At 54.1% G+C, this 127,629-nt stretch overlaps 5 protein-coding genes across 5 annotated transcripts; all 5 read left to right on the top strand.

Annotated features, from left to right (window-relative positions):
• Positions 1-20,745: 20,745 nt before the first annotated feature.
• RAC2 (Rac family small GTPase 2) lies at positions 20,746-37,356 on the top strand. The gene is made up of 7 exons (XM_061206334.1): positions 20,746-20,883; positions 22,959-23,030; positions 29,811-29,928; positions 30,643-30,705; positions 31,041-31,200; positions 34,482-34,614; positions 35,224-37,356. The coding sequence occupies exons 1-6, from the start codon at positions 20,849-20,851 to the stop codon at positions 34,610-34,612; spliced, it is 579 nt and encodes a 192-aa protein (XP_061062317.1). The 5' UTR covers positions 20,746-20,848; the 3' UTR covers positions 34,613-34,614; positions 35,224-37,356.
• A 15,968-nt stretch (positions 37,357-53,324) lies between these two features.
• Positions 53,325-54,602, top strand: SSTR3 (somatostatin receptor 3). The gene has a single exon (XM_061205581.1). The coding sequence runs from the start codon at positions 53,325-53,327 to the stop codon at positions 54,600-54,602; it is 1,278 nt and encodes a 425-aa protein (XP_061061564.1).
• Positions 54,603-60,244: 5,642 nt separating this feature from the next.
• Positions 60,245-60,574, top strand: LOC133101623 (ras-related protein Rab-6B-like). Its single transcript, XM_061206629.1, has one exon. It carries the CDS (start codon positions 60,245-60,247, stop codon positions 60,572-60,574), a length of 330 nt encoding a protein of 109 aa, XP_061062612.1.
• Positions 60,575-65,406: 4,832 nt separating this feature from the next.
• C1QTNF6 (C1q and TNF related 6) lies at positions 65,407-72,867 on the top strand. Its single transcript, XM_061204784.1, has 3 exons — positions 65,407-65,511; positions 67,812-68,070; positions 70,533-72,867. Exons 2-3 carry the CDS (start codon positions 67,818-67,820, stop codon positions 71,078-71,080), a joined length of 801 nt encoding a protein of 266 aa, XP_061060767.1. The 5' UTR covers positions 65,407-65,511; positions 67,812-67,817; the 3' UTR covers positions 71,081-72,867.
• Positions 72,868-95,334: 22,467 nt separating this feature from the next.
• IL2RB (interleukin 2 receptor subunit beta) lies at positions 95,335-111,954 on the top strand. The gene is made up of 10 exons (XM_061206080.1): positions 95,335-95,381; positions 98,512-98,632; positions 99,072-99,186; positions 100,035-100,113; positions 102,796-102,901; positions 104,367-104,515; positions 105,857-106,022; positions 106,580-106,700; positions 108,127-108,211; positions 111,196-111,954. The coding sequence occupies exons 2-10, from the start codon at positions 98,545-98,547 to the stop codon at positions 111,952-111,954; spliced, it is 1,668 nt and encodes a 555-aa protein (XP_061062063.1). The 5' UTR covers positions 95,335-95,381; positions 98,512-98,544.
• The last annotated feature ends 15,675 nt before the right edge of the window (positions 111,955-127,629 follow it).

Consider the following 127,629-nt stretch of genomic DNA (forward strand, 5'->3'; position numbering starts at 1 on the left):
TGCCCCAGCCCCACCCCGAATCTTTGCCCTCATAGTACCCAGACTGATTTTTCTAAGACATGTCTGGTCACGTCACTCTTCTGCCTAAAAACCTTCAGTGGCTCCCTATTGCCTTCAGGATGGCATTGAGACTCCATAGCATGACCCACAAGACCCTCTGGAGTCTGGCTGCTGCCTGCTGCTCTGCCCTCTTTTCCCATCCACTCTGTGCTACAGCTCTGTAGGCCATCTTTCTTTACCTTGATCAGACCGTGTACTCTCACGCCCCAGGGCCTTTGCACATGCCACTCCTGCCACCAGATGTGCTCTTTCTCCTTGCCTTCTCTGGCCAGTTCCTACTCAAGCTTCAGGTTTTGGCTTAATCTGTTTTCTCTGGGCAGTTTTCCCTGACCCACATGCTCACGGCTCTCAGCGCACCCTACCAGAATCCTAGGACCCATCACTATAATTACTTGCTCAATATTTGTTTTCATCGCTGGATTATAAACTCTAGGAGGGATGGGGCTGGTTCTATCTGGTTAGCCTGTGGCACATGGTGATGCTAAGTAAGTATTTGCTGTATGAATAAATGGCTGGGGTGAGTGTCAGGGTTTGACCAAATCAGCTCTGAGGGCCTTTTGATCCCTGACCTTCTATGTCCTACAACCGTAAAGTTCCATCTAACCAGAAGGCAGGTGGCCAGCCGGCACCTCTTCTCCACCTGCAAACCATGGTTTTGGAGGTGGTAACACTCCCAACAGGGCCCTGGGATGAAATGAGAGCCACTTCTAGTGTCACTCTGAGGTTGGTCATCGCCATACGAGCTGGCAACTCTGTTAACCAGAACCTTCAGTTATCAGGAAGCCAGGCCCCTGGGCCAGGCTGGGCTGTGCTAGTCATGTCCAGGAATGGTGACATAGACCAGCTTGTGATGGCAATGAGCTTGCAGTCTTGGAATCCCAGAATGTTCTGCTGGAAGGCCCCTTAGTGTGTCTGAGATCTCTCTCCTTGTGGTTATGGAAGAGAGAACCGCGGAGGTAGGGAGGTGCTCCCAAGCGCCCTGAGTCCTGGTTTTTATTCTTTTCCTCCTGTCCGTCCTATCCCCTCGGCCGCCCCTCATCCTCTGCCCTTCTGCCCACACCAGGCTGTCGATGTGCTGGGAGGAGGCCCCATCTGGTTTCTGTGACCCCAGGCCCACAGGGTCCTGAGATGACCCTGGGACCGACGGAGAACATGACCTGGCCAAAGTCAGCACGGAGCAGGGAGGGACAAAGGCTCCTGACTCCCACCTGCTAGAACTTTCTCTCTGGGCCCGGCTGAGTCTGCAGGCCAGGACACAGGGCCTCACAAGTGGGGGTCACGCTGGTGGGGTCAGGGCATGGGATGGTGCTGGGCAGTCCCAGGCTTCCCCTGCTTCCTCCATCCCTCCCGGCTGTGTGACGGGAGCTAAGGGACTCAGTCACGCGAGCCTTGGTCTCCAACTCTACAAAATGGGCCTGTTTGCCCATTTATTCCCAAGACCGCCCAGAGTGCCCTCTGTGAGGCATGGGGCCTCTGGGCTCCCGGTGAGTGGTTGGCGCAGGTCAAGGAGCCCTGCAGACACGGCCAGGTCCCCACCAGCTGCCGCCCACTTTCCCTTTCTGGGCCTCTTTTTCCTTCTCTGTAAAAATGGGGATAATGACAGCACCTCCCACGAGGGAACGTGTGAGGGATTTCATGAAAGAATCCACGTCAAGCAGCCAGCACCCAGCGCGGCCTTGGGAGATCCAGGAGGCTCTGACCCCCTTCCCTTGGTTCCTCGGAGATCAAAATCAGCCCACGGGCTCCACCCTGTGGTGGCCGGGGGAACGCCACTCAGAGGAGCCACGGCCTGTGTGTGGGGTCTATGGGCGGTGACTGTAGGGGCGGCGGCGGGCAGGGCTGGGCACTGGGAAGAGCGTGGCAGCCCCCTCTCTCGGCCTTCTCTTTCATCCTCCATCACTTCCTTCCCCAACTCTCCATTGCCAGCCTCAGGGTGGCGATGGGGGTGGTGGTGAAATGATGGGCTGGGGTTCATGGGTCGGGGGTGAGGAGGTGCTGCGATGGTAGGTAAGGCCTGGACCAGGGGGAGGTCGTATAAGCGCTGGGGCAGATTTGATCTTTATTTAAATTAAAAAATATTAACATTATTTTTGATATTTTGTTCATTATGTTTTTTTTTTGCATTGATTTTGATTTCTAAAGATATCACCTAAAGGATTATTTATCTTGATTAGTGACTTTGGCTTCCCTTTAGATTCTGCACCCAAAGTGAGTGCCTCACGTGCCTCACCCTATCCCAGCTCTCTTTGAGGACTAGGTGGGGAGTGGCTGGGCTTCAGCTGGGAATGCCTCACATGGAAGCCTCCTGATTCTATCCAGTGACTGGTCCACCCCGGCCCCCCCAGCCTCTTTCCATCATCCACTATCTGTTCTTCCCTCTATCCCGCTACCACCTGTCCATCTATCCATCTTCCATAGTGGTTAAGAACTTGCATTTTGCATTTAGATGACCTGAGTTTGCATCCTGGCTGCCCATCCTGGGTGAGCTATAATGTCCATTCAACACCCACACTTCCCATTTGATACAGTTTTACATTTAAAATTATTCATATAATACTTGAATACATTGTTTAAAAATCCATTGGCCTCTGATCTTCACAAACATTCAGTGAAATAGATATGATTATCCCCATTTTACAGATGAAAAACTGAGGCCCAGAGGGTGAAGTGTCTTGTCCAGCGTCCCAGGGTCTGTGAGTGGTAGGGATGTGAGATCCCACGAGTCTGAGTCACAAGGCCATGTCCATCTTTTCACGTCACTGCCTCTCCTCAGGACAGAGTGAGATCCAACCAAGCCCTGGGGAGCCAGTCCAGTGGGGCAGATCATCCTCTGATGATTCTACAGGCACGTGATGAGTTCTCGGAACAGGTATGTAGGTAATGATGGATTCCCGGTGGGGACCACAGAGGAGGAGGTTATGTGAACTGGCTTGGAGGAGAAAAGGCAGAAGAAGGAAGGGCATCAAGTGGTGGGAACAGCGTGTGCGGACTGAGGAGGTGAGGCTGAGCGGGTGACCTCTAGGTGCATCCGTGGGCCAGAGCTCACGCTGTTAAGTGAGTGAATCTGTGCGTGTGGCTTTAGTGGGGAGCGGGGAGATGAACCTCAAAAGAAAAATGGGGGCCAGACTGTGAGAGGCTTTGCATGCCAGAATACAGCGTACATTTCTTATCTTACCTGACTGGTAATAAGGAAGTTAAGAACGGAACCACCCTTGGTAGGAAATCTCTCTTGTGCCAGACACCGCAGAGGGTGTTCAAGTCTTTTGTCTCAAGCACTCCTCACCACATCCCTTTGAGATGGCCATTGTGATCCTGTTTTGTAGATGAGTGAGGCTGAGCCTCAGAGAGTTTCTGTAACCCCGCCCCCCGGGTCACACAGCCAGATGTGGGGAGCTGGGAGCCAAACCTACCACTGATTTGCAGTTTAGAAAGGTTGCTCTGATGATTATGTGAAAAAAGGACTCGATAAGACAGATTAAAAGCAGACAAAGGGGCTAAGACCATTCAATGGGGAAAAGAATATTTTCAACAAAAGGGGCTGGGAAAACGGGAGAGCCACATGCAAAAGAATGAAGTTGGTCCCTTACTTAACACCACATACAAAAATTAACTCAGAATGGATCAAGGACCTAAATGTAAGGCCTAAAACAAGAAAATTCTTTGAAGACAACATAGGACAAAATCTTCATGGCACTGGATTTAACAATGATTTCTTGGATAAGCCACCAAAGGCACAGGTAACAAAAGAAAAAAATACACAAATTGGAGTTCATGAAAATTAACAAGTTTTGGACATTAAAAAAAAAAAAAAACACTATCAACAGAGTAAAAAGGCAACCCACAGAATGGGAGAAAATATTTGCAAATCATATATCTGATAAGGGATTAATATCCAGAATATACAGATAACTCCTAAAACTTGACAACAGAAAAACATACAACCCGACTCAAAAATGGGCAAATGACTTGAATAAACATTTTTCCAAAGAAGATATACAAATGGCCAATAAGCACATGAAAAGATGCTCAACATCACTGATCATTAGAGAAATGCAAAACTACAATGAGATACCATTTCACATCCATTAGGATGACTATTATTTTAAAAAGCATACAAACAGAAAATTACAAGTGTTGGCAAGGATGTGAAGAAATTGGAACCCTTGTGCGCCGTTGGTGGGAAAGTAAAATGGTACAACTGCTGTGGAAAACCATATGGCGGTTCCTCAAAAAATTAAAAACAGAATTACTGTATGACACAGAGATTCCACTTCTGGGTATAGACCCCAAAGAATTGAAAATAGAGTCTCAAAGAGACATTTGTATACCCACGTTTACAGCAGCATTATTCACAATAGCTAAAATATGGAAGCAACCCAAGTATCCATTAATGGCTGAATGGATAAACAAAATGTGGTCTATACATGCAGTGGAATATGATTCAGCCTTACAAAAAAAGAAGGAAATTCTGCAATATGCTACAACATGGATGAATCTTGAGGACATGATGCTAAGTGAAAAAAGTGCCCCCCCCAAAAAAATACTATATGATTCCACTTATATGAGGTACTTTGAGTAGTCAAAATCAGAGACAAAAAGTAGAACTGTGGTTGCTAGGGGTTGGGGGGAGGGGGATGGGGAGTCATTGTTTAATGGGGACAGAGTTTCAGTTTTACAAGATGAAAAGAGCTATGAGTGGTGGTGCTGGCTGCATATTATGAGTGTATTTAATACCACGGAACTGTACACTTCAAAATGGCTGAATGAATTTTGTGTGTATTTGTGGTATGTATTTCCATATTACAAGTGTATGTGTATGTTATATGTGTTTATACATGACATAGTGTAGTCGACTGATACATTTGGAGCTCCATAGCAAGATCTGCTTTGGAGACATGCAGCTGGGTGTCATCACCATGTAGATGTCCACAAGGTTACGGGACTGCGTGAGTTCATGGTGGCTTTGGACTGAGAAAAGGATTGAGCTCAGATCCCTGTGGAGCACAGAGTTACGAAGTCCAAGCTGGAAGAAGGGCCCAGAGATGAGGATGAGGTTAGACAGGTAGAAGAACTGGAAGAGAGAGGTCAGGGAAGGTGAGGTCAGGATCTAGAGACATCTGCTGTTTGTGCTTACCAGGCATCTGCTCTACCTTATCCAGAGAGGGTCTTTGCTTTCTTTTGGGACTAGCACACCTCCACTTTCAGTCCAGGTGATTTATAAGGCTGACCTCATCCCTAGCTCTAGGAAGGGGGTGGAGAAGGCATGACCTAGGTCCAGCTAATAATATTCCATCCCCTGACTGTGGTGATTGGTTCAACAGTGGTCCCGTGACCAAAGCAGGGCCAATGAGATTCAATCCCGGGAATTTTGCTGGAACAATGAGGAAAACAAAACTTTCAGGTGTGATTTCTAGCTGTGAAGATGATGCAAATCTGGAGCTGCCTGTGCCACCAGAAGGAGCCTGAGAATTAAGCCAAAGCAGAGGACAGTGAGTGGAGAGATGGAGAACAAGAGAGAGTGAGTCTGGATGACATCATACGAGCTTCTGGATCCATCAATGCTTGAAGCTCGGAAAACTAATTCCCTTTATGGCTATGGCAAACACTAAAAACTGGCAATCATTAAAAATTCATTAAAATCATTAAAAACATTAAAAATTCCCAATCCATCTCCTCTTTTCCTTCCTCTACTACAGAGTCTGAAGAGCTAAATCATTATTTTCTAGCTTCCCTTACTGCCAAGGGTGGCCATGTGACCCTTTCTGACCAATGAGGAAGTCCCTGGGGAGGGTGCCCCTTCCTTAATAAAAGGAAATTCTCATTAGGAGAATGAGTTTGGGCCCCCTCACCCTTTCCTTTTCTTGCCACTCAGAATGTGATTGTGAGGCTGGGAGGTGCGGCCATCATCTTGCAGCTACACAGCAACAAGCACAAGATGTAGGACAAGTGCTAAGGATGATGGGACCAGAACACAGGATGAGCCCAGGCTCCTGACAGCATCACGGGGCTGCTGCTCCAGGCCTGGGCTGCCTCCTCCTGACGTTTTGCTGAATGAGGCAATAAGGCCCTGCCCGTTCAAACCCCTGCTGCTGGGTTTCTGTTACCTGCGCTGGAGTGGAGTCTGTTGACACACGGAGCCGGGGCAAAGGAGGGCAAGCCGATGCAAGGCAAGTGTTTAAAAAGTACTTAAGGGAATTCCCTGGTGGTCCATTGGTTAGGACTCTGTGCTTTCACTGCCAAGGGCCCGGGTTTGATCCCTGGTCGGGGAACTAAAATCCCACAAGCTGCACCGCGGCCAAAAAAAAAAAAAGAGTACTTAAAACGGGAGGGAGTGGCCCACAGCCCCATGATGCAGAGAGGCTGGGAGAATGGGGCCTGTGATGGAGCCATTGGAGGGCTTGCTTGCCTTCTGTTTTACCCTCCCCTCACTGTGCTTCCCTGTGCCACGCAGCCTGGAAAGTTTCCTGCTCGTGGCCTTGGCAGCAGTTCCCCTTGGTCAGTTCTGCAGTGTTCTGGGAGTCGTTCCTGGAGACCCACCCACTCAGAGAGTACCTCCTGGGATTTTTAAGCACCCAATTCCCCACCTTAAATCCCTTTCTGCTGAAGATACCTAGAGTGGTTTTTAGTTCCTGCGCCAAAACATGACTGATCCAGGATCAAGAAGTGGCCTTTGGGTTTAGGAATCTGGAAGTCCCAGGTGACCTTTGAGAGAGTGGTTTCAATGGAGAGGTGGCAAGAGGCGATCAGTTTTGGAGCCCTGTTGGTGCCTTAGGAGAGCATGGCCTAATCCATAGAAGTGGGCCAATCTCCAGAAAGACAGTACTGTGGAAGAACCCGAGTATGTTGATTTAGCTCCCAAATGTGTCCTTGGCTCACTGGGGTCTCTGGTCCCCCAGCCCTTCTTGGCCCAGTCCCTGGACCCCTTATCTTTGTGTATTAACGTCTGGGTCTGGTCTCGCTCCAGCTATGCCACAGAGGAAACCAGATTGCAGTGGGTGAGGGGTTTCCTAAGAGGTAAGGCGAGGAGATGGCTTGGATGGATGGGTGGGTGGCAGCTGGGGGGGACATGGAAACAAAGCCTCAGGGCTATTTCCTTGTAAGACGTAAGATGTGGGAATGAGTGAATGTGCGAAAGCAGTTGGAGAAGCTGGAGAAAGAGCAGAGCAGCGTCCTAGAGAAGACGAGAGGGATAGACTATGAAAAGGGAAAGCAGGGCCCGTGGCCACAGCCTCCCCGATACTGACGAGCGTTTGTGGCTTGCGCAGCACTGGCCTCGTGCTCACAGCTCTCCAGCAAGTGGAGGAGGTGGGTGTGATCACACAGCTGGTTCCAGGCCCGTGAGGGGGTGAGGGGGGAAGCTGGAGGAGGACCCATCTCTGGCCGGGTTTGAGTGGGATGGAAGCTAAGGTCACTTCCTGAAGGAGAGGGTTTGTGGTTCCTGAATAAGTGGTGGTCAGAGGGCCAGGGACGTGTGTGAAAGAGCGCCTTCTAGGGCTCGGCAAGGGGATGGCTGAGAGCTCAGGGCCTTGCTGAGGCTGAAGGTGGAGTTTGCCCCAATGGACTGTCTCCATCCACTGTGTGCAGCCCGTGGGTGGGCTGGGTGGGTCTGGAGGTCTAGATCTAGGTCCCTGGATGGGGCCCAGTGTGTGGTTGGAAAGACAAAGAAGGAAGAAATTAAGGGTGCTTTGGGTAACTTGGGCAGGAAGAGTGATCTGAGAATGGGCTGCTGGCTGGGGTGCAGAGGGAGGGAGGGGAAGGGGGGCCTGGGCAGGAGGCCAAAGTGAGTGCCATGAAGCTGGGTGAGGGCAGGGCCGGGAAAGCCCAGAAGGGGGACAGATATGCCCCCTAGATATTTCATACTCAGTGACAAGTGTGTGGTAGGAAAGGGTTTCCTTGCCTCCTGCCCCCCTCCCAGTTCCTCGGGTCATGCAGCTCAAGGCAGAGAAGAAGGCAGCCCGTGGAGACTGCAGGGCTCCGGCTCGGTCCTGCCTATTTGAGCGGTGCCCCTTCCCTGGTGGACCTCCTGCTTTTAAATACCATCTGCATCTGGACAACTCCACGCTTATGTCTCCAGTCTGGATTCTTTCCTTGCTCCAGACACATCATCCAGCCCCACACTTGACATCCCAATGTCCAACAGGCTTCTCAACCGAAATTTGCAGAATGGAAGCCTCAATTCCTGATCCTGCAAACCCTCTCCTCCCACAGTCACCCCCTCCTGGTTAAGTGGCACTTCCACCTGCCGAGTTGCTAAGAATGAAACTGGCACCCTCCTTGACTCCATCAGCAAATCCTGTGGACTCCACAGAATATATCCTGGGTCCAGCCAGTTTGCACATTCTCCACCACCACCTCGATGGTCCAGGCCTCCATCCCTTCTTGCTTGGACACCTCAGGGACGACCGGGTCTCCAGCTTCTGCCCTTGTCCCACTACGGTCTATTCCTCACATGGCCACCAGAGAGCGCCACCTAGATGCGGATCCCGCGGTTTCCCTGCTCGCAGATTGAATGCACAGCCGTTCCTGGCGCCTCCAGGCCTGCGGGCCACTCTGCCTGGTGCGCTTCATTCACACCCCATAGGCCTTCTTGCTGCCCCTGGGAACACTCTGAGCTCCTCCTCACCTTTGCCCTTGGCAGGTCCCTCCTGCAGTGCTCTTTTGAGGGCTCAGCCAGGTTTCTAATGAAGTCTGCCTCTTCCCTTCTGTGTCATTCTCTTCTCCCCGGCCTCTTTTATTATTTTTTCACGGCACTTTCATCACTGGTATTATCTTTATATTGATTATCTTGTTTATAGTCTGTGTCCCTGGCGGCTGTGAGCTCTCCCGGGCAGGGACTTGTCTTTGTCCCCTGCATGTCCCAAGGGCCCAGCACCCAGGATTAAATATGTGTTGAGTAGCGCATGTCAGCCTGGCGTGGCACTGGAGACCTGTGGGCAGGGGGCATACTCCCCACCCCCCAGGCAAGGCCCTGTTGAAGGTGTCTTCCCCTCCCCTTTCCTGTTTAGTGTCAGAGCCTCTGGCCCACCCAGGACACCCATGGGAACAGGCAGAGCTGGAGGACAAGGAGATAGGCAAGAGCAGAGGGGTTAAATGGCCTGGGGGTCCATGTGGGAGGGAAGGGATTTTGAGAGTCAAAAGGAGACGGGGGCACGCATTGGATGGGGTGGAGAAGCTGCCCCAAGACTCCTGGCCTCTGTCCTCTGGAGCAAAGGCCTGTCTGTACCTTGGCTTGTGCTGTGCAGCTCGTGTGGGTGCCTGAAGGCTGACAGGCAGGCTAGCTGGGTGTCTCTGCTCCTGTCTGTCCATGGTAAGTGTAGGGGCTGTGCTGAGGAGGGGGGAGGTGAGTGGTGGGAGCTTGGGGTCCAGGGGGGACACTCACTGTGGAGTCTTGGGGAGAAATAAGATCTGGCCAGGCAGGAAGAGGAGCCCAGCTTTTTGGCAGAAAGAATGGCGGGTGTAAGACCACACTGAATGGGTAGTGGAAGACCTCAGGTGATCTGGCCTGGCAGTGATAGAGGAGGCAGGTGCGTGGGGACCAGCAAGGAGACTCTCCTGCCCTGAACAGATGGGAGTGGGCCTTTTCCGGGGAAAACAGGGTCCCACTGAGATGTTGGAAGACTCCCCCCAGCACTGACACTGACATATCTGAACACTCTTGGGGAGAAATGCTGAGTTCTGAGCCAAGCTGCAAGGGGGACAGTGAGGGAGGGAGGTGGATTCAGGAACTGTTCAGGAGGGAGGACCCCAGGCCCTGGATGCTGGGACTGAGAGGAGGGAAAGCCCAGGGTTGCTGCCCGGCCCAAGGCTAACATAGCACGAGATGAAGGCCGCTTTCAGTCAGTGGGGAGAAAATACACTCTTGGGGTAGATGACATTGGTCAAGGGGTAACCATCTGGAAAAACATAAGGTAGGATCCGTACCTCACATGGTGCAGCAGGATAATCAAGCATAAAAAGCTAGACAAGGACTTCCCTGGTGGCACAGTTGTTAAGAATCCACCTTGCCAATGCAGGGGACACGGGTTTGAGCCCTGGTCCGGGAAGATCCCACATGCCGCAGAGCAACTAAGCCCGTGCGCCACAACTACTGAGCCTGCGTGCCGCACGCCTAGAGCCCGTGCTCCGCAACAAAGAGAAGCCACTGCAATGAGAAGCCTGTGCACCGCAATGAAGAGTAACCCCTGCTCACCACAACTAGAGAAAACCCGCATATAGCAACAAAGACCCAATGCAGCCAAAAAAAAAAAAAAAAAAAAAGCTAGACGATGGCAGCAAGAAGAAATCATAGAAGAAGGTTCTAGGAAGGCAATTTTAGGGTAGCAAAGGCCTTTCTAAGAATTACAAAGAAGCTAGAAGCCAGACAAGAAAAGACTGGATGGACTGAATGACAAGAATATGAAGAAGTCTATGTGGTTCAAGCCACTATTAGTAACATAGTGACAATCTGGGGAAACATGGTTGTAACTCATGTGACAAAGAGCTAATTTCCCTAAAATGGAAATCAATGAAAAAGACCAAGCCAGAATAAGAAAATGGGCAAAGGATATGAAAACACAGTTCACAGAAAAGGGAACTGCAAATGGCTTTCAACGCTATGAAAAAATGCTCACTCGGATTAAAAGAAATGCAAATTAAGACGCCATTGCTATATCCTTTTTGGCTTCTTGGAATATCAAACATAAGAAAGTCACCTAAAAGACTGTTGATGAGAACGTGGAGAAGCAAGCTTTCATTCATTGCTGGTGGGAGGATGGATGGGCAGAGCCCCCGAGGAGGGGATTTGACACAAATGACACACTCTATCACCCAGCAGCCTCCAGACACTCGCACCTGGCAAAACGGTGTACGGACATTGCTATACACGGCAGCACGGTTGGAGGAGCAACAGGTGGGCGGGGGGAAACCCCAGCCATCCTTCAGTAGGAACTAATCAGATTACATCCACCATGCCGAAACAATGGAATTCTGTTCAGCTGCAAAAATGAATGAGGAAGCTCTTTATAAGGAAACACGGAACAAACTTGAAGGTAAATAGTAAATGGAAACCTGCAATGTACGGGACACCAGGCATTGTGTGCTTCCTTTTGGGGTGAGATAAAGGAAATAAAGAATGCTTTTTTTCTGCTGGGATATCTCTGGAAGGACACATAAGAAAATGGCAACAGAGGTGGCCTCCTAGGAGGGGACTGGGTAGCTGGGCTGGAAGATAGACTTATTCATGATTTGTCATGGTCAGTTCTTGTGTGCCTTTTGGAACATGTGAATGTATTACTCATTCAAAGGTAATATGAATATGACATAGTATGAGTGTGTTTGATGTTTGGTAATTGCAATCATTGTTGCTTTTTTTGTGGTCATCCATGTACAATGCTTGGTGTCAGTCTATTTATCTCTTGTAAAAATAAAATACAGTGTGTGTGTGAAAAAAAAAAAGTGTTAAAAAAAAAAGGTAATATGAAAATATTAAAATAATAAAAAACTTAAAAACAATGCTGTCTAGGCCCCCGTTTAGGGGACTGGGATGGTTGTGTTGTACTGCGATGGAAGATGGGGAAGACTGTTGAGTTGGAGGGACCAGTGGGGCATCTGGGGTGGGGGTGGGGTATCTCCAGCAGGCAGTGGAGCGAGACCTAGGAGCCATACTTTGGGGACGGCAATGGAACCCATGGCGTGGGGCCCCAGGGGGTGTAAGAGAAAGGCCAAGACAGCGCCCTGAGGGGCAGGTGTGTGAGGACGAGGAGGGTGCACCAGCATGGGCACCAGGAGAAGCGGCTCTCCCTAATCCATCAGTCGGCGGCTGGCCTGGGGGGAATGCAGGGAGGGCTCCCGGGGTCTGGGGGCTGGGGATCAATAGCAGCCTGGCTGTGCTTGGTCTCTGGGTGTGTCTGGGACACAGAACCTGATCCAGGGGCAGAAGGAGAGCCCCTGATGAAGAAAGGGGTCCGCACTCCTGATCCAGGGCTTCATGGAGAATCTCCTGGGAGAAAATCCCCTCCCTGTGCCCTGGACTTGCCCTCATGGAGGCTTCTGGGCCTGAACTTGACTCTTCCAGCAGGAAGGAGGGAGGTGACTAAACTGAAGAGTAGCTTGAGGCGGTTGGCAGAGGGAGCTGGGTTGGGGCCCAGGGGTGGGGAAACATCTGTTTGAACCAGGCCCTGAGGAATTTGACCCCTGAAATTCTGGGAGGACCGTGCCAGGCTGGGGACCAGATTCCAGTCACTGGGGACTGCCCGGAGCTGGCCACTCCTCTTCTTCTTCTTTTTATTTTTTAAATTTAGTTTTGGGCCATGCCCCGCAGCATGCGGGATCTTAGTTCCCCGACCAAGGATTGGACTTGTGCCCCCTGCAGTGGAAGCGCGGAGTCCTAGCCACTGGACCGCCAGGGAAGTCCCTGGCCACCCCTCTTCTGACACCTCCCTGGTGTGATGCTGAGCCTGGGGCTGACCAAGGCTGAGCGAGCCTCCACCCAAACCAGTTCCCAGTACTGCCTCCAGGGGGCCTGCCAGAGACACCCAGACCACCCCCACCCCATGGGTTTTCTTTTTTTTTTTTATTTAAAATTTAATTACAAAATTCTTATTTCTATAACAATTTACTGAGTGCCAGATCTGTGCCAGAATACAGTAAAGACTTAGAAAATGTTGGCTGCTATTTTAATAAAAGGTTAAAATGTTTATGAAGATTTAATAATTTTAAAGTTGTAAGCATTTGATGATATAGCCTAAAGATTTATAAAGCAAAAATGAAATAAAATAAAAGTGATAGAATTACAAGGAGAATTGACAGATTCACCATCATAGTGGGAGAGTTAACATATCTTTCTCAAGAGCTGATAGATCAAGCGAGACAAATGAAAGCAATGATTTGTAATGATATAAAAGATTTAAGCAGCAAAGTTAACATCTCTGATTCATTAGACACATAACAGAACACTGACTGTGTACACATTTATGAAAAAAGAACCTCATACTAGGTCATACATAAAGCAAGTCTCAACAAATTTAAGCAAATCAGTGTGATACAGTCCATGTTCTTTGACCACAATACCATTAGGAAGACAAAACAAAACAGAACAAAATCCCTTTCCCCAACATTTGAAGATTAATAATACACTTTCAAATAACTCATTGAGCAAAAAAAATCATAAGGAAAATCTTAAGATACTTAGAACTAAAACACAATAAAATATTACCTATCAAAATTGTAAGTTGTGGTAAATGTTATGTATATTTTACCACAATTAAAAAAAAAACAACTATAGGTTGCAGCTAAAGTAGTATTTGAGGAAAATTTATAGGCTCAAGAGCTTATATGAGGAACAAAACAAGGCTGAAAATTGATGAACTAAGCATTCAAAACTGAGAAGTAAAATAAGAACAGTAGAATAAACCCAAAGGAAAAAAAGAAAGGAAATAATAAAGATAAGACCAGAAATGAAGTGGAAAAAATTGTATAGTAGAAAGGATATACAAGGCCAAAAGTTGGTTCTTTGAAAAGACTAATAAAATTAACAAATTTGGGGAGGAATTAAGAGCAAAGGTTGGAGGCAAAAACAATCAATATTAGCATGAAAAGAAGGGATATAGGGACTTCCCTGGTGGCGCAGTGGTTAAGAATCCGCCTGCCAATACAGGGGACACGGGTTCGAGCCCTGGTCTGGGAAGATCCCACATGCCGCAGAGCAACTAAGCCCGTGCGCCACAACTACTGAAGCCCGCGTGCCTAGAGCCCGTGAGCCACAACTACTGAGCCCACATGCCACAACTACTGAGCCTGCGCTCTAGAGCCCACGTGCCACAATTACTGAAGCCCGCGTGCCTAGAAGCCCGTGCTCCGCAATAAGAGAAGCCACTGCAATGAGAAGCCCACGCACCTCAACAAAGAGTAGTCCCCGCTCACCACAACTAGAGGAAGCCCGCACGCAGCAACAAAGACCCAATGCAGCCAAAAATAAATAAATTTATTTAAAAAAAAAAAAAGGGATATAACAAATTGAAAAGTGGAGATTAAAAAGATATAAAGTAATACTATGAATAGCTTTATATCAGTGAATTTGAAAACCCAAGCAAAATAGAAAAATATATTAAATATTTCTAGAAAAATAGATAAAAGATGACTCAAGAAATAATATAAATTCCAAATAATCCTATATCCATTAAAGAAATTGAATTAGTAGTTTAAAATCTACCACTCCTTCCTCCCACATAATCCCAAATCAGGCCCAGATGGCTTTACAAATACTACAAAATATTCAAGGAAGAGATAATTCAACATTATCCAAACTTCTCTAAAAATAGAAAAAAAGATAATATCACCAATTCGCTTCATGAAACTAGTCTAACTTTGACACTGCCCACACTCCCCGCAAAAAAAAGACAAAGACAATGTGAAAAAGGAAAATTACTGGCCAATCTCACCGATGAACTTGGGGACCCCCCCACCAATATTGGCAGTATAAAGCCAGAAACGTATAAAAGACAATCATCATGACTGCATTTGTTAGGGTATAGTTTAAGCTGCTATAACAAAAAGACCCCAAAACACAGTGGCTTAAAGAAGACAACCACTCACATCCAGAGGTGAGTGGTTCCGATCGATCATCCCCCACACATCCAGGATTGCACCAGTGTTTCTACTTCCTGGCCAGTGAGGAGGGAAGAAAGATGTACAGGACATGTGGCATAGCCTTCAAGGAGATGGTAACGGAAGTTGCACTCACCACTTCCACACATAACCTTTCCCCCCCAAACATAATCATAGGGCCACACCTTGCTTCCGGGGACACTGAGAGTTGTGGTCTTCAGCTGGGTGAGCCTGGGGCTGGCTACAAGTCTTGGAGCTCTGTTCTTAAAAAGAAGAAGTGGAGAATGGCTGTTGGGAGCCAGCAGTATTCCCCAGAGCGACTAAGTTAGGTTTATGCAAGAATTCACTGGTAAGTGTGTATTAATGTTATCCACATCATCTCCATAGATACAGAAAAAAAAGCACTCAATAAAATTAAACACATATGATCAAAACAAAACTGTTGTTACTAAGAATAGCAGGGAAACTTCTTTAACTGATAATAATGTATGATAGTAATATCTGCCAAGAGCCTCAGTGGTGAAACACTAGAAGCATTCTTTTAAAAATCAGAAATAAGCAAAGATGCCTGCCATCAATGATTCTATTCAACGTAAGGAATTATGTTACAAAAATTGGGAAGGAAGAAATAAAACTGTCATTTCCCACAGATAAGGCTGTCTACAAAGATGGTCTTAGACTTGTTAGTAGCTCTCTATAGGTAAACTCTAGATAAATTATAAGAATTTCCATCCAAGTTGCCATATACGTAAATTCAATCTGAAACGTTTGACATTCTCCTACATATAAGCAACAAACAGAAAATGCAATTTTAAAAAGTTTTAGTCACAGTGACACTGAAAGTAATAACGTATCAATGAATAAATCTAATGAAAAAAAAGTGCATGACCTTTCTGGGGGAAATTATAAAACTTTATTGAAAGCTATAAAGAAGAAATATGACATGTTAATGGGTAGGAAGATTGAATGTTACAAAGATGTCAATTCTCCCCCAAATTCCTCTATAAACTGAATAAAATTCTAATCAAAATCCTGACAGTTTTTCTTGGAACTTGACAAGCTGATTCTAAAATTTCTATGAAAGAGCAAATGGTCAGTGACAATTATAACAATTCTGAAAAAGTTCAAGAGAGGAGAATTTGCCCTGCCGGATATAAAGACCTGACATAGAATTTCAGTAATTTAAGCAGTGTGATGCTGACTCCAGGGTGGACAAATAGACCAAGAACAGACTCACATACATACAGACATACTGGCCATGAGACAGCTTGGCTGCAGCTCACTGGGTACAAGGCAGGCAGCTCTCCTCGATAAATGGTGTTGGAACAGCTGGTCATGGAGACGACGAAATTAAATCCTTAATCTCACGAAAATTGAAGAAATCCTATCTTACCACACCCTAAAATCCATCCCAAGTGTGTAAGGACCTGAATATGGGAAACAAAACTTTAGAAGTTTTAGAAGAAAATGCGGTAGAACGTCTTTATGAAATTGGGAGTAGGGAGGGACTTCGTAGGCAAGACTCACTCCACAAGCACAAGTCTCTAGGGAAGAAATTTAAATTAGACTACATCCAAGTGAAAATTTGTGTATTAAAAGTCACAGCTGATTAAAAGACATCCCAAAGACTGGAAAAAAAAGATTTGCAATGCATATAGCAAATTTAAGTTTGAAAATCAGAATATACAGGGACTTCCCTGGTGGTGCAGTGGTTAAGAATCTGCCTGCCAATGCAGGGGACATGGGTTTGATCCCTGGTCTGGGAAGATGCCACAGGCTGCAGAACTACAAAGCCCGTGCACCACAACTACTGAGCCTGCACTCTAGAGCTTGCGAGCCACAATTGCTGAGCCCGCATGCCACAACTACTGGAGCCCGCATGCCTAGAGCCCGTGCTCTGCCACAAGAGAAGCCACTGCAATGAGAAGCCCACGCACCGCAACGAAGAGTAGCCCCTGCTCGCTGCAACTAGAGAAAGCCTGCGTGCAGCAACGAAGACCCAACGCAGCCAAAAATAAATAAATAAATAAATAGAAACAATGGGATAATATATTAAAGAAAAAAAAAGGAAATCAGAATATACAAAGAACTTCTCCAAATAAGTATTGGAAAGTAGAGAAATGGACAAGAGATACGAAAAGATAATTTATGGAACAGAAAACACCAGCGTCCAATAAATACCTGCAAAGATGAACAACATCACCAGAAACAAGTTAATATAAATTAAAACTGCAATGAGATGCCAATTCACACCCATAGGTTGACAAAAAGTATAAAGTCTTACAAGGCCAAATGTGGCTGAAGGTGTGGACCATGAGGACCCCTGAAAAATGACTTCTCACTCTGTATTAGGGTGAAAGATGTAGGTGCCCTACAGCTCTGCTGTCCCACTTCTGGAGAAACCACACCCACCAGCTCCAGGAGTCCACAAATATCCGCAGCAGAACTGGTTGTAAAGCAAACATCGCAAGCCTCATGCAAATGCATTAACAGGAGATTGGATAAATGCATTTTGATATAGTCATATCATGCAGTGTTACACACAAGCAAAGATAACTGAACTAGGGCTGTAGGTTAAACATTTACCAGCACACCTCTGGGTGGAGGTTGTACTTCGGGAACCCTAAGGCCTGTGGTGGGGAGGAGGGAGGTGACTGATCTGAGCAGCCCCTGGATAAGTCCTAGGATCTCTGTGGGCACAATCTAGGGGGTGGATTGGGCTGAAAATGAGGAAGGGTTTTCTAACAGGCCCGGCTGCCCAAGGGTGAAAAAGACTCTCTCCTAAGGGAATGAGTTCCCCGTCACTGGAGGTATGTGAACGGGGCTGCTTAGTGGGCAGTGAACCAAACAATGGATACCAGAAGTGCAGAGGCAGGGTTGGATGAAGATGGCCTTTATGATCCCTCTACGCACGCCCAGAGGCCCCGTGCTTCTGTGATTCAGTGAGTTTGCAAAGTGTGGTTAAAAGAGGACTGACTGAATGAATAACCAAAGTGTGACACATCCCTGGATGGAATGCTGCTCACTAATGAAAGGGGATGGACCACGGCTCATGCAACAGCACACGGATGGATCTCAAAAACACGCCGTGTGAAAGAAGCCTTGTGCAAGAGGCCGAATACCGTGATTCCATTTATGTGAAATGCTAGAAAATGCAAAGTAATCTGTAATGACAGAAAGCAGCTCAGAGCTTCCATGTGAGGGTGCAGGGGGTTGGGGGATGGACTGCACAGGGGTGCGAGGAAACCTTCCACGGAAATGGGAATGTTCTCTGATGTTTGGCATCTTGACTGTGGTGGAGGTTTCATGGGTGTATGTATCTGTGAAAATGAATGGAATTGTACACTTTAAATGGATTCATTTATTATATGCAAACTATGTCTCAATATAGATATTTAAAAACAAAAAAGAAAAAGAAAAAGAAAAGGTGAAGAGGCCTGGACAGGAGGCTGGGGCTGCTGCATCTTGGCCTTGGTCTCATGCACAAGAGCCTCAGTTTCCCCATCTGTAAAATGAGAGTATTGGACAAGGAGACCTATGTTCACTTCCAGTGTAGTGGTTACAAGTGTGCCGCGTCATCTGGGGCAGATTCATGAACTTTTCTGGGACTCGGTTTTCTCATCTGTAAAGTGGGGGAACAACAGAGCCACCACCAGCCTGGGCTTAAGAGCAGTGGTCGCTGTGCTGGAAGCACGCAGAGACTGCCACTGCCCTTCTAGCCTCGCAGACACCTGGTGGCTGTCGTCCAGGCTGCCTCACTCCCTATCTTGTTTCCCTGCCAACCCTGGCCTATCCTCACAGCCCCAGAGCCACCGGCAGATCGGGTCCATCTCAAGGTCCCTGAGTCACTCTCATTACAGGTCACAAGTTCTTCAGGGGCAATTTCTTGTCTTCCTTGTTTTGTATCCACAGCAGTACCAAGCCCAGAGCCAGGTATTCAAGTGGTGTATAATGGGTGCACGTGGAATGAAGGAGGGAGTCGAGTGGACCTAATTCCAGGAGAATTTTGCTTGGGTTGTCCTGGAGAAGCGGCTTTCTCAGGATGGAGGGCAGGTGCAATTTTAGTGCTGTCATGGCCATGTATGGTTGAGTAGGTTGTTTACTGCACAAGGAAGCTCCACCCCAGGGGACAAATGGGGGATAAAACACAGTACATATATCTCTTTCCAAGTCACGTGACCATACTCATTGGCTGTGTCTTCCCAAAGAGGTGCATTATTCTTTTTTCTTTTCTTTTCTTCTTTTTTAAATAAACATTTTATTTTGGAATAATTTTAGATTTACAGAAAAATTGCAAGGACAGTAAGAGAATTCACCATATCCTTCACCCAGTTTCCCCTTAGGTTCACAGCATTTACATAACCACAGTGCATTTGTCGAAACTAAGAAATTAACCTTGGTACAATAGTGTTATCTAATTTCAGATTTGTCTTGTATTTTATTACTTTTTCCATTAATTTGTTTTTTCTTGTTCCAGGATCCAATCCATGATCCCACATTGCATTTAGTACACTGTTTTTGTTAGATTAACACAGAGGTTTTCCTATGGGATCGGGATTGCAGTCGTTGGGAAAAGAATGTGGATTTAGGGGAGAGTAGACAGAACAAAGTCCTTAGGTGGCCTGTGAGGTGCCCAGGGTGGGTCATGGGGGGATGCTTGGCCTTCCTGACCCCGGCTGGGCGCCGTGAAGTGCTTTCCACTGTCTCAGCTCAGCCCATGTAAAGCACAGAGTGAAGACGTCAAAGTTTGTTGGCAGGTTTTACTCATTGGCTGGCCAAGTTTTTGGAGCAGGTCCTTGGGGAGGTAGCATTTCCCTTTCGGCAGAAGCTGTCTTTGGGAACCCTGTAGCTTGTGTGGAAGGTCTAGGAAGGTTCAGATCCAGGTGCTGGAGTGATGGGGGTGGGGTGGGGTGGAGGTGGGGGGGATAGAGTGGGAGTGGCGCTGGCTGCCCAGCACCCGGCGCTCCAAATTCTCTGGCTGGTTTCCTGGTTTGACCTGAGTGACCCACCCGGGGTGGGTGACGAGTGGCTTTGCCCATCCCCTCCTGCCCCTTGTCCCTCCAGCCGGAAGGGTGCTGGGCATCGGGAGCGGTGGCAAAGAAGAGTGAACTTGGAGCCCCCTGTGGAGATCCAGTGCTGCTCAGATCCCGAGGCCCCTCGAGGCTGAGGGGGTGCACTCGCCCTCCCCACCCACTGCAGAACTCAGGCTTTGTCCCCCAGACAGCAGCCGGGGTGACAGAAGAGTTTGGAGTCACCTGGTCCTGGGTTTGATCTCAGGCTGGGTGATCCTAGTGAATCAACTGGCTTCTAAGACCTTCTGTTTCAGCATCGTTCAAATGGGCCACGGCTCCTGAGCCAGGGTGCCCGGTCCCCCAGGGCTGCCTCCAGCACAGGGCCTGGCTGGCGTGGGGCACTGCCCATCACTTCCCTTGACGTTTCCCCTTCTCTGTCAGCTGATCCCCACCTCCCTTCCTGCCCCATCATATCCCCCCCCATATCTCTCCCATCATTCCACACTCAGGGGGTCCCACACTGGCCCCTGCTTGGGGAGCATCCATGTCTTCCCCTCTGGAGAGCCCTATCTCTGACACTAGCTTTCAAGTGCCAGCTTGAAGGCCACCTCGAAGGCCCTAGCTCGCCCTCTGTGTAACTCTGAGGTCCCCTCCCTGTCAATCTTCCGTGGCCCCATCACTTCCTGCCTTGTTTTATGGACACCTGTGATGAAGCCGTATCTTCCCGCTCACATCCTAGACTCATCAGTACCCGATCCTGTGCCTGGCACTCAGTAGGTGCTCATTAAATGCTTATTGACCAGAACCGAGGTGAACTACATTCTTAGGAGCCTCAGGTTCTTGGAGAACAGCTCTGGCCCTGCCCATGGAAGCGAGTCTCCAGCCCAGAGGGTCCCCAGGTCTCCTGCTGGTGTCCCGGAGCAGGGATGCCCGCGGGAGTGGCCAGGGACCAGCCCAGCCCCTGAGGGCCACCCCCCCCTTGAGCTGTTCTGCCAGACCGCAGGCTCCGCCTTCTGCAAACGGCCGTGGGGGCAGCCGCTTGGGTAAGTTCCCCTTCCGCTTCCTCCCGCCTCCTGTCCCGCTGCGGCTGCTCCTTGCTCAGGGTGCCTCTCCAGCTCTCCATACCCCCGTGTCTGCAGAAGCGCTCCGGGCCCTGAGCTGTCAGCACCACCGCCCCCCAGGCCTCGGACACGATGCAGGCCATAAAGTGTGTGGTGGTGGGAGATGGGTAGGTACCCGGCTGGACTTGCTGACAGCTCCGTCCCGGGGTAGCCCTGGACCCTCCCGCCCTGGCGCCCCTGGGGAAGCCCCCTGCCCTGCCGATGGAGGGGTCCCTGGGAGGCCGCCGGAGGAACGGCTCCCTTTTTCTCCCAGGGCCCAGAGGGAACCCCAGGGGTGGGCTGAGGACAGCTCCACTCTCTCTGCCCACCTCACCCCGGAAGCTGCCTGGGTGGAGAGTACAGGACTAGGGTTGGGGGTGCCTGGGGCCCCTCGCCTGCACCCTGAGAGCTGGGGCTGGTCTCCCATGGGCCCTCAGGCTTCGATTCTGTGGATGCCGACTGGGGGCAGGGGTGGGTCCCCAGGCTGACCTGGGCTCTAGTCACTGGCTTGCGCTGCTGTGTGGCCTTGGGCAAGTCACAGCGCCTCTCTGAACCTCAGCTTGGCCATCTGGAAAGAGGCCCATGCCCTCAGGGTTGATGTGGGGTCCCTTGAGATATTTTGACTGGTTGTCCTGCACGTAAGTGTGTTCAGTGAAGCCGGCCTCCTGAGCCTCAGTCTGCGTGGCTGGGGAGGTTGTGTGGAGGCTGTGGTGAGGAGCAGAAGGGGGAGGGGCGTGAGAGACAGAGCTGGGGAAGGAGGAGGAAGGGGTGGGAGGGTGACTGGGGGGGTCAGTGTGGGCCAGGCTGAGCCGAGGCGCCTTCTCAGCTGTTAGATCTCAGCGACCTTAGGTTGTCATGTCCCCCTACGGGCCTCAGTTTCCTCATCTGTAAAATGACAGCTCTGATACGCCCATCTCTCGTGCCTGCCAGCAGCACTGTCTTAGGGTCCAGCCCGCAGGTACCGTCTGGGGTTTTCTGTAGGTCCAACCCCGACACATTCCCACGTGGTCTGGCTGGGCGGGCCTCTTATCCAACCCTCCCATCCTACTGAGGGGCAGCCTGAGGCCTTAAGAGACTTGATTTTCCTGGCCTGGGGTGGGCTGATTCTGATGCACGTTATCTGCCCGCCTGTCCAGCCCTGCTCACTTCTGCTTTATATCTGATCTGAGGAGGAGAGGGCGGAAGCCAAGGGCAATGTTCCAGTCACTTAGAGTTACCTTGTTGGCAGGCCCGGGGGAGTGGGTGGGGAGAAGAGGGCAGCCGGTCCCCTCGGAGCAGGAAGTGATGAAACCAAGTGGGGCAGGGGAAGGCCCAGGGCTACCTGTGCCCCCTGCCCCCTCCCAGCCCAGCAGACTGAGGGCGAAGACTGCGCGAGTAATGGCGATCACTACTAACTTAGTACTTACTATGTGCAGGCCCTGGGCTTAGTCACACTCCTCTATTTTATCCTCCCACCAACCCTAATATTAGGCCCATTTTACAGGTGGGAAAACTGAAGCTCAAAGAAGTTGTCATTTGCCCAAGACCTCATGGGATTTGAATCCTGGTCTCTCTGATTCCTAAACTCCACGCTCTTAACTGCCATGGTGAGGTGGGAGGGAAAGAGGAGGGTTAGGCTTTCCCCAGCATTTGCTGGCTGCTACACTATGCCAGGACAGTGCTCAGTTCTTTTACCGGCTTCGTCTAATTTACCTCTCGGTCCATCCTATGAGATGAACTCACCTTATCCCTATTTTCTGGATGGGGAAACTGAGGCATAGGGAGGTTAGGTGACTTGCCTAAGATCGTGCTACCACTGGGTAGGTGATGAAGCTGGGATCTGGATCCCAGGGGAGTGATGACAGAGCCCTGGACAGGTACCAGGGGCCTCCTGGGGACCCCCTGCTCTTAACCCTCTGTCTCACATCATTGTCACCTGGGGAAGCCTGTTACAATACAAATTCCCAGATCCACCCCACACCTCAGAATCTCTGGGGTAGGACCCTGAAGTCTGTCCTTTAACAAACACCCCAGATGACTCTTAGGACTCTCAGGTGTGAGAACGCTGATACAGGGATTCTCAGACGGGGACACTGAGGCCCAGAGGGGTGGGCCTGGGTCTTCTCTGAGGGCTGGGCTAGGGGACTGGGCAGGTGCTGAGAAACCTCCCTGAGTCTCGGGCAGGGCCCATGACCACTGTCCTCTCGAACTTCCTGTCTTTCAGAGCCGTGGGCAAGACCTGCCTGCTCATCAGCTACACCACCAACGCCTTCCCGGGAGAGTACATCCCCACCGTGTGAGTTCTGTGTGTGGGCGGGGCGCTCGGAGGCTGGGGAGACACGCATCACCAAGCCCACCCCCTTTTCAGGCACATCCTGTGAGCCAGGCCATGCTCTAGCCGGTCTCTGCCTGGCAGAGCTGCCCACTGATTCAGCCGGGGAGGCAGCAACCAGCGCCGGGATGAGTGCCGAGGGCTCCCAGAGGGGAGAGAGGCTGCCGCGGGGTGGGGAGGCGCAGAAGGCGTGCCAGGGAGCAGGTGGCCTTCAAGCAGGGAGATGCGAAGGGCTGGCGTGAGCAAAAGCAGGGTGGAAGAGGGGCTGGGGTGAGTAGTGGAGGGCCTTGACACCGGGAGATCAGAGACATCAGGGCCCACGTGTGTGTCGGGGGAGAGGGCAGTGCCACCTGGAGGCCTGCCCTCATGTTGGATGTGGTGGCAGGGCTGTCACCTGACACACGGGTATGTAGGAGTATGTGGGGTGAATGGGAAGCACCAGTCCCCTCTCACCGATGCTCGGTGGCCCCATGCCTCTCAGGACAGCCCCCCAACTCCATAGCACAGCATCTAGGGCTCTGTGTGGCCTTCTCCCACCTTCCTTTCTGGCTTCATAGCCCTGTACTTTGCTTCTTGTCCCGTCTGCTTCCCGCCCCTGGTCACCAAACACTCCCTGGGCATTTCCACCTCAGGGCCTTTGCTCCAGCTCTTCCCTCTGCCTGGACTGCTTTTCCTTCCCATGTCCACATGTCTAAGACCTCCAGGCCGGCTCCAGTGCCTGCTCCCCCAGGAAGCCTTTCTGATCTAGCCTGAAAGTGTCTTTCACTCCCCAGAGAGACTTTATCTGACCTTTCCCATGATCATGAGCCTACGGAGGGCAGCGGGCCACGTCCAGTTCTTATCGGGTCTCCCCGTTGTCTTAGGAGAGTGTCTTATGCACAGTGCAGTCTACACATTGCCTTAGACACGATATATCTGTTTTGAGTCGACCTGAATTGAACTTCATGGAGAGGCCCTAGGAGGATGGATCACCGCTACCATCTATCAAGGGCCTACCGTGTGCTGGTCCCTGGACGAAATGTCACACATGTGTGACCTCATTTGATGCTCACGGGAGGAGGTGGCTATTATTCTAGCCCCAGGGTGCCCGCGGGGGAAGCTGAGGCTCACGGCAGCTAAGGGCCTGTCCCCCAGGGTCACCAGGTGGGCTGGGCTCCCTCTACTGACACTTCTCCCTGGGACACTGGCCCAGGCTCCAGTTGCCTCAGGGACCCCAGCCCGGGCAGGAGGACGGCAGCCAGGAGAGGGCAGAGAAACCTGGGTAGGAAGCCTGGAAAACTGATTTCTGCCCCGGTTCATTTCCCAACTCCCCCTATGGCGCCAGTGCCCCTCTCCGCATCGGCCCTTACCTGCACGCTCACCATCAATCACCAAATGCCTCCTGGTGCTGAGGGAGGGCTGGCTCTAGACCTGAGTGGGAAGGCAGGTGTAGAATCGGGGAAGGCAGCTCCTGCAGAAGGCCACTATCACCAGGACTGTGCTGGCGCTACCTGTGTCCTGTCTCTGCCTGTTGCAGCTGGGCCGGAGGGCCCACTTGCTCAAAGATATTAGACCAATGGCTTCCCCTCTGTGAGCCTCAGTTTCCCTTTCTTTAAGAGGAGGGGCAGGGCTGGGAGATGCCAAGCTCATCGCCCGGGCGCCTTCCCCGTACAGGGAGATGGGAGGCGAGTTCGCTGGTGCAAGATGGCGGGACCAGCAGAGGCCAAGGTAGGGCCAGTTGCGCTCAGCAGCCCGGAGAGACTGGCCCCTGGTGGCCCCGAGTGGATTCGGTTGTCCTGGACAACCTTGTGGAAGCACAGACAGAATGGACCAGACAAGGTTTACCTTCCCAGGACTCTGAGGGGTTGGGTCAGAGAGCAGGGCCGGCTCCTGGGTGAGCCATCTAGGCAGGCACACACTCAGGTGGGTCCTGCGCTTGGTTTAATGCTCGGATGCCCCCATCCTGAAATTCTTAATGTTTGAACAAGGGTCCCTGCATTTTCATTTTGTGTTGGACCCTGCCAGGTATGTAGCCAGGCCTGCATCCCACCCTCTTTGTCTTCCATACAGAGTTACTCGGCTCTGGACAAGCCCCCAGAGGGGCTCCTGCTACAGTGCTTGCACCCCTGTGACAGGGAGGGGAAAATAAGCCATCCTGAGCCCTTGACAGTGGAGGATGGGGACAGCCGGGGAGAGCGGAGTTGGAGAGAACAGGCAGCCTGAGATCTCTGGCACAGAGATAAAGGTCAAGAGAGCTCTGGGGCTGGGGGTGGTAGGGTTTGCTGGGGCCGGAGGCATGTGCCAGTGGAACCAGATCAGATAAGCGAGAGAGCTGAGCTGAGCTTGCTGCCTCCGGGTTGGGGGATAAGAGCTCAGGGTCAAAGCCCCGTCTCACAGACGGGGAGACCGAAGCCTGCTCTGTGGATGGCCCTGTGTTGGGTGTTGGGGATACAAAGGCAAGGCAGAAAGACCCTGCTCTCAGGTACCTGTGACCTAGGGGTTCTCCCCTTTCCCCTCTCCTTATGACCATTCTCAAACGGAAGCCCAGGTGAGCTTTCAAAAGCGAAAATAAGGTGGAGCCACACCTTGGCCTAAATTCCTCCCTTAAAACCCACCTCTTACTTACTCCATTCTGGTCCTCGGGGACCAGACACGCCAGCCTCCCCCAGGCTTCTGCACTCGCCACTTCCATCACTCGGTTCCCGGCTGAGGTATCCCCTCCCTGACCCACTGTCTAAAGCAGCCCCTCCCTCCGCCCAGGCCCCCTCCATCTCTCCACCCTGCTTGACATTCTTTGTAGCCCTTCCCGATCTGACTTCTCCTGCTGGGATGGAAACTCCATGAAGACAAGGCCCTGGTCTGTCTAGTTCACTAGACCAGGGGTCCCCAACCCCCGGGCCACGGTCTGTTAGGAACCCGGCAGCACAGTAGGAGGTGAGCAGCGGGTGAGTGAGCGAAGCTTCATCTGCGGCTCCCATCGCTCCCCATCGCTCGCATTACCGCCTGGACCAGCGCCCCCACCCTGCATTCCGTGGAAACATTGTCTTCCATGAAAGAAGACATGGTGCCAAAAAGGTTGGGGACCGCTGCACTAGACCAGCTTCTAGAACAGAGATGAGCACATCGCTGGTGCTCTGTAGTGACAGGGCCAGCCTGGCAGGCAGGGAGGGCATGCTCCAGCCTGTCCTGAGAAGGTGCTGGAACTCAGCCACCAGCAGGGGGCTCAGCTCTGTGGGGGCTTGTCTCTGGGAAGGAAGAACACAGGTGGTTAATTTAGGTCCGATGGGCCAGTACTTGGTTTTCACCTTCCTTTGTAAACTGGCAAATCCAGCCCAGATTCTCATAGACAGGATGATATGCAGCCTCCCTAGTGGACGTACCGGAGGCCCTGCTGAGCTTTCCTGCCTGGGCTTGCACCTCCCCCTCACCCCATACTCCTGCCACCAGGCGAGTTATTCCCTCACTGTGTCTTGCTGGCTCAAGCCTCCCCACTGCTCATACACGCCCTCTGTCCCCTTGCATCCCACCTGGGACACCTCTCCGCTCCCCCATCTCCTCCAACCACCCGCCTCTCTCACCGGTGGCTCTGTCTCCCAGCTTCCCCTCTGACCCTTCTCCAAGACTTTTCCACCCAGTGGCCAAGAGGGCCTTTTCCAAATGCAAAGCTGATCATGTAACCCCTGCCTGGTGAAGCCCCTCGGTGGCTCCCCATTGCCTGGAGGACCACGCCCCGAATCCAGCAGTGGTCCATGCCCCACCTGACCTATCAATCCTCCCTGGTCCCCAAGTCACAGCCATGCATGCCCTGTGGTCTCTGTGTTCTGTGAGTCCACCTTCTTTTCCCTGGAGGCTTGGGTGGTGGTCAAGTGATGCCCGGCACTGAGCCCCCTTTCACCTGCCCCCCATACCCCTCCTCCACTCCATGCTGGGGTCAGGGCCGGGCCTGCAGCCCTGGGGGTGCAGAAAGAAGCCACACAGACTCTGGGTGAAAGCACTCCAGCCGTGTGACCGTGGGCAGGTCACTCTCGGGCTTTGACTCTCAGTTTCCTAGTGTGTAAAATGGGCACCACAGTAGAAGCCACTTCCTGGGCTCACTGAAACGATCTAAGTATGAAGGGCCTGGAACAGCACTTGGCACCCCTGGGTGCTCAGCCAGCGTGAGCTCCCTGCCCTCTCCACAGCTCCCGGTCAGCCCCCACACCCCAGCTCAAACTCCACTGAGTCTCCAGCCATGAAGTCGCAGTGATGCTTACACCATGAGCTTTTCTGAATTGGGTAACAGGATCTAGTCCTGGCTCTGCCACCAACTGACTGTGAGATCTTGGGCAAGTCCCTTCCTGTCTGTGAGCCTCAGTTTCCTCATCTGGAAAATGGGAGTGAAGGCTGGCTGCAGTGGTGGTATAAGGTTCCTCTGGTCCTGGCTGCCTGTGGATCTGTGAAGTAGGGGACCCCGGGAGTTGTGGATCATTGTCCCTGCAGTAATCCCTCAGGCTCTGGCAGCTGGTCCTCTGTGGGGGGCTGGTGATGTTTAAGGATGAGATTGTTCAGCTTCTCAGCATCTCCCCATGAGGTGGCTTGAAAGTCCTCTGTCCCTGGATCCTCCTAATGGCCCCAAGAGATAGGGCTTTTTTCACAATGAAGAAAGTGAGGCTCAGAGAAGCTGGGTTACTCACCCAGGGTCACACAACCAGGACAAGGCTTCACAAGGAACTTACTGTTCTCTCCCACCTCTGGGTGGCTATCCCCAGGCGAATCAACCCTCCAGCAGTGCATTTGTCCACTCTCTCGCTCACAAATGAGTGTACAGAGGAAGCCAGGTTCAAATCCTAGCTCCTATGCTTGTGAGCTGGCTGGCCTTGGAAAAGTTATTTGACCTCTTGGGGCCTCGGTTTCCTCAACTGTCTAATGGCAATAACTTGAGTTTCTTTTATCTTGGATCACTTGGGACTTCAAGACCTAATGTATGAAGGTCCCTAGCCCTCTGACCAGCCGCAGAGCAGGTGCTTAGTGCTGCTACAAGTCCCAGGAACCAGCTCTTTCTCCATTGCCACGGCCCCTGAGACCCTGGAGTTGGTTCAGAGAAGACAGATGCCTTTGGCTCAAGGAATCTTGGGGGGCTTTTTGGTGTCAGAATTTCAGACTGGACATTAAAGGAAAGAGTGTCCCTGCATCCTAAGCTCATCCCAAAGAAGTGTTTCTGGCAGAAGCCAAAGAAAGCATGGGCACTTCTTTCCCCATCATGCCCAGCGATGTCTCCCTGAACAGTGCCTTCCGCCTGAAATCCCACTATGGTATGGGTGGTACCAAGAGTAGGTCCACAGAGCACCTACTACGTGCCAAGTGCGATGCTGGCCTTGGTGCAGTGAGGAACAAGCCAGGCTTGATGTCTGCTGTTTGGGTGTTGAGTTCACCACAGATTATTGAGTTGGGAGGGGGTGGGGGCCCCGACCTGGCTGGGGCTCAGGAAAGGCTTCCTGGAGGTGACCTTGAAATGGGACTGGAGGGAGGATGAGTAAGAGTCAGCCCAGCACCAGGAAAGAAGAAGAGTGGGGAGCCAGGGGAGGGGCGTTTGCAGGAACTTTCCAGGCAGGAGGGAGCAGGGCCATCTGCGGAACTTAAGGCTGGACAAGCATGGGGGGTTAAACATGTCAGGTTACCCACTTTTTTTGGGGGGGTTGCCTGTCACAGGACAGATATCTTTGGAGTTGCTCTGAAACATTACGGCTTCTGCAGCCTGTCACTGAGCAGTGTTCTGGGAGGGCTTCATGGAGGAGGTGGCACCCCAAGGGCTTCAGTTCAGTTTGGTTTAACTCTGTTCCGCCTACACTCACTAGGTGCCAGTCCTGAGTCTTCAGAGATGAAACTGACATGGGCCCCACCCTTACGCGGCCCACAGCCCATGGCGGGACAGAGACACACTAAAACCAGTTCATAGTCAAGGCAAAGCAGTTGCCTGAGAGAGGGGACGACAAGCTCTTTCCAGGTCGGGGACAGGGAGGGAGGTGTCTGGGACGTTTCCCCACAGTGGGAGCTTGTGTGATTGCCCTGGAGGCCTCTCTGGTGTTGGCAGGGAGATTTTAGCCTCTGCCCCACCCTATTCCTTCAACATGTGCCTTTCCAGTGTGTGCCAGTGGCATTTCCTGAAATCTCCAGTAACTGACAGTTTTTGGTGTGCACTAGGGGTGGGCTGGAAGGCCAGGGAATTAACACTCAAGGACTTCCCTCTGCCAATGGGAGATGGAGAAGGTGGATAAATACCCCAGCTCCCTGCCTCCTCTGGGGGATGCCCTGAGCTCAGTGGCCCCAGCAAGACGGAGCCCCAGTTCCCGCGCAGTAGCAGCTCAATAGCTGCTGTCCCTTCCCCTCGGCTGCCTGGAGTCACTTCCCAAATAAACCACTGGTGCCACTCGCTCATCTCAGGGTTTGCTTCTGGGGGGATCCAACCTAAGATGGGAATGAACACTCATTCAACAAATATTGGGTGACCAGCCGCAGCGTCCAGCCTATGAGGTGGGTAAAGTTTATCCTGATCATGCCAGTAGAGACAATGTTTTCCTCTTTATGCTTACCTGCGTTTAAAATTTCTTATGTCATAGATCAGTATTTAAAAAAAATAAAAAATAAAACCCAACTGCATAGTGCTTTGTGACTTTGGTCCTGTTGTAGCCCCTGTCTGGGTCTTGGCCTCTGCCATGGAACCATGGACTGCAAGTCCCCAGACTCTGAGGCTGGAGACTGACCCTTCTATCTTACCTGTTCCCACAGGTTTGACAACTATTCAGCCAATGTGATGGTGGACAGCAAGCCCGTGAACCTGGGGCTGTGGGACACGGCAGGGCAGGAGGACTACGACCGCCTCCGGCCGCTCTCCTACCCGCAGACGGTATGCTGCCCCACCCCCTCCTCGTGGTCCTGGGCTTTGCGTCCCTGTTGCCTCTGCCTGGTGAACCGTGACCCTCCCCTTAAGGCCCAGCTCAAGGAGTCCCCGCCCTCCATCAGTCCCCTGTCATTACTGTGCCCTCTGTCTTCCCAGCCCCTCTGCCTCTTGGGCTCTGGCACCACCTGGTTCTCAGTGGGTGGGGCAGGCAGACTCTGGACCAATGGGAGTTCAGGATGGCCAGCTCTGGGGGTGCTAGGGGAGGGGAGGAGTGATGGGGGCACATCTGCAGGTGGCCCTGTGGCTGCTGGGCTCTCTCTCCCGGGTGGCAAGGAAAGCGCTGGGGCTGGTGACCAGACAGGGGGTGGGGAGTGGGTAGTGAGTGCCTGGTGAGGAGCGTGGATTCTGGAGTTCCAGATGGCAAATGCTTTAATCCTTGTAAGCCTCACTTTCCCCATCTGTGGAATGGGGTAGCAGCAGCACCGCTACAGTGTTGTGTGAAGATTAACCACTTAGAACAGGCTCTGGCCTTTAGGAAGTGTTGGATAAACAAGCAGCAGCCTGGTGTAGAGGTGGGAAGGGAATCCCTACTCTGCCAGATCCTAAGCGCCCAGCATCCCCTGGGCTGCTCCAGCCCTCAGTGGCTGCCCAGGTGTGGGAGGGCCCAGGCGGGATGCCTCCAGGCCTCCCCTCACGAGTAACCCTTGTCTGACCCCCCAGGATGTCTTCCTCATCTGCTTCTCTCTTGTCAGCCCAGCCTCCTATGAGAATGTCCGGGCCAAGGTGAGCAGGATGGAGCGGGGGTCTTGGGGGGATGGGGCAGGTGACCCTGAGGGAGGGGAGCACGGGAGGGTGGGACCGCTGACTTTGGCCTGCCTCTGGGGCAGCAGAGGATGTGGGCAGAGAGGGTCCCTAGTGCCACCCAGGGCTGGCGGGGGGGACTGGGGGTGAGACTCAGAGGGGGTCTCAGAGGGGGCTGTGATAGTTAGCTTTACTCTCTAACCTGTCCTCTGTCCTCCCCACACACCCTCATGCCCCCCTATTATCTCCTCCCAACTTGGTGCCCCTCTTCTCCCCCTACCCCCTGCACAACCTCCTGCCCCCACCCACCGGCCCAGTGGTTCCCGGAGGTGCGGCATCACTGCCCCAGCACGCCCATCATCCTGGTGGGCACCAAGCTGGACTTGCGGGACGACAAGGACACCATCGAGAAGCTGAAGGAGAAGAAGCTGGCGCCTATTACTTACCCGCAGGGCCTGGCGCTGGCCAAGGAGATCGGTACAGGGCTCGGGCTCAGACAGGGGAGCTGGGTGCAGGGTGATTGCAAACATAGCTTCCAGGGCCAGGCTGTGCGATTCCACCCTGGGTGTGCCGTGTACTAGCTGTGTGACCCTGGACGAGTCACTTAGCCTCTCTGGGCCTATGTTTCCTCATCAGTGAACCATGGCAACAGCAGTAGCTCTGGGTGATTGGGAGAATTAAATGAATTCACACCCATGAGCTCCTAAAGCAACACTGCACATGGGAAGCACTCTGTTAATTATTATTATAGTATTAGTGTAATCCATAAACAGATATTGAAATAAGTGCACTTGGACAGAGAGAAGCAGGGATGGAGTGGGGTGTACTGTGGTTTCTCAGAGGACGAGGAGCCAAGTCAAGCTTGGGTTTTCCGGGAAGGCTTCCTGGAGGCGGTGCTTCTGCTTGGGTTTGAAGGGTGACGGCTTTCCCTCTGCATCCTTCTCACCCCCCATTCCTCACCCTCCTGGCTTCTCAGCCCAACTCCTCTTTGCCTCCCGGCCACTGGGCCAGAGAAGTGACTGCTCAGGGTCACGCAGCTGGTAGGTGGCAGAAGCAGGATTTGAACACCGGACCACAAACCGCTGGCTTGGGGGCCTCCTCGTGGTGGCTCAGGGCTGCCTGCACCAGGGAGGTGATGACCGATGGGTCTGGCCTCTTCCGTGGCATCCAGGTCTGCTGTCCTTTGTCAGGCCCTGACCTGCCTGGGGACAGGGTACTTGCCCAAGAGCCTGGGACCACCAGTGGGGTTTGGCCACTATGAGCAGTGACCCAGCTGCCCAGGGTGCTCTGCGTCACCACAGGGTCCTGCAGACCCAGGGTTTGGCCCCTGAATTGGTGGGGCCTGCTGCAACCCATCCCTCCCTCAGCCCTACCACTCTTCCTTCCGCCGGAACTGGGAGGGCCCTGGGGACTCACATCTCTTCACAGGAAGAGAAACCACAGCCGTCACCCCCTGCTTCATGTGACTAGTCCAGTGACATGGCCGTCTTTCCCAGGGGCCCCCGCTGCCACTTAAACCCTGGGTCCTATGCCCCATCCTAGGGGCTCTGGTTCTCAGGCCCTCTGGTCTTTCGTCACAAATATTGGGGATTGCACCCCTGCCTTCTCTTCTTTCTGAACAGCCTGTCCCCCCGGACTCCTTCCACCCAAGACAGTGACTCTCCAGCCTGTGTCCGACCCCGTCCTTCTTAAAGCACAAGCTTTGGGATAAGATGGGGCCTGGAAGCCTGGATTCTGGTCCTGGCACTGACTGTCTGTGTGACCTTGGGCCAGTGGCTCCCCCTCTCTGGACCTCAGTTTCCCCATCCGTACTAGCCAGCCTACACACTCCCTAAAGTTCCTTTCTCCTTCATGAGGAGATGACTTGGGGTTCCTGCCTTGGCCTCTAGCCAATCTGTCTTGGAGCCAATACCAGCTGGGGGTGGCCAGGGGCAGTGACTAATGACTTTGAACTTGCCTCGGACCAGCCCAGGCCAAGGGGGAGAGCTGGGGGACCTGCAGGCTAATGAGGACAGCAGCTGCCTCTGTCCACCAGTCCAGGGTGACAAGTTGTGGGGCAGCTCTGATCCCAGATGCTAATCACAGGATTGAGCGCTTCCTGGGTGCTGGGCCTGTGCATTCTCCTGCTTCATCGTCATAGCAACTATGAAGGAGGGACTCTCATCACCCCACTTTACAGAGGAGGAAACTGAGGCTCAGGGAGAAGTCACTGGCTCAAGGCCACCCAGCCGGGATGTGCCAGAGCCAAAACTCGAATCCGGGCTGCATGGCTCCCTCAGTCATGATCAGGGTGGTCTGCTGCCCCCACAGGTGGGAGACTGGGGCGCAGAGACGGGGGACAGGCTGAAGTCCTGGAGTGGCCAGGCCCCCAGTCAGGACCCTTTCTCTAGACACTACTGATCCAGGAAGCAGGAGGGTGGCAGGTACCAGGGAGGACGCAGCTGGAGGGTCTGGAAGAAAGAAGTGGACACTGGCTACGGTCCCTTGCAGGGAGACAGTGGCCAAATGCCCAGTGACACCCTTCTAGAAGGGCACAGAGGGTTATGGTGACGAGACTCCCAGACCCAACTAGGGGTGCTCCGTACCTGCCAGCCGAGCCCTGGGACCACTGCCTGTGCTCCCTGGTGGGACAATGCTCCCCCGTGCAAGGGAGACATCCAGCGTGTGACTCAGGACAAGTGACATCCTCTCTGAGCCTTGGTTTCCTTGTCCTTGCCCCACACTTTCTTTCCCTCGTCCCTGGGCTGCCCCTCCTGAGATCCTGGCTCCCCTCTCCCAGCTGTGTGTCTCTGGCCCCGGGGCATCCCCTCTCTGGGCCTGATTCCTCACCTGGGAAGCGGGGAATCACAGAATTTCTTCACAGGGTTGTCGGAAGCGCCCAGCTCAGTGCCTGGCAGGGAGCAGGTGCTGATCAGTGTTGGTCTGCTTCCTTCCCCCCACAGAAGAGCAAAGTTCCCCCTTCCTGCCCCTCTCCTTCTGTTTCCTGAAATCGGCCCCCAGGCCTCTCGCAGAGGGGGTTTTTCAGTTGCTCACTTCAGGGAGACTGCTTGGGTTGTAATGGACACAGGAACTTGCACAGGTTCCTTCCAGAAGGTCACAGAACACTGCCCCTGGGAGTGGGGCTCAGCCTGCCTTCCTCACTGTCTGTGCCCCGTGCTCCAGCCCTGAGTGGTCACGTGGGAGAAGGCTGGTCCCCTCATGGGGGAATGGGTGCTCCCCAGTTCCCATTCCTCTTGCTGAGGGCCCCCAGCTGCCCCTGGGGGAGGGGAAATGTCTAATGTGTGACTTTGGATAAGTGACTTTTCTGAGCCTCAGTTTTCTCATCTGTAAAGTGGGGAGATGCGAAGGACTGGTTAGATGACATTTGGAAGGTCCTAGTGAGCGGGCCACGGGTTCCTCAGGCCTCCTGGGGGAAGATGGAGGCAGGCATGTGGCAATTATCTAGAAGAAAGTGAGGCGCCGAGAAATTTGGTCACCGTAGCTTGAGTCCCTTTCTTACCAGGAAGGTATCCTTCCTCAAATTAAGGACTTTTGTGTCCAAGAAAGACACAGACCTGCTCTCGTGGGGTGTCTTAACCTCTCCCTCTGAATAAAACTCTCCCTTTCCGACATGAGGAGACTGAGGCACAGAGGGGTAAATACCCTGCTCTGAGTGACACAGCGCAGGTGGCCACCACGGCCGGTGCAGTTGTATGGCGTGGGAGGGGGTTTTGCCCAGCCCTGACCTAGGCCTCTACCCTCTTGCTGCCCTAACCCAGACTCAGTGAAATACCTGGAGTGCTCGGCCCTCACCCAGAGAGGCCTGAAAACCGTCTTTGACGAGGCGATCCGGGCTGTCCTGTGCCCCCAGCCCACGCGGCCACAGAAGCGGCCCTGCAGCATCCTCTAGGGGTAAGAGGCCTCCCTCCCCCCCCTCTCCCCCCCCACACACAGCAGGCTCTGGCTGGGAGGGAGGCGTCCAGCCACTGTTCGGTGGCCCTAGGTTTCATCGGGAGTGGCATTTAGGCTGGGACAGAAGAGGGACCATCAAAGGGGCTTCAGGTTGCCCATTTGCCTGAGCCGGTCCTGCTCTGTGAGCCCAATTCCCAGAAGGAAGATTCAGAGTGTCAGAAAATGCCAGGTAACCTGAGGCAAGGCGTGGTGTCACTGAGCTCCCCCTCTGCCGTCCCTGCAGCAGGGCGGGGAGGATCACGGCAGAAAGATACCTCAGCCCCTACCCCTTGGAAGAGGCCAGTTGAGCCGGGGAGACCTGACACCCACATATAGGGGTGGAGGTAGGGCAGACTGAGTTACGAGGCTACTGGGGCAGAGAAGGGATGGGTAGGGGTTGGAGGCACCCACAAGGCTTCCAGGATGGGTGGGACAAGAAGGACGGAGAGGACTTGGCCAACCTTGAGCAAAAGCTGGGAGCTGGAATGAGCCGTGAGCCAGGAGAGCCGGGAGTGGGCTGTGGATTCTGCTTGGCCCCAAATTCTCACCCACTGTCTGTCTTCCTTCCAGGACACACCCAGCCCTCCCAGCCAGATGGTTCTGACCCTCCAGGGCCCCCACCCAAAGCCCCATGGCACCCCCGCTGGCCATGCTGTCCCTTTCCTGTGGCGTTTCTTAGCAAGATGGCTGCAGAGCTTGGTTCATCATCTTCTCTGTGCTGGAGTCCCCCCTGGGGAAGAGTGTGAATTTGTAGGTGCTGCGTCCCCATCCCCTCATGCTCCTGCCTTCCCAGGGGCCAGAGGGGAGCCCCAGGACCGATAAGCCACCCCTGTGTTGCTGTGGTCAGATACCACACATGGCATCATCTACCTGTTTACTCCTCCCTCCCAAAACCTGCATCCCCTCTGGAAACTTCGGGCCAAATGGTTGCCGGCCACCACTTATATACCTTCAGGGATGGGTCTCTCACTCTCCCATGAGGCAGTCTACTCCAGTATTGATGGTCTTGCTTGTCTGAGAGTTCTCCTACTGAGCTAAATTAAGTGTCTGAGAAGTTTGTTCTTTTGGTCTTAGTCCTCCTTTTGGGGACAACATAAAACATTCAGATTTTCTAAATCTCTGTGGGCACCTGCCCAGCCAATCAAAAGGCTGGGTCCTGCTGACTCCTGCCACCTCTCAAGTCTTTCTGCTCCACTCACAGGATCCTGAGCTACATTTACCTGTGACAGTCTTAAAACTTTCAGACCCTGCCAGTCAGGATTTCTGTCATTTCAAATAGAAACCCAATTCAACCTGCTTAAGCAGAAAATAAATTTACTGATTCAAGTTTGGAAATATCATGACTTCAGGTGCAGCTTGATCAAGGAGACTCAAATGATGTCATCAGAGCTCACTTTCCTGTACCTTCTGATGTCTGGTTCATTCTTAGGCAGGTGACTCTCAAGGGCTTCATCCTTCCAGTTTCAAGTTCAGCAAAAAAGAGCAAGTGTCTGCCCCAGGCAAAGTTCTAATTAAGGTTTACTTTGATTGGACCAGTTCAGGTCTTTTCAACCAATCACATTTGTCAGGAGAATGCTGTGTTCTGATTGGTCAAGCCTGGACTACATGCCACACTAGAGCATGGAGCGGAGGCAGCCCTTTCAAAACCATACCCACTAGAGTGGAGGGAGGGGTTGGTTCTCAAAGGGAGACTGAGAGCTTTGCCAGAATTTGGGAATATGGGTGTTGAGCAGCCAGAAACCCCTAGTCTCCACTATTGGAGGTCCCAGGAAAGTGTCCCAACAGTGTAAGGAAGCAATGCCGGTCCCAGCAGGCACAAAACACAGGCAAGTTTCTTTAAAAGAGAGATGGGGCTGCTGTAAGGATTTACGAAGCTCATCCCTAAAGTGTCACGGTACAGGCATGGAGCCAGTCCCACCTCAGTGTTTGCTAATTCACGAATGCCAGACTTCCCAATCCTCCAGACGACTGTGCTTCTCTATCTAAATGTCATCCATCCATTCAACACAAATTCACTGAACACCTACTCTGTGCCAGGCATTGTTCTGTGGTCCAGCGGTACACCCAAGTTCTTGCCCTCAGGGGCTGACACTCTAGAGAAGCTAAAATAAAGGATTAAAAAAAAGAGATATAAGATCCCGTCCCTGACAACACAGAAGTTCCCCCAATTCCCAGCCAGTGAAATGATTTGGGTTTCATTTTCTGCTCTTCCAGGCCCCCGGCCACTTCCACTGCCCCTCGTTAAGTCCTGAAGTTCTGATGCAAGATCTCAGCTCACTGGCCTCCTGAGAGCCCAACCCTCTTGAAAGGGAAGGGGTGCAGGGGGGAAATCCCATGGCCTTTCTTAATTTCAGCTCAGACAAGGTCGTTATGCTTTTAAAGTTACTTCTCTGAAACAAACCAAAAAACCATTAACACCCCTGCCCCACCCCCCAACACACGACACAAACACAGACGTGTATCGGTCAGAACTCATGTTTTAATCCAATGTTTAAAAGTCCTGAGAAGCCCCTTCCAGTGGGCCAGAGTTGAGGAGAGCCTCTTTCTGTTTCCTGCTCTTCCGGGGCCTCGAGATAAACTTCAGGACCATCCTCGTGGCCCCAAGGACTGACTGCACCCCACCTCCCTCGCTCGTCCTGCGCTTACACCTCCTCTGCCATGTGCCTCTTCCCCTGAGCCTACCCCAGTGGATACAGTCCTTGTTTTATACCAATAATAAAGTCAGGAAATAAATTCTCTCACCATTGTGTGGTTTCACCCAGCACATATGATCTCATTTAATTCTCCTAGCAGCCTTCCAATGTAGTACTAACAGCTCTGTTTTGCAAAGAAGGAAACAGAGGCACAGGAGTTAGAGCTCAATTCACTAAGGCAGACACTGTACTTTTCCACCTGATACCACTACTTCCATCCTCTTTGCTAACAGGATTCTAGTTTTGTGCAAAGCAGCAGTGTAATTAGCCCCAGACAAAAATACTTGTTCCCAGCCTGCTTTGCAGCTGGAGTTCCAAGTTCGCACAGTTCTGGCCAACAAGACATAAGTGAAAGTCAGCTGGAAAGGTAGCTTCTGTGAAAGTTTCTGTTTTCTTCCATAAAAAAATAAGGGACCCAGCCGACACTGACCATTGCCCTGGCCCCTTCCCTGATGAATACTGATGAGATGTCTGGAGCTGCAGCAGCCATCTTATGAACCTGAAGCCACAAACATGAAAATACAACCTAACATACGAAGAATGGAGTAGCAGAAAGATAAAAAGAGCCTGGATTCTTCACAACTTTGGTCAGCAGCTGAACAAATGCCAGTGGCTGCCTCGTTAAGGGAACAGAGCAAAAATGAAATCACTTATTTGTTTATGTCACTGTTAGGCCTTCTGTTACTGTTAGTTGACAGCATTTGTAACTGAGGTCTTAGGACTCCCAGCTCTGTGCTCCTTCTGCTGTATCATTGTGTCCAGAACTCACTGGGTATGGGGTGAGTCACTCGTTTCTGCTTTGCAAATTGGCTGAGGACCAGAACCCCTTCAGATAGGAAAGAGAAACCTCGAGGGAAGTCGGTGAGGAGTTTTGAAACAGGAAGAACTGTTAGTTGTGGGCAGGAGCTGACAACATGGTGATGCTCACTCATTTGACAGCAGCCACTTCCATGGACCCACCTGGTGCCAGGCCCAGGCTGGGTATCAGGGCTTGGGTGCATTATATTTGGCCTCTTGCAATAAAATCATCATCTGGTGGGCAAGGAAAGCACCTGCCAGATAAGCCTACTTCATTTGGGACTCTCTGTCTTGGAGCCTGGCTTCTCCTTGTGTCTTCTTCCAAAGCAGAGGCCTGGGAGTCCCGCTGGCTTCTCCCATTCTGTCCCCCCAGCATTCACTGGACACCAAGCCTGGAAAATTCAGCTTCCCAATATCTGTTAAACCCACCCCTCATCTGGCCCACTGCCACTCCCTACTATAGGTCTTGCAACCATCCCCTGGACAGTAGCTATGGCCTCCTCACTGGCCTCCCTGCCTCCACTCTCCCTGCCTTCTCCAACCTTCATCAGGAAGCCTGGAGGAATCTTCCTCATTTACAAACATAATTATGTCACTCAGATGCCTCGATGTAGTGTCACCATGATCCTAGCAAGTACCTGGCACCTAGTAGATGCTGATAAATGTCTGTTGTTTATATAAATGAATAAGCAGGTGAAAGAACGGACTTTAAAGGAGAGAGAGAGGGAGACCCAAGCCTTCTAGTGACCCAGCTGAGCCCAGCCTTCCAGCATCCTCACCATGGCACCAGTCATGTGCATGAGCCATCTTGGATGTGCCAGCCCAGTCGAGTCCCCAGATGACTGCAGCCCCAGCCAGCACCGTGTGGCGCAGACGAGCCACTCCACTGAGCGCAAGCAACTCACGCAATCATGAGAGATGACACAACGGTACACTGAAACAATGCCTCTTCTGGGGCCAAAGTCCTTGCTGTCTCTTCCTTTGATCTCTTACTTCTCCTCCCTACCCTCTTAACTCCTCCACTGCCCAAGAAATATTCACCTCTGGGGACATCTGATTCCACCTAGGCCTCATGGGACGTGCGAGGCAGGGCAGAGTAAGCTCTGGGGAGTGAGACAGAGATCTAGGATAATTCTAGAAGACTTCTGAAGGCTTTGAGAAAGTGAGATGATGAGCAGTCATCCATATAATCTGAGGTTCAGATCAATTCAGTTCCCATGTGCTAAGACTATGCTCTGTGCCAAGTGGCGCTGGGAGCTGGAGGTGCAGAGAGGGGTGAGACCCAGCCGTCTGCTCCCCAGGGGCCCAGAAGCCAGTGGGAGAGACAGACGTGTGAATCAACACCTGCCACGGGGTTTGATCAACATACCACAAAAGTGTACTCAACAGCAAACGGAAGAGACCCTGGTTTCAAGGTGCCAGGTAGAGATGTTTCCGTCCCCTCACCCCGGCTGAAAAGCAGCCTGACAATAAGGAGAACACAAAGCAGAAACACAAACTCTCATCTTCAAAGAAACCAGGAGACACCTGTGACCCCAAACCGCAGCACGCAAGCACGAAGAGCGGATGGAGGGGTGGTAAATGATTTAACAGGGCCCAGGAAAGACAAACCTAAGTGCCTGCTGTTCCATGGCAGGGTGGGGTGGGAGGCTTGGAGATGGGGAAGATGCAACCAACTGGCCTTACAGAACCGCAAGGGGGCTCCAAATTAGGGGACCCAGATACCACAGATGGTGAGGCAGGAGCCTGAAAACAGGTGGGTTGTTTGGAAGTCTGTATCAGGAGCGGTTAGACCCCCTGGTCCTCTCCCCTGCACTAGGCAGCCAGGCAACAACCCCTCCCTAACGCGGGCAGGGAAATCCAACTAGAGAGTTCTGGACCCAAGGACACCAGCTGCAGAGCAGGTGGGGGTGAGGCTCCAGACTGATTACTGGAGATGTGGTAGATTTGATTACACTTAGCAGATAATCACTCCCTCCATCCTCTACCTCTGGGGGAGGAGCGTACTTCCCCACTCCACTGATGCTGCCTTGGCCACGTGACTTGCTTTTGGCCAGTGGGATATTAGCATATGCCTCACAAGGAGAGATTTGATGTGCTTGCATCCTGTTCTCTTGTGCTGACAAAAGAACAGGCCCTGGCAAGCCTGCTAGTTCTAAGAGTATAAAAGAAATAGGGAGCAGGGGTGTCCAGATGACCTGCAGACCTGCAGCTCAAAGCAGATCAGCCTGGCTGAGCCCAGCCTACATCAACCAATCCCAGCTGACCTGAAGGTGTGTAGTGAAATAAATGCTTATTGTTGTGTACCACAGAGATTTTTGCGGTTATTTGTTTCACAGTAGTAGCTGACTGATATGGGAGGATTCAGTGAAAGTCTGAAGACTTAACAGGGTGATCCCAACCCCCTTCCCTCACCCAATTTAGGAATGCAAGCACCCACGTATACATTCATCCCAGACAGGAAACTGTGGATGGGATCTGACCACCCCAGTGAAAAGTCTTACAGATGCTGACAGCTGGTGACATCTGGATGTTCTTGACAAAACGTTCAGCTGTTCCTACAGAGGTGTTCACTATTTTGCAAGCCCTGTTCACTATTTTACATAGAGCTTCCAGTCCGATTTTTAATGCTTTATTCTGCAAAATGAATGGATAACCAAAGATGACTAGTTAATTGAGGAAAGTTCTAACATGAAAGAGATCCAATCAAACAAATAGAAAAAAAGGAACTAGCAAGAAATAGAGACAATGCAGTGATCAGAAGAAAACTTTAAAGAAACCATCACTGCTATCCTTAGAGAGAAAAGGAAACATATTATGTCCACAAATAAATACAAAATGGCATAACAAATGAATAATCAGGAAACAGAGAAGAGCTCTTAGAAATTAAAAATATGTTGATTAAATTTTTTTAAAAAATAGAGGAGGTGGAAGATAAAATAGAGTAAAAAAAAAAAAACCACCTCTCAGAAGATAGAATAAGATGGTAAAAGTAAACAATAAGAAAATTAAAGGATTACAAAAATGGGCGGAAGACCTAAATAGACCTTTCTCCAAAGAAGATATACAGATGGCCAACAAACACATGGAAGGATGCTCAACATCAACATCACTAATCATTAGAGAAGTGCAAATCAAAACCACAATGAGGTATCACCTCACACCGGTCAGAATGGCCATCATCAAAAAAATCTATAAACAATAAATGCTGGAGAAGGTGTGGAGAAAAGGGAACCCTCTTGCACTGTTGGTGGGAATGTAAATTGATACAGCCACTATGGAGAACAGTAGGCAGGTTCCTTAAAAAACTAAAAATAGAACTACCATATGACCCAGCAATCCCACTACTGGGCATATACCCTGAGAAAACCATGATTCAAAAAGAGACGTGTACCACAGTGGAACATGGAAGCAACCTAAGTGTCCATCGACAGATGAATGGATAGAGAAGATGTGGCCCATATACACCATGGAATATTACTCAGCCATAAAAAGAAACGAAATTGAGTTATTTGTAGTGAGGTGGATGGACCTAGAGTCTGTCATACAGAGTGAAGTAAGTCAGAAAGAGAAAAACAAATACCATATGCTAACACATAGATATGGAATCTAACAAAAAAAAAATGTTTCTGATGAACCTAGGGGCAGGACAGGAATAAAGACGCAGCCGTAGAGAATGGACTTGAGGACATGGGGAGGGGGAAGGGTAAGCTGGGACGAAGTGAGAGAGTAGCGTTGACATATATACATTACCAAATGTAAAACAGATAGCTAGTGGGAAGCAGCTGCATAGCACAAGGAGATCAGCTCTGTGCTTTGTGACCACCTAGAGGGGTGAGATAGGGAGGGTGGGAGGGAGACGCAAGAGGGAAGGGATTTGGGGATATATGTATACGTATAGCTGATTCACTTTGTTATACAGCAGAAATTAACACAATATAGTAAAGCAATTATACTCCAATAAAGATGTTAAAAAAAATAAAATTCTACAAAAAAAAAAATAGATAACCAACAAGGACCTACTGTATAGCACAGGGAACTATATATAAATATAACTGAATCACTTTACTGTACACCTGAAACTAATACAACATTGTAAATCAATTGTATTTCAATAAAAATTAAAAAAAAAGAAAATTAAAGGATTAATCTAGGAGGCCAGTAGTAAAATAACAAAAGTTCCAGAAGGAAATAATAAAAAATCCTCCCTAGAACGGAAGAACACAAATCTTCAGATTAAAGTAATTTGCTGCATGCCCCAAACACTTGCTGTTGCGGGGGACATGACCCAAGCGTTATAAAATTTCAGAAATTTAGGGATATAGCAAAGACCCTAGAGGCTTCCAGAATAATGAAAAAAGCTACCTAAAATTACACACAAAATATTGAAAATAAGAATAGGGCTGGAAGCTAGAGACATGAGCAGATGCCTTCTACCATCTGAGTCAAAGTCTAGATTCTCAACCTAGAATTCTAAACCCAGACGGGCTATCAACAAGTGTGAGAGGAGAATTAACAATTTTCAAACCTGCATCCTTTCTCAGGAAGTTACTGGAGGGTGTAGGCCAACAAAATAAGGGAGTAAACCATTAAAGAGGAAAACGTGGGATTCCAGAAACAGGACAGAACATAGGAAGAAGATGAAGGGAATCCCTGATCCGATGGTGGAGAAAGAATCCCAGGGTGTCAGCTGTGCACAGGCCTGGGGGACAGCTGGGGCAGAGAAGAGGAGTTAGGAGTCTCCAAGAAAAAATTATCACTGAGATTAGACCCTGGAAATTCCACTGTGAGGTTTTTATGAAGCTACAGGCGTGTATGGAAATACTTAGTCCAAGAAAACTAAGATTTTTTAAAAAAAAAACCCTGAGCAAATGAAAAAATGAGACAATTATTAACTCCTGGCTGAACAGGAAATAATATTTACATTGCATTAATCATGGAAACACTGAATATGCATTTAACAGAAAATACGTTATGTTGAGAGGATAGGGAAAAGGGACCAGAGTGTGCAAGAAATCTAAAATCTTCATTTTCCTTAATATGAAGTCAGTAGATAATAGGTAAAGTTGGGGATTCAAGTGGTAGAAAAATAAACTGGATATTTAGCAAGATGGAGATAAATACAAGGAGAAATAGCTAAGAGGGTGGAATTGCCTCTGGGATAGAGGATGGTTCAGGGCCATGGGAGAACTATTTTTTGCTGTTATAAGTCTTTTTTAGCACTATTGGTTTTTAAAATTTACTTGCAAACAGTACTTTGATAAAAACATATTAAAAATAATTGCGGGGCTTCCCTGGTGGCGCAGTGGTTGAGAGTCTGCCTGCCGATGCAGGGGACACGGGTTCGAGCCCTGGTCTGGGAAGATCCCACATGCCGCGGAGCAACTAGGCCCGTGAGCCACAATTACTGAGCCTGCGCGTCTGGAGCCTGTGCCCCGCAACAAGAGAGGCTGCGATAATGAGAGGCCCGCGCACCGCGATGAAGAGTGGCCCCCACTTGCCGCAACTAGAGAAAGCCCTCGCACAGAAACGAAGACCCAACACAGCCATAAATAAATAAATAAATAAATAAATAAATAAATAAATAAATAAACCCAAAGTTAAAAAAAAAAAAAAAAGAATGAGTGCTCCATGATCGTTAAAAAAAAAAATAATTGCGTTACAGATGAAAAGGAAGCCCAGAGGAGGGAGCGTCAGAGAATGAAAAGGCTTCAGAAAGGGCTCCCCTGAGCGGCTGTTGCCCTAAACCTGTTGAAGGATGAAGAGAGGGCCAGGGAACAGCCTGTGCAAAGGGCCTGGAGCATGTGTGTTCAGCCTGAAGGCCATGGCTCTTAGAAAGAGAGGAAGGGTGAGTGGGAAGAGAAGCAGGCAGAGGCAGCTTACATGGGTACCCAGCCATGGTAGGCATTGCAGATTTCGTTCCACAGCAACAGGTGGCCCTAGGGTGGTCTCAAAGAGGAAGCAACTGGCGTGATTTATTTTTAACAGACTCTTTCTCCTTACTGAGGAGGGGGTGAGAGCAGAAGCAGGGGGACCAACAAGAGGTGGTGGTGGTTTGGCCCAGAAGGGAGGCTCCGGGGATGGAGAGCAGTGGACAGGTTAGAAAGATGAGAGTTAGAAGTAAAAGCAATAAGGCTTGGTGCGGGGGGTGGTGGGGACAAGCTGACAGGCATTTCCTTCATTTGACCTTCATGTGAAATTTTGGGGCTGGGTGGGAAAGGGAGCACATTATACTGAAGAAGGTGTGCAGAGGAGTTTTTCAAAGTTATGCTGCTTGACTGAAGCAGATCTGGGGCTCAAACTCACTTGCCCAGTCTGCTAGCCCATCTCTCCCGACTGCAGGAGGTGTCCCTGGGAATGGCTGCTGGGTAAAGAGGTTAACTAATTCTAATTCCCAGCAATCCTATGCAGTAGGTCTTGAAGAAGAGGGACTGAGGCTCAGAGAGGTTAACTCACATATCCAAGGTCACACAGCCAGTAAGTGGCAAAGCTGAGATTCAACCCCAACAGGAGACAGCCGGGGCTGATGAACCAGAGGACACCCTTAATAGGGACTCCAGTGACAAAGCCCCAGGGGCTGGGCTGGGAAGGCGTTTTGGCTCATCTTGTCTTAGTTGAGAGGACAGACCTCAGCATCGGTAGCTGATCCCCCTACCCTGCCCTGTGGCCGGCTCTGGCCTGGGCATTGTGGAGGAGAAGGAGGAGGAAGAGGCTCTGTCCTGGCTCTCAGGGATGGAAGAAGCCTGGGCCCCAGCTCCTGGAAAACCGCCTGTCCGACGGCAGAGGCACAGTCATTGGTCTTGGGGAGCTTTCCAGTCTGAGGGTGGAGACATGGCCCTAGTTTTGAGGAGGCCAGGGTCTGATGGGGGAGACATAGCATTATTCTGTCTTGGGGAGGCAGGCCCGGTAGCCCCTCCAGGACACCAGGGACAGACTGAGGTGCCAGTTCCAGGCCTGAGGTTAGAGGCGCTCAGGCTCCAGGACCTCAATGCCAGGCAGGGCAGGGCCACCTCACGGCTCCCAGACACCCAGTGTCCCAGTTCCCCAGAGCTCACAGGTGTGGAGTTGCACTTTCTCTTTCTGCCCCGCCATCCCCAGGAGGAGGGGCTGATCAGGGGCGCCAGGGTCACTTCTGCTTGGGGAAGGCGCCTAGGTGGGGGTCAGGGTCTAACTCAGGTCACAGCTCCCCTAGCCTGGTGCCCAGGAACCCCCTCCACTTCTCCAGCCTCCAGCCGACATTCAGCAGATCAGTCTCCCCTCCTCCCCTACCCTGAAGCTACCCATCCATCCATCCATCCATCCATCCATCCATCCATTCATCTATCCATCCACCCACCCATCCATCCATCCATCCATTCATCTATCCATCCACCCACCCATCCATCCATCCATCCATATCCATTCATCCATCCATCCATCCTGTTCTCCTCATTGAACGTGCGGAGCCAGGCTGGTGCCAGGCCTGGGGACATGGTGGGGACACACACAGAGTCTGCCCTTCTGGAGCTCACAGCCGAGCACAGAAGACACGGCCCCCTGAGCTGAATCTTGATGAACTTGGATTAGAGGCCATACGAGGCCAGGGTCGGGGTTGGGGGCTCTGGGAAGTCCAGGGGAGGGGCCCGGCTGGTCCAGGGCAGGGAAGCATCCAGGAGGAAGCCCCCTGAAGGAGGACTTCCTCTCACACGTGGAGGTGGGAAAGGGTGAGGAGAGTGGCCGGGCGGAGGGTACCGCCTGTGCAAAGGCCCTGAGGTGAACCAACACTTTCTCACCAGTTCCTGACTGGTGAGCCTTTGAAAAACATAAACCAGGTCACAAAACTCCTCTGCTCATGCCCCACAAGGCTCCCAACACAGTCAGCCTGAGAGGACAAGGCCCTACGCGGTCTGGCCTCGGCGGCCTCCCCGCCTCCCTCCTCTCCAGCCACACTGGTCTCCTTCCGGTCCCTCAAACACACTCGCTTGTCCTCACCTCAGAGCTGAGCACCGCCCGTCCCACCCCATCTCTCTCACCTCCTCAGAGAGGTCTTCTGAGCTCACCCGTCTGATGAATGAATGAAAGACCAAACAAATGAATGAACTAATGAGGCTGGGTGTGCCTGGAGCACAGGTAGGTAAAGGAAATCAGCAGAGGAGGAGACGGGCAGGTGGCAAGGCAGGGAGGGTGTAAAGCCTGTGGGCTGCAAGGGGTGGGCTTTATTCTGAGCTGCTGAGAAGCCACAGGAGGGCCTTGGGTGGGGGAGGGACAGAGCTGTGGACACCACCCCCCTCACTCCCAGGAGCTGCCTCAGAGCCCGCCCCTCCTCATGAACTTGAACAGACAGATCACTGACACCTGGAGGGAGGGCCTTGCTGGGGGGTGGGGGGGCTCCAGGCGGAAGCGCTGTTCCCCCCTGCCTTTGTCCTACTGTGTGCTGCAGCAGCCAGAGCGCCACCTCTGCGAGAGCAAGGCTCTCTGAGGGCCTATAACACGCCAGCCCTGGGGACCTAGGGACAAAGTCAGTCCATCCCTGGTCCTGAGGAATGGCCCAGTGTGGAAAGCGGCCTGGCACATAGTAGGTGCTCAATAAACACTCCTTTCCTTCTTCTCTCCCTTCCTGGTTGTTATCCCCCATTGCCTTCTCAAAATGGGTCAGGCCGCTCAGGTGGGCAAGGTGCTTAAGAGCACGCCTTTGGCACGAAGCCATCCAGCCTCTCCACTCACTAGCTGTATGATCTGAGTAAACTGCGTGCCCTCTCTGAGTCCCAGCTTCCCCATCTGTAAACCGGATACGCTAACACTGCTCACCATAGGCGGTGTGGTGGCCATGAAGCTCGGTGATGTATGTGAAGCAGCCCGCTTCGGATGAGGGCTTCATAAAAACAGCGGTCATTACTCACTGATCCTTATACGCTTATGATGCTCCTACCAAAAGAGGAACTTAGGAATGATCTAGTCCCATCTCCCCATGATCCAGATGAGGAAACTGAGGCCCAGAGAGGGGACAACTTACCCATGGTCACATGGCTGGTTGGCACAAGCTGGGGTACGGCGTCCAGGGGCAGCCAGGCCTGTGCTCAGGCTCCAGACAGAGATCTTAGGGGTTGGCAAATCTGGCCCAGGGGCCAAGTCTGGCTCACTGCCTGTTTTTGTACAGCCTGCCAGCTAGGGCTGTTTTTTACAAACTACTTGCAATCGATTTGAACTCCGATGAAGCAAAATGTTACCCCTTCCAAAAAAAAAAAAAAAAAAAAAAGAATTCCACCCTCATCAGTAGTAGATCTGTATTAACAACAACAACAAAAATGTCCTCGATTATTTATCATTACATTTGAAATTTTGTCAATTTACAAAGAGTGGAAATTTGTGTTCTCCTGTATACTAGCTTGGTGTTGCCTCTTGGCCCCCAAAGGCTGAAATAGTTCTTCTTTACCCTGTCCTTCTGTTCCTCACCCTGCCCGGGGCTCTCCAGACTCAACCAGTCTCAGGGCTGATAACCCCCACCCGGCCTTCCTCTGCGGCTGGGGGACCCAGACCGTAGGACTGTGTACTCCCCACCCAGTGCTCGCCCCGTGCTCCCAGCCCTCCTTGCGGCACTGGCCTTGGAACCCAGCTGTCACCCTGGGGGACGTGTGCATGGTGGCCTGGGCGGCGTCCCACCACTGGCTCTCGGCCCCCAGCTCCCCTGAGTACCACGCTCTCCTTTCCAACCCCTTTCGGGAGCCAAGGCCAGCGTGGGTGGCTGAAATCTCCCCGGTAACAGGATCTGCGACCCCTTCCAGCCTCCTCCCCTAACCTGCCGCCCCTCCTCCCTCACCCGCACCTGCGCTCCGGCCCCTCCTCCCGGCCCCTCCCGCACCCCACTCCTGCTCCCTCCTTCCCTGGCTCTCCATGTCACCATCTGTGGCACAATCCTTCTCTGTCACTCTCCCTGCCACCCCCTCCTTCTCCTCCCTCCTTCCCCGCTCTCTCTCCCTGCATCTCTCTCTGTATCCCTCCCTCTCGCCCCTTCTCTCGCTCTTTCCTCCTCTTTCTCTTCTCCTGTCACGCATTTCTCATCACTCCCCCTCATTCAGGCTTTCCACCCACTGCCGTCTTCTCTGTCTCTCCCTCTCTCTCTACCTCCGACCGACCCCCCTTTTCCCTCTCTTTCTATTGGTTTTTTATGGTCCCCTGTTCCCCATTTCTCTTCTTTTTCTTGGGAGGCTTCTCCCTCCTCCCCCACCCCAGGCTCCTGCTTGCAGACCCCCCCATCTGTGCCCCTACCCCCCACCACCACCCAAGACGTGTCCTGGAGATGGGGGGTGACGCACCAGGCGCTGGTGGGAAGTCAGGGCCGGAGACCAGATGGGAGCGGCTCTGTGGGCAGACGTGGCCGCTGCAGGCCTAGGAGGGGGCTCTGTTCGCGAGCCGTCTAAAAGTGGGCACAGTGTGGGGACCCCGGCTAAGGGGTGCTCGGGGGCACTGGGGACTGGGCAGGGAGAGGGGGCAGCGGAATTATAACCGGCTTGGCGGCAAGGAGGGGCGCCCTCACCCCATGGGCAGGTAAGGAGGCTGGGGCCTGGACGGGGTCCCAGAGGGTGGGGTGCTGGAGCTCACCCTCTGCGCAGGATGAACGTGGGAGGCTGCGGCTGGGGACGGGGAGAGGGTGGAAGGTCCAGGGAGGCAGGAGGCCATCCTGCGACCTCTTCGTGGACAGCGGGGGGCTGGAGGGTGGGCATTAATCTCGGAATCTCATACCATGATTCCAGAATCTTGGAGTCACGGAACAGCAGAGTGTCGGAGCTGGACAAAACCAGATGCATCATGGCATTTAGCCTCCTTGGCTCAAAGACCAGCTTTCCTGAGCTCCCCCTCTGGGCTGGGCGCTGTGCTCAGCACACTCCCATTTAATCTTTACAACAACCCTGGGAGGTGGGTAGGCTTGTCTTCATTTTTATAGGAAAAACTGAGGTCCAGAGATGGGAAGTGAGTTGCCCAAGGTCACACAGCAATTTGGCATCCTCTCTCTGTGGCAGAGCCCAAGCCCCCAACCTAGGGTTTGTGGGCTTGTGGGGTGTGTTCCTGTGGGTCGGACCCCAGGTCTGAAGGGGGGCACTGAAGATCTGGGCCTCTTCCCTGGGGGCAGGCCCAGGGGAGCAGAGAGAAAGAAGGATGTAGAGTCAGCCAGGAACTATCAGCCTGCATTGTCCAGGGCTGTCTCAGTCCTTGATGTCTCTCACCCCGAGACCCTCAGGGAAGCCCGCAGGGCTGGGAGGTATGGATGGTTTAGGAAAAAACAGAACTGGGCTCAACTTCTGGCCTCCCACTCACCAGCGGAGTGACCTTGCACAGCTTACTGAACCTCTCTGACCCTCAAGTTCCTCCTCTCTAAAAACCCCCCCTCTTGGGCTTGGTGAGGATCTCATGATGTGAGTTCGAGGCCTCTGCCAGGAGCACCCTCCTACTTGGCTCCTAGTTCTACTTGCTGAGCTGCTTGGTCTGCTCACGTTTGCGGATGTCCTGCGTGCTGTGCTGGGTGCTAGGGTTACAGATATAAATAACTCAGGGTCCTGCGCCCAAGAGCCAGCAATCTAGAGGGGAAGGGGGTGGGAGATAGACAAATGGAGAATGACTGGGGTGTCTGGCATCCCTGAGGGGCTATTCTGAATTGCTGTGGGGCTCAGGGCAACCACTCACCCTCTCTGGACCTCTGTTCCCTCTGGAATAGTCCTCTGAGGAGTCCGCCCCCGGCTTTCAGGCAAGCTTGTGCCAAAGATAAACCAGACAAGGAGAAAAAGGCCCTCCTCTCCAAAGGATGAACTAGATCATGCACAGCACCCTAGCTCCTTAAAGAAAAGGTGGCATCTAAATTGCAGGTCTGACTTACCCCAATGGAAAGCTATAATTTCCTTGCTTCTGGCACTCTGGCCCGTTAAACTTTGACAGGGAAGATGGGCCCAGATAAGGGTGGAGGCAGGGAGTCTTCTGGGGAGACCAAGGGCTTGGGGAGGGGCTATTTCATCCTCCTGTACAAAGGCAGGGCCTGGCTGGTACACTGTGTTCCTGCCAGGGCCATGTGTGTTAGCACGTGTGCCTGTGGGTACACATGTGTGTGTCTGGGCAGGAGGGGCCGTCCTCAGAGCTCACCCTCAGGCTTCCCCGGGGGCATCTGTCCCTGCAGCCTGGAAATTAGGTTTGCCTGGCTCACTGCTCCTCTCTTGGGAGTCTGCTGCTCCCCTCCCTCCTCCAGCCCTGGGTTGTGATTGGTCACCTGGCAGGGATGCTATAAAGAGGATGTGCACACAAGGAGGCGAGGTGGATGGACGGGTGACGTAGGGCTCCCCAGCCGAGGAAGTCTGGACTCTAAGGTCCCAGATTCACAATTCCAGGTCTAAGAAGGGCAGATTCCAGCGTTCTGGAATTCTGACCTTCTCCGATTCAAAGATACGGAGTCTAAAAATCTATGACTCTACAACTCAGTTCTAAGACTCTAAAATTCTATTTTTAGGTCTCTAAGGGTTTAGGGATTTGGGCCCATGATCTTAATAGTTCAAGAGCCTGAGGAGCAGTGAGGAGAGCTCTGAATAGGTTGGTGGGAGAGCTGGATGCCAGCTGGTTGCCCGGATCAGCTATGACCCTTAGAGAAATGCCTTCTCCAGGCCTGGCCTCAGTCTGTCGGCCTGTGAAATGGAGTGGGCGGGAGGTGGTCTTACGAATCCTCCCAGCTTTGTCCCTTCCTAGCTGTGTGACCAGAGTGCATGGCCTCAAATTTGTTCCCTGTCTGTACCGTGGGGACAACCCTAGTGCCCCCCTCATAAGACCCTATAGGATGCTGCATGTCACTGCTTAGCCTGGAACCTTAGCTCAGTGACAAAGGGCTGGCAGCACGGTTAGGATCCTATGCACCCACTGCCCAGACGGCCCCTTGCTTAGTGCCTGGGGTGAGGGCAGGTTGAGGGCTCTCATCAGGCTCGGAGGAGCAGGGAGAGGGTGCTATGAGCCCAGCCAGCCTGGGGAAGCATCAGGAAGAGCCAGGGCCAAGGGGTTCTTTGCCATTCTTGGCATCACCCCGCCTGGTGCTCAGAGCCCTTGGAAGTCCCAGGTATTGGGCAGGGGCACCGGGCATGCTCACCCACCCAGAGGCATTTGCTCTGAGTTGGGGTGCCTCCCCTTTCCAGGAGCTTCGCATGTGAAAAGTGGTGTCCGGACAGGGCAGTGGGGACCATAGGTCTCACTGGAGGCATTTCAGGTCCAGTATTCGGCGGGCAGGAGAGCACTGGAGGAAGCCTCCTCTGAGAGGTTTCCTTCTCCCTTGGAGTTTCTGTAGGGAGAGTCAGGGCAGCCAGCAGCCAAGGGACTGGGGAAGGGGGGTGGTCATTTGGAAAGAGGGGAGGAGGTCCAGTCGCAGAGAGGCTCCAGCTTTCAGCCCTGGCCTCTAACTGGGTCTCCGGAGAGCCAGAAAGTCCTGCTGAGGGAGGCTAGCCAATCCTGGGACAGGACGTCTCTCCCAGCAGGGCCTGAATTCCCACTATCAGCAATTCATCCTCCCTTTGCATTAAGATTTGTCCACCGGGCTTCCTCTGATTCATTCAATGCCTCAAACACTGATGCAGAACTTGTGCTTATATGAAAGGGACGAGGGAAAGGACCAGAGCCGAATACTAGCATCTCCACGCTTGAGAGTCAAGTCTAGCAGGGTAGCCAGGAGGAGTCCCAGCTCCTTATAACACACGAGAAGTGTAGTAAGAAGTGCTCACAGAGTGAATGGGGACTCTTGTTCCCACTGTGCCGCTGGGCAAGCTCTTACTCACGTTTCAAGACCCACTTGAAGTGTCCTCTTCTCGGGGGAGCCCACCCCACCAGCGCAGGGGGGAGCTGGCTATTCTTGTCCTTACCTCCAGCGTGTTGTGAATTTCTCCACCATCGGTCAGCCTTTGGGGCAGAAGGGGCCCCAGCCGCCCACCCCCCAGGTTCACAGCCAATCATCCTTCACAGCCCTGTTCACAGCAGGGCCTTTGCCGGGGTGCAGTGGGATGAGCAGGGCTGAAAGAGTCCTCAAGGGCTTTGATTTCCAGGGGAAGGGACACCTCTGAGCCTGTGGTTCTTAACTCCATTCAGAATCTGAGGAATCTGATGAAAGCGCTGGGCTCTGCCCAGAAAAAACAAGGATGTATTAACTTTCACCAGAGTTTGGGGGGTTTATGGATCCTCTGAAGTTCATCAAGAGACTTGGGTTCAAGGTTAAGGACCTGTGATATGCAGCAGTGTTTTTCTAGTGTGAGAGCTGAGACCTGTTTGGGGGGTGTCTTAGTCTGTCCAGATTGTTGTAACAGAATACCATAGACTGGGTGGCTTATAAACAACAGAAATTCATTCCTCACCGTTCTGGAGGCTGGGAAGTCTGAGATCAGTGTGCCGGCAGATTCGGTGTCTGGTGAGGACCTGCTTCCTGGTTCATAGGTGGCTGTTTTCTTGCTGTTTCCTTGCATGGCGGAAGGGACATGGGAGCTCTCTGGCGTCTCCTTTAGAAGGGCACTAATCCCATTCATGAGGGCTCTACCCTCGCGACCGAATCACCCCCCAAAGGCCCTCCCATCTAATACCATCACACTGGGGGTTAGGATTTTAACATATCAATTTGGCGTGGGGGAGGACACATTCAGTCTATCACAGTGGGTGATCCACTTGGGGCTCTGCCAGCAGGCTAATCATATGTAGAAAGGGCAAATATTTTTTTATGGAACAATATGACGTCGTTGGGTTGCAATGTAAAAGGCACTGGTGTCAAAAACGTTTGGAAAATGCCGGTATGGAGGAAAGGGCTTATGTTGTCATCAGCTTATCGAATGATCCCTTTACTGAACAGTTGTGGAGCACCTGCCCTGTGCACAGGTGAAGGGACACTGGTGTCCAGGTCAGTGCTGGTCCCCAGAGTCCCATGCCACACCCCCTCTATGTGGTACAGAGTGGTCACTTCACCTCTTTGAGACTCAGTTTCCTCATGTGACAAGTGAGGATACCTTGCCCGCCTCCCTTGCTAGCCTGTGCAGAGCGAATGAGCCGTGACATGTCGTCAAACTCTGGCCAGGTGCCCAGGAAGTCTCCAGGTTCAGTGTGATGGGGGAGGGGCTGAAGAGAGAAAGCCATGCCCTGCCATGACCAAACCGTGTCCTCCTTCCTCCAGGCCAGTAGCTGACTGCTGACCACCCTCTCTTGGCCATGGACACCCCTGGCTATCCTTCACTGGTGCCCACGCCCTCGGAACCCTGGAACGCCTCTTCGGCTTGGCCCCTGGATGCCGTCCTCGGAAACGCGTCCGCAGCGCGGAGTGCAGCAGGGCTGGCTGTCAGCGGCATTCTGATTCCACTGGTCTACCTGGTGGTGTGCGTGGTGGGCCTGCTGGGCAACTCACTGGTCATCTACGTGGTCCTGCGACAGACGGCCAGCCCGTCGGTCACCAACATCTACATCCTCAACCTGGCACTGGCTGACGAGCTTTTCATGCTGGGGCTGCCCTTCCTGGCCGCCCAGAACGCCCTGTCCTACTGGCCCTTCGGGTCCCTCATGTGCCGCCTGGTCATGGCCGTGGATGGCATCAACCAGTTCACCAGCATCTTCTGTCTCACTGTCATGAGCGTGGACCGCTACTTGGCGGTAGCGCATCCCACCCGCTCAGCCCGCTGGCGCACGGCGCCCGTGGCCCGCACAGTCAGTGCGGCCGTCTGGGTGGCCTCAGCCGTGGTAGTGCTGCCCGTGGTGGTCTTCTCGGGCGTGCCCCGTGGCATGAGCACCTGCCACATGCAGTGGCCCGAGCCGGCGGCGGCCTGGCGGGCTGGCTTCATCATCTACACGGCCGCACTGGGCTTCTTTGGGCCGCTGCTGGTCATTTGCCTCTGCTACCTGCTCATTGTGGTCAAGGTGCGCTCAGCTGGGCGGCGGGTGTGGGCACCCTCGTGCCAGCGGCGGCGGCATTCTGAGCGCAGGGTCACGCGCATGGTGGTGGCCGTGGTGGCCCTCTTTGTCCTCTGCTGGATGCCCTTTTATGTGCTCAACATCATCAACGTGGTGTGCCCGCTGCCCGAGGAACCCGCCTTCTTCGGCCTCTACTTCCTGGTGGTGGCACTGCCCTATGCCAACAGCTGTGCCAACCCCATCCTTTACGGCTTCCTCTCCTACCGCTTCAAGCAGGGCTTCCGCAGGGTCCTGCTGCGGCCCTCCCGCCGGGTGCGCAACCAGGAGCCTCCCCTGGGGCCTCCAGGGAAGACAGAGGAAGAGGAGGATGGGGAAGAGGATGGAGGTGGGGAGGATGGGCAGGAGGGAGCAGGGAAGCATGAGGAGCTGAAGGAGATGAATGGCCGGGTCAACCGGATCACGCAGCCGGGTCCCAGCGGACAGGAGCAGCCTCCCAGCGGTCCCACCAGAAAGGAGCGCCAGTTCCTACCCCAAGAACCCTCAGCTGCGGAGAAGTCAGGCACCCTGCACATCAGCTATCTGTAAGGGCCTGCGGAGGGCCAGGGTAGCCCAAGGACAGGGCAGAGACTGTGGGTACGCCTAGGGCATGCCACCTGAGGTGCCAGGGGCCCATGATGGGAAGTTCAGAGGTCTGATCCCATTGCTGCCGAGACTTGCTGTGTGATCTCAGATAGGTCACTTCCCCTCTCTGGGCCTTGTGTTCTCCTCTGTGACTCAGGGATGGGAGATACGGCCTGGACGAGCTCTATCAGATGAGAAGTCTGGAGGGGCATCACTGCTGGGCTGGGTAGGGTCAGGTTAAGGGGATAGGTACCGACTGGCTTTCCCCTTCCGAAACAGAGCATCCTGAATCTTGGCCCTCAGAGGGATAAACCAAGGCCTGGATTTCCCGGGCTCAGAGTCAGGTTCACAAAAGAGGGAGTGGGGGCCCACATTCACAGGGAGTGGTACTGCATCCCCAAATAGGATAAAGTCTTACCTGGTAGGGAGAAGGGGTGTGAGATTGCCCAGGCCCCCATCAGCTCTCCCCCTCTTGCTGCAAGGCTGTGGGCCAGCTCTTCTCCTCTCTGGGCCTCAGGCCTCACTTGCTAAACAACCCAATAACCTCCAGGCCCTCTTGGCCCAGACAGTCAATGCCAGGACTCCTGTATTCCCGGACAAGAGGAGAAGAGGTGATTTTCCAGGAAGCTAATTAAGTCGAGCTCCAGGGTCCCTGACTGCTCCGGCCCTTTTGAGGCCCTGAGTCTAATTTTGTACTTGTAATTTTGTATTCCTTTTCTTAAAGAGGGACCCCCTGTTGCATAAGCTTAGGCCACCCAAAGGCTAGCTCAGGCCCTGTTGGGGGCAGCTGATCAATCCTCAAAGCAGCTCACTTTGTGTCCTGTGGCTGGAGGGGGTCTCAGTGTCTTTGAGGGCTCAGGAACCTCCTCATAGGAGAAATCCTCCCCGCTTCTCCCCCCTCGGTGACTAAGGCAGGGACCTGACCCAGGCAGCCTGGAATGGAAAGGCAGAGTGTCTAAACAGAGCTGGGAGGAGAAGGAAGAAGAAGAGGAGGGAGAGGAAGGGGGAAGAGAAAGGAGGAAGAGAAAGGCGAAGGAGGAGGACAAGCAGGAGGAGGTGGAGGACAGATCTGTTCCATGACCTTGGAGCCGACCTTGGCCCCTCTGGGCTGAGCTCAGTTGCAGCATCAATGAAACATGGTTGCCGGTGCCTGGCCTGATCAAACTCAAGGAAAGGATGCCATCAGGGTGGAAAAGCAAATGCTCTGAAAGGTACAGGCTCAGCCCCCTTGAGGGCCTGCAGTGCTGGGAAGAGGGGCTAGGCCTTGGTGGAAGCCTGGGGGCAGAGCTGAGAAGCAAGGCCTGGCTCCCCGGAGAGGTTGGGAGGAGTGGTGCAGCGCTGCAGGCTGGGGAGCAGGCTTCCCGGTCCTCTACATGCCCCAGAGCAGCAGGTCGGGAAGGCCCAAGGAAGACAAGACTAGAGGAGGCTGGAGGGAGGCCACAGGGAGGCCACAGGGAGAGGCCACTGTCCGAGGCTGGGCCTGGGCTCCCTCCCAGAGATGACCCCTTAGAGCCACAGAGAGACTGGTCCTGGGGAGGGTGGTACCTCCAGTTAAATCTCCCACCCCCCCACCCCCCCGCAGAGGGTAGGGGGTCCTCAGGGAAAGCATGGGAACCACAAGTTGGGAGGCCTAGATCTTCAACTCACCTTCAATCCTGTCTAGACTTGACCTCTCTGGGCCTCAGTTTCCCATCATAAAATGCAAGTGGTTGTCCCAGCTTGCCTGTCTCCTGGGATTTGGGAAGAAAAGGAGTCATTTGGGGTAAACTGCCATGCACACTGCAATGGCTGGGGGTGGGCCATAACAGATTATAGAGTGGAGGCAGCCCCCTGCCAGGCGTGGCCTTCAACCCTTTCTCCTTCATCAAGTGGCTTCTCTGTCTCCAGCCCTTGCGGGTGAGGGCACTACAGGACATGAGGAAGGGAAGTTGGGGGTCAGAGACCAAGGATCAGGGAGGCAGGGCTTGGGGGAGAGTGAGGCCCCATCAGGCGGAAAGAAGTTTGCAAAACTAGAGCTTGTGTGGAGGTTGGAGGCCCAGTCCTCAGTCTGGTGTTCCCCTGAGGGGGATCTGTGGGTCTGAGGAAAGAGGGCCCCTGGCATTCCAGCATTTCCTGCTTTCCTGGTCAACCCTACTTTCCTGATTCCTGGGGCAAGTGAGCCTGTTCTGCAAGGGTGGCTGGGAGGCCCCTTAGGGAAATTCTGACTCTAACTCTTGTCAATAAAGTCAGTGACACATGACAACTGGCCTGGGCCAATTCCTCTGGCGGGCGCTGTGTTTTTAGACGGGTGTGCATGGGTGGGGGTGGGTACGGGCATCCATCTCTATCGGGATGCTCCTTCTCTCCTGTCTCTCAGCTCTGCGTGCCCAGGCCTCTTTGTGTATAGCCTCCCAGAATCCTGGTCCTCCAGGAGTCATGGAAGACGTTCCTGACAAGCCTCAGCCTGCACCCTTACAGATCTTGATCCAAAGGCAGTAGATATACTCTCTTCCTGTGTCCAAATATCAGATCTCATGCAAGAGAGCTGATTGGCTCTAACTGAGTCACATGATGGCCCCTTGGGCCAGTCACCAAAGACAAGGTGATAGAATGCCATGATTGGCCAGATGTGGGTCATGTGCCCATCTTTCCAGCTAGAGAGAAGGTGGGACACTGTGATGGACAGTTTGGCCTGACCATTGGGGTAGGAGTTGGGTCAGGGACTGACTATCAATGGCAGGGAGAGAAGAGCCAGGCAGCAACAATAACGGGATGGGGGAGGGGTGTGTAAACACAGTGCAGGGCACATAATAGGTGCTCAGGGCATCTCAGCCATATCCACGAGTGAATGTGTATTGGGGTGTAACACCGAGGGCCTGCTGTGTGTGTGGCAGGTGTGCACCGGGTGGGAGCCGAGGAACTGCTTGCAGCCCAGGTTGTGTGGGGAGTGGGCCTGGGCCAGGGTCCCCTCTCTGGATCCCACAGCCCCCCAGCTTCCCCATCTCACCATATGTCACTACCTGTGCACGCTCTTGTGCGTGTGTGTCTGTGTGTGTGTGGGGAGGGGGGTCCCAATAGCTTTGTCCCTCCAGGCAGGGGCTGTGCCTGATGCATCTGTGTTCCCAGGGCCTGGCAGTGCTGTGGGCCCCTCATATGACTATTTGGAATAAACGACTGAATGGGGGAAATTCCATTTCTCAATTCCAGGGGGGGGATTTTCACACTGTGACCCTAGCCTCCTTTGGATCTGTGCAATGTGGTGACCCTGAATAAATGGGGGGGGGCATCAGGGGAATGGAAGGAGTTATATGGGGGTTTGGGGCTGGGATCTGTGGGTTATGGGAACCACAAGGGCTGTGGGCTGAGGGCAGGCTCTGGGGCTGTGAGCCCGAGCCGGCAGGAGGGGGTGGCGATGACTCTCTCTGCCTGATTCCGTCTCTCCAGACATCCAAGTTGCTCAGACCCAAGACCTTACCTTGAACTTGTCTCTCAGAGGCTGTTGCCTGGCAACAGCCCATGGCCACCAGGCTCTGGACCAGGACTTCATATGTCAGCCTCAGCACCAGCAGAAAGGAGCTAGGAGTCTGCAGGGCCTGGGATAGGGGAGGCCAAGGCCGCCGGGCTTCAGGCCCTCCTCACCTCCAAGGGGTGGGGGAGATGGAGGCCACAGTCCCATGGGGAGGTGACAGCCTGGGTGCCACAGGACTCCAGACACAGAAGAAAGCACTCTAAAGGCGGCAAGAACCCCAGGCTGTAACGTGAGGAGCTCTCCCTGGAGTTGTGCAAGGCCACAGTCCCGCCGAAACCTCAGGGTGCTTCCCTGTCACTGGCAGGCCCTGGTGAGACTCTTGGTGATCCTACTGGAAGGCCATGGGGCAAACACATCCCCAAAATGTCAAGAGACCCAAAGTCAGGAGGCCTGGGACCTAGGCCCACTCTGCCATGAACCTACCACACAGCCTTGGCCATTCACTGACCTCTCTGGGCAAGATTCATTAAGTTAATAAAGACTTTTCTGAGCGCCCACTGTGTGCAAGGCCCTGACACCGGGCTGGGGAAACAGACACGGTTCCCGTGCCTTGTGGCGCTCACAGGCAACCACACAAGTAAATGGACCACTATCCAGTGGGGACGGCAGTGCACTGTGCTCTGGGGGATCACAGCTGGGGGGAGGGGTTCGTGTTGGGGGCGGCACTGAGAGCAGAGGGTGAACCTGAGTGTGCCCGGCAGGGGGACTGTATGTGCTAAGGCCCTGGGGTTGAAGGAAGGCAGTGAATGAAAGGGAGAAAAGCAGAGGTGAGGCCCAATTCAGGGACAGAAGCTGTGTCAGACAGGACCGCCTAGGAGGTTAATTCCAGTTGTGCATTGAACTGTGTATTGCTCCCCCATCAAATTCATATGAAGTCCTAACTTCTAGTACCTCCGGATATGACCTTATTTGGAAATAGGGTCCTTGCAGTTATAAGCAGTTAAGATGACGTCACCCTGGAGTCAGGTGGGGTCCTATTCCAATATGACTGGTGTTTTTAAGAAAAGGGAAGATTAGGACACAGACACGAGCATGGGGAAAATGCTGGAGTGATGCTTCCACAAGTTAATGCCAAAGATTGCCAGCAAACCACCAGAAGCTGGGAGAGAGGCCTGGAAGAGGTCCTTCCTCACAGCCCTCAGAAGGAAGCAACCCTGCCTGACACCTTGATCTTGGACTTCTAGACTGCAGAACTATGAGAAAATAAATTTCTCTTGTTTAAACCACCTAGTTTGTGGTACTTTGTTCTGGCAGCAAACTAATACAATTCCCACCTGCAAAACGGAGCCAACAGTCCCTCCTCTCCTGGGTCTCTGGAGGACCTTGAACTAATTCATTCATTCTTTCCTTCAACAAGTGTTTACAGAACAGCCACCAACTGCAAAAAGCTGAAGGCAGAGAAGTACAAGGCCTGTCTTCAGGGGTGAAGGAAGTTGTACTGAACATAAGAGATAAAGAGGTGGTTCTTAAGCCCCCGGAACCTGGAATTGTCTGGTTTTGAATCCCGGCTCATCCATTCACTAGCTGTTTGACCTAGAGCCAGTTAATTAACTTTCCTGTGCCTCAGTTTCCTCCTCTTTGAGATGAAGATGAGAGTAGATGTCTATTGTTAAGAAGATTAAATGAATAGAGATTTATAAACAGCTTAGAACAGTGCATCATCGGTGCTATGTGTTAAATAAACATGAGAAGTGCTTTAACAGAAGCAAGAATCCAGCCATGGGTTGGGGAGGACATCTCCCCGGAAGGGTTATAGCCCAGCCAAGCATCAAGAGGGAACTGGAATTTGTGCACCAGGAGGAGGCATGCGAGATGTTCAAGGTACTAAGAACAGCTCTGCTACCCATTTTATAGCTGAAGATAGTGAGGCCTGGGATGGTCATGTGATTTGCCCAGGGTCACAGCACCAGAGGCAGGACCAAGAACCACGTTTTCCTAGCCCCCAGTCCAGTGTCCATAGCTTTTAGAAACTATGAAATTGAGGGCCAGGGTGGCAGGAGTGATGCTGGGGGTGGAAAGAGCTCTGAGGCCATTGGTGCCAGCTCCTTGGCGGACACTGGCGGTAACAGATGATATCCTTGGGCAAGACTCAACAGGCATGAAGGGCAGCCCAGACCAGCGGATCGATGATGCCGGGACAGACAGGGGCAGTGACGTCATCATCCTGCTGGTGGGCAACAAGACCGACCTGGCCGACAAGAGGCAGGCGACCATCCAGGAGGGCAAGCAGCGTGCCAAAGAACTGAGTGCCACGTTCATCGAGACCAGTGCCAAGACCGGCTACAAGGTGAAGCAGCTCTTCCGACATGTGGCCTCGGCTCTGCCTGGAATGGAGAATGTCCAGGAGAAAAGCAAAGAAGGGATGATCGACATCAAGCTGGACCAACCCCAGGAGTCCCTGGCCAGCAAGGGCGGCTGCTCCCGCTAATGCAGCCTGACCGCTGGCTTCCTCTGACACTACTCACTTGTTGTGAGCACCCTCCAGCGAGGCCTGCAGCCTCGGCATAGGCCTGCCTGGCAGGCTAAGGTGGTGTGTACACAGGAGTGAATGTCAGTGGCACACTCATGCACATACGTGTGCACAGAGAGCAAGGCCAGGCTTCACTTTTTCACAGGCTCAAAGAAAGTGCCCGGGGCCACGCTTGGCCTCCTCCAGGGTCCCAGACACCCCAGGTCCTGGCTCACACAGCCCAGGAACACAGCCTGTACACAGCCAGGAGCTCCTGCCCTCTGGCCATCTTGTTAACAGGAAGGGAAAATGAGGCCTGCAGGAGTACGGGGCCTCTCGGTCCTGCCCTCTGCGTTAATGACCAGGAAATATGTCAATATTTGCACACAGGAACTGCTGGCCTTGCTGCGCTTGGTCAGTGCGCCCAGAGCCTGCTTGGTTTCGCCATCTGTAAGAGGAGGGGTTGTCTCTGTGCTCCGGCGCAGGCCTTCCGCCCGCTCATCAGATAGGGTGGGTCCTTCCTCCTTGCTGACCATGATAAATGGCAGCAATTATGGGGAGAACAAAGCAAACACACAATGCCCATTGACATGGGTGGTGTGGCAGGTGAGCTCACGGCCACACAACCCATTTCGAGCCTCACAGCCACCACTTCTTAGCTCTGCGTGCCTTTGGGCCAGCCTCAAAACCTCTTGGAGCCTGTTTCCTCATCCATAAAATGGGCTCGGTAGCCCCATCTCACAGGACTGTCGCAGGACCGGGAGGCGGCGGGTTGGCTCCGGCCGACGCCAGCGCTGTGCTCTGTGTCCGGCAGGGGGCGCCGCGTAACCTTCCCCTCTCCGCTTGGCGCCCTCAGCCGCTCCGCTCAGCCGGACTCGGCTCTATTCGGCACCACTCGGATCCACTCGGTCAGACCCGGCGATAATCGGCCGGACACGCTGGGCTCGGCCGGACTCGGCTCTGCTCGGCCAAGTTCGGCTTTGCTCGGTTCTGTTCGACTCCGCCGGGAGCTGGACTCGCAAAGGTCCCTCCCCGGCGCCGCAGCGGCTCCTTTCTCTCGTCTCGCTGTCTGCTTCCCGGGTAGAGGCGCGGTGGCCGGAGCAGAGCCGCTCCCTCCGTCCACAAGCCGGCGGGTTTCTCCGTGGCGGGGGTCTGGTCTGGCTGAGCGCTAGGTGGTGCCAAGAGTGGCTGCAGCTGGCGGCAGTCTTTTCCCAGGGTTTGATCCCGAAGCGGGTGGGCATGGAGGGGCTTCCCCGGCTTGGGGGTGGGAGTCACTCCCCTTAATTCTGCGGAGAGAAGCGGGGAGGATGGCGCTGGCCTCCCGCGTGCCTTGGCGACCCCATCATCCGGCTCTGCCACTAGTCAGCCGTGGGGAGGGAGCCAGTTGCTGCACCTATTTCCCTGAGCCTCAGTTTCCCACTCTGTAACAACAGGGTCCTCGTCAGGGTCCAGGAGGACTGGGATGGGGCTGGCTCTTTCCTTCTCTGGGCCCCTTGGGGATTCTCTTTCCCCTTCTGTAAAATGGGATTAAACTCGCCCAACTCGGATTAACACCCGTAGGAACAGACATGGGTTGCTGAAAAGCCCAGGACGGAGAAACTGAGTCCGGAGAGCGAAGTTCACCCGGGATGACCCAGCTAGTCGAAGGAGGGGTATGCAGAACCCGGAAGCCGAGTGAGCGAGCTGCCTTGGAGAGGGAGGGTCCCATTGGACCCTCTGCCCGCTTTGCAGGAAGTGGGGTTTGGAGGAAGAAGTGAGGGAACGGGCGCCCCAGCCAGCTCCTGGCACGTCTTAGTGGGCCCTTCATCTTCCCCCTTCTCCCCTCCTTAGCTCCCCAAGAAGGGGACGGGTGGGGAGCATCACAAGCCCGGGGTGGAATGGGGTGGGTGCCAGGCGCATAGCCTCTCCCCAGTAGGTGGCGCTCACGGTTTCCTTTGTTTAGTTTCTTTATTACCGTCCTAGAGCAATTAGATCTGTGACTTGCCAAACACGACTTGCATAGCTGACTCCGGGAATCATGTTTTGGGTTCTGTCTCACTTTATGACAGGCACACATTTTTCAAAAATGCATGAAGGGTTCTTGGTGCTTTGTAAGCACTGACTAAATGTCACTAGTTTTATATCTTCTTCCCAAACTTGGGCTGGAAGGTGGATGTGGCTAGGAGCTTGGTTCTGAGAGTTGGTGAGTGTGTGTCTCATCTGTGTGCATGAGGAGAATGGGCTCATGCCCTCACCCTATTCAGGGTTTAACGCGGGAGAAGCACTGCTTGGTGGCCAGTGTAGAGTACCCCCATGGGTTATCCCAGGCTGACCAGGCTGCTCAGATGGTCTTGGCCTCCTCATGTTCCTCTGGCCTCGGGTCACCAAGGCTCAGAGGTAGGGAGACATGCCCAAGGACACAAAGCTAGAAGGAGGTGGAGCTGAGACGTAACCCAGTTTTGTCTGCCCCAGGGCTGGGGCTCTGTCTCCAAGCTGCCTGGCTGGCCTGCTGGGGAGATCCTCAGAATGGCTGGGAGACCAAGGGCTGATGCACAAATGGGGTAATTTGCGACATGGTGAAAGAGAGAGGGAGGAAAAATATTAGGGTAGTGTATAATATTCCTGAGTCCTGCTCTCTTGTCTGCCCTGCCCCCAGCCAGCTGCCTTGGACCAAGGGGGATAAGGAACCCTTTTCTGGGGCATTGACATTGGCTGGGAGTCAAAGGAGCTGGTCCTAGAACCTGATGAGAATCATGTGCTTTTCAGACCTCAGCCTCCTCACCTGTCAAGTGAGATGAGGCTCCTTCTCTGCAGAGGGGCTGTTGAGCGAGGCAGGGAGCACACAATGGGCCCTGGACCAAACCACTTCTGTGTCCCCACCCTGCTTCTCCACATCCCCCATCCGTCTTCCCTTCACTTCGCGTTTTCCTCAGATGCTAGGCTTCCTAAGCCAGATCTCTGTGAGACAGCCAGGAGCTGTGTTCTGCTCCAGTGCTGCTGACTCAGCCCTTTTCCCTCTGGTGGCAGCAGTGATGTGAGGGTGGGGAGGGGGCTCCCTCGCCTCCCTCCCTCTGCAGCCCTGGCTCCGTGCCCTGGGAATGCTGCCTGGGGCAGGGCCACATAGAGGGCACAGTCAGTGTGGACCTGGCAGTTTTCCCAGTGTCCTTAGGCCTTCCATCTGCTTTCCTTTGGGGCCCCTTGAACCACTAAGTAGGCCTGGGGTGAGGGTGGGGTACTCCAAGTGGGTTGGGAGGGGGAAGCAGCACAAAACTAGAAGTTGGGAGAGTCTGGCTCTCATCCCAACTTGGACTCCAGTCTGCTGTTTGACCTTGAGCCAAAGACTTGCCCTCCCTGGTCACAGTGTCCCTGCTGGACAGATTAAGGAATTGGATTAGATCATCTCTAAGGGTCCTTCCAGGCCTGGATATTCTGTTGTGTGTTTATCCCCCAAAGTAATAAAAAAACAGAAGCTCAGAGATGGGAGATGGTCAAGGACACACAGCCAGGGCTGTTCCATCCTCCACACTTTGCCCAGCTGTGAGTGGGGCCTGGCGGTTAGTGCCCAAAGCCCCAGACTTCAAAAAAATCCCCCTAGGTCGCTGCATTCCTGTGCCTCCTGAGAGTGATAATGTCACCACCTCTCTCTGCCCAGGGGGCAGGCCCTGAATTGCAGCCTTTGCCCACAACCGTGCCCAGCTGTGCCGTCGTGGGAACTCCGGTAGGACGGAGAGCACTTCCATTCTGTAGGGTTGTGGTTCCTCTTCACTAACTGTGTGACCCTGTGTAAGTCACATCAGCTCCCACCATTAGCTCCCTTTCCCAAGAAGAGTAAAAAACTGGATGTAAATACCCTTTGGCTCCCAAAAACCCCTGCAAAGATGAAGCCTGGCCCAGGCAGTAAGTACTCAACAAATGTAGAATGAGAGGGGGCTAGAGGGCGAGGGATGTTTGAGAGAGTCTTTGCACAGGGGTCTCTGACCCCAGGGAACCAGGGCTGCAGCCTTTGCAAAGCCTCCTGCAGCGTACCCGGAAGGAAGCAGAGGCCCAGGGGCATTCTGTGCAGGCTGCCCTCCTGTGACCTTGTTGGGGGTCATTTCCACGGGTGGATTGGCTGTAGAAGACCAGGAAGATGGATAATCATGGCAGCATTTCCAGGCAGAGGAGGAGGACTTTGGTGTCCCTTGGGGGTGGGGCTATTGACCTGGCTGCCACCCTTACCTGATACTCTTCCCTGATCTCGGAGGAGGTGAGACCTTCACTCAACAAACATTTACTAAACTTCCTCTTGTGACTGGCACGGATGGGGCGGGGGACTGGAGTTCTACAGACAACTAGGGTCTGAGAGGGGAAGGGACTGGCCAGTGGGTGCCAGTGCCAGGATTTGAACCTGAGGCTACTGGGCTGGTGCCCGTGCCCCCTCTGTGCCGCCTGCCTCAGTGACTCAGAACTAACGAGCTCTTCAAGCCTCGGCTGGAGCCCCCGGCGTGGGGATTCCAGCACGGCCTTCCCCTTCCCGAGCAGCTTCTGGGGCTCCCTGCCCTCCCCCCTTCCCAGCCTCGAGTTCCCATCAGGGGCTTCAGACCCCTTCCTGCTGGAACTTTATGGGGTCTCTGAATTAAACAAGACCCTCTAGGACCACCAAAGAGTTAAGCCAAGGAAATCCTCAGCTCCCTGTATCTCCGAAGAACCCGGAGGCTGGAGGGGAGGGAGCAGGGAGGAGGGGAAGTGGGAAGCCAGCTCAGCCCGCTCCCTCCGCCCTCCCTCCCTCCCTCCCTCTGCTCTGCCTCCATCCCTTTCTCCCTCCCTCCTTGGCCAGCCCTCCGGGCCTGGGATTCTGGGCCAGCAACAAGTTATAACTGCAAACATGGACCAAGGAACCAGAGGCGGCCCAGAGGCCCGGGGTCCGTGAGCTGCTGTTTGAGGCTGCAGGACACTGGGTGAGTGGTGGGAGGTCCTGCAACTTCCTCCAGCAGGGCAGAGGGGGTTGGGGTCAGAGCCTGGTATTCTTCTCCTTTCTCCTCTCTTCCTGGACACATCTCACATCTCGGGGCCCTGCTCTCTCCTTCTGACCCTGGCCAGCCCCTCTAGGGTCTCCCTTCCCCATTCCCTCCTTTGACTGAGACTTTAGCCCTGGTGAAGGGCTGCCCTCCGATGCTCCTGTCTTGTGCCCACCCCTGCATGGACGGGTGCCAACTCAGCTCAGCAGGGCCTGGCCCTCCCCCCACCCCAAAGAGGCCCCAGCTCCCTCATGGAGGCAGCAGGGACCCCCAAATCACCCCCAATGGTGTGGTCCCTCACATTTGATCCCTGTGTGACACCTTCCTCCAGGGACAGTCAGTGACCATGGCTGTGGTTATTATTACTTTTGTTAAAGGCTGCTTTGCTTCCTGCATCCCCCCTCCCCACCCCCCGACCAGGTCACAGTTCTGTGTCACAGATTTTTTGACTCTCAGCTGGCTAGGCCAACAGAAATGTCCCCAGACAGTTTTAATCCTCTGGGAACAGTTCTGCTCTTCCTATCCCATGCAGGCCCTGGGGAGAGGTCGTGTTGGGCAGCAGAGAAAGGAACAAACATTTAATTACGAGTCTTTTACAAGTCAGGCAATTTCCCTGCATTTAAATCCTCCCAGATAACCTGGGGAGGAAGGTGGTGTTGTCTCCTCCTTGTAAATGTCAAGGAGCAAGAAGCCCAGAGACGTTAAGCCACTAGCCCTAGGTCACACAGCTTGTAAACTATTCTGGGATCTCAAGTCTGACTCCAAAGCCTCATCTTTTCCCATGAGGTCACATCTATGGGAAGAAAAAGAGGGGATTTTGCTCTTCTCAAAACCACTGGGATGTATAATTTACAAATAAAAGCTAAGGGTCATAATCTTGGACAGCAGGGATGTTGATCTCTGAAGATTTGACGTGCCTTATTGAGCAGAACCAGGAAAGCAGAATGGGGGCCGGGGAGGCAGGGGAGGCTTGGGAATTATCATCTTCAGGAGAGGGGCGATGGCTCTGGAGACTGCCTGCCCACCCCTCTCTTCTCCTGCTACTACCCAGCCCGCAGGGAGCAGGGAGGGGGTTGTTGGGGGGAGGGCTCCTGCCCCTTTAAAACCCAACTCCTACCTCAGTGTTCAGGTTAGGTTAGAATGGCATTTAAAAAAAATAATAATTTTACCTTCTCTACACATATTAACCACAGAAAAATATTTTTGAATTGTGCTAAATGTTAAAGGAGAACAAAAGGAAATAAACAAAGAACACCAGAAGTGTAAAAACCAGTCTGGTTTCAAAAGTGTTTCTGATCCTGCGATAACTCGGTGCCAGCCCCCAAAGACTGCCACCACCTCAAAGGCTCTTTGCCTGGCTTCCTGCCCACCCAGCCCCGGCTTGTCTCCAGTCACTGCTGTCCAGGCTGCTTTCTGCCCCTCTCCGTGAACTCTGGATCCCTTCTTGGCCAAGGCCAAAGACAGATCCTCACAAACCCTTGGACTTCCCTGTTCCTTTTGAATTTTCCAGACCTCCTGGGTCCTGCCCCTTAGTTCCAACTTACCACCTTGGCAGCTGATTGGCAGGTCTATGATGATTGACACGACCACCTTCCAATGAATTTACTCTCTCCTGCTCCTTTCCCTGCAGGGCTTCTTGTGTGAGGTTGAGTTGGTAGGTTGCTGACTGCACAAACATGCTGAACGAGGAGGTGGGCTGACACCAGCTACACACCTTCAGTGTGCATTTCTGCAGGGACTTCTTTTGTTCGTTTGTTTCTAATTTGTCCGTCCTGAGGGGCACCTTCTTCTACCTTGCCCTCCAGTGACGGTGGAGTCTGGGGCAAGAAAACAAGCCAGAGGGAAGTTGGGAGGGTGGGAAAAGCATTTTACAGTCTCATTGGCTATGACACATAGGCAGCAGGGCATCTTCCTCACCCACCCCAGCAAAGGCCTCCCAGGACCCTCGTCTTCAGAGGGGGTCCTCCTTCGTGGGCCCATGTGTGCCAGAGATGCCCAGGGACCGGGTTCCAGGAGACTCAGCCTCCAGGCCCTGCACTACCACAAGTCTCTTTGTGACCTTGGAGAACTTGCTTCCCTGTGTAGGCCTCTGTCTTCTCATCTGTTAAATGGGGGCACTAATGCCCCCTCCCCGAGTTATGTCAGGAACGCACGTGCTGTGGGTGGTGGCATCCGCGCTGGGCATCAGCAGAGTGTAGATGTCAAGGTAATGTATTTCTGTCCCTCCTTCCCTGCTCCAGGTCGCCATGGGGATAGCTGCCCTGGGCCTCCTCTGGGCAGTGCTCCTGCACCCTCTCTCTGTGTTTGGAATCCCCACCGAGGAGCCCACCTCTGGGGAAGCCGTGGCCTCTAGTTCCCCTGGGCTCTGTCGACGGTGCTGTGACTCTGAGGACCCCCTGGTCCTTGCTGATGCTGCACATGAGTCCTTGGCCTCTCCGTCCGCCCTCCCGTACATGCTGCCTGAGGTCAGGCCCTACATTAACATCACCATCCTGAAGGGTGAGGACCCACATGTGGCTTGGGCTGGACTGGCCTGGTCGGGGACAGGGAGGGCGTGGGGATCTCTTCCTGGGCTCAGGGAGGTGAGGTGGAAGGAGCAGAAGAAACTTGGACAGAAAACTGTCCCAGACCTTTTCTTTCATTCACACATTTATTAAGTACCTACTGCATACCAGGACCATTCTGAATTCTGGGATGGAGCGTGTACACATCAGACGAAGATGCCTGTGGAGCTTCTGTTCTAGTGGGGGAGGCAGACAGTGAGCAATAAACATATCACCCAAGTTAATGAGACGGATGGTGATAAATGCTATGGAAGTGATGAGGTGGAGCAGGGTAAGGGGTGTCTGGAGTGCAGCTGTGGGGGGCAGGTTGCATATTAAATGGGGGTGGTCAGTGTAGGTCTCACTGAGAAGGTGGGGAGAAGCCACGTGGATCTCTGGGGAAGAGCATTCCAGGCAGAGTGCATAGCAGGTACAAAGGCCCTGGGGCCAGAGCGGACCTCATGTGTTTAAGGAACAGGGGGCAAGGGGAGGAGCAAGGTTGGAGACAAAACAGATCAGACGTGGGCTCCTCCTCTGAGTGAGATGGGGAGTGGGGGAGGGTTTGAGCAGAGGAGGGACCTGGCCCAGCTTAGGTTTCAAATGGATCACTCTAATTTCTGTGGAGAATAGACAAGGGTAGAATCAGGGAGAGCCGTGGGGGCCACTAGGGCCGCCCGGGTGAGAGCTGGCTGCCTGTCCTCTAAAACCAAATCTCAAGGAAGCTACTTCTGCTGTTGGGGGCTGTGAATGGCTAGTCCTGGGGCCAGCCCTTGACATCCTTAACCTCTGTCTTTGCTCACGACAACCCCGCAAGTTCGGTATGTTGTCATTCCTCCCACCTTGCAGATGGGGAAACTGAGCCTCTGAGAGGGGAGGAGCTCTCCTGGGGTCACACAGCTGTTAGGGGCAGAGCTAGGATTTGTCGTCGAGGACTCCAGAGGGTCAGCTGGCACCTGAGACCCTCGGGCCTTCAGATTTTGTAGTTGAGGACCCCTCTTGTCCTCTCCCTACTTTGCCCACCACCTCACACATCACTGCTTCCCCAAGGCCAACAGAGCCCTCTGCGTGAGGTTGACGAGGTGCTTGGATGCTGACTGTACTCCCCCCTCACTATCCTCCTTAAGACCCCATGTCACCTCTCCTGGGCCAAGCTAGCTGCCTGCTGGGCAGAAGGCGCCTGGCTGGTGTCAGGAGTCCTGGGTCCCAGCCCCAGCTCTTCAGCTCCCTTGCTGTGTGGGGCAGGCTTGTCTCTCCCTCCCTGGGCTTGCTGCCTCATTTGTAAAAAGGAGAAGGTAACCCCCTCTTATAACTACCCTCACGCCCTCCCTTGGGGCTGGGGCGAAGCAAGTGCTCTGCAAACTGTAAAGTGCAGGGCACATGTTGAGGTAGGTAGTTCACCAACGAGGCCAGTGAGGAAGACCTCCACAGAGCCGTGGACCCCCTCCTGCCTGCTTCTCTCCAGGCTCCTCCTCCGAGGGCCTGTGCCCTCTTTTCTGCCCCTTCTTCCCCTCTTCCCAGCAGCATTGCCGTGGTCATAGGGGACCCCGGGACAACACAGGGCTGTCTAGTTCATTCAGAGGGATGAGGCTAAGGGTGTGATTGCAGGCTCTGTGACAGGCAGCAGGGAAATATTTGGGATCTGGTCCCTCAAGAAGTAGGTGGTAAAAAAATAAAAAGCAGGTGGTCACCTGCTTTTCTTGCGTTCAAGGTCAGCCTGGAACAAGGGCTGGCCAGAGGCGTGCCTGCCTGGGAACCAGGGCAGATGCTGCCAGAGCCCAGGGCAGGGGGAGGTGGGCTGGGCAGTGCTGGGTGAATCGTCCTGCCTCGTATCTGCAGAGTTCACCCAGTGCTTTCCCAGAGGGCTCAGGAACATCCCTGTGAGATGCGCATGATCCTCTTCAAAGATACAGACAAAAAAATCCCAAGACACCAACGTGAAGGCCCCAGGTCATGCAGAGGCGCGGTAACGCCCACCAAGGGCTGCCTGGCTCCGACTCTGGACACTTCCGTCCAGGTGATCCCTTCTCTGGGGCAGAAATGCCACGCCACATCCCCCTGGAGTCCCGCTGGGTGCAGTGACAGCTGGGGTCCAGGCCTGGTCTGGCAGAGACCACAGTCAGAGCCTCGCTGCTGAGGAGGGAGCAGGCTGGCGTGGAGACAGACCACAGTTGGAGTCCTGCTCCCCTGCCCCTAAGCCGTGCCACCCGGGCGAGTCCCTTCACCTCTCTGTGAGTGGAGGTGGACATGGTGTCTCCTTTAGAGGGGCGCTCGGGGTGGCGATGCCTGGCATGCAGTAGGTGCTGGCTCTTCTCTGGCCTGCCGTCTCTGGGCAGGGGCGAGCCTTCTGCAAACGCTTAGGAGCCCCCTGGGTGCAGGCGTGGGTGCCTGCCCTGACTTTTCTCCTTTTTGCCTCCGCAGGTGACAAAGGGGACCGAGGCCTGCTGGGCTCGCCCGGGAAGCTGGGCAGGGAGGGCCCCCGGGGGGAGCGCGGCCCCCAGGGCACCAAGGGCGCCAAGGGGCAAGCAGGCAGCCCTGGCGGCCCGTGCCAGATGCGCTTCTCAGCCTTCTCGGTGGGCCGCAAGACGGCCCTGCACAGCAGCGAGGGTTTCCAGCCGCTGCTGTTCGACACAGTCTTCGTGAACCCGGACGGGCACTTCAACCTGGCTGCCGGCCACTTCGTCGCGCCCCTGCGCGGCCTCTACTTCTTCAGCCTCAACGTGCACAGCTGGAACTTCAAGGAGACCTACGTGCACGTCGTGCACAACGACGAGGCAGCCGTCATCCTGTACGCGCAGCCCAGCGACCGCAGCATCATGCAGAGCCAGAGTGTCATGCTGGCCCTGGCACCCGGCGACCGTGTTTGGGCGCGGCTCTTCAAGCGTGAGCGCGAGAACGCCGTCTACAGCGACGACATCGACACCTACATCACCTTCAGCGGCCACCTCATCAAGCCCGAGGACGATTAGTGCCTCCCATGGGGCAGCTCTGGCCTGGGGTGGCCACGGGCAGGTCTGTCCCCTGCGGGGCCTCAGTTTGCCTGTCTGTGAAGCTGGCCCTGGGACCTGGCATTCTGGGCAGGCTTCCTCCTCTTTCCTTCCCTCCATCACCCCTCCCAGTCTGTTCGGGCCTCTCTCCTCTCTTGGACATTTTCAGAAACCTCCTAACCTAAATCTTCTAGAACTTTCCCAACCTTTTAGACCAGCAGTTTTCGAACTTGAATGTGCATCCGTATCACCCAGGGATTGTGCTAAAATGCTGGTTCTGATTCAGCAGGTGTGGCACGGGCCCAGGATTTTGCATTTCTAGGACGTTCCTGGGTGATACTGGTGCTGCTGGTCTATGGACCCCACTTGAGTAGCCAGGTCCTATAACTTTCACAACATTCTGGTACTCTCTGAACATTCTGGAATCTTCCAAACATTCCAGAATCTTCCCAACATCCTTAAATTCTCTCATCCTTCTAGGATACCCCCTCCTCTTGTCTCTTGCGCCTTCTCCCTTCTCTCTGAACTCCTGTCTGCGCCCCGACTTGTGCAGCCACAGTTCATTTATTCAGTCATCAAACACTCACTGAGCGCCCGCTCTGTGCCAGGCTCCGGGAAGGCTGAGGTGAACCAGACACAGGCCCTGCTCTCGGTGAGCACCCAGTCCAGCCAGGGTGGGGAGACACAGATTCTGAAACCAGACCCGGAGAAACACATGGGTCTCTGATCACACAAGTCTGTGTTCTGGGCATTCAGGCACTGTGGGCCCCCATTACCCACCACTCCCCAAGGCTGGCAGGATAGGGTACCCCAGGTGGGGGGTATCCTCTGCCTGGTCCTTTCTTTTTTGCCCAATGCCCATCATTAAAGCAAACCCAGGGGGGCCTTGGTCAGGGGAAAGGTGCTGTGAGGAGAGGACCCAGGGGTTAGGGGGCATTTTGGGGTAAGGGGGCCCAGACCCATAGCTCCCCACACGGCTGGGATGGAAGCCTGTGAGAGCTCCTACCCTCCTCAGCACACGCCCTCCCTGCCCCGCTGCCGGGCGGCTGTCAGGGCCGTGCTCAGCCTGCTTTGCCAAAGGTGCCTGGGCCTCAGTTCTCCCAGGCTCCCAGCCACTGTCAGACACTGACGTCTGTCCCCAGGTGCTCTGACCTCCTTGGTGTCTCTCGCCAGCCCAGTGCCTCCGGCTCTCCAGGCTCTGTTAAGGTGCTGAGGCCCCGGGTGGGCAGCTCCTGCCCAGCAGAGCCGCCTCTGGCCTGCTGCTGCCTTTACAAATGCTGCCGGGCAATGAGCCAGGACAGAGGGCACCGGGCTTTGGACCCCTCAGCAGGTCTGGGGAACCAAAGCGAGCAACATTCCAGGTCAATTGGGGGGACCCTCCTCTGAGCCATGATGCCAAGGGAGGCGCTGGGCGAGGCTGAGGCCAAGTGAGGGACATCAGGACTTCTGTCCCTTCCCCCTCTCCCAGGGTGGGACAGCCTGGTGGCCCCCAGCCTTCCCCTCCCGCAACCCCAGGTGGCCTGAACCTCTCCCCAGAGGGAGACGGCCTCCGCCCATTGGTGCTTATGCGGACTCCGGGGCAGAGGGGGCCCCGGTGGTGGTCTCTGGTGCTTCCTCATAGCCAGGGGAGCCATGGCTGCATGGCTGGGGGCTGGCAGCAGGGCCTGACCCGGTGCCGTGAAGGCTGGTCCTGTACAACCACCCCCGGCCCGACTTCACCCCTGCCCTGCTTGTCCAGCATGATTAAAAGTTGTGCGTCTTCTTGACAATTCAGCCTGGTTCTTTCTGCTCGGTTTCCTTTGCCCACCTTGGGAGGGCAGCCCATCCTGTTCTGCTGGGCCCAGGTTCAGGGCCCCAGAGGGACCAATGCAGCCCAGGGCTCCATTCCATGTGCTCGCCACCCACAAAAGAACCAGCCCGCCTCGGTCACTCACTCAGCTGGTGTGCCTTGGAGGCAGTGGAACCAGCTCAGGGTCTGTTGTGCCGTGCCCTGGCTGTGGCCCCGGGAAAGTCCTCACATCTCGGAGCCTCAGTCTCCTTGTCTGTAAAATGGGAATGATGATCATCTATCTCATGGGGTGGCCATAAGGATTAGAAGAGAGGTTGCCTGGTGAGCACTGCATTCATCCTTTTAAAAAAAATTTTAAATTAATTAATTAATTAATTAATTAATTAATTTTTGGCTGCATTGGGTCTTCGTTGCTGTGTGCAGGCTTTCTCTAGTTGCGGCGAGCAGGGGCTACTCTTCGTTGCGGTGCACGAGCTTCTCGTTGCGGTGGCTTCTCTTGTTGCGGAGCACAGGCTCTAGGCGCATGAGCTTCAGTAATTGTGACGCGTGGGCTTCAGTAGTTGTGACACGTGGGCTCAGTAGTTGTGGCTCGCGGGCTCTAGAGCGCAGGCTCAGTAGTTGTGGTGCACGGGCTTAGTTGCTCCGCGGCATGTGGGATCTTCCCAGACCAGGGCTCGAACCCGTGTCCCCTGCATTGGCAGATGGATTCTTAACCATGGCGCCACCAGGGAAGTCCCTGCGTTCATCCTTTGAACCACAACTACTGAGCACCTACTGTGTGCTGGGTACGCCGCTAAGCTTGGAGGCTGCAATTAGAGGCACAATCCATCACCTCCCCATGGAGAACACCCATGTAGTTTATGTTCTAGTGAGGCACTTGGACGTGCTGAACAAACCATAGATCCTCACTTGGGGCTCCTGTCTCATGTTTTGTGTGTAATATTTGCCAGAGAACAGCTAGATATTCTCTGGTGGAAAGTGCTCCATGTCCTACAACGGGCAGTCTTGGTGGGTTCTGACTTCTAAGCTAGCATAGTAGCTACTCACATAAAAATACCTAATGTAATCAGTGGCAACTCCCCTTATTGGCTTGATGGGGGCATCTGCCCTGCCTGCGTGCCTGTGTTTGATGGCTCTCTGGGTACCATGTGGAAGAGGATGCTATAAAGACAAATCCACCATAACTGCCCCAGGATTCACCTGAGCCTGCAGCTACCCAGGCAGGGGGAGACATAAGTCTTAGTTTCCTTGGAGCCCATCTGGCCCCCGAAGGAGGTTTCCCACCACACCTGAAGGCCTCGCAGCTCTCACCCAAGAGGCCCTAACAGGTCAGAGGCTACTCAGGGGAGCCGTCCCGCTGCCCACTTTTGGCCCAGGATCTGCTGAAGTATCATGGGCCTCACCAGCACCCCTGCTCTGACACTGGTGGTAAAGGTCACCTCCAGTGCCAGGCAGGAGCCTTTGGTCATGGACATCATGAGGACTTGATTTGCTGATTACTGAGGCAGAAAAGCTTTTGACACTACTTGCCAAGGACCTGCAGGAGGACTGAAGCTTGCCCTTTGCAAGCTGAGGCCAAAGGCCCCAGACATTTCCAGGCCACATTAGTTCAGGGCTCCAAGACCGGTAGCCCTCCGTTGTCTAATTGGACCTGCTACAAACACTTCTCCATCCGTGCTTCAGAGGCGGCCTCTGGTCTGTCTGGGCCAGTTGTTCCCATGGCATCCCAGTTCCTGAGTTGGAGGCATATCGTCAATGGGGGGGTAAGAGCCACTAGATCTTTGTTATGGAGACTCTCCCAACAGGTAAGTTCTTGGTGGAGCTCCTTCGGCAAGGGCCCTGGGAAACCGGAGGCCCCCCTCAGCCTGCTGCCAGGTCTGTGGGGACAACATCCCTCTGGGGATCTGCAATGTGTAGTCCTGGTGACCCCAGCGAGCTAGCGAAATGCCCGTGTAGCCACCTCCCCACCCCGGGGACCATCCCTTTCTTGTCCTGAGTGAGGACCGACTGTAATGGTGCTTGTGCATTAGCAGCAGCTGGCATGTGGGTCCTTGAAGAGTGGAGAGCGTTTGTTGGATGAATGACTTTTACTGAGCATAGGGGAAGAGGAACAGCGGGAAGCAAGAACCAGGAATCCTGAGCCAGGGGATAAGATCCTGCGACTCTCCTGCTCCCTCCCCTCCTGCCAGCTCCGCAGGCCTGTCCCAGTAGCCACATGCTGCCACGTGTACATCTGGAGGAAGGGAAAAACATGGGCAGAAACTCAACAAGATCAGAAACAGATGTCAAGAACATCATGGGTGGGGCTGAGCTGGGGAGAGCTGGGGCCAGCGGGTGGCTGCAGGAGCCAGAAAGGAAGGAGGGATTTCCATGACATGAGTCAAGAGGGCACAGAGCTAAGCCAGCGTGGCTGGGAGCAGCTGGTCTGCAAACCCAGGAAGACGGGAGGCTGGGTGGCCAGCAACAAGGCTTGGTGTTGCAGCTCAGGGTCCGGATGAGGTGTGAGGTCGCCTGCAGGTGGTGGCGTGGACAGGAGGAAGTAGTAATTGGGGTGCGGGCACATGGGGGAAACAGGGGACCCTCTGCAGGGAAGCAGCAGTGTCGGTGGTGGGGGGGTCACCGGTGGCTGACTGCTCTTCACCACTGCTCGGAATGAGTTGATGCCGCAAACTCAGATGTACACAGAATAGAACTTGCTTTATTTCTCCATGACTAAGCTTAATTTCCATTCGGCTGAAGTTGAAGAAATGTGATTTTGGCCAGCTGGGGTTCTTCTCTTACCACATTTCCTGGGGGGCTGCATCTGAGTGTCACATCCTGGCAGCGGGAGGGGTCACCCGGCAGTGCATGTCCAAAGGACATCTGCTGAGTGTGTCAATATCCCCTCTGCTCCAGGCTCCTGGTTCCGCCTACATACCTGCTGAACTACGCCCATTCCTGCAGAGCCTCCTGGGTCCTCATTCCTCTTGGGACATCCGGGTCCTCTCTGCACGAGTGCTTATCTCACAAATTCTGTATCCCTCAGAGGGCCGTCTGAGCCCAGCCCTATCTGCCTGGATGCACTATCTGGCCATTTCTTCCCTGGGGTCTCAGCCACCTCCCCGGGGTTCTGCCTGGGAAGAGAGGAACGGCCCCTCTGAGTCTCAGATGCCCCAGACCTACTGGGGGTCTTCCCTGGAGCCCTTCCCAGGCTCAGCTGGGAAGGAGGGGCCAGCATCCACATTCACCAGGAACCCCAACACTGACACTCCTTTCCTTCCCTCTGCCTGCCTCCCCCCGGGGCATCTTGGGTGTTTGGGTAGAGGGGACCATGTGTCTACTCAGAGCATCCTCTCCCAAAGCTCTTGGCTGGGAATGCAGCTCTTTCCTTCTTATTTTGAAACGCAGGTACCTGGACAAGACTCCTTTCCTCTCTCTGCTTTTTGTTACATATCCTTGCTGTGTTTGTTAGGATGATCTTGGGTGCAAGGAACACATATTGAATACAGAGCTTCAAAAAAGGAAAAATAACCCTAAATCCCAGGGTGGGGCAGCTCTGGGGCTGGTTAATTCAGCAGCTCAGCAAAATCACTAAGGACCCTGATCTGTCCCGTATTTCCACTCGGCCCACTTAGTGCAACAGCTTTGGTCTCAAGCCAGCTTCCCTCAGGGCCACAGGATGGCAGCCACAAGGTGGTGGCCACAAGATGGCTGTCCAGGTGTCACATCAGGCATCACGAGGGGGAGTGAAAGAAGAGCTAGAGATTCTTTCACCCAGCAGCCCCTGCTCGCTTTTTATTGGCCAGAACTGATCATATGACCACAACTAACCCAACCCCTGGGAAGGAGAACGGGACGGTGGGAAGCAAGATTTGCCTGTGAGCCCCAAGGGTCTAGGCTGAACTCCCGAGTGAGATCGGAAGTGTTGTGGCTGGGGAGAAGTGGTCAAGAGCACTGCTGGTTCATTTCTCATCAAAGCTCTCCAGACACATCATCAGATGCGGCTATCTTCCTCGGCCAGGGTCTCTTGGTTCTAGGAAGACTTCTCAGACTTGGGGGACAGCCTTGGCCCTGAGTGATCCCTGATCACAGCGCTTATCCGTTATTAGCCTTGCCCACTGGGCTTCGAGGTCTCGGGGCACGGGGGCTATAGCAGCACCAAATATCATCACCTCTGCGAGCCCTCCCCAACCCTCCCCCCAAAGAGTTGAGCTTCCCTGAGTTTAACCGAGGCTGCTGGAGACAGATGCTGCCTGGGTTCAGATCTAACCGGATAAAGGAGAGCAGGTCACCTCCTGACCTCTCTGTGCCTCAGTTTCCTCACCTAGAAAATGGGGATAATAATAACAGCATCTACCCCAGAGAGCTGTCGTGAGGATTAAAGGAGGAAGTCTATGAAAATCCTGGCACAGAGTAGGCTCTTTATAGGTTTAAATATTATCTGAAGGTAGACATTTTATTATACTCATTTTACAGAAGAAGAAACTGTATTTGGATAATTTCCTTCCTGTGTCATATGTTCATTCATTCAACTGTTTGGGGTTCACTACCCATGATGGGCCCTGCTCTGTGCTGGGCAGAGGGGGCAAAGCAGTGAACAAAAGCCCACACAGTCCCTGCCCTCGTGGGGCTTACTGTCTAGTAGGGGAGATGAACGTTATACAGATCGTCACACTAGGACCTCACATTAGGGTAAGTGCTCTCAAGGTAATAATGGAAGAAGCTAATTTGGAAGGTTGGGGGGTTGGTCAGAGACGGCCTCTCTGAGGAAGAGGTGGTGCAGCTGAGCCCCGGAGGGTGAGAGGGGGAGACAGAACCGCAGGTGGAGGGACCCACGTGGGCAAAGGCCTGGAGATAAGAAACTGCTCAGCACTTCCCAGGAACTGAAAGAAAGGCCAGGAGGCAGGAAGGAGCAGGTGTGCAGGACCTGGGATTTTGGATCTATCCGGTGGGCGGCATCTGAAGGAGGTTAAGGTCATTGGGTCAGAGGTGGATGCCGGATTCAAACCCATATCCTGAGCTATTATTTCTCGGAGGCTGCAACACCTCCCAAGCTCTTTGGTCAGTCTCATGACAGGGCAGGACTCCCTTACAGGAGTCTGTGAGGAGCTCGTGCCCTTGCACCTCAATACCCACAGCCAATGGTGTGCCGGAGCCAGATTGCACATCACAGTGTTAGCTTGAGATCGGCCGTGGTGGCAGTACCTACACCATAGAAATTGTCAAATGTTACAATTTTAATTTTTTCAAAAGAAGGCCTTCTTTAAAAATGCAGCCCTCGGTGGTTTGCCAGGCATGTACCTCCATCTCACTGACCATTCAAACTGGGCTGGAGTCCCTGGGCCTCTCACACAAGGTGAAGGGGTGGCCAGGCTTGGGTGGGGCAGGGCCCTGTGAGGGAGGTACTTTGGGTGTGGTCCCCGGGCTCAGTTTCCTCTTTCCCTGGGACCCCTCACCACCCCTTTACCCTACCCAGGGCCGTTCTCTCTACTTTACCCTGCCCCCTGGTGGCCAGGGTACTTGATAGCTGTACGGGAGTCCCCAGCCCCAGCAGAGCCACTGCTGGAGCTGACCACAGAGCCCAGGCATGGTGGTACCAAGGTCCTGGGGCTGCCCTGAATTTTCCCTTCCCGAGATTTGGTTGGGGCTCAAGCTCCTTGCCTTCATTTCCAGTGTCACCTTTTTTCAATGTTAACTAACAGGGGTTGAATTCTAAAAGGACCTCAACTAATGTACCCCAGGTCCGCAGAAATGCAAACCACTTACCTGAGAGGGAGCACTGAAGGACAATAGGTCATTTCAAGTCTGTCACCACTAATCAAGCGTCTCCAGGAGGCTCTAGGCATCTAAAAACACCTGGGACAAGTCAGATCCTCTCGAGGGCTCCTAGTTCATGGGAAAGCCTAGACCTGCGGGCAAACTAGGGAAGTACAGTACACTGGGGACTATAAAAGAAGCTTGTATATGGTGCAAAGTTTGTATAAAGGTGGGTAGCTCAGAAGAGAGAGCAATCAACTCTGCCCATATATGTTTGGGTCTTGAAGGATGAGTAGGAGTTTGCTAGGAGGAAGATGAAGAAGAAGGTTGCAGGTAGCATTCTGTTTTATTCAATCCAATCCACAAATCCCGCAAATACTTTTTGAGAGCAAGTCCACCTCGTCCCATGTGGAACTCCTAGGCTGGCACGGGCAAAGGTGTGGACTGGGGATCTTGGGGCACATTTCAGGGAGCTATTAGTTGCTGTGCAAATTTAGGAGACACTCTATATTTTTTATCCCTTCTCCAGTGCTGCCTGGCTCCGCCCTTCTTTCAGATTTTCACATCACCTGCTCGTGAGGTCTCCTCTAGCCGCCTCATTTAAACCTGCGCTCCCGATCCCATGTATCCTGCTCTTTCCTTTCCCCGGCGCTTGTCTTCTCCGAACTCCCTACGGAAGTTGCTTGGCTGTTGCGTTTATGGTCCCTGGCCGCCCACCGCCACTGCCTCCCCACCTCCCCACCTCCCCACCCCCCCACCCCCACCAGACTGTAAGCTCTACACTGTTATAATCCATGAGCCTTGAAGAGAGCTTGCCACATAGTAGGTACTCAATAAAAATTCGTTGACTGGATAAATACAAGTCCTAGAATTTGGGGAGGTTAAGGGTGTATGCGGGGAGGTCTTCCCTGCTTGCCCCAGTCAAGCAAGGATCTGTTTTATTTTTCCCCGGCATGTGTTTTATTTAAACTAGGCCTACTCTATGTCTTTTTATACTCATTATGACCACATTTTCTAAAGACAAAATTGCCTATATAGTCTTAAAAACGATTTCTCCTACCTTGTTACTTTATTTAGATAAAACCTTGAAAGGTTTAGAATCAAATCACATGAATGTACTCTTATCATTTGACACTAGGACTGTCCTGAAAATTCAACCTGACAGTCATTGCACTGACATGCTCCCTTAGTTATAATTATGTGCATATTTGTCCTACTCCCTTACTAAGAGACACTTCCTTGAGTTAGACAGACTTCAGGTCCCACACGTCCTGTGACTCCCCCAGTGCCCAGCACGGTGCTGCCAGTAGGTACTCAGTAAATCCCTGTTAGGTTAATGAAGGGATGAATAGGCACCTTCTCAACCCAATACCAAGACCTTCCTTCTTCCATCCTTCCAACCTTGCCTCTATTCATCCCTCCATCCCTCCCTCTATCCATCCATCCCTTCATCTGTCCTTCCATTCCTCCCTCCCTCCATCCATCCCTCCCTCCACCCATCTATCCCTCCATCCATCCCTCCATCCACCCATTCTTTCAACAAATACAATTTGAGCACCTACCTTGAGCCACACATGGCTTTAGGTGCCAGAGAAGCCATGGGTCTCCATGGACTTGACCTGTAACCTTGAGGAGTCATAATCCAGCCAAGAGGACAGACCCCAAACAAATCCTTGACCAATGCCCAACCAATTATAAATGACAGCAAATGCCTGGGGGAGAAGGGCAGGTGCTGGGACTGAACAGGCCCGTGTCTGCTTTAGGTGGGGTGGGGCTGGCCCAGGAAGGCTGCAGCGGGAGCTCAGTGGGAGTGTGGGTGAGGGTCAAGGCAGGGAAGAGCTTTGAGCCCTCCAGGAGTTGACAGGCAGCCAGGGGCAGGGGCAGCACGGCTGGGTCTTTCAGGGCAAAGAGGTGAGGTTGCATCCCAAGTGCAGTGGGAAGCCTTTGGGGGCTTTTAAGCAGGGACAGGACATTATCTGATTTTCATTCTAAGAGGACAGCAGCTGAGGCCAAAAGCATGGCAGTGGTACTTGGGAGGCAGAGGGATGGTCGGATGAGCAGGACAAGGGAGATGGAGGGCCGAGAATGTGGATGGGGCCCGGAAGTGCAGGACTGTGTGTCCTCGGCACTCGGGTAGTTAGGGTTGGAGGTGGGGGTGTTCGCCTTCCCCAGGGCTGAGGGAAGGAGATGCAGGAGGAGCAGGGGGCCGGGGCCTGGGGCTGTCTCAGGAGCCCATTTCTGGTCTGTACTGACTAGAGGAAGGTGAGGAACCATCTGGGTTAAGTTCCCTGCTCTGAATCTGAGGGTTAAGTGGGATGAAGGAATCTGGGGGGCTGGAGGCCAGGGTTTAAACCTCTGCTGTGCTGTGTGACCTAAGGCTGATAGCTGTCTCTCTCTGGGCTCAGACTCATCATCTCTACAGGGAGAGGATAGACCTGAGAGTCTCCAAGATCCCTTGCAGGTCACTGGTCTTGGCTTTCCTTGGGCTTCCCTCATGCTGCCTTCCTGGAATTGAGGGGCCCTGCTTTCTTCCCCCTCTTGTCCTGTGGGCACCTGGAGCCCCCAGGGAGGAAGCAGCCACTGTCTACTTTGGGCCATTCTCCTTGCCTTCACTCCACCTCCTTCCTGCAGAACAAGCCCGGTGTGGAGGCTGGGGAGAGGCACGCATCGCCCTCTGGTGGCAACTTCTGGGCCCACATGTCACCGTGCCCTGCAGTGTTTTAACTCAAGCATTTCTTTGTTTTTGTTTTTTTTGAAAATATTTATTTATTTATTTATTTATTTGGTTGCATCCGGTCTTTGTTGTGGCAGTCCGGCTCCTTAGTTGTGGCTTTCTGGCCCCTTTGTTGCGGCACGTGGGCTCCTTAGTTGCGGCATGCAAACCCTTAGTTGCGGTATGCACGTGGGATCTAGTTCCCTGACTGGGGATGGAACCTTGGCCCCCTGCATTGGGAGCACGGAGTCTTAACCACTGCGCCACCAGGGAAGTCCCAACTCAAGTGTTCTTAAGGCATTTATTGAGCGCCCTTTGTGTGAGAGTACTGGGGCAGGCGTGGAGGAGGTGGGCAATGAGGGGGAGGGGGAAGGAATCCTGCGTGGGTGCTCAGAGCTCAACTCTAGAGTCGCCGACCTGCGCTCAGATCCTGATTACGAGGAAGTCCTGCGTGTCCTCATCTCTACGTGGGAGCCATGGTAGAGGGGGCTCCTGTGGTTGCAGTGGGCATTAAATGGCATCGTGCATGGAGCGCGTATCAACCTCACTCCCGGCCCAGGACACGCAGGCTGTGTTTATTACACACGCATGCTCAGGGCCTTCAAGAGAGACTGCCATCAAGAGGGGTGCACTGCTGTGTGCGTGGACACGCTGGCCTCTGGGTTCCTCCAGGCAGGGTGGAGCTCAGCTGCTGAGGAGCCCCCTTCCAGTGCCGGCCAGTGCTCTGGTGGAGGGTCCCCCAAGCAGCTGCTGTGGGAACGGATCCCCCAGCTGTGCAGGTCCCCTGCAGATACACTTCTGATTAATGGCGGCATCTCCAAGGAGCCAGGACTTCAAGGGCCTAAAGGTGCGGGGACCCGTCTGGTACAGCTGATGCCTTGGACGTATGAGGCATCTGTCACTCCCCAGGTTGCGGCAGGGCCTGCTGGATCTGCGTGGCTGAGGTGTGCTTCAAGGAGACCCACCTGTACACAGGTGTACTGGCTTGAATAAATACATCTGTGTGCACACCAGAGATGGCCTGGCTTTTCCCCTATGGGAAGGAACGATTTCCTCAACACAGGGGGAATTCAGGGGAGTTTGGGCACTCTGGGTGAGATGCTGTGGAGGGGAGCTTGGCATCAGATGAGGGTTGGACTGGGGGATGCTTAAAGCTCCAGGCAGGGAATTCCTTGGCCGTCCAGTGGTTAGGACTCCAAGCTTCCACTCCATGGGGCGCAGGTTCGATCCCTAGTTGCGGAACTAAGATCCCACATGCCGTGCGGTACGGCCCAAACAAAGAAACAAACAAAAACAAAAACAAAAAAAAAGAAATATTTATTTAAAGGAAAAGCTCCAGGCATCTGCTTCAGCCACAAGGGCCGCTTTACCCCTGTGTCTACTGCCCCCTCTGCCCCTTTGCTCAGGCTGGTCTCTGACCCTTGCCCTGTGTTAGACATTTCAGCCTTCAAGGTCTGGCTCAAAGCTGCCTCCACCACGAGGCCTGCCCTGAAGAGGCAGCTGCACAGGGAGTGTCTGAACACCTCCAGTTAAAGTTATACTCACCCATGTGACCATTTCCTGTCTCCCGTCTCCTCAACTAGGCCCTGGACCCCCTGAGGCAGACTTGAATTTTGAGCATCTTTTGTAGCTGCCATAACTCCCAGCCCAGAGCTGGGATGATACAGATGCTTGATGAATGCTCCATGCAGATTGTTAGGTGTTCTTACCTCCTGTGCCTGGGAGACTCAGACATGAGTCTGAGACATGATTCAGACTCTCCCTGGAGAGGCAAGGTGAAATGGTGGGAAGGCTGGAGTGGGTTCTGGAAGGCCAGAGCAACGCAAACAGGACAGGCACTGAATGGCCAGCAGTGCCTGGAATTCCCGTTCCAAAGGCAGTGACAGCCCAGCAGTTAGGAGAGTGTCCTCTGGAGCCAGATGGCCCGGGTTCAGGTCCCAGCCCTGGCACTTACCACCTGTGTGACCATGGGCAAAATATTTAACCTCTCTGTGCCTTAGTTTCCTCATCTGTAAAATAGGATCATAAGAGTACCTACCTGAAAGTGCTGTTGTCAGGATTAAATGAGTTAATATGATGCTTCTCAAACTTCCATGTGCACAGAAATCACCTGGGGACCTGGGTAAAATGCAGATTCGGACTCAGTCTTGGGTGGGACCTGAGATACTGCATTTCTGCCAAGCACCTGGGGATGCAGGTGCTGTCGGACCTCAAACCGCACTTGGCATATTCGGGAATTAATACCTGTAAACTAAGAACAGGGCCTGGAGCATAGTAAGGACTGGGGAAGTGTTGTCAGCACTGTTACCTGGTACCTCTCAGGGAAGGCTTCTAGAACTTTCTGCCCTCTTTCAGCTCACCTTCTTGGTGCTCTGCTCTCTGGAGTCTTGGTGATGCTGGAGCCCCTGCTGTCTGAGGTGGGCTGTTCTGAAACTTCTTGGTGGTCTGTGCTCTGGGCACTGAGAAGGGACAGGTGTTGGAGGGTAGGCAAAGGGCGGTTTCAGGAGAGAGCTGAGAAGGAGACAGGAAGAGGGCCTGGCGGCAGGGGCGGCTCAGCAGGCCCACTCACTCGAGTGTCCGGGCTCGCCCCGGTGTGAACTTCACAGCCTAAACCACATACCTTGCAGCTTCCCCTGCCCCCTCTGCTCCTGCCACCCCCTGCTTCCTGTGGGAAGGGCACAGGTGGCTTCAGCCAGGGGCCAGCAGGACTTCTGGGCTGGAACCACAGGCCTGAAGCCCTCCGCCACTTCCTCCTGAAGGAAGTGTCCCTTGGCCCCTCCCTAGCCCTGCTCCCCTGCCTCCGGGCCCTGGTGCACTGGCCAGGCCTGGTTGGTCCTCGAGCCCCGGCTCAGGCAGGGGTAAGGCTGGGGTTCCTAGGTGCTTCTGAAGAGGTGGAGGTTGGGAGACAGGGGGATTGAAGAGGCCGGGGGCAGGTGGTGTAGAGAGAGAATCCTGTGTTGGGGGCCTGGATGGCCGAGCGTCTGACTCGGTTCTGCCTTTAAGAGCTGCCCCTCCCTGAGCACCCTCATCCCCCAGTCTTTGTTTTCTACCTCCCAGGGTTGTTTCCAGGGGTCCCATGTGGCGATCCATGAAAAGTGGGTGCACAAATCACCTTCATCAGTCAGGAGTGGGCGAGGGCTTCCTGGCGGGTACAGTTGGTTGCTGCCCGAGTTCCAGTTTAGGTCATTTCCCGGAGAGCAGCTCCAGGCCCCGAGGAATGAGCTAGTCACAGCGTTCCTCCAGCCTTGCCCCGAGAGAGGGTGACGCAGCCTGGGGGCCTTCATCCTCTGCTGCTTTCAGGTTGGCTCATGAGCTCCCTGGGGCCCATGAGATCAAGGTCACTGGTTTAAGCCACATGTAGGGGAGGAGGTAAACTTCCCTCCTTTCCACTCAGGCGGCAGCCCTGACCCTGCCTAGTTCTCTCCTAAATGGGGGGCTTCAGGGTGGGTGTGCAAAGCATCCTCATGCCAGGAGCCCCTCCTGAGGGCTGAGAAGAGTCTCTCCCACCCCCCACCTCCCCCCACCCTCCCTGCCCCTGCCAGGGAAGGAAGATGCCCAGTTCAGATTCTTCCAATCAGAGGATGCCTTTCCTGGAAGAACTTTCAGGGTCATCTGACCTGATCCCATTCTTGTAGGGCTGGGAAGCTAGGAAGCTGGGTCCAAAGAGGGGAAGCCTGGCGCCTTTGGTTCTTGCTTGTTCAGCATTGTCTGGCCCCCTGTTTCTAGTAGCAGCACCCATTTCTCTTTGGAGATTACCCTCCTGCATTAGGTAAGGCCTTGGTCAAGCTGTCAATCAAAGTACCCCATCCAGCCTCTCCAGACAAGGGGTGGGCATTTGACCTCATCACACCCAATGATACTCTTTGAATTCTAGTGGAATGAGGCCAGGAAACAGCTGGATGTTGGTGCCTTGGAGGCATCTTTGCTGCCAGGCCTCCGCAGCTGATCTGGAATCTGCTCCCCCGAGGTCTGGGTCTTCAGCTGCCTCCAGAACCTGTGAACCACTCCCTCCAGATTCTTCTATTTCTGTTTCACCCAAGTTAGCCCCAGCCTGTTCCTGTGGGCTGTAGCCCCAGAATAGCGATTACCGCAGGGAAGGACATGTGACTCGGGAGCTGGGGGCGCTGCTGGGGGCGCTGCTGGGACCCAGGTCTCTAGACTCCTAGCCAGTGCTCGTGTCCCCTGGGAGGAGCCCCTGGCCTGGGAGAAGCGGCAGGACTGAAATGAAGTGGAATCGAAGAGAAGATATGTGTGTTCTCAGCTCTGGCCCAGTGGTGTTGGGCGCGGGGGTTTGTGGTTTGACTGCCGGGCAGGATGTGAGGAGGCGCGTGGAGGCGGGAAGGGGTCAGCTGGCGCTTGAGGCTCCCTGCCGCCCTCACACGTGCCCTGGCCCCCGCCCAGCACCCCTGGCACGTGGTAGAAACTCTGCTCCGGGTGGGGATGAGGGGCGCAAGCCCCCCAGGGAAGGAGGATCCGGTAAGCAGAGCAAGCGCTGACCTGGTTCGGGTAAGCCAGGGCGGGTTTGTGCCTCGCTTGCAGCGGGAGGACTTACAATGGGCCACGTCTAACTCACCCTGAAAGTGAAACCAGACACCCACCAAACACAGGGGCCTCTGCTAGTTCTGAAACCTCCGGCAGGCTGTCTCTTTATTAACCAGCACCCAAAGTGGAAACCAGTCAGCGAGAGAGATTCAAGGTCAGCCAGCCAGCTGGGGTGTGCATGGGCCTCCCAGGCCTTGGGAGTCAGGCGTTCAATCATCACCGAGCCAGCCGGGAAGACATCCAGCTGCGACCGCCTCTTTAGAATCACATACCACTTGAGAACACGAGGCAGGTTTTTGTTTTAGACCTAGACCCTCCTGCGTTGCTCCCGAGACCCAGTGCACACGCCTGGCCATTGGGCCTGTGTTACAATGAAGACCCTATTCCAAGGGCCCCGGCAGAGAGAAAACCCTGGGCAGACACACTCTCTTGTGCCCTCTTGCTCTGTTCCCACCTCGCCATCATCCAGACTGGTCAGCCCTAGCTGAAGGGTGAGGTGGGGAGGGGTGGGGGGCTGGTAATTAAAGACGAAGTCGAGTCTTAACCTGCTTGCTAAGTGACTGTTCCTCCCTGCCTGGCTAAAGCACCTGTGTCAGTTGGGAATCTCAGTTGCAAACCATAGAGCCCAAGCTGGCCACTTTCATTAGAAAAGCATTTGATTCAGGACCTTCTGCAGCTCAGGGATCTCTACAAACCAGGCTTGGAGGGGTGCAGCATCCGAGATGGGATGCTCTGATGTCACCCTCACCAGCCTCCTGGAGTTCTCTGCCTCCTCACCGGTATCCCTGGCTCCCATCCCAAGGTCTGCAGCGGAGACTCCTGGTTAGGCGAGCCCAGTGACGTGCTCACCGCCCCGCTGCAAGGGAGGCTGGGAAAGTAAAGCTTGGGCTTGTTGCTTGGGACCCAGGGCTCCTAAAGAGGTAAACACCACAAATACAGGAAAGGTTTGCAAAGCTGCAGTGTGACCACGATGAAAAATAAATATCCGGCCAGCACCTGAGAAGAAACCTCCCCGACAGAGGGTCCTTGTCAGCCCTCAGCCTCACCCCTCCCTCTGGAAGTCCCCTTCCTCATACTTCGTGGTCAGCAGTGTGTTGTCTGCGGCAGGCCTGGTGGTGGTGTTTTGCTGTGGGTTGAAGTTAGAATTAATGACCACTATTTTAAGTGAGAGAATTTCATATTAAAAAAAAAAATCACAGTTTTCTGCTTTTTTTGAAAATTGAGAATTTTCTGGCAGTATTGAGCCAACGTTCCCATCTGCCATCTCCCATATAGATGGAGCCCCCAGTTTGTCATGGTCTCTATCTGCCGGCCTCAGGCTTCAGTTCCTGTCAGGCCCCCATGGCATCTGAGTTGGGGTCCCCCACCCAAACCCACGGTGAGGGAGAGACGAGGCTGCCTCCTTCACCCAAAAGTCCTTGATGCTGGGAGGCCAGGAGAGTCAGATGTATGTTACTTAACTGCCGATTGTCCAAAAACTCCACTTGGTCCCTGATGTCTATACAGTCCGGTTGGGGTGGCCCTCGAGTGGGCCTGCGAACCTGGATGAGTAGCAACTATGTCAAAGGAAGCCTGTTTTAAGCTTGGTGGAGCCCCCGTGGGAGCACACAGCAGGGGAGGCTTCAAGCTGCAGATGCAGGGGAATAAGGACAGGGCCTCCCCCTACCACCATGCTTCCCCGAGTGCCACCCAAAGGGGCCCTCTTCCACGAATCCTTGATGCTGGCCCAGCACCTTCCGAGGCTTTGCACTTGCCTGGAGCCCCCCTTCCTCGGGCTCAGTTTGGCCCCTTTGTTCTGAAGGAGACTTGCGGTCTTTTCTGCATCCTCATGTTGGCCGTTTCAGGATATGCCAAAATATAGTTGCCTGTCTTCTCTCAGCCCCACTTTATTTAGATTCTCGAGGTGGCAATGAGACCGACATGCCAGGATGCCAAGAGTCAGGGACCAGGGGAAGATTTCACAGTCTCTCTCTATGATGCTGGGCCAGGCAGCACCCAGATCTAGCCCACCTTGCAGCTGCCCACAGCCTGAAGCGGCATCTTCACTGCTCAGGGGAGTTCAGGGTCCCCATTCTCTGAGGTGGGGGGGGGGGTCTAGGCTCCCTGGCCCTGGAGCCAGGCTTGACTGGGGGCATCATTCCAGAGCTGGGGTGAATTTCTGACCCCATTTACTGCTCTCCTCCCACTGTGGGCAATGCTGACAGCCAGGCACAATCTCCGTAAGGGGACATTTAAATTTTTTCCGATTCCTTAATAAAAACACCAAGAAAAAAAAGCAAGCAAGCATAACCTCTAGATAGAGAGGAACTTCTCACAGACACTTTGCAAACATCACACGTCCTCTTTCCTCGCTGCAACACCTAGATTGTCTTCTGAGAAAGATCACAGATCTTGGTGAAACCTACTTAAGAATAAGAACAAGTGAAAAGATCTTTTTCTACCTGTTTCTCACGGGAAAGGGGGAGACACTTGCAGGTGCTGTCAGAGGGTCTTCGGAGCTTTCCTGACTGTCCCCATAACAAGACTCTGGCCTGGCAGTCAGGAGATGGGGGCTAGGAGTCAGTGTGACTGTGGGCAAAACGCTTCCGTCCCTGGGTGCCATCGGCACAGGGAGGTGGCCCCCGGGCCTGGTGACTCCAGAACGTTTTCAGGTTCCTCAGGAGAGGTTGGAAATAATCAGGGGTAGTAGGAAGCCTGGTGTTTGGGGAGCCCTGAGGGGAGCTCCAGCGCCCACCAAGGGTCCCACACATTTACATTTTCATTTTGGTTCTAATTTTATTTATTTTCTTAAATAGGTATTATGTTCCCGTGAAACAAAGTTCAAAAGGGACAAAAAGTTATTCAGGAAATTTCCTTCCCCTCCTCTGCTTCCTGGGTCTCCCAGCTTCCCTCCCTGAAGGAAGATGCTGCTACCAGACCCTAGGGATTCATTCCAGAACAACTCGGTACACGTGCATGCCAGGTCGCAGACTCGCTCACATACACAACACACGCTCACTTGCACACACATGCTCACAAACGTACAATAGGCACACACCCACACTCCCCCTCACGCCCGCAGTCGCTCTCACACACAGAAAGGCTCACTTCTACACCCATCAGGCACTCACACCTACTCACCCCCCCACACTCACACGCACCCTTACGAATGCACACACACACGCCCAAAGGCTTACCCTCCCAAACATGCACCCACACCCTGGCACACGCCCTCTCACATTCACACACTCACTCACGGTTACCCCGTCCTTCTACACGAGCGCTGGCCCACTACACACTTTGAACTGAACTTGGCTTCTTTTCACCCGGCTGTACATCCTGGGGATTGTTCCACGTCAGGAACGGAGAGCTGTCCCTTCCTTTTTGTCACGGTGACCCTGTATTCCACCAGGTGGATGTCTCTAATTTACTCACCAACCGTCCTCTGGGGCTGCGGGCTTAGGCCGCCCCCAGGCTCGTTACTGCGTGAATTCCTTCGCCCACTTTTCCCACGTGGCACCATCTCTCTGTAGGATGAGTCTGAGGCGCAGCACCGCTGGGTCATGTGCTGGAGACATTGGTAGATGTTGTCAGACTGCCCCCCAGAGAGGAATGCCAGCAAGGCAAACCGCCCTTGTGACTGGTTTTACCCGGCAAACCTTTTGAAACTTCAAATACTATTCCCCGGGTTGTTTCTAACTTGCTGTTTCTGGATCCTATAGGCTACTAGAGATTTAGAAACCTTGGTTCTTTTCCTTTTTTACTTCCTCCTTTGCATCTTGACACCTCTGTATGTCAGGTCATTTTCTGGGCTCTGGGGCAATCTGGATGCATCAGACATGGTTCCTGTTCTCAGGGAACTTCCAGTGTAGACACATGGACAGAAGGTCGTGACATGAGGTGAGGTGACTGTCGTGTGCATCGCATCCGACCTGGCTGCGGTGGGGGATCTGGGAAGGGCTGGTTTTGAACTGGGGAGTTGAGATAGTCTGGAAGAGTGGGGTGGGAATGGGGTGACCCACTTTGTCCCAATTTTAGCACTGAAAGTCCCGTGTCCTGGAAACCGCTTCGGCAAAGTGGGACAGCTGGTTCCCTGGAGCCGTGCTGCTGAGGAACCAGAACAGGGAACGACTTTCTATGTGAACGTCATGGTTTGCATGAGACACGAGTTACTTGGGGCACTGGTGTTGGAGTGGCCAGTGAACCAGGCCACTCATGGAGGAACACGGATGAACACGGGTATTCAGGTCTGGAGCCTGGGAGGCCGGCGAGCAGGTGACGCTGGCAAAGCAGAGACAGCAAGGGTGATAGCTTGGCAGTGGCGGGGGGCGGGGAGAGAGGAAGGAGCCACGGAGGAGGGTCACATTCTGGCCCCGGGACTGGTGGGTGGCCTGTCCCAGAGAAGAGAGATGGTCTGCAGGGGGTTGGCTGGGAGGAGAGCCCTGGGGGCAGGCAGCCAGCAGACCGCTCTTCCTCGTTCTTGTCCTGCTCTGATCACTCTGCAGTTCTGACCTACCTTGTGCTTCCCATCTGATGTGAGGGGCACCCCACGGTCTGTGGGGTGGGGGGGACCAGGCTGAGGGCTGGATGCAAAAGCACCCATGGCATTGCCTCCTGACCAGGGACTAGGACCCATATCTGGTTACCAGTGAAACCTGGCTCTGTGGTGGTAGGACTTTCTCCAGCTGAGAACTCAGCCACCTGCTGACTTTTGGCTCCTGGGGAGGGGTGGGGCTCAAGGATTTGAGAATGGAAGTGGGAGTGTCCGCCAGATGCACAACTGTGCTGTCAGGGCTGAGCAAGGCAGGGAGGGGGGCCGGCGGTGGGGTGGGTGACCCAGGAGATACTGGAGGTCTTCATGATGGGAGAGGACAATCACAGCAGAGAGAGTTAATGGTCCCTCCACACCTGTTCTCCCCAGCCTGTGTACCCTCCAGGCACATTTCAAAGCCTCCTTTGCAGCTGGGTTTGTCATGTGACTCAGTTATAGCCAATGGGATGTGAGTTAGAAGTGTCCAGGGCAACTCTGGGGAAGGGTCCTAACAGGTAGAGGATGCCCTTCTTTGCTCCTTCCTCCATCTTCCAGCTGCAGGAATGCACATGTGATGGATGGAGCTTGAACCGCTCCCTTGGTCCACGAGGTAGGAGAAAGGTATTGAGGATGCCCCAGTAGCAAGACAGAGTGAGCTCAGGATCCTGATGACAGCATAGAGCCCCTCCAGCAGCCGTGGATGGCCTGCCTCTGGACGGCTTTTATGTGAGAGAGAAACTCCTCTCTTACTTTAGGGCACTGCTATCCTCTTCAGTTCGCAGCTGGACTCAATCCTAACTGGGACACTGTTGGAGAGTGGGAGGGGTGGCGGCAGCAAGGGAGATGAGGTGGTAGTTCGGGGGTCTGGGTTGGCACAAGTCAGAGTGATGACAGGGTCCCAGGGTGGGCCTGGGCCTGGGCTGAGATATGGAGTCCGACAGAGGGTCCCTGGGGAGAAGATTTTGCGGGAGTCCTGAAGTCTCCCAGGAGTTGGAGCGCAGAGGAGGGGGAGGGGGCTTTTGGTAGATGTCAGGGCTGAGGAGGGCGTGGGGTCTGGCAGCCTGGCTTGATCCCCAAAAAAGGCAGCCCCGTGATGGGCAGGTGGAAATGTCATGGTCAGGAGGGGGCGCGGGAGCCAAAAGAGCCCACATGCACTTGCCCCATGGCTCCTGTGAAAGTGGGGTCTCTGGGCAGGGGTCGGGGCTAGTCCACAAAAGCTGAGGGTGCAGGAAGTTGGTTCACAATGGGACACAGAGGACACAGTGTGGAGGGTGCTGGACGGGCAGTTATAGGAACGAGGGGTTGATGTGCTTGGTGGTTTGGGTGCTGGGAGGGGAGGGGGCCTTCTGGAAGAGGCTGGGTCCAACCCCCGGAACTCTGGAGACAGAGGTCTGGGCAGGCCTGAGTGGGCTCTGTCGATCCCCTGCCATCGGAGAAGTTTCTGGATTCCTCTTCAGGTCACCTCAGAAAGAATCTGATGTCCTCCATTCTAATCCTGGCTGATTCTAATCCCAGCTCTGCCACATTCTGGTTGGGTGACCCGTGAGCCTCAGTTTCCTTGCCTGTAAAATGGGAAGGAAGGCGCTAGCTCTGTAGAGAGCAGGGGAGGAGCCAGGTGGGTATCAGTGTGTACACAGTGGGTAGAGTTGGGGAGCTTGGCATGCCTGCTGAACGGCAGTCATGCCAGAGCTGGAGGGAAGTTCAGAGATGAGCGCAGGGCCAGTTCATCTGGGACTTCGAGACCAAGATTAAGAGTCTGGATTTTATTCTAAACGCACTGGAAACTACTGGAAGGTTGTAAAGGGAGTGGTGTGGTGAAATGACCTGATTTGAGTTTGGGAAAGATTGGTCTGGCTGCTGAGTGGGGAACAGACTGGAGGGGTCAGCAGGGGGAACCGGCCGGCCAGTAAGGGGGTCACCGTGGACCTGGTTGGGGGGACAGCGGAGGCTGGGACTGGGGTGGGGACTGAATAACGCATTTGGTTGTCTCTGTCAGCTTGTTCCCCACCCAAGCCCTGGGCCCTCTCCCTGGCCTGCCCTTCCCAACCCCCTCACCTGGCTTTAACGTCCAGCTCAGGTACCTGCGGGCCCTTTCCCTATTAGTCAGGGTAAAGCCCGCTAACTGCTGAAACAAGAGCCTCCAAATCTCAGAGGTCCGATACAATAAAAATGTATTTCTTGCTCATGTGACTGTCCGATGTGGATTGCCCGGGGAGTAGGGGGCGAAGGTCTGTCCTCCAGGTGGCTCCCCACTGCCCAGCAGGGCTTCACTCCCTCCAGTGGGTTATTGCAGGATAGGGGGAGGGGAGGAGAGGGGGAGGGATGGAGGGATGGAGGGAGGAACACCGAAGAGGACCAAAATGAGTTTTTTTAGGCCTGAAAGTAAACTAAATCACTTGCACCCACATCTCACTGGCCAGACTCAGTCACACGGCCGCATCTAACTGCAGGGAGGCTGGCATATAGAGTCTGGCTGATGCCCAGGCTGGAGGGGCACAGCGGGGTCAGGCGATACATTCCCACGCTGTCTCCATGCTGCAGCCCCCCCACCCCATGCTCCACAGCTGTGAGGTTTTGGGGGGGGGATGCAAAGCGTGTGCAATGTTGAACTTTTCCCGGCTCTCCATAGCCCACCACCTGCCTCTCCACCTGAGGCATCCTAGCCTGAGTCCTTGGGCAAAAGCAGAGCCCCCGGGGCCTGAGTTAGAGGATTCTGAGTCTGGGGGCTGCCCCCTTCATAGCTACACTTGCTGCACCCCGACACCCAGGGCACATGGCTGCTTAGAGCCGCCTCCCCTGGTCCTACCCCAGCCTGCCTGCGTGCTGCTCATAGAAGCAGGGCTGGCGTCAGTCACCTCAGGCTCCTCCGTGCCTGGCTTGGCCACTGGGCATCCTGGGTGCTCAGTAAATGTTTACAGGATGAAGGAGAGAAGGACAGAGGGACAGAGGGATGGAGGACGAGGAGCCTTGGGCAGTACATGCAGGGCAGACCAAGGCCATCCCCATGGACAAAACCGTTACAAGCTGGGCGCATGATTTCTGCCTTCACCTGGGGATGGATTTTTCTTTTTATTTTTTATTGAAGTATAGTTGATTTACAATGCTGTGTTAATTTCTACTGCACAGCAAAGTGACTCAGTTATACACATATACATTCTTTTTTATGTTGTGTTCCATTATGGTTTATCCTGGGATATTGGATATAGTTCCCTGTGCTATACAGTAGGACTTTGTTGTTTATCCGTTCTGTATGTAATAGTTTGCATCTACTGACCCCAAACTCCCACTCCATCCCTTCCCCTCCCCCCTCCCCCTTGGCAACCACAAGTCTGTTCTCTACGTCTGTGGGTCTGTTTCTGTTTTGCAGGTAGGTTCATTTGTACCATATTTTAGATTCCACATATAAGTGATATCACATGATATTTGTCCACTTGTCTTTCTTGGATTTTTTCTTTATATGCATTTTTTAAAGTTTTAACTGAATTCATGAATTTGGGGGCGGGAAATACATGCACGTGGTATAAAAGTGTCTACAGCGAAAAACGGCCTTCCTGCCCCTTCCTTACCTGGCTTTCCTCCCTGGGAGAACCAGCATGCCCCATTTCTTGAGGAGCTTCCAGAACTATTCTAGGCTTAATAAATCTTGGCTATTATTCTCATCTTTGTGGTGCTTCTGTTTATTACCCTCTCCTGCAGCCAGAAAGCCTTGCTCTAGGGGAGAGGAGAAGTGGGCTTATTGCGAGCCTACTACACGTGGTCACCAGGTGAGGTGCTTTACGCTCTCCTGCTGTTTGGTCCTCCTGACACCCCTGCAGGAACTGTTACCCCTCATTCTACAGGTGTGGACATTGAAACACAGGGAAGCAGGTCACTCAGCTTCCAAGCAGCCTCGAATCGGGTCCTGCTTCCCGCTTGGAAGGGAGTCAGCCTGATTCTCTACTCAAGGTCTTCAATGCTGTTTTCTCACTTCTCTGCAGACAGAAACTTCTGCAGAGCCGTTCCTGCTACTCTCCCTCCTGCTCTCCCCATTCCCTTTTCTGAGAGAGACAGCAGCTCACAGGAAAACCCCTGGAAGCAGAGAGTTTAAAATCAGGAGACAGCAGACCTGCTTCTTCTGACACTGGATGGAACTTCACGGGATCCCTGGGCCTGTGACACAGCACATAGATAGACATGCACCTTTCCAAAGAGGGGTCTGTCACTTTCCATCATTAAAAAAAAAAAAAAAAAAAAAAAGCCCTGAACTGACCCCTGCCCCCAAAAAAGGAGGAAAAGGAATTATAAACCATGACTTGAGAAGAGGAGGAAGGTTCTAGAATGTTCAATAAGTAGCCATCAAATTGTTTGCAAAGCCTCCCAAAATAGTCGCCTCTGAATGCTAAACTGAGTAAGGGGCTTCCTGGAAGGCTGGGTGAAAAGGGAAGTCTCAGCGAGTTGGGGTGTCTTATCCCATGGCTGGGGTACACCTAAAGGGACATGTTTGTGTGAGGTCTGGGTGTTAGTGTGTGTGACCGGATGAAGGTGTCAGAGGCTTGAGGTGGCCTGTGAGATGGGGTGGGAGGGAAAAGAAGGGGCCTTGCCCCCATGGGCTCTTGTATGCAGCAAGGCATCTATCTGAGAGTGAGAGACAGCATGTGTGTGAGGGTGTACACGCGCGCCTCCTGCCGCAATACGCACGGTGCCCCCCCCGACCCCCCCATTCCCCCACCGCCCCCAGCGGAGGAGGGAGATCTTTATCTGGCCCCTGGTGCTACAGGAGTTTCAGGCTTTCTAACCAGCCAGATCTCCCCCGCCTCCCCACCCCAGGCCTTGCCCCCTCCATCCTCTGCACAGGAAGTGGGCTGGCCCTGGGGTTTTAGTCTTTGGCGGCTGGCCCCATCAGCCGTCTACTACCTGGGCCGAGGGAGCCGGAGCTGGGCCTTGGGGAGATGGCTCCAGTCCCAGCAGTGGAGAGAAGCAGAGAGAGCACGCCGCAGCCCCATGTCCCAGCTAGGTAAAGTCCCACCTTGCCCTTACCCTGCCCCTGCCCGGTCCCCAGGTACCAGGGGCTCCCTCCTGGCCCCTGCCACCAGCCACGGGGCTGGAGGTGAAGGTCACGGGGATAACTTTCAGCTCTGACTCAGATCCTCCAGAAGTTTCTGCCTGAACTCCCATCTGCCAGCCCTCACCCCCAACCTTATCTTAGAATCCCCCAGTGACAAGGCAGGCCCTGCTCTCATGGCTCTGGCTTGAGGAAAAGCTGGTCCCTGGTCCTAGGCTTTCCCTCGCTCCCAGCTCTCCCCATGGGAGGTTGGGGGCTACTTTGGGATGAGGGGCTTCCCCAGGCCCTGTGCTGGGCCCCCCAACCCAGAGGGGTGGAGAAGGAGGTGGGAGTCCTGGGAGGGGCAAGGCCAGCTGAGTCTCAGATGTGCTGGGTGCCCAGAGAAGGTGTGGGATGTGGGTGGGAGAGATGCGGCCTACACCGGGGAGGCGCCCCTGTGTAAAGGATACCTTAGGAGGCTGTGGGGCGAGGGGAAAAGAGAGGGACGCCTCTGAGACCTGGCTATGAAGTGGGTGTGCTGCGAGGTTTCTGGGAGCCCTGGGCTGGAGGCCTGACCCCTGGGTTCAAGTTCAGCTTTGTCCCTTACTTGTCTGTGTGACCGGGCAGGTCAGTAGGCTCTCCAGGTGCTACCGGAGGGGATGCGACACTCCATCTCTGCGGCTCCCTGCGGGTCAGGCTCTCCCTCCACTCCTGGGGGCGGAGACCTCCCACCCTTAACTGTGTTTGGAGCAACTGGGGGGCGGAGCCATCCCCAAGGGTCCCCCTGCTACCCCCACAGCCAGCATCCCACGCCCAGCTGGGGAGACGTCCTCAGACTTAAACAGCAAGAGGGAGCCCTGTGGTGGGGGGTTTGGCCAGAGAGGACGAGGGGAGACGGGGCCCATCAAGGTCAGAGGTCAGGTAGGACGTGTCTCCGGCTACTGAGCCCGTGCTTCATGTCCTCCCCCAGTCCCCCTGTACCCTACATCCCATGATGTCAGCCCTGGCAGAGCCTCAGGCTACAACTGACTGAGTTCAAATCCCAGCTTTACCCCAAGAGGCTTACGAGTACCTCAGTCTCGTCATCTGATAAAAGGAGTCATAATGGTACCTACTCAAGGGGTTGCTGTGAACTTTAAATGAGGTAATATCTGCAAAGTGCTAACGACAGTGCCGGGCAGAGTGAGGGCTGAGTATTAGTCATTGTCACCACTATCATCATTATCACCATCATCATCACCATCATCACCATTGTTGTCCTCTTCTTCTAACTTGACCTCAGACGACCTGGGTTTGAGTCCCATCCCTTGGGCAGCTCTGAGCATCAGTCTTGGTATCTATCAAATGGGGATGACAACACACACTCTCAGGGCTTCGGTGGGGACCTAATGAGTCAGTAAGTGTGATCGGCTTTGCAGTCACGAAGGGCAGGGCACACGTGCATGGGTGTGCGTGAGAATCCAGGATGGAAGGCACTTGGGACTCAGAGGTCCCACTTGCCCTCCCTGAGGCTGGGCCTCTTCCTTGCTCTGTGACCTTGAGCAGGTTCCTTAACCTACCTGAGACTCAGTTTCCTCCTCTGCAGGAGGGTGCAGCCTTGGGGACTGCTAGAAGTCCCCCTCACCCTGCCGCCTGCATCCTCCTTGCTCTTTGCCCTCTTGGGGGTCACTGCTGTACCCTTTCGGCTATAGGTGGAGGGGAGCTCATTCTAGATGATGCTACTTCTCCTGCCCAACTCGCTTCAGCTGGGGCTGTGGTTTGGCCCTGACCTTCCTGTGATCTTGCATACCTTTGCCTCCACCCACCTCCTCTCATCCTGAGGCTCTGTGCCAGATCCTGTCCTGGTCCTGGCTGGCCCTGCTGGCGAGGGTCCGGCCCCAGGTGACACCCTCCAGGGGATCCACAGGGCCCCTACCCCAGGGCCATGATCGATGAGTAAGGGGCACAGGGGTCCTGCTGGAGCCCCTTTCCTGGGCTCTGCGCCTTTTGGGGTCCCAACCCTGCGCCCTTTGCTATAGGGGGTTGGAGGGTCCAAAGAAAGAGGCAACCAGGTCCGCTCCGGGAGCGTTGCCCTGTAGGGACAGTGGGATGGGCAAGGAGGTGCCCCCGGGTACTTCTCTGGGCTCCTTTCCACACCCAGGCCAGATACCCACTGGTCGGCCATGCCCCTGCCGGTCCCTGACTCCCCAGGGTGGGGATGGATATTGTGGGCCTTACCTCTGGGGCCAGCGCCTGGGACAGGGTCTGGGCAGGGCAGAACGATGTGAGGGAATGGGCTTTGGGGTGGAGCGCGGGGACGGAATCCCAGCTCTGCCTCTTCCGCGATGTGACCTTGGGCGGGTTAATGGCTTGGAGCCTTGGTCTCCTCATCCGTGTAAGGGGACGATGCACGCACCCAGCCCCTGTTGCTGGGCAGATTAGATAAGCTGGTGCACGGGGAGTGCCTGGCTCAGGGTGGGTGTTCAGTCCCTACCCCCCACCCCACTCCCTCCACGAGTATTGCTGTGAGGTAGTCAGCACACGTTTATTGAGCTCCAGGCAGTCTGCCCTGGCTCAGATTCCACAGCTGCCTCTTATCTGCTGTGTGACCTCGGGTAATCTGCTTCACCTCTCTGTGCCTCAGTTTCTCATCTGAAAATGGGGATAATGAGTGTATCTCCAGTAGATGCTCTTATTGCTGCAGTTAAAGAGTTTAAAATAGAGCCCAGCATAGAGGAACCTCTTGACAAATAGTTTTGGTGTGGTTAAGGGAGCAGCCGGGTAGAGAGGAGGTGGGTTCTAATTCCAGCTCTGAGCTGGCCTCCGTATGTGGACGTAAGCAAATCTTTCCTCTTTCTGGGCCTCAGTTTCCCCAAATTTTGAACAAGGGGTTGGGCCTGCTCTGAGAGTCCTTTCAGCAATGACAACATGGGTCCCAGAATCTCAAAAGGGAAGGAAAGAACATGTGTGGGATAGAGGGACCAACAGATTCAAAGGCCCTGAGGCTGGCATGTGGGCAGCAGAGGGGTGCACCTTGAGAGGACAGGGCCCAGCCTGTCTCTTGGGCAGGGGAGGACGCGGCTGGGTGCTCACTCGTGTTCTCTCCCCTTCTTCCTCCATCCAGGGCTCCCTTCCCCAGCTCCCACCCGCGGATGTGATGGCGGCTCCTGCTCTGTCCTGGTGTCTGTCCCTCCTTGTCCTCCTCTTGCCCCTGGCCATCCCTCGGGCATCTACATCGGTGAACGGTGAGGACCCTGGCATCTGGACCGCTGTGCTTTCCCTCAGGGAGGAGGCCAAGGCCCTTCTAGAACTTCTTCCAGGACCCCTGCTTCTTGGCAGAAGCTCCATCCGCTGGGGCAGGAGGCGGGGGGGAGGGGGGCAATGGGACCAGAGACCAGCTATCCACCTTCTCCCTCAGCCCTCCACCTGCCCGCGCCGCACCCACGTGCCCCTCCAAGCCGCAGGAAGACACCGTCTTCTTGCCCCTGCCCTGCCTCGACCTGTCTGGGGGTCACTGCAGGCTATGGGGCTCAGTTTTGTCCTCTCCCAAATGGATTCACGAACCCCTTCTCTGCCTGCCAGGATTGACTACTTCCTCACCTGGTAGGTGCAGGAGTGGCGGGCGAACCCCAGAGGGCCATGGGCACCCTGCAGCCAGCCACGCACGCCTCATCTTACCAGCAGATGCTTCCAAGCTCACGTGCTTCTACAACTCGAGAGCCAATATCTCCTGTGCCTGGAGCTGGGATGGGGGACTGCAGGTCACGACCTGCCACATCCATGCCCAGCCGGATAAAAGGTGTGTGTGGGGTCGACAGACAAATGTACAGAATCTCAGGGAGGTGAGATCTGATAGTCACTGACTTTTAGACTATTGAAATCCTAGCTCTCAGACCCCAAGAACTCTGCACGTTGAGAATCTTGGACTAATAGGACCCACAGACTCTTGGTGTCACAGGAGTCTGGAAGAACTTGGGGGTCGGCTATTTAGACTCCTGGAGCCTGAATGGCAGTGGGGCGTGCAGTCCAGGCTGCAGTGGAGGGGCTGGGCATGAGCCAGACAAGGTAGTTTGGGGACATTGGGCTGCTCACCTGCTATGCCGAGGCTGGATTCAGTGTTAGAGGCAAAGGGGGCAGAAGGGGGATCCCCAAACTTTTTGAGCAACCTGGGATTTTGACAGATGCCAAGGGCAGCTGTGGGGACAGGGAACTGGGGAATGGCTGGGGAAACTGGAGACTGGGAAGGAGATGGTGAAGTGTCACCGTGATCCAAACATCCCGGTGGCAGCCAGCAGAGGTGGCTTTGGGGTTTGACCTTGGCTCCCAGGTGGATGGTGATCACAAGGGGCTCTGAAGGCCCATCAAGGATCATCTTCACCCTAAACCCTATGGGGAGACTTTGGAGGGCTTTAGGCGGGGAAGGCCGTGTGTCCTGAACTGGTTTGTTTCTAGATCACTTTAGCCGCCGTGAGGCCTGGCTGGGATGAAGAGGCAGGAAAAGATGCTCACGAAGGGAGGTCGGCACGTGGGGGTTGGCATAGAGCCCGGGCACAGACCAGCAACGCTGCATGGGGACTCTCCCAAGGGCCAGCTCTGGGGTGGGGAGGTCCCTCTTTTTCTTCTAAGAGGGTTCTTTTGTCTTGAAAGGCAGTGGAACGAATCCTGTGAGCTGCTCCCAGTGAAGCCGGGATCCTGGGCGTGTAACCTCATCCTAGGACCCCCAGATGTGAGTAGCCGTAGCTGAGGGGAGAGGCCAGGGGGCCGGTGGGTGCAGAGGGGCGTCCTTCCGGGGGAGGAGCTGGGGCCCAGCAAGCCCAGTGCCCAGGGGCTGCGGCAGAGCAGGCTTCTGGGGCTGAGGAGGCAGAAGGAGGGAGGTGGCATCCAAGGAGAACAGAGGCCTGACCTGGGGGCTGAGGGATCTGAGGTACGTGAGGCATCGGCCACTCTGCCTCTGCTCCTGCTGTGTCCCCCACGCTTTGTGGAGCCTGTGACACTCCTGTGTTCCTTATCAAGTGGGGAGAGCACCTACTAGTCATAATAACCCCCATATCCGACTCCTCCCGAGGTCTGGGCAAGTACAGGGTGGGGTGCGGTTAACAGTGTGGATTGCACCGCTGGACGGTCCGGGTTCCATCCCTGGCTCCATCGTATACCAGCTGGGTGACGTTGAGCATCTTCTGAGTCCCAATTACCCCTTCTGTAAAAGGGAATAATAACGATCCTTACCTGGTAGGGTTGTTCTGAGGATCAAGCGCTTAGAATGCCACCCAGAACAGAACATGCACTTGACACGATTGCCAGGGGATCCTTACGACTGTGCGTGGGTACCAGCACTGTCCCCTTCTTATCAATGAGGAAACTGAGGCTCAGAGAGGTGAGGTCCCTGCCCAAGTCACATAGCCAGGGGGAGGCAGAGCTGGGATTGAACCCAGGTCTGTGAGACCCCCAGCCTGGGCCTTTCAACCTTGCACTAGGCTGCCTCTCAAAGAGCAGGAGGCTGTGTCCATGTGGGTGTGCATCAAATTATTGTCTGGCAAACCCTTCTTGGCAGCGGTGGGCACCAGGGATGCTCAGACCACATTTTCCAACCCTTATCAGGTTCTATACATTCTCCAGGAGCAGGAGAATGTGGAGATGAGCTCACACGACACAGTGTAGCTGATAAAGGCAGAGCCCCTCGAACCAGATTGCTGTGCCCGTCCCCTTGAGCTCTGCAGATGGTCTGGCTTCAGATCCTGGCTTCACCTAGCTGTGTGGCCTTAGGCAAGTCCCTCAGCCTCTCTGTGCTTCAGTCTCCTCAGCTGTAGGATGAGAATAGTGATTGTGCTCGTCTCATTGGGTACTGAGAGAATTAAATGAGATAATATACATGCGGTGCTTACGAGAGTGTCTGGCACAGGGTCAGCACTCAGCAGAACGTATTATTGGCGTCTTTGCAACAACGACAATTATACTAATAATAATACAGTAAGTCCCCTACATACGAACCTTCAAGCTGCAAACTTTCAAAGGTGCGAATGTGCGTTTGCATGTCCAATCGTGTAAGTTAGTTCATGTGTCTGGCGTACATTGTCACGTGCGTGCATCCTTTACAAGTGGTTGTGCTTTTTGCACTTTACTGTACAGTACTGTATAGAGTACAGTAGTACAGTATCTTTATTTCAAGCCCGGGATGCCTGGTGGAAGCAAGCGTAAAAGCAGTGGTATATAGCCGATTGTGTTAGTTGGGTACCTAAGCTAACTTTGTTGGACTTACAAACAAATTGGACTTACGAACGTGCTCTCGGAACGGAACTCGTTCATATGTAGGGGACTTACTGTAATAATGTGATGATACTATTATTATCTGGGAAAATCTGGCCCCCATAGCAGCTGGTAGGCGGCTGGGGCAGGGTCCTTGGGGTGGAGACGAAGCAATTGTTCTCCGCTCCAGGAACTCTGATGATCAAGTTCAAGGTTTGTTCACAGTGGGCCCTGCGGCAGGTCAGAGGGGCTGTGCCCGGGGTCCTGGGCCTGAAAACACCACCCCGGACCCCGGAATGCAGATGCTAACAGGGTCTGCACCAGACCCTCCTCCTGCCGGGCTGCAGGGCTGCCCTCCGCACAGGGAGGAGGCTGCCGTAAGCTGTTCACTTGGCCAGGGCTACAGTCTCTGTGGGGCTCTGGATGCAGAGGCCTGAGTTTGCATCCAGGCTCCCCTGCTGACCAGTTGTGTGATTTGGGGCAAGTCCCTTAACCAATCCCAGCCTCAGGTTTCACACCTGCAGTGTGTGGATGGGCAGCTGTGAGCATCAGCCGGAGAAGCGCCTAAGGTACCTGAACAGTGCCTGCCCACAGGAGTTGCTGGTTCCTGGCCATTTCCTTCCAGAAAAGTGAGGGTGCGGGGGTGGAGAGAGATGGGGGAGAGGAAGCTTTCACACTCAAAGCTATAATGCAAGCATAGGTCCGGACCTGCACCTTCTTGGGGGCTCATCCTGCTTGCACACCTCTTGTGACGGGGAACTCCCTTCCTCCCAAGGCAGCTCACTTCACTTGGATCAGGGATTGACAAATTACTATAGCCCATGGGCCAAAACCAGCCTGCTGCCTGTTTTTATAAATAAAGTTTTATTGGCACACAGCCAAGCACATTCGCTCTCATGTTTTTTCATGGCTGTTTTCATACGACAACGGCAAAGTTGAATAGTTGTGACAGAGACCATATGACCTGCAAAGTCAAAAATATTAACTAACTGACCCTTTTCAGAAAGCTTGCTGGGCCCTGCCTTAGACGGAGGGGCTCAGGGAGGGGGTCCAGCTTGTCGCAGTCGCGGTCTCCCCTCCTGTCCTCCCCCGTCCTCATCCCAGCAGCCTCCCCCTCCCCGCACCAGCTGCTGGCAGCTACATCCCTGGCCTCCTTCCCTTGCAGTCTCAGAAACTGACCATAGTTGATGTCATCAACTTGACCGTGATGTGCCGCGAAGGGGAGAGGTGGAGGAGGATGATGACCCAGAATTTCAAGCCCTTTGACAACAGTGAGAGAGGACTCCAGGGTGGGGCTGGGAGGGGGATGGAGGGGTGGGCACCTCCCTCCCTGTCTCCCCCTCTGGGATCACCCTGCTCCAGTCTCTCCCCATCAGCTTCCATGCCCACATCTGACCAACCCACTGCCCGCTGAACTTGGGATGAAGTCCCGGGTCCCTACCCTGGCGTTCAAGGCCACTTGGCCTGGCTTCCCTCTCCAGCACGCCTCCTCTCGTGGCCTATATTCCTGCCACACCAAAGCCCAGTTCTCCAGATTCAACTTGCCCATCCATGCCTCTGAGTCTTTGCACGCGCTGGCCCCACTGCCTGGAAGGCTCTTCCCACCCGGAAAATTCCCACTCACCCTTCAAGGCTCAGTGAAGAGTCACCTCCTCCAGGAGTCCTTCCCAGACTCCCCCACCTCTTTCAGGGTGTTTATGTCCTGGGTCTTTGCTGCCTGATTATGGGTCTGTCTCCCTCATTGGGCTGTGAACTTCCCTGAGGGTAGAGTCTCTGCCATCCCTATGTCTCCATTCTGAATACTCAGCATCAGGCTCGATCTGGGCAGTGCTCTGGGAAGGTTCGTTGAACGACTGAGTGCCCTGCCCCACCCCCAGCCTTCACCCCCCTCCCTTCCCGAACTTGGAGGTCATCTCTAGGGAAGAGACGGGGGCAGAGGGTGAGATCCAGGGTTCTAAATGCAGCCCTGCCTTAATTGAGTGCAGTCTGACTGGCAGATCATTTAACATGTCTGAGCCTCAGTTTCCTCATCTGTAAAGTGGGGATAACCAATTACCCGCTGCCCATGGTTGCTGTAAGGAATCTATAAGCCAAGACACAGAAACTGCTTAGCATGTGCTCAATAAACATTTGCTTATTATTATTTGTGTGGTTCTACAGAGTCTCAGATGTATAAAAATTTAGAACAATTGAACTTCAGAATCATACAATCTTACAATCATATAAGGTTGATGAGATAGAATTAAGTAAAATAAATGAGATGATCCAGGTAAAACTCTCTGATCAATTCTGAGTGCAGAGAAAGGCTGCCTTGATTCATTCATTCAGCAGGTATTTAATCAAGGGCCTACCATGTGCCAGGTAATGTTCCAGGCACCGAGGATACCCGAAAGAATCAAGTCGTTGCCCTCAACGAGCTCAGAGTCTGGTGGGGGAGACAGAAAATGAATAAAGGACCAGAAGTAGATATTTAATACGTTGGGTGTTGATAAGTGCTAGGAAGAGAAATGAAACAGGTGAGGGGGACAGAGAGTGGTTGGTGGTTGGGGAAGGCTTCTCTGAATATGTGATATTTGAGCAGGGACCTGCCAGTCTCCGGGGAAAGGGAACGCAGGGAGGGAGGAGCAGCACGTGCAAAGGTGGAGGTGTGAGCCCGGCACGGCTTTCTCATCTCAGCATCAGCCTCCGGTGTCCCCCAAGCTTTTTCTCTCTCCTTTTATCTCTTCCCGTCTCCAGTTCGTCTGATGTCCCCCCACTCCCTCCAAGTCGTCCACATAGGGACCCACAGATGCAACATAACCTGGAATGTCTCCCAGTTCTCCCACTACCTTCAGAGCAGTGTGGAGTTTGAGGCCCGGACAAGGTCCCCGGGCTGCAGCTGGGAGGTGAGTACCCAGCTCCACCCCGACCTGCCCTCATTCCTTCCTGTCCTCGTCACCCTGGCTGTCCTTCACCTCAGCAAAGCCACAGAAGCCCCTAAGCAGCCCCTGCCGCTCCTCTGTACTGCCTGCCCCGCTTCCCCCTCCCTCCGTGTGTCCCCTGACACCCCAGGGGTCCAGCTGGTGGTGGATTCCAGGCAAGATTTACAAAGCCAAGAGGCAGGCGACTGCCCTCTCTGGAGATTTCAGAGGCCCTGGGCAGCCGCCCTTCCCTCTTCAAATCCAGTGTGGTCCAAGTCCACGGGAGCTGGGACTTCCTGACTGTCCAGTGGTTAAGACTCCGCCCTTCCCCTGTAGGGGGCGTGGGTTCGATCCCTGGTCGGGGGAAATAAGGTCCCACATGCCAAGGGGTGCTGCCAAAAAAAAAAAAAAAACTATAAAAAAACAAGTCCACAGGGGTTGGTTGCTTACTCATTCACTTATCCATTCCTTTATTCGCTCACTCACTCACTCACTCACTCAACAAACATTCACTGAGTACCTACTACGTGCTAGATACGGGGAGAGAGTGGAGGGCGGGCCTGATGAGCTGCCTGCTCTCAGGAAACTCACATGGGGGATGGGGGCAGACAGCCGGCGCCCAGAAACAGGAGACTATGGGATGTTGATACATACTATCATGAAAATTAAATGTGATAACGCAGTTGAGAAGGGCTGGGCCAGGGTACTTCAGACTCAGGTGACCAGGGAAGGCCTTTCTGAGATCTGGGGCTCAAGCAGGAGCTGACCTTTTGAGGATCTGGGGAGGGTCTTCCAAGCAGAAGAAAGAGCCATTGCAAAGGCAAGACATGGCCTGTGTGTCTAGGGCACCGGAAGAAAAGCAAAAAGGGTGATGCAGAGGTGGGAGAAGTGTTTGGGAAATCCCTCTTTCTGGTCGAGTGGAGAATAGACTATAGCAGAGCACAGGGTTGAGGGGAGGGGAAGCAGGGGGACGTTGTATGGTGCCCAGAGGTGGTGGGAGCTCAGACCTGGAGGAGAAAGGAGTGGAGAGAAGGCGGAAGGGTGCAGAAATAGTTTCCAGAGGTGGAACCAGGTTCTGGACGTGGAACCAGCTGATTGGCAGATGGCTTTGGATGTGGGAGGCGTTTAGGATGACCCTGGAGTTTTGGGCCCCAGCAACTGGGTAGTCAGGGAGCCTTTCTGTAGGATGAGGGGACAGTGGAGGGCAGGTGGCTGAAGGGAATAAAGGAAGGTGTTGTTCTGCTCGGCGTCTCGGCCAGCCCTGCCACAGGAGGTGAGGTGGGCAGTGGGGACCCCTCTGGTCTGACAGCCCTGTTTCTGCCCCAGGACACCCTGCTGCTGACCCTCAGGCAGAACCAGCAATGGATCTCCCTGGAGATGCTGGCTCCAGACACGCTGTATGAGCTTCAGGTGCGGGCCAGGCCCCAGCTAGGCAACCACGAGGCTTGGAGCCCCTGGAGCCAGCCCCTGGCCTTCAGGACAAAGCCTGCAGGTACTGATGGGGAGCTGGGGTGGGGATGCAGCTCCGGCAGGAGGCAGTGGCTGGTGTGGGGGGCTTGGGGTGTAGGTATGGAGCCCTTTGGCCATCATTAGCTCACTTGATGTGACCCACAGGGTGGGCAACATGGGCGTGTTTTACAGATGGGAACAGGGGATCAGTGAGGGGGTGGGACTTGCCATTGGCCTTGTGAGTTAGTGGGGAGGCCAGCGAGGCGCCTTCCACTCTCTCCACCCTGAAACTTCAAACTCTTGGTTTCTGCCGAGGTCAGGGGTGGGCTGTTTTCACCTGTTAGCCTGTTTCCTCATCTGTAAAGTGGGTACCATGGTACCGAGGCAGGGATGCTGTGACGAAGCATGTCGGCCGCGATGCCCCATGTCAGCTGGGCACACAGCAGGTCTGCTGGACCAGCTGGGACCCTGTAAAGGCCTTGGGTCAGAGGTCGGCCTGTCCCTCAGCACCAGGTCATGGGTGGGGGATGCTGGATTGAGCCAGGGTGGGTGGGGGCACTTCTCTAACCCCTCCCCTTCTCTTCCTCCCACCCTGGGCAGCAACCAAGAAGAAGACCCCGACCCTTCCTTGGTTGGGCCACATCATGTTGGGCCTCAGCTGCGCTTTTGGTTTTGCCCTCTTGGTTTACTTTCTGACCAGCTTTCGGTACAACGGGCGGTGGTAAGAGCGCTCCCCTCCCTGTCCTTCATGCTCCTGTCTGACACGACTCCTCCCCGCCAGGTCAGGTTCTGGGCTGACCCCCCTGCTCTCACTCTCCAGTGCTCCCTCTGCCCTCCCAAGAGCCCTCCCTGCCTAACACCTGGTCTTTCCGCCAAAGATGGAAGCCCATGGAACCAGCCCGAAGGGAGTGGGGCGGGGAGAGCCCCATGGGAGCCCTGCCCAGAGCATCATGCCCAGGACTTGAGTATGTGTGTGTGCACTTGCCAGCTGCCTGTGTGTTGGGGGGGTCCTCATGCGTCTGGGCATTCATTTGTTTATTCCTTTATTTACTGAGTCCTAGCTCTGGGCTGGGTACGGTGCTGAGTGCTGGGAACGCAAGGGCAACCACAGGCATGTCGTCCCATCTTCGTGGACCCACAGTCCCATGGGGGAAGGCAGATACATCTTAATCATGCACGTTTATAACGACACACGTGATTAGGCTGGTGAAGGAAGGAAGGTACCATATGTACCGGAAGCAGGCAACAGGGAAAGGAACCTCAGCTAAGGGGTGGCCGGGGGTCGGGGGGGTGCTTCCCTGAGGAAGTAATGATTGATTCCACTGAAATCTGGAGGAGAAGTGAACCAGGCAGGGAAGGGTCGGGGAGCACATCTCAGGAGGAGGAAATAGCTTGTCCAAAGATCCTGGGTGGGAACAAGGCAGGAGCATTCCAGGAACTGAAAATGCAGGGAGGTGGGTGTGGCCAGAGACCAGAAAGGAGTTCGGGACCCGAGCCTGGACCTCTGGGTGGCAGCCAGGTTTTCTGGGGGTCTTGAGGCTGTGGCATACAACTTGAGGCAGATGCACACAGTTACTGGGGCACTCAGCTTGGCAAGCAGAGCATGGGTTGGAATTCAGCCTCCATTCACCACCGCCCCCCCACCCCCAAAAAAACCCCAGGTGCCCTTGGGCAGTGCACAGCTTGAACCACCGTCCATGGCAGCCTTGACTAGGTGGCTCACCATCTGGCGTCTCTCCTACCTCCCTCCTCTTGGTTCACTCTGCTCTATTAGGGCTGATCAGAGCCCCTTCTTCTTTGTCCCCTACCGCTCTGGCTTGCGTGGTCCCCCACCCTCACATCCTTCTCTTGCATGGCATCCTGCCCTCTGTCTCCACATTACAATGAATGGTAAACTTGCACACTTGCTTCACCGTCTGGCTCCCCATTAGAATGTCAGTTCCGTAAGAGCAGGGACCTTCTCTGTTGGCTATTCTCGTGTCCCCAGTGCCCAGCACAATACCCTCCCTTACTGGGCACACGATCAATATCGACAAAATAAATGAACAGCTCGGCGCCCTGCCCTCAGAGCTGCGGGGCTGATGGCAGGACACTGTGGTCCCCTTCCCTTCTCACCCTCCTTCCCTCCCTTCCTCTCCCCTGTCCAGGCTGAAGAAGGTTCTGAAGTGTCACATCCCAGACCCCTCGGAGTTCTTTTCCCAGCTGAGCTCCGAGCATGGAGGAGATTTCCAGGTAGGAGTCTGGAGGTGGAGGACAGAGTAGGCAGTTGGCACGGGCTGGCCAGAGGGTGGGCAGTGGTGTGGAATGGATGGGGAGGAGGTGCAGGAACAGCGGGTTTTTGCCCTTTGTGGAAGAAGAAATGTAAAGTGAGCTGCCTCGCGGATGGGCACGGGCCCCTTTCCCCAGTGTTCTCAGGCTGAATGGCAGCTCCCATCTGAGCCAGACTGCCTGGGCTCTAACCCCGGCTCCACCACTTCCTGGCTGTGTGGCCTTGGGCAAGTTATAGAACCTCTCGGTGTCTCAATTTCCTCACCTGTAAAACGGTGGGTGGTGGGGGGATAATGTTACTATGTGTATGGTCCCAAGGACATTGCCTGGCACACAGCAAGTGCTCACGAAGCTCTAGCTAGAATTACTGGCACCAGGCTGCTGATGGAGCAGGATTTGCCAGGTGCAAGTTCTCTCCACCCCGCTCCCTGTGCAGACCTGCCCCGTGGGGCTAGTGCTTTCCCTGCTCTTGCAAAAACTCCCTGGTCAGGCTCCGTGACTTATCACAGACGTTAGCAAGGCCTCTAGGCATTTCTAGTTACAAAACACAGATTCATTTTAAAAGTGCACGCCCACATGTCAGAACACTCAGCGCCATTTAAAGTGTAGTCGTCTCCCCTCCCTCAGCCCACACATGCTTCAGGAAGGAAGTTTCAAGGGGGTAGGGGGATGTGGTGGGCTGCTTCTACCACCCCACCCCCACTCTAGGCTCCCTAGATTGGTGTTGGTGGAGGGGGGGTGAGGTGGGGGCGGAGAGAAGTCAGGAGGAATGTTGAGGGGCTGGAAAGCCATGCTGGACCAGAGCTGTCAGGAGCTGGCTTTGGTGTTCTCTATCAGGGCTGATCAGAGCCCCTTCTGGAATTCTTCGGAAAACTCCCATGACTGGGGGTAGCTTACCTACAGCACTCTGGATGTGGGGGAATGTATCTCCTTAAAATTCCTCCTTCAGCCCTAAATGTAGTGAGCTCCCCATCAACAGAGGTATTCAAGTCAGCCTTGGCTGACTATGTGTCCGCCACATGGCAGAAGGGATTCCTACATTGGAACCGGCTGGAGGCAGGACTAGATGCATCCTCAGACCTCTTCTGCCTTGAAGTCCTTCTCATTCTATGGGCTTAGGACATTTTGAGGTGGGACTGGGGTCCTTTCTAGAGAGTTCCAAGCCACTCCATCTTCCCACGAGGTCATCCCCAGGTCTAGATGCCTGGCCCAGGCCTGCTGTGTGGAGGGGCTATTCCGAGGAGGCCCTGGGGATGCATGATGTGACTGGGGGCTGGCCAAGTGGGACCCCACCCTCTCCTCTGCATGTGGGTGACAGGCCAGCTGCTCTCTCTCTCTCTGCCCCAGAACCCCCGGCTCCAAGACTGCAAGGCCCACTGCCCTGCCTGTGGGACCCTGGAGTGCGTGTGCCAGTGTATGTGAAGGGGGATGAGTTTCTTCCTGTGCCCCCCGCCCACCTGCGCTTCAGGGCATTGTGGATGGAGGCCTAGGCCCAGGAAGTGCCTGACCACACACACCTCTGAGGGCGGCCCAGCGAGGCCCAGCACACCAGTGCCGGCCCCAGGCCTGCCCTCTTTTTCTTCTGGCCACTGCTTAGCACTGCTGCCTGGCCCTGCCCTCCGCTGCTTCTTCTAGCGTTGGAGCCACACCTGACCTGGCTCTTTCCCTGCCTCCCTAGCCTGCTATCCCTCTTTGCCATCCTTAGTTTGTCCTCGCTGTCCCTCTCTCTCGGCCCTTTCTCCTGTAACATGAACTCCTGGTTTGGGGGAGGGTGTAGATTTTGTCGAGTGGCTCAGCCCCGGGAACTCACTCCGGGGACGGAGAACCAGGATGTTTCTCTTCTGGTCCATTAATTCATCTGCAGAACATCAGCTGGGCACGAGAGTGCAGGGGGCCTGGTCCCATCAGGCCTGGTCCCTGTGCTGGGGGGACCACAGTCCAGCTGCAGAGGGCTCCCAGGACAGAAGGCTGTTGGGGGTTCTCAAGGGCACCCTCTTGAGGCCCCATCACCCTGCCCTGAGGGGTGAACACTCCCCTACACTTCTGCTGGGTAGTCTGCATTTTACCTGTGTCAGGTGTTTCCACCTTCATTTTCTTCTTTAACGTCTCTCTGCTGGCCCATAGTGAGGAAGTCAGGAAAGAGGCAGCTAAATGTTGTGGAATTGAGGCTCAGAGAGGTGCAGTGACCTGCCCAGGGTCACACAGCTAGAGAGTGCCAGCGCCAGGGCTGGAACCCGGGTCTCCCTGTTCCTTGCCAGGGCTCTGTGGACTCCAGAGCAACTGAGAAGTGCTCTGATGGGTGCTTTCCTCTCTCTGTGGATGGAGGGCGTGGGGGGTGGAGGGCTGCAGGGCACCAGGAGGGAGTGGTCAACTGGGGGACAATTAGCTCCCCACTGGAGATGGTTCCATGGCAGTGTGAGTGGGGAACCTGGGACCCAGCTCTTCCACCTGCTGGCTGTGTGATCAGGGCCAGGGCACAGGCCCTCTCTGGGCATCTGTATGGTGACCGTGATGTGCTCTCAGGACCCTTTCTGCTTCAGCAGTGGTTGGTTGGTTCACACACTCGCACTGGTCCCCACCAGACACTCTGAGGAGTCTACCAATTGCTGTGTTTCCGGGACCGAGAGCGGCACCAGGCTCACAGGAGCTGCTCGATAAACAGTCACACATTGAACCAAGACATCTCCTGGGCACCTACAGCGAGCCAGGAAGGCCTGTGCTGGGCCTGGGAAACAGCCACACCCCCTGGGCTGATGCAGAGGGTTCCCCAAACCAGTGGGCAGGGTTTGTGTGTGTGTGTGTGTGTTTGGGAGGTGGTGGCTACAGTCAAGGAGGGCTTCCCGGAGGGGGCAGCCCTGAGCGGACTGCTGAAGGAGGACGAGTTAGGGGATGTTGCTGAGTCTGGAGGAGGTGGCCACTCACCCTCCCGCTGCTCTTTCTCCTGGCAGAAGTGGCTCTCCTCGCCCTTCCCCTCATCCTCCTTCAGCCCCAGCGGCCCACTGCCCGAGATCTCCCCACTGGAGGTGCTGGACAGGGACGCCAAGGCCACGCAGCTGCTCCTTCTGCAGCAGCAGGACAAGGGCTCGTCATCCTCAACCGAGACCAGCGGCCACTCGGTGACCAGCTGCTTCACCAACCAGGGCTACTTCTTCTTCCACCTCCCAGACGCCCTGGAGATCGAGGCCTGCCAGGTGTACTTCGCCTACGACCCCTTCATGGAGGAGCCCGATGAGGGTGGGCCCGGGGTGCCAGAGGGGGCTCTCCTCCCACCCCTGCCGCCTCCGCCAGGGGAAGAGGATGCCTACTGCACCTTCCCCCCTGGGGACGACCTGCTGCTCTTCTCCCCCAGTCTCCTCGGTGGCTCAGGCCCCCTGAACACTGCTGTGGGGGACACTGGGGCTGGTGAAGAGTGGCTGCCCCCCACCCCGCAGGAGGGAGTCCCTGGAGACTGGGCCCCCCAGCCCCTGGGGCCTCCCACCCCGGAAGCCCCTGACCTGGTGGATTTGCAGTCACCCCCGGAGGGTGCTCTGGGAGAAGCAGCAGTGGAGGTGCCTGTCCCCAGCCTGAGGGAGGGGGCCGGCTTCCCCTGGGCCAGCTCTCCTGGGCAAGGCCAAGTCCGGGCCCCCACCTCCTGCCTGACCCTGAACACCGATGCCTACCTGTCCCTCCAAGAGCTCCAGGATCAGGACCCGGCTCACACAGTGTAGACAGACGGCCAGGGCTGGGAGGCAGGTGGCCTTCCGCTGCTGCACCAGGCCCAGCTGAGGACTCTCTGTCTGTGAGGCTTGTCCACTGCTGATACGCGGTGTCCAGCTGCCCCCGGTCATCTGTGGCCAGAGGGCCCTCACCCAGCCCTGCACACTCGGCTGTTCACTTCCACACCTCATTTGCTGCTCCCTGGTCCTATGGCCCAAGCCAAGAACTTTGGGGGGAGAGGCGCTTTGACTCCCCACTGCCTCATCAATCGTGGAGTCCTGCGGGTTTTGCCTCTGAAGCGTCCCTCCTCTCCAGCCCTGCAGCTACTCTTCAGGGAGAATTCGTGGTTCTCCACGGGCCTTCACCCTGGGCTCCTCACAGGGCTTCCTGCCCCAGTCACAACCCCTCCCACCCACCCACCACAGGACAACCAGAGTGCTCTTTCCAGAACGCAAATAGGGCTATGCTGCTCCGGGTTTAAAACCCTGCCGTGGCTCCCCACTGCCCTCAGCACCACTTCTTGGCCCTCTCCTTGCCCCTCCAGCATCGTGTTGGGACATTCCCTTCTGGTAGCCTCCCAAGAGTCCTACTGAGCCACTTGGAGCTCCCTCATTCCCCCACACCTTTACACATGCTCTTCCCTGTGCCTGGGGTGCCCTCTCCTCCCTCATCTAGGTGACAAGCTCCCTTTATCCTGCAAGTGTCAGTTCTGCTTCCCTGGGAGGGAAACACCACCTCCTTCAATGTGCCCAAACTTTGAGATTCGGTGCTGGAGGGACAGGCTCTCAGGGTCACAGGGTGGCTGGACAAAGTGGCCCTGTCACTTCCCCTTTGGGATCTCTTGTGACCTTTGAATGCTTGGCTACAGCATCCTTAACGCTGTGGCCCAAGTATGGACACAAATGCCCCAGCAAAGTGGACACCGGCTGGATCTTTCCACAATGGCTTCACAGTAGCATGCTGCTGGAAAGTAAACCCCTCCTAGTGGCAGGTCCTGATGCTGTCACAGGGAGCCCTCCCTTGGGCCCCTCCTGCTCCACCCTCCACTGGTCTTTTCTGCAGCTCAGGGGCTGGCACACCGCCTCCAGATGGCAGCTCCACTCACTACACTTGGCACAGTGCACTTGGCACTCCATCATATTCCCTGGGTGAATTGATGAACTATCTGGCATCACCTTGCCTGGGCTCCCTGCGCCCAGCTGCCTTCATGCAGGGGGTACCATCCACCTCACAGGAGCACCCCTGGCGCCTTGACATTTCTGAGGTCAAGACTTGGAGAGGTGGCGATCCAGGCCCATTAGATTCCAGCATGCCTGCTTCAGCGAGAGGCTCATCCCCTCACGTGGCAGACTCCCCCGCCACACACAGCTAGCCCCTTCCTTCTCGGTGCTCCCCACCACCCAACCACTTCTCTTCCCTCTGTCCCTGGCACTGATCACACCTGTGATGCCTATCACAACCTCCCTTCTTGACTGGAGTTCTTTGGAAGGCAGGGACCCCAGCAGGTCCCAGCTAACCCCAAGGTGTGAAAACACAGTGCCTGCATTTATAGGCCATGCTTGCAGCTGGTTGGGCACCTGACACAAGCCCACCCATAGGTTCATCAGCAGCCTATGAGATGGCTTAGAACAGAAGCTCTGTCCAATCAGGGAGGCTGGGCCTGAGCTGGCCAATCAGGTTTCTCTCACTCTTGGGCATTTGAACACAGGGCGGGAGGGTGGCCCCAAGGAGCAGGTGCATGTGGAGAAGAGCCCCAAAAGGCTAGAGAGGAGTTAGCAGAGGGGCCTGGGCTCCTAGTACTAATACTCCTGCTCCCCAGGGGGTTACTGCATTTCACTCAGGTTTCCTGTTTCTTCTGTGTCCAAAATAAACTCCCTTTTCCTGAGGTTGTCTGAGTCTTGGATCCTTACCATGGAATAGCTTAATTACCGGGCCATCCCACTTCCCACCTCCTGCCATATGACGCTGTGTGTTCTGGGCCATAAGTCTCCTCAGTCCTGAGGAGAGCATCAGACCCAAGCTCAGTGCCCACAGCTTTGCTGTGTGTCCTCGGGCAAACCAGGAAATCTCTCTGCAAGTGAATTTCCACTTTGCAGAATTCTTGGGAGAGTTACATTTCCCAGGTTTGGTCATGTGTGTGTGTGTGTATATATATATATATATATTTTTTTTTTTTTTAATGATCTGTGTGTACCATCTTTGTTATTGTTTACTTAATATTTTTCTTTAAATCAATTCACTTTTTGTTTAATACTTTTTTTTTTAATTAATTAATTTATTTATTTATGGCTGTGTTGGGTCTTAGTTTCTGTGCGAGGGCTTTCTCTAGTTGCGGCAAGTGGGGGGCCACTCTTCATCGCCGTGCGCGGGCCTCTCACTATCGCGGCCTCTCTTGTTGCGGAGCACAGGCTCAGCAATTGTGGCTCACGGGTCCAGTCGCTCCGCGGCATGTGAGATCTTCCCAGACCAGGGCTCGAACCCGTGTCCCCTGCATTGGCAGGCGGATTCTCAACCACTGCGCCACCAGGGAAGCCCTAATACTTTTATTTAAAGAAAAAATTTTATATTGGTTCTGTAAATGGGAAAACTGATACTCACTATAAATAAAAGGTAATGATACAAAGTAAGTACAGTAAAACAAAATGTTTCAATTTATTGCCTGCTGGAAATCTGCTCTATCTCTTAGTTTAAAGGGGAGATAAGCAAGTGCTGGGAAGCTGATGAAGACATGCCAGAACCAAACAGAGACTTCTTCCTTGAGAAAATGCAGAAGGATTTTAAGGGAAATATCTTTTTCACTAAAAGGAGTCAGATTTATCTTATTCGGTGTCCAGGCACCATCTGATATGGTCTCATGGGAAAATATTGCTCTTGATTTTATATCTATCTATCTGAAGTATCCTTGACTCTGAAAAGTTGGACCAGATCATGAATAGCAATATCTGGCATTCATAAAGCTGCACTCACGGCAGACATTGCTAATCAATTGCAGTGGTGCCTGGCAGACATTGCTAACTGACCATACTCCTCCTTTCTCTGGAGCTTGGGTGCAGCCTTAGATTCTGTAGGCAGGCCGGATTGATCACAGCTGGTACCTGGTGACATGTCTAGGCCAGATAATCCCTCAGGTTCCTTCTACAACAGAAACTATTGTTCCTGACTCCGATTTTCTAGGCAGGGAAAACAGAGGCTGATATGGTGGAGACTGGAAAGCTGAGAGGGCCCTATGAGCAGGTGTACCCAGGGAACCCAGCTGTCCTTACTGTGTCTGATGGGAGACCTGAGCTGGTAGTGAGTGGCATAAGGGACTGCCTTACACCAAGTGGAGATGGACTGATGGGCCAGAAGCCACAGTGTGAATGTCCAGTGTGGATTAGAGTATGGGCCTTGGAAGATGGAGCAAGGAGGGAGCAGCTGGCAGGGGTGGAAGGAATGAAGGAGAGACAGGCTTGCCTGGGTCAGATTGCAGGAGAGAGGAGTGGCACCAGCTGGGGACCAGGCAGCCTAGGGCCTTGGAGAGGTGTCAGATGCAGAGCAGGAAGCAGGAGGCAGCCGGGGCAGATCGGGGTATAAAAGAAAAGGGAGGAGAGGCGGGAGGGCCTTCCAGCCCCTCAGGTCTCCAATTTCTTGAGCTGTATTTGTTCCTTCACTTCCTCAATCCCCCACTATCTCTGCTCTCCTCCTACCTCTCAATTCCCATTCTAAGCAACTTCCAATGTCTGCAGTTACCAAGCAAATTACGGTGAACCAGTTCATAGCTAGGATGAATAACTTACCACTGGCCTCCTAATTATTGGGGACAACCAGGATAACTTCAGAAATCATCAAGAAGCACATTTAAAAAGTGGGAAGAAAGCTAATATTTATGTTCCAGACACTTTTCAAGCATCATTTCATCACCTGACAAGGACCTTGTGAGGCAGGTGTTATACTCCCCATTTTGCAGATTAGGAAACTGAGGCTCAGGGAAGTTAAGAAATGTAGCTGATTGTTGGTGGATCCAGGATTCAAGACATGGTCACATCTGGCCATGCCACACCCTTGCCTAAATCCCCAGGGAAACCCCCAGTGACTCCCTAAACCCTCAGGACACTGGTTGAACTCCTTAATGTAATAGTCAATGCCGCGGGGACCACAGGCAGGTCTCATCTGCTTTCATGCCTCAGTCGCTCCATCAGTGAATGGGGTAGTCAGACTGGGTGATTTCTAAGTGCTCTCCTAGCCCTGATAGTCTGTGGTTTCAGGTGCCACATGGAATGTGGCTTGTGGCTGGGACTACATATATTTCACTTCAAGAGTGGGAGGCTGGGCCTGCGGGGGGTGGGCATGAGAGCAGGGACCGCAACTGACTCATTTGCTTTGGCACATGCTGGTCCCTGGGTTTGAAACAGTCCCGCCACCCAAACAATCCACTCCCGGACTCCTGCACATCCCTCAAGACCTTCAAGCATCCCCACTTGTCGGAGGCCCTCTAATTCATTCCAATTAGGGTTAATTACTTCCTACTACTGTCTCCTCCTGAGACTGCTCTTTTCGAACCATCTTTTGTGCTGTGGGCCAGATCCTGTGCTAGATTCTGGGGATACAGGGGTGATAATAATGGCTATGGAAGAAAATCAGCCAGAGCCCCATTAGCACAAGCTTTATTTGGGAATACCAGGCGTGAGAAGACTCTGAAGGAGCTTCTAACTTAGGGAAGGAAGACAAAATTTTGTGCAGGGCTGTAGTAAGGGGCAGCCAGAGTTCAGCTTGTATTGGAAATAATTGTTTGAGGATGGTTCTTGGAAGAGAGAGAAATTGTTCTTACAGATCAGCAGCCACCGTTTGGCAATTCGGATTTTATCAACAGGCAGTGGGGGAGGGACAGCTATGGGGACGAGGACCTGTGAGGGCCACAGTAGAATGTTCTCCATCCTTCAGAGTCTCTTCAAGAGGGGCATTTGAGCACTTAGCAGGCATCAGGCTCTGCTCTAAGTGCATTGTGTTATTAACTCACTTGATCCCTACAACAATGCCACAAGGGAGGGGCTCTTCTTACCCATTTTACAGATGAGGAGACTAAGGCACAGAGTGGTTAACGACTTGCCCAAGGCCACACAGATGGAACACAGTGGAGCAAGGATTTGAACCCAGGCCGTCTTTAGCACTCACGCGGGCAAGCTCTTTACTGCTTTAAAGTGTGGTCATTCAGGGATCTCATACAATCTCTCAGCGACCTGGCAAGACAGGAATGACCAAGATTCTGGGTTCTGCGTCACAGATCTGGACAGGCAGCCCTGAGAGGACGGCGCCCTGTACCAGGCCACACAGTAAGTGTGGGTGGAGGGATGACTAGAAACTTGGGGTCTCACCCCTACATCTTGCTGTCTCATGGCCACTGTCTTTGGGGGCAGGGAGGGGGGGTTGGGTTGTTGATTAAACTTGAGCTCAGCACCAGCAGCCTGGGCCTGGCCCCTGTGACAGCCCCGGGACATCCCCTTGGCTGGCTCTGAGACATTTTCCACCACCGCAGGTATGACACACATCCCATCGCAGCGCCCAGGAGGGAGGGTGTCGGACAAAGCTGTGAGAAAGCAAGGCCGGAAGTGCTGAGTAGGGGGAGAGTTGCTTGTGGGGAAAAAAGGTACCCAGTCTACAATTCCAGGAAGTCAGGATGCAGAGGGGAGGGAGGACCTGGCGGGAGATGCATCATCTTCCATTCCTCTGTGCACCTGGCTACACGCCAAGCCCTGGCCACAGAGAGGAGGCTGACTGCTGCCTGGTCTGCAAAGAGTCCCCAGCCCTGTGGGGGAGGGCATGACCACGGAGGACACAGATAAGCCAACTGACAGTCACAGCCTCCTGCTGCGGAAGGCAGTGAATCAGAGCCTCTATTGAAAATGCCCGACCTGGGAAGGCTCTGGAGTCTCCTAACTCGGGCACGGAGGGTGGAACGTTGTACGAGGCTTTAGCAAGAGGGGCTCAGCTGCATTCGACTAGTTTCAGATACACACATAGTAGTCTCTGCTTATCGGAGAGGGACACAGTCCAGACCCCTAATGGATGCCTGCAACCGAGGATAGTACTGAATCCCATATATACTATGTTTTTTTCCTATACCTACATATCTATGGTAGATTTTAATTTATAAATGAGGCACAGTAAGAGAATATCTGAACTGCCAGCGTCACTAGTCTTGAGTTTGGGGGCCATTACTAAGTAATATAAGGGTTACTTGACCACAGCTCTGAGATACCGCGACAGTCCATCTGATAACCAAGGTGGCTACGAAGTGACTAACAGGCAGGATATGCTGGACAAAGGAATAATTCACGGCCTGGGTGGGGCAGAGCACAATTGGAAATTTAGGAATTGTTTATCTCTGGAATTTCCCGTTTCATATTTTCGGACTGAGGTTGACCGCGGGTAACTGAAACCTCAGATAAGGGGGGATTTCTGAAGTTGGTCGAGGTTGGCTCTTGGAAGAGGGAGGAATTGTTCTGAGATTCATTCATTCACTCATTGTGCATTTACTGAGAGCTTATCATGTGCAGGGCATGGTGCCAGTTGCCAGGGATGCAGCAGTGGAAGAAACACCATCCAGCCTGTCCTGAGGCCCCTGCAGCCCCTTTGGGACAACTGGGGTGGTGGTTAAAGCACTAACTCTAGACCTAGTGGCCTGGATTAAATCTTGTTTCTGCCACCTACCAGCTGTGACCTTGGGCAAGTGCCTAAACTTCTCTGTGCCTCAGTTTTCTCATCTGTAAAAAGGGAGGAGTACCAGGACTATTGTGAGGATTAAAGAAGTGAGTGCCTATAAAGTACTTAGAAGAGACGAGCTGGCTTCAGGGGAGATGGGACAGGGACAGGGCTGTGACCAGGGGAAACCCAAGGGCTGCAGGTGTGAAGGCAGCTGGCTTGCTGGGCAGCCTCTCAGATGTTCTCTGCTGTCTTGGTGATGCTGTTTGGGGCGGGGCTGAGCTGGAGGCCACTGCAGTGTCTATCTCCCCCCAAGCACCTGCGTAGGTCTCAGGGGATAATGGTTTAAAGTGTGACCCTCCTTATGGGTACTCAAATCCCCAAAGGGATGAATCTCTGACAGGGGGATTCCAGGAGGTGTGAGAAAGGCAGAAGGAAAGCTGCTGCGTCTTCTGCCTGCCTCTCAAATCCATCCATGTGAGCTGCCACCAGCCTAGTCCAGAGCCAAGGGCACTCAGGCTGTCCCACTTGTTCCAACTCTGAGCCACTTGTCCCAACTCTGAGCCACTTGTCCCCTTTGAGGCTCAGTCTCTTCCTCTGTAAATTGGGGTGAAAGGTGTGGGCGAGGGGAAGCTGTCTTACTTTGAAGCTTCCTTCTGGCTGAACCAGTCTGTTCTGTGGCCTCCGGAAGGATTGGGATGGGGTCCCCACTCACTCGGCTAAGATGACCCAGAAAATCTGCCACTGCAATTTTCCTCCCCGATCCCCACATCAATTTTAAATGCCTGGGGGAGCTACTAATTAGATAAACCTCATGTGACATGATTGGTAGCCCACTCTGCAGCAGGCAACCCATGCCTCATTCATTCTGATAAACTCATTGAGCTCCTCCTGTGTGCACGGCATTGTTCAAAGTAGACATTTGGATTGGAGGGAGTTGCGATTGCTTGGGTCAGGGCTTGCTGTTGGTCAACCCCAGTGTTTGAGAGGGTGCCCCTGGCCAAGGGTCCAGTGACTCTTGTAAAAGCAGGTGCAGGAGAGCGCCAGATGCAGCAGTCAGAGCAACCAGACAGGAGCTAAGTCAGCAAGTGAAGTCTGTTGCTTGTGATTTATGCAAATATGAAACTAACAATGAAACCCATTACCGCTAGGATCCCAACCCAGATGCTGATGTTGATGTGAGAAGGAGAGGGGGGCAGATAATAGCAACAGTATAGAAGATGATGCCAGCAAAGTGCAGTGAGCACTTAGTAGGTGCAGGCACTGTTCTAAGTTCCCCACGTAAGTTATCTCTTTCAATTTTCACACCACTATGGTTATTGTCTCATTTTATGTATGAGGAAGCAGAGGCACAATAAGATCCAATAACTTGTAACTCAAGGTCATGTGGCTTATAATAAGAGTCAGAGTCAGGACTTGAACCCAGGCTGCTGACTTCAGTACCTGTGTTTTTAGCCCATACAGTGGAGACAGTTGAGAGTGGTGGGGTCTGTGTCGTACTGAAATCGCTCAGGGCAGCCACCGCTGATGGCTGCCATGTTGGGAGGTCGACCAGATCTTCGAAACATTTAAGGGAAGCTGGAAATTCAGCTTTTTATGTGTAGTGTCCTAATTTTTAAATATTGGCAACTAACTTTAAAAAAAATTTAAAACACAAGCAGGCCAAGCAAAATGTGTCTGCGTAGGAGGAAGAAAGGAAAGCCATCCTCTGGGATTTATTGCAAAAGGTCGCTTCCCCCTGACCTCGACTGGGCTGGGTGCCCCATCCTCCTGCCCCTGTGCTCTGAGCCACTCTGTGAGACTTTGCTGGCCCTGATCCTCAAGGTCCCATCCATCACACATCCCAGCACCTGCCACAGGATGTTCATTGAGTGAAGGTGTAGACTGTGAAGGGGTGAGGGGAGGGAGGGGCAGTTACATAGAGGTTCCAAGAACTTGGACTTGCATAGAAATCAGAAACCAACGTGGATGGCCAAAGGGACAGAGCCCACAGGCACTAGGACCTCACGCAGCCCCACCAGCACGAACAGCTGCCCTGATGACACGGAGTATCAGAAGAGAGGCACCATCCAAGGCCGGAGCCAGTGCTGGGGCTGCCTCTGAAGGGCAGCAGGAAAGGGGCTCCTTGGAGAGCAGGGTCTGGACGCTCAAACTCAACTGCCTGTAGGGAGGAACTCCGGCTGCAACAACATTTGAGGCAAAAAAAAAAAAAAAAAAAAAAAAAAAAATATATATATATATATACACACACACAGAAAAATATATACATAGAAATATATATATATAATATATATATAATTGGAATTCTGTGTGCCTTGGCACTTTTTGTTAATTCTCCACCTAAGGACATGCATGTTCAGTAATGATATTGCCCTTCGACTTTATTTTTGAACGTTTAGTTTGGGACAGGATGCAGGGAGGAGCACAGGACTGGGAACCTGGTGATGTGGGTTCCAGCCCCACCCCTGCCGCAGCCTTGCCACATGACCTTGGGTAGTTCCCCACAACCCCCTGCCTGGAACCCCTCCTGCGGGGACCCCACTGTGGAGGAGGCCAGGCTGAATGACACATGAAGAGTTTCCAATCTGGGTCTCCAGCGGCCTGGCTTGAGGCAGCGCCTCTCAAACCTCAAACCCCTGATCAGAAGCCACTCCCCTGACCGCCCGCTGGGAAAGCAGCGAGAGGGCAGTCCAGGGGCCTGTGAGTTCTCCCCCAGCAGACAGAGGCCAGAGGCCAGGGCCCAGGAGGGCTGGGAGGGCCAGGAGGGGAGGGGTGGCAAGGAGGGAGGGACACACACCCAGAGGGGATGACGTCAGAGGGCTCTGAAGTCAGGGGGTCCTGGCTGTGTGACCAAGAGCAGATGACAACTGCTTTCTGAGCCCCACTTTCTCACCCGTAAAATGGGGTAAATGGGACCATTTTTCTTATTAGGGGACGAGGCCAGCCCGGTGTCTGGTTAGCAGTAGCATAAAGTCACAGGGTCTTAGCCTCTGTAAGGACCCCGGAGGCCCTTAGGACCTTGAATCCTTCTGCAGGTGAGGGAACTCAGGCCACCGAGGCGGTGACTCCTGAGAGGTCTCCCATTTGAATCGATGGTAGCCCATCCTGATGGATTCTCCTTCCTTGAAGCACTAAGGAGCATCCCTAAGTCTACCGAGGACCCTGTCCTCCGTCTACTGCTGTGATGACAGAGTGTCTGCCGTGTGTCCCACTGCCTGTGTCCCCCGGGCTGGGCTGCATCCCTCAAGGGCAGACACTGAGCCTTGCTTGTTTCCATGGCCTTGGGGTCCACATAGGCCGGCACCGCGTAGGTGCTTGACACCTGTTTAAAGAAGGAGCAATCGAGTGGACAGAGGTGACAGAGGGTCCCTGGAGGGACCTGCCTGGGCAGCCTCTGAAGGCTTGGTCAAGGCAACGGGAAAGGTGTGTGCAGCTCACGGGGTTTCCTTTCCTCCCAGCCACATGGAGTCTCTAGAGGTCGCACCTGTGTCTGTGTAGGAGAAGGGCGAGGAGGGTAGGAGCTCAGGTGTAGAGAGAGAATAGGCTTGGGAAGTGACGTGAGGACTCAGGGTGACTCGGACCTTTGGAACAGCAGCCCACAGCATTGTCACTAGCCAGCTGGCTCCCACCCTCTCACCCTGCCTGTAACAGGCTGAACTGTGTCCCCCAAAAGATATGTGGAAATCCCAAGCCCCAGTAGCTCTGGATGTGACCTTATTTGGATATAAGGATCTTTGCCGCTGTGACTAGATGAGGTCACTAGCGTGTGCCCTGATCCAATATGACCGGTGTCCTTGCAGGAAGAGAAGAGACACTGAGAAAGACACACAGGGAGAAGCCCACGCAGTAAAGGAGGCAGAGGTTGAAGTTACGTGGCCACAACCCAAAGCAACACCAAGGAGGCCAGCAGCCACCACAGCTGGAAGAGGCAGGAAGGGTCCTCCCTTAGAGCCTTGGGAGAGAGCGTGTTCCTGCCAGCACCTTGATCTTGGACTTGTAGCCTCCAGAACCGTGAGAGAATGAATTTCTGTTGTTTTCAGCCACCCCGTTGGTGGTACCGTGTTAGGACAGTCCTAGGAAACAGCTACTCCGCCTCGGGGCCTAGAAGAGCTTCGTTTTCCTAGACACTGTCTAGACGGCGTCTGGCAGGGGCACCCGGAGGCCGCCCCTCACCCCTCACCGCAGCCCCAGGGCTGTGAGCCCTGTGCTTCCTCACAGGGTTTCAGGGGAGGCTCAGCTGGCTGAGAACCTTCTCCAGGGTGGGACCAGAAGGGGAGCTCTCCCGCTGTCTCCCAGCCTGACCCCCCTGGAACAGCACCATCACCCCTGTGCTGGATTGAATAGTGTCCCCAGAACCCATGTCCACCGGGAACCTGTGAACATGACCTTGTTTGGACACATGGTCTTTGCAGATGTAAGCCAGTGAAGATGAGGTCATCCTGGATTAGAGGGGGCCCTAAGTCCTCTATGACTGGTGTCCATATCTGAAGAAGGAAATTTGGACCCAGAGACACAGACACACAGGAAAGAAGCCACATGACGATAAAGGCAGAGTTTGGAAGGATGCTTCTCCAAGCCAAGAAACGCTAAGGATTGCTGGCAACAGCCAGAAGCTAGGAAGAGGCAAGGGAGGATTCTTTCTTCCTTCAGAGAGAGAATGGACAGACATTTGATTTTGGCCTCCCCTCCTGAATTGTGAGAGAAGAGATTCCTGTTGTTTTAGACCACCCAGTTTATGGTAATTTGTTATGGCAGCCTAGGAAACCGATACACTTCCCATCAAAAAGACCAGTTCCACCCGCCCTGGGCGGTGCATCCTGGGGCAGGCCAACCTCTCCTCTCAGAACCTTGGTCTCTTCTTCTGCTGAGTGGAGACACATAGTCCCACTCCCAAGCCTGGACCTGAGGCTTCACTGTGAAGGGCCCAACTGGGGGCCCAGAGCTCAAAATACTGTTTTATCATCAATGGAGTAGACAGGAACTGTTATTTGTTCACTCAACAAATGTTTGTTTGTCCTGTGTGCTAGGCAGTGTTCTAGGCTGGGATCCAGCAGGGAACCAGACAGACGAACGCTTTGTCTTCACGGGCCTCACACTCTAGGGGTGGAGGGAGCAGGGGGAGATAATGTCAGAGACACGTTGTGACGCGAGCTGCATCTGGGCCGTTGGAGTTCTCTCTGCGGGGCTTTCCTGAGTTCAGACCAGGTCAGCTTCCCCAGCCTCCTCCACCATGACTGAGCTCAAGATACCGCTAAAAATGCAGATATTTGCCTCTTCAGCCTCTCTGGTGGCCAGCTGTGAGCACTTGCTGTGTTCACACAGCACAAACAGAGTTGCCGTGGCATTTGCCCAGCACCTTGTGTTAGTTTGCCTGGGCTGTGTAACAAAATACCCAAACCAGGCAGCTTTTCTGGCCTCGTGGCATGAGGGATCTGAGTTCCCCAACCAGGTATTGAACCCACGCCCCCTGCAATGGAAGCGCGGAATCCTAACCACTGGACCACCAGGAAATTCCCCAAACTGAGCAGCTTAAGCAATGGCAATGTAACGTCTCACGGTTCTGGAGGTGAGAAGTCCAAGATCAGGGCAGTTCGCAGGGTTGGTTCTTTCTGGGGGCTGTGAGGAGGAATCCATTCCACGGCTCTTCCCTACTTTCTGCTAGTTTGCTGGCGAGCTTTGGCTTGCCTTGGCCAGAAGAAACATCACCCTGATCTCTGCCCTCATGTTCACGTGGAATTCTCTGTGTGTGTGTGTCTGTCTCCAAATTTCCCCTTTTCATAAGGGCATGAATCATATTGCATTAGGGACCCACCCTTCTCCAGTGTGACCTCATCTTAACTAATTACATCTGTGACAACCCTATTTGTAAATAAGGTCATATCCGGAGGTACTGGGGCTTCCATATATGAATTGGGGGGGAGGGCAACACATCACAAGCATCTTCTCTGGACTACCAGGAAGGCAGGCAACACCCATCCCTCTGGGAGGCACCCATCCCGCTGGGAGGCACCCAGGGCTGAGATCAGGGTTGTGACTTGCCGCCCCCTGGCCTCCCTCTTGGAGTGTCAACTCATCTTCAGAATGTCTTATGAATGGGGATGTTAATGTCCAACTGTCTTCCTTTCCAACAGAGGACTTTTACCTAACATCCAGCCCTGTTGAGCAGATGTCAGACGTGTCTCCTTCACGTCCCTGTCCCCAGTACCCAGCACAGCCTGACACTTTGTAAGTGCTTAATACATTTGCGTGATTAATAAACCAGGAGCCGTGAGTTCAAATTTCACCAGGGCCTCCTCAGCTTCTGCAAATTGGGGCTAAAAATGGTATCGACAAAAGGGTGGTTGTGAGAAGTAAATGATACAATGCAAGAAGTGCTGGGCACAACGCCTGGTCCATAGTGAGCCCTCCTCACAGCATCGGCCAGGACCTGGAGGGTGAGGGAGGGTGTAGCTGCCTGCCCCTGCCCCTGACTCCACCCTAAGCTTGGATTGAAAGAAAGGCAGCTAATGTTTTTTAAGGGCCTCCCGCATGCCAGGCACAGCGTCTGCCATTCACATCCAGTTCCATCTTTCTGCCTTCCACAACCCAGCCTTATCATCCCCGTTCCACAGGTGACAAGATGGCAGCTTGGGGAGGTGATGTGTCTTGCCAGGTCACAGCAGGTGGAAGAACTGAGATTCGGGCCAGGTCCTCTGTTCTCCAGCCCCCAGCTGGATCCTTGTCGCCTGAGTGTGGCGCACATGCTTAAGCCTGTCTCTCCCTGTCCTGCTGGGTCAGCCTGCTGTGCCCCGTGGCCTCCAAGCCTCACCGGCCAGGCCTCCAGGTGGTTCCTCTGTCCCTGCAGACCAAGGGGACCCAGTGTTAGTGTGAAATGCAGATTCCCAGGGAGCAGAAAGGCCTTCATCCCCTGTTTGTGACCGTGTCCCGCTGCCTCAGGGACGAGAGTCTCCAGGCCATATGGTTGCCCCGTTGACAGAGGGCAGCCTGTCTCAGTGGCAGTCTCCACCCACGGCTCTCTGAGCAACTGGGGAGTTGGCACCCTTGCCCCTGCTTTCAAACGCCTCCCTTAACCCTTTGCTGCCCCCCCCCCATGCCAGCCCTCCCCCCGAGGCTGTGGCCAATCGATGGCTGGGCGGCAGATAAGTACAGAGGACGTGATTGCACAAGATCCTCTGCTTTTCAAAGACTGTCCAGCTACCAGCCTGCCTGGTCCGGGGGCCTGGGCTGCTTTGGAGGTGGACAGAGGCAAGGCTTGTGGGTGTCTCTACCTGCCCCCCAATGCTCCTTGCTCCCACCCTAAGCACCCGTCCCTTGGAACGTTTGCAGGGGGGCGGGGCCAGGGCCTGAGAGGAGGGGAGACTGGAGGCAGTAGGGAAAATTGTACAGGGCTGGGGGCGATGCAGGGGGGGCAAGGCTGGGGTCCTTGGTCTCAGGTCAGGGTTAGGCCCTGGGCAGGGCTGAGGGGTAGTAGAAGAGAGGGAAGGTGCTCCCCGCAACCCGAATCTCTAAGGTGTTCCCCACCCAGCCCCTCAGTGTGCCCCCTGCCTGAGCCTGAGCCCAGCCATTCCCCTGCCTGGAGGTGGCCATCAGTCTGTACACACCCAGAAAACCCTGGTTCCCAACACGTACTTTGGAGCACGGTCATGTCTAAACCCACCAACTCTGCTGCAGCTCCGTTCAATACCACACTTGTGATCCCAGTGTTCTGTTTTGGACAAATGTGATATTTTAAAAAAATTTTATTGAAGTATCCAATGTTCTTGTAGTCACATTAAAAAACGTAAAAATAAGCAGGTGAAATGAATTTCAGTAATATATTTTATTAACCCTATATAGCTAACATGTTATCATTTCAACATGTGATCAACATAAAAAATGCTTCTTGAGCTTATATTACATTCTTTGCGCTCAGTCTTCGAAACCTGGTATATATCTTGCCCGTGTGGCACGTCTCAGTTCAGACTGGCCACATCCCAGGGGCTCAAGAGCTGCATGTGGCCAGAGGCCACCAAAATGGACAGTACAGCTCTCTAGAATCAGGTAGAAATTCAACTAATTTCCAGTTAAACAGAAAATAGCACCAACGTCACCCCAACTCCATTTTTCTCCCCTCCCGTCCCCAGAGCACAGGGGCCCAGCCTCCTTGTCTCTCTCGGAGCCACTGGCTTCTCTGGTCTCACCTGTCCAGGTAAGGAGACCCGCGTGAGCCCCTGCCCACCCTGCACGGGCCCCCGCACAGCCCCCAGTCCTTGGTCACCCCACCTCATGCTCTAGGGGACCAGGGGCTGTAACCAGGCAACGGGCCTCGGGGGAGAGCTCAGATCTCCTGCACCTGCCCGCCAGCCTCCGGGGTGCCCACGGGGCGGGGCGAGGCGGGGCGGGGCACTGCCTGCCTCCTGCCTCCGGCCTGTTGACGTGCTCAGTCACAGTGCTGTCCCCAGCCCAACAGGAGGCCCGTGGAGCCTGGGGCCACAGGCCACAGGGGACAAGGGCCAGACACCCCGGCCATGGCTGTGGGCCATTGATCCAGCCCAGGCTGGCTGGGTAGGGGGTGGGGAGACCTTGGTCTGGACAAACAGAGGCTCCGAGGTCTGCGTGCAGCAGGCCCGGAACCCACCTGCCACTCCCAAAGGTAAGCGGGGACCTCCAGGCCAGGGGACCAGGATCTATGAATGACCCGGTGACAGCGTCTACCCGGAGAGCCAGGCCTGGCTCCCTGGGGCTTAAGCCAACTGCCCTGCTCCGAGGCCTGGTCTGCTGGGCCTCACGGGCCAGAGAGTGACCCAGTGAGCAGAAAGCGAGGGGTCCACAGGGCTGGGCTCGGAGGCCAGGTGTGTGGACAGGCGCGGGGCAGTGGAGGGGCTGCAGGTTCCGGGGGCTGGGACGCCTGGGGCTCAGCTGGGGCAGGGACGGGGCAGGGGAGAGGTCTGGTCTGCCAGTCTGAGCACCCCACCCTGATTCTGGGCTGGACAAGCTGCCCCCTCCGTACACAGGTACCCCACCTGGGC

The sequence above is a fragment of the Eubalaena glacialis genome, chromosome 11 (assembly GCF_028564815.1).
Source record: "Eubalaena glacialis isolate mEubGla1 chromosome 11, mEubGla1.1.hap2.+ XY, whole genome shotgun sequence".
Classification (NCBI taxonomy): domain Eukaryota; kingdom Metazoa; phylum Chordata; class Mammalia; order Artiodactyla; family Balaenidae; genus Eubalaena; species Eubalaena glacialis.

Bases quoted from the DNA above. Each gene is read 5' to 3' on its own strand.
- IL2RB (XM_061206080.1), top strand. From the start codon at position 98,545: ATGGCGGCTCCTGCTCTGTCCTGGTGTCTGTCCCTCCTTGTCCTCCTC. The intron at 99,187-100,034 runs GTGTGTGTGGGG...TTGTCTTGAAAG, and splicing joins CATGCCCAGCCGGATAAAAG to GCAGTGGAACGAATCCTGTG. The intron at 106,023-106,579 runs GTACTGATGGGG...CACCCTGGGCAG, and splicing joins CTTCAGGACAAAGCCTGCAG to CAACCAAGAAGAAGACCCCG.
- C1QTNF6 (XM_061204784.1), top strand. From the start codon at position 67,818: ATGGGGATAGCTGCCCTGGGCCTCCTCTGGGCAGTGCTCCTGCACCCT. The intron at 68,071-70,532 runs GTGAGGACCCAC...TTGCCTCCGCAG, and splicing joins TAACATCACCATCCTGAAGG to GTGACAAAGGGGACCGAGGC.
- RAC2 (XM_061206334.1), top strand. From the start codon at position 20,849: ATGCAGGCCATAAAGTGTGTGGTGGTGGGAGATGG. The intron at 30,706-31,040 runs GTGAGCAGGATG...CCACCGGCCCAG, and splicing joins ATGAGAATGTCCGGGCCAAG to TGGTTCCCGGAGGTGCGGCA. The intron at 31,201-34,481 runs GTACAGGGCTCG...GCCCTAACCCAG, and splicing joins GGCGCTGGCCAAGGAGATCG to ACTCAGTGAAATACCTGGAG.
- LOC133101623 (XM_061206629.1), top strand. From the start codon at position 60,245: ATGAAGGGCAGCCCAGACCAGCGGATCGATGATGCCGGGACAGACAGG.
- SSTR3 (XM_061205581.1), top strand. From the start codon at position 53,325: ATGGACACCCCTGGCTATCCTTCACTGGTGCCCACGCCCTCGGAACCC.